This window comes from Amblyomma mixtum, chromosome 1, assembly GCF_055824585.1.
Source record: "Amblyomma mixtum isolate Tamu chromosome 1, ASM5582458v1, whole genome shotgun sequence".
NCBI lineage: Eukaryota > Metazoa > Arthropoda > Arachnida > Ixodida > Ixodidae > Amblyomma > Amblyomma mixtum.
The window spans coordinates 223,290,540-223,434,718 of record NC_143012.1 but is presented as its reverse complement, the minus strand read 5'-3'; the positions used below and the strand labels follow the sequence as shown (position 1 = coordinate 223,434,718).

The following is a 144,179-nucleotide window of genomic DNA, read 5'->3' as shown; positions in this document are numbered from 1 at the left end:
CCCGCCGCCTGGGTGGAGCGTATGGAGCGGCACAGTATGTGCATTAAATTTCACTGGCACCTACCAATTTCTGAGGTCCCTGTTCAGCTACAGCCGCATATCCTTCCGAACCCTACATCTAGGTCATGGCAGGGGAGCCTAGAAAGCCTAGTTAGTTTGGTTCGCTTATAGATAAGCAACAATTACGCTTAGATGCCGCGGCATTCCAGGGCACTCGAGCCGAGTGCTAAACTAGCCCCAGCCTCGGAACAGCTGGACGCGCGTATCAACTCCTAAGCTCAGAGAGTGGCGCACGTTGACAGGGCGATCTAAGTGGTGCGTACTTAAAAGCGCTCCACGCACTGACACGACGCCATTTCAAAAAGATAAGCAAACGCTGATGGTCGACCGCTTGAGTGGCGGAGTGCAGATATAAATTACTATCACCTGCTTGCACAGGCCGGCCGTGGGATATATGCTCGGCCCGTAATTTAGCGTCCAGCCATGTTTATTTTATTCTTTCCTTCAACCCTTTTTATGACGCGATAAGCTTCTCGAACAATGCCGCGACATTCCTTCGTCTTAACGACTTCGTGCTTGCGTAGCACCTGTTAAGCTAGATGCTAGTTCTCTTATTTCCGCCGGTTATACAGCGTACAGCTTGCTTTGCGAGGGCGCGCGGTGTAGTATGCCTCGTTGCGTCAATCGCGGCCGTTAAAAACAGGCCGCTCGGCGAACAATTAAGCACAATGCCTCATTTGCGTAACTTGACGTAGGCTTTATCTTCTCGGCTTTCTGGACCTCCCAGGCAGCTGCGCGCTTCCGTTATAGGTCGCTGTTCGTCCTCTAAAGTTGCTTTTACGTCGTCGCCGTAATCGTTTCATTTTTAGTCACGACTTGCCTTATCGCTTCATCGGCGATAAATTTTTAGAACGTGATAGTGGTGCAAGTTTTGGCATGCAGTCAGTGTGCGGGCGTCCCCGTGAATTCGAGAACTAGCACCGGGCTTGCATTGTCCCGAGTCCTGTATTTTTGCTCCTCTTGTCTTGTTAATTAATGCCCTTGGAGGTGGATATGATACAGATACCGGTTTAAGAAAAGGCAGCGGGACAACATCAACAAAGAAAAAAAAAGTTTGAAGGAGAGCCGAAATCTGCCCTTTCATTGTCCCGTGCTGCCATCTGTCGTGTGGTGCGGTAAATGCACTTGCCGGGATATTTTAACATCTATAAATTTAGCAGCTGCAGCAGTCGACCGAAGATAGGAGAAAAACAGTTTTCCCGCAAACTGAGTCCCGCGATCCCAGAAAACTAACGTCTCTATAGTGCGGAGAGCGGTATTCGGCTTAGTTACACGTATTTTAACTAAACTCTTACTCCAGGTTCCTCTCAGTCTCCTAATCTTTCGCGCCAAATTTTTCTCTAGTCGATTTTAAATATTTCGAGACATGGCTCCAGGCGTGTGCGAACAAGCTGTGTTGCAGAAAAAGTACGGTTACCTCTCGATCTCGTTATATCCCTCTACTATGTGGCATCTTTGATGCAGGCATTGCAACTGAAGGAAATATCACACCTCGCAAGAATTATTGCTCAAATCCAGAAGAGCTCCTTATAGCACAAAACGCCAAACCAGTCAGAAGAGCACACGATAAAGGGAACAGCTACAAAACAACGTAATTGAGAAGGAACCATCTGTACCCAAGAAAGCATCGCTAAGTTCAATTAATGTACGAAGACTTAACAATCTCCAAGCTCGGACTGCTTGAAGAAAAAGAGAACCTAAATGTATCATTATGTGCTACATACTAAATGCTCAAAATGTTATGCTCTCGTGTTTCTAGTCACAGAAACCGACCACACCGATTCTCCCTTTTAAATTTAAGCGCTGTAACCAAAAGAACATAAGCAAACTTCGGACGTGTATACCTCGCGGGAGTACTAACTGCAGAAAGATCAGCCGATTGTAGAAGTTAAGAACGGGTTTATAAATGATTTTTAATTGTTGAAAACGAATATGATAGCCTTATGTTTAGCACCCACTAAATTAGCTATTAGGTGGTTTCTGTGAGGAGATCGGCATTTCATATCGTATCACTTGTGAGACAAAGCATGAATAAGCAAGCAGTTTAGAATCGGGTGAGGTAGATCCGAAGAAGCATCTTAGGCGGTAAATAGTGGCATGTTCATTTGAAGCAATATACGGTACATTCTGTATTCAATTTCTGGTAAGGATAATAATTGTCAGTACTTGCACTTATTAACAATCACTATTGTGAGTTGAATTTTGTATGAGGAAACTCAGTGCTCTTTTTTTTTCTCTGCTACCGTCATAACTGATTTTTTTATATCTAGTGTCATCTGCCATTCGTAGCAGCAGTTTTATATTTCTTCAAGCGCATAATTAAAATTATGTTCATCTTCTTGGCAGTCATTCTATACAAATTAAGCCATGTGCATGCGATTATTTATGATATTTATATAGGCTGCAATATTGGCAGCAAGTCTACAGTAACAGAGGTCATGCTGTAAAGAATATTTCTAGTTAATGCTATGTGTAGTGGACTCCACTACACAAGTGATGCAAAACTTGCAGTGTACGAACATTATACTATCCTCCCATTTTGGCAAAGCTTCCACTCTGGCAAAAAAAAAAATAAATAAAATAAAACTTACAATGTTGGCCGTCTCAATGAAGAACATGTACCGCTGCTAACTACGTCTTGATAAAACTGTATTGAAACAACTGTCGTAAGTAAAAACCATGCCACCATGATTTCAGGCCTCAACGTAGTGCACAATGCTATGTTTAGGCGCCGTACGAAAGACTGACGACTCCGACCAGCACAGCTTAGAGCAAGAAAGAAACTCAGGATTAGTCAACGGGGTCGACGACGAAACACACAAACGACACCACAGGCGTTCTTGCTGTCCTGTTTGTGTTTCTTCATCGTGCTCGCTTTTCACCGCTTCTTCAAATTCGCAGCATAATCAGGGTTCTCACTGGAACTGACTGACGCAAAATGTGAACCACTCTCGAGGGCAACATTTTTCAGCAGCGACCACCTGATGGTACTAGTAGTTATCAAGCAATTAAAAATGACTGTTCCCGCTCACTTCAGTATATGCAATGCTCGCAATCAGTGGTTGCCGGATACGCTCTAAATTCCGGGCGTGTACTGAACTCTCCGGAGAAGTGGGTCTACATCCGCGGCGGGTAGCCACACAGTAAGTAGTAGCTATGGCTTCTGAAAAATTCTCCCTTCAGGGATTTTCAGAATTTACGTCATTCAAAATCGTTGCCTACCTGTTATGCTCCCCCGCCGCGGTGGCTCAGTGGTTACGGCGCTCGGCTGCTGACCCGAAAGACGCGGGTTCGATTCTAGCCGCGGCGTCCGAATTTCGATGAAGGCGAAATTCTAGAGGCCCGTGTGCTGTGCGATGTCAGTGCACGTTAAAGAACCCCAGGTGGTCGAAATTTCCGCAGCCCTTCACTATGGCGTTCCTCATAGCCTGCGTTGCTCCGGGACGCTAAAACCCCAATAAACCTGTTATGCTCCAAAAGAAATCGGTGATGCTGAAATTCTCACTGTAGACCGTCATTGCTACTTTGTATTTTTTCTTCTTGAGCTAGGCTCCGATTAGTTTTTTTTTTTTTTTGCGTTCTGCTGGTCTAGGCAGTCAGATGCAATTGCGTCTGTGTTGAAGTGAGGCTGAAAATGGGGTCAATGGCTTCGAAACTCACTGCGGCATCTTCAAAATGATAGTCCGCGAATATCATGACTCGGATAAGCGTCGAAAATATTCTCGGTATTCGTGTTCGCTCTTCGTGCACATGTAGGACGTTTCCCCGCTGCCATTCTTTCTTAACACTACCAGATCCGCCTTGGTACTTGCCTCACCTGCCGACAGGATGTTATGAATATCAGACCAGCCACACCTGCGGCATTGTTTCTATCCAACACGCGATGCCTACGCACAGAGCGCTGGTACAATGATAGACGATACCGCGATATCTTCGCGCCACAGCACACAAAAGGACTTGCACTGCGATCTTTTTCGCCTAAGGGCCTAAGGCATGCACACTGGCACGAACGTTTTAATGCGGCTACCAGCAGCGCACCGCATGCTTAGCGTACCCACCGGATCATCTTCTGCGAAGCCATATTGGATTACGAGTGGCGCCTCCTATAGGCCGTGAAAATTTCCAATACATGCCGAAACCTGACTTGCTTGGATCTTACTTTATGTCACGGGGCGGAACACATGCGGAGCTCCTGCCGCTACTCGGGAATGAGGATGAGAGCTGTGCTCACTCTCCAGTGTTCTACAGCACTGAAAAGGGAATAGAAGCTTTTTAATGAAATGTCTAGAACTAGTCGTGCGCAAGCTCGTAGCAACATACATACCTGCATGCTGCTGCGTCGCGTGTTCATGTGTCATGTGATCATGCATTCATGTGTTAGCAGCTCGCCCAAATTGGCGCTTTTTACAATGCAGACTACTGACAAAGGTACGTGGACAAACTATAGGCTTTGAGATTCGACGGCACAAACGCTTTTTCCCCCTCATAATTGCGCGACTCCAGAGACTCCATTGGTGTCATGCAGACATACGAGCCTAAGTGATTTTCGGCTTCCCCAAGATTGGTATCTTGACGAAGTGTCGTGAAAAGGTCTATAAGATGCAGAAGGATCGTCATGATAACGTTTTTTACAAAGCATGCAATACTTTGTGGATACATTGCCGCATTTCGCGCATGAAAAGTTGCGAAACCAACAGTGAAAACTTCCAGAAACGCGTTCTCTGTGTCGCTGGAACTGGACTGCAAACACTTCTTGATGACAGAACACAGTCCCTGTATCGGCACGTTTCGCGAAGCCAGCTCTTGAAACTCTCCTGCATCCCGGGAAGGGCTGTGTGACGATAATCACGGTATCCCGTGTCGTAGAAGCACAAAAGGGCCGCGCCCTACGCTCGCTCCGGACAAGGGCCGAATCACTCGATCGGTCTAGTTAAGCTGGCTGATCGCACGGGGCATTTTTCTTGTTTCGCCTGCATACACGTCGCATGAGCCAACGCTCGCAGAGTTCTGCTACCTGCGCGGCCGCTTCAGCTGCTGCTGTTGCTGCTGTTGCATCTATCACCGCTGCGGCCACCACCACCGCCGCTCCGGCATCGAGGAGCCTAGCTCGCAAGTCGGTATACATCTCTGTCAGCGGCGGCCTTTGTCCTGCAAGCAGCCCCGCTTGGCCGCTGTCCATTGTAGCGGCCGGCGCAACCCGCCCCCCTTGGATGCGGAGAGAACCGGAACACTTCCGCCATCAAGAGCTAATGGACGCGTCATAGCCGAGTCCCGTGGGCCGTGCCCGGCCGTAAATTTTGTTGCTGCTGCCTACGGTTTCTGTGGCTCGCTGCAGCTAGTGGACAGAGATCGCAGCTTCCGGTGTGTAACCATTCAGCTGTACGCGCGGTCATGCCGCCATCTGGCCTGTCAGTGCCCGCTGTGTTTTGTGCGCTGCAGATTACGCGGGGTTTTGCGTCTTCATTATGGGCCCGAAGGGGTATTGCCACGGACAAAGGGTTGTATGCTCAAGGAAGGGAGTCTAGGCTTAATGGTAAACATAAATGAACGCAAAGAATGAAAGATGGTGCGAGAAAATAGCACCTGAAAAGGTCAGTAGATCTCCTGTGCACACGGAATGAAAGGCAGCTGTGAGCTTGTAGCGCATTCGTTTTTTTTTTGTTTTTCGAAGTAAAGCCAAAGCGGAATGATGAGCTTCGTAACTTTATTTCCCCTGGGATCTTGGTGAGTGAGTGAGTGAGTGAGTGAGTGAGTGAGTGAGTGAGTGAGTGGGTAAAGGAGGGAGGGAGGGAGGGAGGGAGGGAGGGAGGGAGGGAGGGAGGGAGGGAGGGAGGGAGGGAGGGAGGGAGTGGGTGGGTGGGTGTGCGAGCGGGTAGGTAGGTGAGTGAGTGAGTGAGTGAGTGGGTTTGGTTTGGTTTGGTTTGGTTTATAGGGGTTTAACGTCCCAAAGCGACTGAGGCTATGAGGGACGCCGTAGTGAAGGGCTCCGGAAATTTCGACCACCTGGAGTTCTTTAACGTGCACTGACATCGCACAGCACACGGGCCTCTAGAATTTCGCCTTCATCGAAATTCAGCCGTCGCGGCCGGGATCGAACCCGCGTCTTTCGGGCCAGCAGCCGAGTGCCGTAGCCACTGAGCCACCGCGGCGGGGTGAGTGAGTGAGTGAGTGAGTGAGTGAGTGAGTGAGTGAGTGAGTGAGTGAGTGAGTGAGTGAGTGAGTGAGTGAGTGGTTTGATGAATGAGTGAGTGAGTGAGGGGGTAGATGAGTTAGTGTATGAGTGAGTTCGTGGGTGGATGGGTGAGTGAGTGAGTGAGTGAGTGAGTGAGTGAGTGAGTGAGTGAGTGAGTGAGTGAGTGAGTGAGTGAGTGAGTGAGTGAGTGAGTGAGTGAGTGAGTGAGTGAGTGAGTGAGTGAGTGAGTGAGTGAGTGAGTGAGTGAGTCAGTGAGTCAGTGAGTGAGAGTGCGATGGCAAAATCTAAATGAAACATGCAGTGCTAAAGCCAGCTGCTCTCCAAAAGCACCACCCAGCAGCCACCTCCCCACCCCGCACCCCTAGCTAGGGGGCTGCCCACGGCCGGCCAGATCTTGGAGGCCGTTGCTTATTGAGCCTCGTGTTCTAAATACATGCCGTGGAACGGTTAACCGGGCAAGGTGCGTGACGTCACAGGAGGAGTGCATAGGCCTTCTGTTTCAAGGAAGAAGACACCAGATGAGAGAAGGCGGCGAGACCAGGGCGTTCGCAATCACTTTACCACTAACGGAGATGAAATTAGTCTCCGTTAGTCTGTGCCTCCACCATAGATTTCTAAATATTACCTAGGGGGAAAGCTGGCGCCACCATATATGCGAGTTCCTTCCGCATGCCGTCTTCCGGCATTCCCACTGTTGATGAAGTGCCACTACGGGAATGCCGGTAAGACGGCGGTATCGTACTTGGCTTGGCAGTGTTAGTCCTAAAACAAAACTACGACTGGAAAAAAAAAACAATTTTTCGCGAAGCTTGTATTGGAAGGAAAGCGTTGTTTTACAATCAATATGACCGGTAATAAAAATGCTTGCTATACACTGCAATAAATGAGCAGAAGAGCAGATAGGCGTAAATGAGTACCGAATTTGCCTATAATCAGAAATGACTTTCTCTTCATGCCGCCAAATGAACTAACCATGAAAAATAATTTTTTTACTTTTAACAGACACACTTTTTAGAGCACACATGCTACCAAAAAGCATTTTAAAGCATAAGATAGTACTTTATACAAGCTTCCGATCTCGCATTGTGATAAACAGAGACATTTCATTGGAGTCGTCAGCTACTGCGGGTTCGCGCCCCATATTCGTGCAATGTGAAACTTGCCAGAACCTTTGTTTTTCTGTGAGAAATTCGTGTGCGTGTGCCAAGTGCCGGCTCACACCATGTCCTGGTGCTGCGCTTACAGATTTTGCCAAGAAAAACATGAACTAAGAAGCGGCGACCCGTAAGTGACGGCCGTGTTCATGCTGACAAGTGGAACATGCGGGTATTTGGGTGGATTAATTAATGACGAGGGAGTTATTTCTGCATGCAATGCGCGGCCACCGCCAGTCTTCGAAATGAAGCACATTCCTCAGCGTGTATACGGTTAACATATAAGTTGCTCTTGTCGAAGTGCTTTGCTCTTTTTCAAAGCCCCTAGAACTCCTACGAGAAATGTGCAGAGTGGTGACAGCAGCAGACTGTTATCATTTCAGAATGAACTTTGTTCCCTTCTTTCACCTTTCAATGCATAGGTAGCACAGGTTCGCGCTGAGCAAATCCAACTTGCCGCTTAAATGGCTCCAAGCGATAGGGCAAACGAACTTCAAGACCAGCAGGCACCAGGCACTGCCAGTTTTACCGCGCCGCCGTTGGATTACACTTTCATTACGAAGACGACTCCATTCATCAATAATTACAGGGAAAATGGAAACCTTGAAGCAGTTCTTTCTAGCAGTTGTTGGTGTTACTGTAAGCGAGCGTCGTTGTCGTGTAGCATAGCTATAGTGAAAAAAGTGAGAATGCGCGATGTCAAACTAAACCAGGTGTCCCAGCTAAATGTAACCACCACGGGTTACGCCGGGGTTAGTCTCATATTGCTATATTTGAAAACCGAAAATAAACATGTGGTCTCGATGGCGTTCCAAACATCTTTCTAAGACTATATGCCGAATCAGTTCCAAAGTATTTGCGTGTTGTGTTTCGAGCATTCTTGTGAACTGGGAAACCGCCGGACGACTGCAAGACCACCAGAATTAGGCACGCTTAGGCACGCTGTACATACGAAAGGTGACCGTTTACTTGTAGCTAACTATCACCCAGTCTGCCTAATTTCATCGTGCTGTAAATTAACTTAGCACATTATTGTCAATCGCATAAACGAATTCTTAAATCGGCCCTCCGTTCTATCCCATTTTCAGCATACTTTCATAAAGGACATTCAACGGTAACCCAGTTAATAACAATCATTCTTTATCTTGAATTCACACTAATCAGTAACGGCCAAGCTGATCTAATTACCTTAGATTTAAGACAAAATCCTGATAAATTAATTTTTAACGCTTAAATCAATTGGCCTGCCTGACATAATATTTTTCTTGATTTCAGACTACTAACTGTGAACAGTATTAATATTAAACTGCAGCAGAAAAGAAATGACTGCTGCTGTTTATTATTATGTACCAACTAGCTCAGTAACACCACATTAATGCAAACCGTAAGCTTTAGTTGAAGCATAACCGGATGATCTTGCAGCATCTTCTGGAGTGCTTCAGGGGAGAGTACCGGGACCTTTATTATTTCTGCTGCATATTAATGACATGTTTGACACAGTTGTTCCTGGCGTAGAGACTCGTTTGTTTGCAGACGACTGCTTGCTGTATTGTGATATCGCATTGCATAGAAATGGAACCAGCGAAAATAGACGCAAGACAAGAACAAAGAAGGTACACACCACAACGCTGGACTTACAACTGATTTATTGCGATGAAGAATTGCTCATTTTAAAAGAATTTCCTGCCTGCGCACACACCCTACAGACAATACACTTCGCGCACCACATGGTGACATGGCTACTATAATGATAAAAACTTGCACTCTTTTTCGGTGATAATCACAGACGGCTCACTGACGCATTTCTGCTTATTCTTTCTGATCATGAATGCCTCCAATAGCTCACGCTCACGTTTAGATTTCCCCCGCCCGATAATGCTTAATTTATCTATAATTTATCTATAATTTATTCTATTCTTCAGCAAGCGCGGAAACGGAAAAGCGTCTTTGATTTCATTCAACACCAGATATGAGTGAAAAAAAAACGGACGAGCATTTCTCATCAAACTGCGCACTCTGCTGTTTATCGACTAACTAAGCAATAAGTATGATCGCAAACAACCATGAAGACTGGGACGTTAAACCCGGTAAACCAAACCAAACAACCAACTGACTCTGCCGTGGTCGTTGCGATCTCTACGTTCATGAATTGCTTCTTGTGTGTTGTAAATGGAAACTAATCTGGGAACGTTCTGCCAACGGGCACAATCACAATTGGTCCCACAAGCCAGTCGCTCTCAGGAAGCAAAACAGTGCCCTGCAGGCCTTGAGGTCAGTCGATTGCTGTGGTCACAGTCCCGGAATTTTATCGTCTGTTAAAGGGCGAGGATCGAGGCGGCCCAGGGCACAACGCAGCGTATTTTTTTCGGTCGCCAAAGCAGGACACTCACACAGGAGATGTGCAATTGTCTCTTCGCAGCCACTTCTTTCACAAGCAGGGTTTTCGGCCATCCCTATCCGGAACGAGTATTGCAATAATGTAAGGTACTGTTAGGTAAATATTCAATGTAATATCCATTCTGCCGATGCATAGCAAAATCCTTTTTTAAGCATGAAATGCTTTTAGCTCCCGTTGTCGGCAGTGTGCTGACGTCACGCCGAGACCGAGAGCCAACATCCGGGCACTGAATTCCACTCATCCGGGAACTTAAACGAGAGCATCCGGGCACCGTACGAGATTTAACGAGACTCTCTGAGAGGGCTGCGCTTCCGCGCCGTCCCCAAGGATGGCGCTGCGGTCCCACACTCACGCATGTAAAAGACCGGCCGCTGTGCCTTCAGCTCATGAAGATTCCACCCTTTGGCAGGCAGATGTATACACCCTCGCGGAGTATTCGAACGCGCTGCAGATACATTCTTGTCAGGCCTGCGTCTCGTCGTGTCCGCGTACGCTTCTGCATCGTCCAGCATTTCACTGACGCCACCGTCACAGCTGCTTAAGCCGAGCAATGGAGCCTGATGAAAGGAGAGATAGGAAGCGTCTTGCGGAAAGCGATCGCTTTGCGAGTGATACGCCACAGCAGAAAACTGCTCGCGCCTGCTGACAACGCAATGATTAAACGTTAAAAAAAAAACCAGTCACACAAGACGACGGACAAGAAGAGTGTACACACCACAACGACTGGACTAACACTGAAGTTTATTGGAAAAAACATGGTCCGAGCAAGGCCAGCAGAGCATGCGCAACAGCATCATCACTAATCACTGAGCATAAGAGACAGAGACAAGAAATCTCATCTATCGTCGACGACCTAAAAAAGCAAATTCTTTTTCAAGTAAGCGCACCGAGTTTGTGCTTATACAATCAGAGCCAAACAAACCGATATGATATGCTTCCAAGATTTCCCGCTCCTGTTTTCCCTTGCCTCTACCAAGAATGGTGACATTGCTGAACAAAGGATAACAGCCACATTCATTGCAATGGCGAGGCAAGTTTGCACCGCCATCGGACCCCAGGGAGGAGTGATGCTCACGAAGCCGGTCATTAATACACCGGCTAGTTTGGCCGATGTAAACTCTCTCGCATGTGAGGGGGAACTTGTACACCACCTGTGCGACATATGTCGTGAACCGATTCTCATGCTGCGTTGTGCAAACGTGGTTCCTTTCCCTGCCTCGAGAAATACGCGAACACAGTCCCGACAGCTTGCAAGGAGCAGAGAACACCATACTCACTCCCTGCTTGGCCGCCACTTTTTTCATGTTGTGGCTCACTTTATGCACGTACGGCATGACCTCGAACTTCTTTCGTTCAGTTGACCCAACGTCAGTCCTCTTCGTGCGTCCTTTCTTGAGGTTCTGAAGCAGCGATTCAGCCACTGCCTTCAAAAGGGGTTTAGGGAACCCCGCGGCTTCCAAACCTTTGCACCGATCGTCAAGGCTGGTTTTGATGGCGTGGTGACAGCTTTTTCCCAGTGCATTGCTGAAACAGTTCATCGCAATCCCTCTCTTTACAATCTTAGAGTGCGCAGAACCGAAAGGTTACAAAGCTTTCTTGCTTCTAGGCGAAAACATCCAGCATAAATGGCCATCGTCAAGGAATGTTAGTTGCAGTTCTAGGAACCTGATAGAATGATTGCTAGGGAGTTCATGAGTAAAATTAAGAGTGTGTGAAGAAGCTTTAAAAGCAGTCAAAACACCGTCTACTGCTGCAGGCAGAGTGTCATTAGGTGAAAGCTCTAAAAATACTAAAAAATCGTCCACGTACCTAAAAACTTTGCACACACGCTTGTCATGAAGTAAGTTTTGAAGTGTTCTGACGATGTTTTGACTGCTTTTAAAGCTTCTTCACGCACTCTTAATTTTACTAATGAACTCCCTAGCAATCATTCTATCAGGTTCCTAGAACTGCAACTAACATTCCTTGACGATGGCCATTTATTCTGGATGTTTTCGCCTAGAAGCAAGAAAGCTTTGTTACCTTTCGGTTCTGCGCACTCTAAGATTATAAAGAGAGGGATTGCGATGAACTGTTTCCGCAATGCACTGGGAAAAAGCTGTCACCACGCCATCAAAACCAGCCTTGACGATCGGTGCAAAGGTTTGGAAGCCGCGGGGTTCCCTAAACCCCTTTTGAAGGCAGTGGCTGAATCGCTGCTTCAGAACCTCAAGAAAGGACGCACGAAGAGGACTGACGTTGGGTCAACTGAACGAAAGAAGTTCGAGGTCATGCCGTACGTGCATAAAGTGAGCCACAACATGAAAAAAGTGGCGGCCAAGCAGGGAGTGAGTATGGTGTTCTCTGCTCCTTGCAAGCTGTCGGGACTGTGTTCGCGCATTTCTCGAGGCAGGGAAAGGAACCACGTTTGCACAACGCAGCATGAGAATCGGTTCACGACATATGTCGCACAGGTGGTGTACAAGTTCCCCCTCACATGCGAGAGAGTTTACATCGGCCAAACTGGCCGGTGTATTAATGACCGGCTTCGTGAGCATCACTCCTCCCTGGGGTCCGATGGCGGTGCAAACTTGCCTCGCCATTGCAATGAATATGGCGTTATCCTTTGTTCAGCAATGTCACCATTCTTGGTAGAGGCAAGGGAAAACAGGAACGGGAAATCTTGGAAGCATATCATATCGGTTTGTTTGGCTCTGATTGTATAAGCACAACCTCGGTGCGCTTACTTGAAAAAGAATTTGCTTTTTAGGTCGTCCACGATAGATGAGATTTCTTGTGTTTGTCTCTTATGCTCAGTGATTAGTGATGATGCTGTTGCGCATGCTCTGCTGGCCTTGCTCGGACCATGTTTTTTCCAATAAACTTCAGTTGTTAGTCCAGTCGTTGTGGTGTGTACACTCTTCTTGTCCGTCGTCTTGTGTGACTGGGTTTTTTCCGTTTACAATGTACCAACTGGCCCGCATTTCAACCCTTCTGCAACGCCATGATTATGCGGCCGCTCCCGAAAGCTACAAGACCGCCACGGTTCGCGGCTGCCTACCTAAGCCCGCACTATTTTTTTTTTGTTTTTACATCACTAGAATCGAATTTTTACTGTGGCAAAAACGTTAATAGCAAAATAATGCAAGCCAGTCAAGCGAAAGATCAGTAGATAAATTGAGTGAAATGTTACGATACATGAGAAAATTGCGTTCATAAACTAGTTCCCGGTGAAAAATGCATTTGTCCAGAATTCCTGGGTATCTAGTCATCCGCCGCGTAGCAAGCACACAGTTAGTGCAGTTGAAAGCTTGCGATTCTGAACTTGCGGCCAAACGCAGCCTGAGCGCACGGAATGCGAGGCGTAAGGTTCAACACTCGGGCTTGCGTCTAGCCTTTCTCGGCGTCGTCTGTGCTGTGATGTTTTAAATATGAAGCTCTTCGCACTCTCCATTAAGCTCGCTGCGCTGCTTTGCTTGTATTTCGACGGTAATTGTCCTTTCAAAGCCAAATAGCGTTCATCAAGGCAGCGTATAAATACTTCACCTTCTGCAGCTGTAGGAATGTGAAAGTGGTGAGGTCACGTGTATTTCACTTTTACGCAATTTTCTGGCTTAATGAAGCTTTGTTTTCGCTAAAAATGACATATTTTCTATCCCGTGACGCTAACCTATCCTGTCTTAGTATTCCCCTTTAGTGTCCCTTCAACGCTTCCAGCTTTCTGGCCAGCCTGTCGTACACAAAAAACTTGAAGCCGATGCTGAAATTCAACGACCACGTTTGCGTCTATAGTCTACTTTACGCCTTTTATACGCCGTGCCGGTTTATGCGCACAAGAAATGAGTCCTGAAAGCATCAGTTGAAACAGTCCACGTGTGAAGGTACGCGATATCAAATGCGACCCTAAGGGTATGTTCTAAAGTGACTTTTTATACAAAAAAAAAGAAATAGAGTTTGTGCCCGTGAAACATTTGCAAAAGCAAAACAAAAGATTTCCAGTATGTTGGTCCCAGTCGCTGAGTACGGAAGGGCATATCTATACAGTTGAATCTCGCTATAACGAAATAATGGATGTAACAGAAGAATAGCTATTCCGCTTGGAAGCTGCCACGGAAGAGCATAGATATTCAATATCTCGTTTTTACGAAGTAAAATTTTACTTCGACAGGGTTAGAATGAATCTCAAGTGAATGCCACTGACCATTTCACGCTTAGTATATCGACTTGTGACGGTGTGCAGCAGTTCCGTACCCATTCGATGCGGCAACCACACATAACCAACTGCGTCCAGCACTGCACGAAATATTCCACAAAATGTTCCCACCTCAAACGGCACTGCGTGTAGCCATTCTCCAGACTATTCGTCGGCTTCGGCGCGACGGAATTTTGACACTGGCGTGCCCTTCTTCGCATGGCACACCGCGAACTTACTGAGCTTCTTAGGTGCCGTGTGCAGTTTAGTTTTTTTATGCGTGGCATGGTCGCGTGGTTTGACCTCTCGGGGCAGTGTGCTTGGTGTGCCTGACGTAAGGACACGCTACTGGTTTCGAAAGGTGCAGGCCATTGACAACGGTAGAAAACGAAAGAGCAAGACGATATGTTGGCCGGAACGCTGCCATCAACAAAGCCATTTCATCGGATACGGAGAATTATCAGTTAACGAAGGACTTCGACGTAGCTCCTAGTACACTGTCTGCAATCTTCGGCAAGAAATAAGCAAGAAACAATCACTAAAGCCGCCTGCTGTGTGACAGGAACTAAAAAGTTTATATCACTTGTATTCGGTGCGTTTGACGAGGGCTGTATCAAATTACCAAATTATTTTTCAATAGTCTTTGATCTGCCGTACTCATTCCCTACTAGTTACTGCTGCCATGCGGTGAAGCCAAACTGGGCACTCGCGATGAAATCACTGCCGCGCGCCCGCTTTCAACCTGGCCCGTATCGGCTTCAGCGCCTAGAAAACGAGCATAAATATTCAGGGTAGGCATAACCCTCTGCTCTGCGACATTATTCCTCCGAGGCTTGCTTTCTTGATGTCGCGGGAAAAAATTAAACTTGCGCGCGTTGGTAAGGCTAATATGTCAGTGGTGCTCGTCCATGTGCTGAAGACTACCTCAGCACAGATTGGCAGCACACTATAATACACCAGCGTTGTTATCTTCGGTCTACACGATGGCAGGAGACCCCCTGACATGTGAGGAGTGGGACCAAGGTTACCTACGGCTGTAAAGGACGAACTGCTATTGCGTGAAAATCGCGGGTCGCCTCCTGGACTTCTTTATAACGAAGTTCAACTGTATAAGTGTACATGAGGAGCGCAATTTTCCTTTTATCATATGACCTTACTATGTACCCAGCGGCAGCACGATAGAACAACCATTTTTACGAGCTTGTACCTGGTTTTCACGCAGTAAGAAAGGAAATTTGACGCGTCCACTAGGCGGGTCGTTTTTACCGTAGCGAACGGCACGACGACAAAGAGCGAGAGCAACTAGCAGAAGACGAGACGTCGTCACGCACGGATCGGAATGATAGAACAATAAAAATGCTTTGCTGTGGCGTCACAACGAAGCTCTGGGTACCAGTGGGGTGGAGGAGGAGATTGGCTTTGTCGAAAGAGAGCACAAACAATCTTTGATCTGAAGTTTCACCTCCTATCAGGACGCGCATGGTTCTAATATTTTGCAGTGGCGATCACAACGGCTCGTTCTACGCACTGGGTTTGTTTATTTGAAATGTTCAAGCCTAGTCATGGTCAAATCAAGAGCACTGTCCCCAAATTAACACTGAAAATAAAAAGCAAATTGATTTCACAAAAGAATTACACGCACAAGCGCATAATAGAATCAACAAAAGAGAAAGAGAGAAATAGGAAAATATCACCACGTATACTCCCTTCAGGTGCTGCGCCCACATATGTGGACGCGGCCTGAACACTATCAAAATCCTTGTGTAGGAAGCTCAGTGTGATTTAACAGGTGTGCAATGAAACGTAATGAGACCTGAATAATTATGCGCAGAAACACGTCTTGCCAGAAATGCAATATGAACACAGAAAGTCATTCTTGAAATGGGCACCGTTGAGTTTTATGGTAGCTCTGATATGGCTCCAGTGGGTGTATGTTTACATTTGCTTGTTTTGCAAGCATGAGTGCTTGAAGGGCCTAAAATGTGCCGATTTCCTGACGTAGCCATACTATTACAGGAATTGGACAAAAAAAGTGTTATTTAATCATTTATTTACACGCACTGCCAATCCACTGTGGAATTTAACAGGGAGCGGGCGATTATAACAAAGCATATCAAGGCGAAAAGCACGACAGCGTTCAAAAATTACCGATACAGATAGTGTACCCCAAAAAGAAAGATATATAGGGCGATTATATAGCCACACTTAACTGAGCTTCATTACCCCACTAATATACAGAAGACATCAATAATCTTAAAACACCAGCGCATTCGATAGATCAGTCAAATGCCTAGACTGGCTTCACAAAAACCAAACTAAGTAATTGCAAAACAATAGATCAACAATAAGGAAAATACTAAGACAGGATGACACTTGAAATATGTACACGTCCACCGTTATTGGTTAAAAATTTTGAATATTGGAATATTCTAAGGTACTGTTATAAAAATATTGACGGTAATGGTCCATTCTCCCGATGTGCAGCAAAATCTTTCGTTTATAGTTTTTCCATCGCTCGCATCGAGCAGTTAAGACTGCCGTAGAAAACCAGTGGGGAGCATAAAATTGTAAGCCTGCCGACGGGAGATCTGCGGATATATTGATTGTTGTAGTGAGATCTTACAGCATATGAAATAACTGCATTGAAGCTCTTTCCCGTGTAAAAATGCTTTGCTTGTTATGTATTACCCAGTCAGGTATGAATTGCGAGCGAAGATTGTTTTCTGTAGCTTTGCAAAACTGCCGAGTGATGTGCTGCTGGCGATGGAATGACCAAGATTATTCCGTTCTCTTGCTGTAAGTATAAACGGGGAGAATTTCAAGCAGTCGGTGTGGAATGAGGGCTGTTTTAGTGCTTCTGAATGTTCACGGCGTGTTGCTCTTGTCTCTGAAGCCATTATGTACCTTGTTTTAGCAATGTTAAGGGTCTGCGTAATATTTGAAAAGTAGTTTTAGTCGTTCAAGTTTAGCATCTTTTCAACAGTGATAATGCCAGCATCACTGAGTATTTCGGTGGGTGAGTCAGTAGGTCAGTGCTTGTTTAGCATAAATCTGACTGCCTTTCTTTGGATAGCTTCTAATTTGCCTATGAGGTAATTAGTGTGAAGACCTTACAAAGGCATAGTATTAGTAGCATTAGTCGTGGTTTATTATTAAAAAACACAAAAAGAAAGAAAAATATGCTGCCAGCCGCGGCAATTCCTATATCTAATATCGCAAGCACCAGAGCTCCAGCCGGAGGAAACAAATGGACAGGGAGGGGATATCAAGAAGAGCTACAGAAGACAGCGATAGCGAGAAACGACGGGACGGGTTTATATAAAATTTGCAATATTTACAAAAATATAAAAAAGTGAACTAAAAACATCGGTTGCGAGTAGGGGTGTGCGAATATTCGAAATTTTCGAATATAATTCGAATATTATATTTTTAGTATTCGTATTCGATTCGAAATCCAAGTAATCGTGTTGTCTCGAATATTCGACACGAAGCGAATAATCGTATCTGGCCGAATATTCTATTGCGAGCACCGGCGTTCATTTCGGTCCGCAAGTTCTATCGACAGATACATAACAACATGGGGGCGCCCAGAGCAATGCGTAACGTTGGGCCATGCAGTAGCTGACTGCGCTGGTGAGCTTCTTTGTGGCTATAGCTGCGAAGCTGGTATAGTCAGAGCTGTGCACGAAATACCTCGCAATACGTGCCAGTTCAGTGCCAATTGAGAGGGCATTTTCTGCGGCTGGAGAATTCGTTTCAGCTAGAAGGGAACTACTTCTGCCTGACCATGTGCAGCAGCCGGTTTTCCTTCACGACAACCTTTTATGTTCATCCCAGCAATGCACTTTTGTGCTTATGGCAAACTAGCCTTGATCAATGCTGTGTACTAGCCATCTTCTCTGATAATTCCACTCTTCTAAGAACAATGTTCGAGACTTTGATACTTTTTGTGCAGCCACACACACCTTTTGTGCTCGTTTCATCACTGATAGTCGAAGTGTGATGTTCTTGGGTGCTCAAATAAATGTTTTGTAGTGGTAAAATACGTCAGTCCTTCATTATTCGATATTCGATTCGATATTCGGGATGAAGTATTCGTATTCGATTCGTATTCGAAAAATTTGATATTCGCACACCCCTGGTTGCGAGATGTTTTCGTGTAGGCGGGGATGATCGGAGGTGGCTTCTGAGGAACATCAGTCGTAAGGTCGCTGATGTGACGTTGTTGACATGCGACTCCCTTCTGAGGTCATTTGATATTATTACTCCGAGTTATTTATAAACGTTAACTCGTTTGAGAGGGGTATGAAAAGGGTTCTTATTTATGTTAAGGGCCATTTGCCAATCTGCACACCACCTACAGTCGGGTACAACTGATTGGATACAACAGATACAAGTCGGATTCAATGCCCCTCAAAGGAGGTGCTCCAGCCAATGGTGTATGCTGGTTCTCATGGCATCGTGGTTAATCCCCCCATGCGTGAAATTGCAGGTGAATGGCACGTGCCTATGTGAAATGAAATTAATCGCGACATCATTATCCCCGGCCGTCGCCATCGGGTGGAGGGCGCCCACCTTTAAGGGGCGTTTGTCGCTGCGTTCTTGGGTTCTATCTGACTTTCAATACGGCCTCTGCTTCGTGGTTTAGAGCCATGAGGTCATCTTAATATCAACACTAACATAAGTGGCCAAAGCACTGATGAAAATAAAAATAAAACTGGAGCTAAGACACAGCCCTAAGGTACTCTTGATCTTACAGGCGCGATTGTGGAACGCTGATTGTAAGTCTCAACATACTGGGAGCGATCTGATAAACAGTTCTTAATCTAATTAACAACGGGGTCACTGCCAAATGTACATTCTAATTTTGTAATTAGTTTCCTCTGCGACACGTTGTCGAAAGCCTTTGAGAAATCGAAAAAAAATATATATTTGCTTGTTTCTGATTGTCGATGCTCAAAGATAGATCATGTTTTACGACCAAAAGCTGAGTAACCGTTGACAGCGATGCTGTCAACTGTTACTGTCAAGTTGACAGTTGACTCTAAGAAGCGATGCTAGAGTAGAGATAAGATGCCTTCTCATTGAAGGAATGTAGTAATATGCTTGTCCATGACGTGTTCAAGAAGTTTACGTGCTCTGCAAGTTATGGAGATGGCTCTGAAGTTAGAGGGTTCTTTTTTGCTTCCAGGTTTGTGTACAGGAATCACTTTGGCTACTTTCCATTCTTTCGGTACAGTGCATGTGCATGTGACACTTTGAAAGCATTTTTGAGTCACGGCCTAGATATATTAGGACCCGACATAAACTGGATATAATCATCGGAAAAAGTGGGATTTTTCCGGGAATTCTTGACACGCTTCTTGTAATAATCTGAAATTTTAAACATTTCCCCCCATTAGATAATAATTTGCTCTTGAAACGGATGTTACTCAACCGGATTGCTAGATGCCGCGGCCAGCAAAATAATGGCACTTTGAAATAAACCATTAATAATAATAATAAAAACCCAGCGCACGCTTCCTTCGCGCCGAAGGACGGTCGGTCTGGCGATGGTATGGCGCAACCAAAGCCGCCGAGCCGTTTCCCGGACTTGATCTCACCAGACGCGTGTCAGGCACCTATTTGCGGGCCTTTTGTCACTCCCCAACAACCTGCTGCCTTTACTTTGTAGTGGGGTGTCAAGCCCCAGCTATGAAGGGGAGAGGCTGGAACCACCGTCCTTCAGCCCAGTCATTTTCTAGGTTGTCCTCACAATGCCGTCCACAATGCTTTGGGAGCCTCAACATGGCTGCGAAGAGTTTGTCTTGGCGCTTCGCCGCAGTGGCACGTCCAGAGCGGTGCACTGGACAGTGGAAGTGTCAAACAGACGACACAGGCTTGCAGGGTGACTGTTCTTGCATGTCTGGCACTTTCAGGCAGCCAAACGTGCTTTATTATGCAGCGGTGCAGCGTAAACCGACGAGTGGGGCTAGTTGGCAGTGGGTAGCGCCAACTTTTACTAAACAACTTGGGGCAAGGACAGAGAGACGACGAAAAGAACGAGCGCTAAACTTTCAACTGTTTTATTATTCAGACAGGATAGGCTTTAAAAGCAAGAGAGGGGGGGGGGGGGGGGGGGGGGGGGGGGTGCACACAGTCATGATTGTTTAAATACTAGTTAGCCGTATTTTTTTCTAGTGGGGCTTGACGGACGGGCTGCTCACATATAGTCTTCATGGTGATGAGAATGAAAGAATATGTGAGAAGCCCGTCCGTCAAACCCACCAGAAAAGAATACGCATATCTGGTATCAAAACAACCATGACTGTGTGCGACAACTCCTCCATCTTTCCTTTTAGAGTCTATCCTGTCTGAATAATAAAACAGTTGAAAGTTTAGCGCTGTTCTTTTCGTCGTCTCTCTGTCCCTGTCCCAAGTCGTTCCGTCAAAGTTAACGCTAGCCACTACAAAAACAGACGCAGCGTACACTGGCGTAGGCTGTATGCTGAACTGTCTCTATCCGCGATTTTCGGAGAAGACGTATTTTTCTGTAATTTCTGCTCTCTAATTTCGGTTCTGTTTTTACCTAGAAGCCGAAGCTTGATGGGGCAGTGCAGGCCTTCAGTCTTTACCCGGCGTTTCATGAAAATAGCGGAACCACGTCCCAAAACGTACAACTCCATTAGTTAATCTAACCATTCCTGGCTTCCGCAGTTCGTGCATTCTCTCTTGTGAGCGTTTACAAACCCTACAAAATGGCCAGAAATATATGACTTACTTCTGAAGAATACTGACCTTTTTGCAGCTGGAACCGAATTTCAAAAAATGAATTCGGCGCACTTTCATCTGAACCGAAAACTGCAACCGAGTAATTTCCCTACACACCCACGTTTTTTTCTGATGCCACCCATTTAACTTGAAATATTTTTTTTTTCACTAATGACGGCCAAAAAAATTTACAGCTTCTCCTCTACTGTCAGCACCCCCCCTCCCATCCATTAATTTTTGACCCTCCACCCCCCTAATTCCAATTCCTGGGAAAACCCGAGCTACGACCCCTGTTTATAATCGGTGCAAGCGCCGTTGGTCATCTGCGTGGCAAAGAACACCTTCCTAAATTTAATTTTCAAAACTGTGGTAGCAGTCTTCACCGGGTAAAAAAGGAAGAGATTTGGCTCTTTGTGAACACGTGACCAATCGATGACGTGAGCCCTCTTGAGGACAGAAAGGTCGGGGCAACTGTCTTTGGCACTGGTTTGCCTCCGTGGAGTGTAAAAGTCGGAAAAGCTCTTAATATTAAGTCTTGTTATTAGCTCCACTGTTGTGCACCAGAATGGTGGGAAACGGCAGTGTCCCGATAAGCTGGAGGCGCTCACCGAAAGTTTGGGTGCACTGCAGTCGCGGCGTTCAGAGCCAAGTGTAACAAGTATGGGCATGAAGCTATTAAGTAAAGCTCGTTTCAGTAGGAAATCGCTATTCATCGCAAGTACAAAGTTCTTGCATAGGCATTTCGTAAGACTTGTTAAGGGCCACGTGTACAATGGCGCCGTGCTGCCTCATGATATCATGATGTCTAAATGATGTCCGCCGCCGAGCAATTAACGATCGATTCAATTAGCAGCATCCTGCAAGACGACCGCACGCAGGCGGCAACAGGGACGGCCGATTTCTCTTTCCGGATCGCCCACGGGGTTTGAAGCGGCCAGGCGCGAGCTAAAGAGGTCAACCGCAGCAGCACTGCGCGAGGTCCGCCAGATTCTTCCCCCTTCTCTCTGAGGAACCGGTCTTGGGCTCCCCCGCGCCGCGCCGCGCTGTGCCCCTTGCAGGGCGACGTGGAGGAACGCCTTGGGCCTGGCGGCTGCCATCCGCTGCTTCCGAAGAAAAAATCCCCGCTGCCGCCTTCGTCCGAAGTCGAAGAATCAGCACCGAGACCGCACCGATTATCCAGTGGCATGTGAGGCATCCGGGGGACCGCGGCCACAATGCTGACGTGAGACGGGGAGGAAAGGACCTTCTTCGTTCGCCGCAGGAAAAACTGCAGCTGTGACGAGGTGGTGGTGTCAACGGACTGTTCTGTGTAGCCGCTGTAAGCGGAGGTCGTCAAACACGCCATGTTCTCCGGCGGCTGCTCGACGAAGTGGCTAGGCCTCGCTCCGCTGTCACTGGCGGTGCTGGCCGTGGTCTTGCTTCCGTCGCTGGTGGAAAGTCGTGAGTACACATTACGTTCCCAGTAGATTGCGAGTAGTGTGCAGTGCGCGTAAGCCTTAAGGGCTTCTGGGGTGATGCCTGTCATCCAGCTGTTGGTACAGGGTTTCGCCTTGAGTGTCACTGAATGTAGAGCGTTCGTACTGTTTTGCGACATTCATGGTCAGAGGAGCGGACTTTCAGTACTATCAGCGTAAACTGGAACGCGAACAGGGTAACTGAAACGCGAAATTAAGAACACAAACACATGAACCACTGAAAAAGAAATCACTTCCTTGCATCGGTCCTTGCGCCATGTAAGTGCAATTCAAACGCGCTAGTACTCAATTTATCTTAACTAAAATATTTTCAATTGCTGCTCCCATTCTGTCTTGTTCGCGTCACAGAAGATGCCAAGCGTTCCGAGATATCAAAGCGGTCGTGTTTCGTCCGCACAGACTAACATGCGACATTGCGAGCGCCAAGGTTACAGCATTAACATTATTTACTTAGTTATGCATTATAAAATACATTAATCACGTGCGTAATTATACGTGTATGATATATTCCGCGACAGAAGCATTACGCGAGTTCCTATGCAGGCATGAGCCATTCATTTTTTTCTTCACAAAACCATTTGAACAGCTCATGATGTACTTTCTCTTTGAAGAGGGATCGAAGGTAACAAGCTTTTAAAGAACTCCGGTCAACATAATTATCGCTTCCCTTCGCATTTACCCACAAGCAGTGACAACAGTGTATAATGCCATACAAGGAAATGAATTAAATGAGCGTATAATTCGTCGCTGTGGGTGTCGCGATGCCACGAAAATGTACTTTTAGGTGGAAAGATGACTAACGGTACTGCCAGATCGATATAACTGAGTTTAAACAACAGGAAAAAGCAACACATCACGTGGAAGATAATCCGGCAAAAAAAGGGGTGCATGACGCTGCTTTTCAATGTCTACGAGACCACTGCAGGCACGATTAGCAGCGGTCATTGGTTCATGTTAGTGTTACATTGCAGCTAAACTTGTAGCGGATGCTTGCGTTTAGCAATCTCACGCGAAATTAGTGAGCTCAATATGGTGAGCCCGGTACAAAGCCACACCGATAGGCAATGAGACATGACAAGTGGGAGCACATGAAAGAGCTCCTATTTTTTTACAAGACACTTACATCATGATTTATTTGAATGATCGCCTGCAGGTATAAGCATGGCGTGTGAAGTCTAGTGCGCTGATCTGCAGAGGCGCGAAGTAGCCACCGATGTCTTGTTTGCACTACCTTAGGGTTCGCGCTACTCAGATTCGACTCTACGTAACCTAGATGCCGCGGTGACAGTCTGCGACACTGAGGCAACCAAACTGTACTATTCTTTACTTTGTTCAGTTTTCACAACGTACTTACTTGTGAAAAGGCAGCGAGCAGTGTCTGGTCGCAAGTACGGCAATCCACTATGCTCGGCATCAAGCATAACAGCGAGAGCTACTTCAGGTATAAACTTCGAATCATATACACGTACGTAAGAGGGCAGATGCAAACACATGTTCAAGCAACGTTTAAATGTAAGAGCGAAGAGGATGATTTCGTGGGTCGGCAATGCTGAACTACGGCGTTTACGCTGAGTGTACCGCGTGGCGACTACAGCAGCCTCTCGACGTAATAGCAAAAGTGCTTATGACCAGCAGACATCTACGAAGAAAAGGGGGTGCATCGAAACACATGAAGCAAGCATAAAAAGTTGTGTCGTTTGTACGAGTAATAAAGCTCAGAAAGACAATGCTATGGCACCTCTGCCTTTGCCCGCCCGCCAGCAATGCGGGCCTGAAACGTCTTCATAACGAATCAGAAACTGGTTTCTGTTTTTGGTAGATTGAAAATATTGATTGTAGTGACGTCGTTAAACATGTTTGAAGATAGCTGAGGCCGTCTGGATTGAACGGCGTCATTCATCCGTGGACTTCGTGCAGCACTTTTTTTTTTTTCGATTACATTTATGTGTTGCAAGACCGGCATGACAAAACATAGAGAAAGTTTTGGCTGCTAACCTCACCACGACCAGCAAGAAATTGCCTTCAAGATGGCAGTCTCTTCAATGCAAGTTATTTAGTGAACGATGCGTTCCGTAGTTCGGTCCTCGGGGTGATGTGGTTAGGTCATTGGCGCGACACTCTGCTGAATAGAGGATACGATTTCCTCAACACTATATATATTTTATACACTATACATAGGCTTTTTATACAAAATATTTGCAAACCGGCTGAAGCGGCCGCTACAGCTCGGAAAGATCCGGAACTTCAGACCAGAGCTCGCAGTTGCTAACAATTTATGGTCCGCGGCTCACCGTACCACTCCGCTCTCCAATCACAACATTCAATGAAATCAGCTTTTTAATCTTTTTAAATTTATAAAATAAGTCAGAGGCATCAAAATTTTGAGAGCTTTTTTTTTATTGCGATTACTTCTTTGTTTGAGTACCAAAAAAGGTTCGGCAACAGACTGCTTTCTTGACGTGGAGAAATTCTGTGAGGCGGTGCTGCGCGCGGGCGGGGCTGCAACATATAAGTTGTATCCGACTAGCTATTCTTTAGTTCTTCGGGTCAGGGCCACCGCCATGCCACCGCCATGCAGGACCCCAATTAGCTCCGCCGTCGTACTCCCTTAACCGGCGTCACATGAAATCGCTTCCCGCATGGCGTTGGGTGAGGACACGTATACCAGCGTTCAGGCACAGACCCACTACGCCCTCATTACGGAAAGCGAAGCGCGAGAGTGTACATCGGCGGCTGACTCGGTGATGATTGACACATCAGAAGCTGCCGCGGCAATCCGCCAACAAGTCGGGTCGCCGCAGCGACAAGTCCCTCGACGATTTCTACCCTGTGCAATGCCGCGACTCGCTCTTCCGTGGGCGCACAAACAGTGAGCTTCCTTCGGAATGCGGGGTGGCATTGTCCCCCGTCCCCCCGAGTCACCTGTCGGTGCGTACAAAGACGCGGGCAACAAACCCTGTTTCTCCCCGCTCAAATACAGTGCTACACGTGCTTATTCACTCTGCGCCACTCGCGAGGACGGAGTGGTTGGGCCGCGGTATGATATCCACCAGCGAAAGGAGGCATTCTGAAAAATTAAATGAATTCGCGTACAAATGTTAGCACATTGCGAGTTCTTTTTGTGTGTTGCCTACCTTTCCTTGCGCGTGCGTCAGTGCTTGTGTATTTCTGGCTCCTCCTGCTTTTTGTTTGCTTGTGAAGGGTTTTTGGGTTCAGTGTCCGACTGCCGGACGATGTGTGAATGGGGCGACGTTGTGCGCCTCTGATTACGCACATAAATCGCATTAAAGGGGCCTTTTGTTTTTCTTTCTCACCTTTTATACTAACCGTGCGTGTCAACGTTAGCATCTGAACTGTGTAAGCTCTACGTTTCAACTTGCGGCATTTTTTAACGCTTAGGCGTTTTCGGGAGGCAGGCGATAGTGATTAAATATATTTAAAATGGCTGCCAAATATATTTGTTTTATAAGCGAAGAAAAAGCAGCGTGAAATCCCAAATAAAAAAAAGACCTGTTGGAAAGGGACCAGTTGGAACTAGTCGGGCTTCAATTGTGTTAGGTCAGTTTCAGCTACTTTTTTTCTGACTGGGATGAAATGGAACGTAGCTTGGAAATGCACTCGTGACGTAAACGCCGAGTATGTCGACTCTCGAGAGGACCGAGTCTCCATGTATACACGAGGAAAATAGACGACTTAAGTGCGCACTTCCATTTCCGAAGTAAAATATACCGCAACCGGCCTCTGCTCGCCGCTTCTTCGACCTCTGTATGAGGGCGGTTTACAGTTATCCCTTTCAAGGTCGCTGCAATGGCTGGCGTCGAGCCCAGTTGGGGGAGTTCCGATTTCCTGCCAGATGTCTCGCGGTCTCCCGTGTCTCCAGGCTGCGCTGTCTCCTTGGACATGAGTGACTAACGTTGCAGCTACGGCACAATGAGAGCTGTGACTGTCAAACTGGCAAAACTATTGAACAGTTTGCCTGGTGCTATATAATGTCAGCGACGTTTGTTGGCAGTATGATAGCAGGCGTGCAAAATGAAATGTATTAGTAGTAATAAACCAACGGCACAGTTGAAGCGCGGCACCTTACGGTGTTCAGCCGTACATTCGGCATCTGTTGCATGCAGCTGCGTAATCTCTAATACCTGTATACGAGAGAAGGAGGGAGGAAGACTTCTTAGAGGAAACAGGAGAAATGTAGTTTTTGCTATAGGCTTGAACTGTAGTTCCACTTCTGTAATATAGACGTGCCTTTCCGCGCTCGGTTACAAGGCATTTCTGGTATAAAGAGGGCAATGAGTAAACAGGAAAAAAACATCAAAGTAAAAATAAACTTGAAAATTTTTTCGCAAATATAAGTTTCTTTGGAAGTATTACAGTCGGATACAAATTAACTCTGTAGTGAAGCTCCGCCCATATTCAGGACCGCCGCACAGGATTTTTCCACGACAAAAAAGTAGTCCGTTGTTAAAACTTTTCATGTTACCTAAACAATAAGAAAAAAATTGTAAGCTCTAGAATTTTGATACCTCACTTGATCAATAAAGTAGAACATGAAAGGCTGATTTCGTTTGCAATAGCTATTAGCTAATGAAGTAATACAGGACCCCACTGACCGTGGCCCAGTGTTAATAACTGCTGTTTTCTAAGTTTTATCCTACTATACCCTGCTATATATCTGCCAAGGTGCCTTATTGCAGCATTGATTGTGCTCTTGCTAATATCACTCCTTTTAAAGTATCAACCCACATTAAATGGGAGAGAAAACCGGCCACCTAATTTGCGCATTTTAGCAGCGCAGTCACCAATCTACCGTAGCTCCTTAAAACAATTGTTTTCAGATTGATTTATCTTTGAGTGTCCCTTCAAAAAATAATGTAGTGTAAACGTGAAGAACAAGTTGTGAATGAACACGCGGTATGCGTGATGACGATTCTGCGACATTTAATCTCGTTGCTTGCGCCTTGTAAATTCTCCCTGAATAATAACGAGAACACACAGAATGTTATCGGCGAGACGCTTTGTGCAATGGGACGAGTTTTTATAGCGGCTAAATAATAGAGAACTAAGAGCAAAGGACATTATAGCAAGGAAAACTGGAAAGGAAATAGTGCTGTTGTTAGCGCAGGCTGTCTAGTCATGGTACGCGGTTTCCTGACATCGCACCCACCGTCACGAGTTTGACTTAGCGCGAAATAGGAATAATTTCATTCGATTGCGAGTTTCTTCGTCAATAGAAGAGGTTCCCGCGCCGAACAAATGGAGAAATAATTTCTAAAGCTCCATTATTCAATTGTACTTAACTAAACTATATCTTGCGGAGTTGGATTTGAAGTCCTTTACTTACCGAAGAGGTGAACGGGCTTTTTGGAACAGCCTTGATACTTGAGGTAGTTCTCATATAATGCAAGTTTTACAGTGCCCAATGTGAAAACATAAAAACCAGCAGGATAAACGTGACTCATACCTTTGAGCCACCTACCTTTACTTCCGTTTATTTCATCCTTAAAGACCCAAAGGCATTACAGAGGCGGATGAAGGCAGGGTTAATATAATTCGCTCTAATACGCAAACTGAAAAAAAAATACAAAGTATAAATTGAAATTCAGAAGAGGTCACAATAAGAACGGCACTATCAAAGGGAAAACTGTTCACGAGCGATACTCGTTGCATGCGGAAATTTGGACAAGGCAGCCTTCTCACCGTCGCGTGCTTCCAACAGTCCAGCGCAAAACGTTGTGACCGCATTTGAGCTTTTCTCGGAAGGAGGAGTGAGGAGTCATACATGCACACGAAGTGCATGGGCGTTAAATAAAAATGCAGACGGCTTACTGCGCCGGCGGTTTCTCGCCGTTATTGTGAATGACTGAGAAATGAGCTGTCGGTGACCTGAAGAAGCAGGCGAAACTCTGGCGCCCGCTTCTCGCAGGTCGCACGTCCCACTGCTTCGTGTGCCGGTCGAGGGGCCAGCTGGGAGACTGCCGGGACCCGTTCCCCTACAACGAGACCACAGTGGAAGGCGTGCGCGGGGTCGAGGCCTCGCCGTGCGCGTCCAAGTGGTGCGGCAAACTCGTCGAAGGAAGGGACGATGGTGAGCGGCACTTCTTTTACGACGCGATCTGCATTAATCTTCATCAGCCTAACCTCGTCCACTGCACGACAAAGGTCTCTGTCAGTGCTGTCCAGTTAAGCCTGTCCTATGGCAGCAGCGGCAACTTCACCCCCAAAACATTCCCAATATCTCCCGCCGATTTGTATCTATGCCTTTCAGTGCTAATACTTTTACCTTATCTTGGAATTCACTCTGCTACCATCCGAGACTTATTTCAGATAAAAATTTTGAAACGTATCTTTCGACTGCACCATCACCACAGGCAGCAGCGCTAGGCGGCCTCAGAGCACATGAAGCTTTTTCTGTTCTAAAATTTATCGACGTTTAAGGTTGAGATAAATAATTTAAGCATTAGATATTCCGTGCGATTACTGGCTCTTTATTTTTTTTTTCATTCGATTCACTTAAAATTCACTATTCGGTAATTTTGCACCCCTATTTAATACCCTTCAGATTTCAACTGCTCACGAGAAAGCAATCGCTGCCTAGTTATCTGTAATGCTTTTGTTTCCTGATACAGTTTGTTATCAGGGATGGATATTAAACGCTAATATGGTCCATTCATGCCAGTGAACGTAGTGCCGCGAGGTTTAATGTACCATTAAAAAGATAGTAATGTTGGCGCCTCTGGAATACCAGGCACGAGATGTCACTTTGCGCGCCAATACGATTGCTAAACAAAGAAAAAACAGCGCTGCAAGTTCGACGACCGCAGACAAAGTCTATCCGAAAGAACATCGTTACAGACTGCAGCACTGGTGCTTTTCTTTCTTGTGTGTCCGTGGTAGTCTGTGTAGTACTGCTGTCTGTTTTGCAATAAACATTATAATAATCTCGCTCAGACAGTTTAAGGACCTATAAAATCCCGGTGTTAAAAACTTCAAGAAAGTCTGAGAACAGGAAAAAGAAAATGCAAAGGAAGAACAAAGATTTGGTGCACAACCACTGTCTTTTCTAAGCTTCATCCGTATTCCCTGTCACCCTTGCGCAAAACATGCCGTATGGCTCGACTCCATACAACTGCAGGTTCGATTTATTTCTGTGAAAAAACAGCCGCAACGCTCGCAAACTCAGCTTCCATACCAGTCCATCAGGTGTCATGTGAGCCAGAGCTGCGCCCTATCAGGCAGAAAATACGGCTTCGCCCGCGGCGATAGCGCAAACGTCCAACTTAACCGTTCATTGACCCCTGTGGATTAGGACCGGTCTTTTTGTCACCCACCGCACAGTCAAGCCTAATATCTCACCAAGGCTTTCAGAGGAGTTCTACGCAATCGCTGTCGTATCTGTTGCTTCCCACGACACGCACTTCGGCGCAGGACTCCTGCCGCCATCAACATGGCGGACTGTCTCCAGACACCACCGGCCACACAATCGCTAGTACTATCAATGGAGGAAAGAACAAAATCATGAACCCTTATTAGGAACAATGGAATAACTTGAACACGGCGCTGCGACTTCACATTGTGGTCGCGCAACAAGTGCCGATGAGCATGAATGCATGTCCTGCGGGTGCGAAGCGTGGCAGCAGCGTCAGATATGCAGGGAATTGCGAAATAATAAACTTTCCGCAATTAACGTCATTATCATCAGCCTTACTACGCCCGCTGCGGGGCAAAGGCCTCTCCCATGTCTCTCCAATTAACCCTGTCCTTCGCCAGCAGCAGCCACCGTATCCCCGCAAACTTCTAATCTCATCCGCCCACCTAACTTTCTGGCGCCCCCTTTAAGTTCTAGGAAACGTTTACGTGACTACACAAATTTTTGCAGCACCCCACTGTGGGTGCGTGTGCGCGTGTCTACACTCGCAGATGGTACAGAAAATCCCAGCGATGGCAAGAAATATAATGTGTCGTCATCAAGCGGCCGTATGGCGCACACAGCAAACCGAGTGCCGCCATGTCTAACAGTTTTAGAGATGTCGTTCGTCTATATATAGGGTGTCCCAGCTAACTTGGACCAAGGTTTATAAAAAAAATTAAGCGCTCTTCAGAACTGAAATCGCGTGGATGTTGTTAGGGTTTTAACTAAAGTTACAGTACCATTTTTTTTCGCACCTCTTATTTGAATAATTAGTCGAGATAAATAGATTATTTTTTTAAATATAGCTTGAAACGTTTAGGCGTCAATAGGAAAGTTGTGGAGCTCTACAAATATTGGCCAGCCCAGGTACTTCCAACGAAAAAGACTTAGCGTGGCCGTTTTTATTCGGGAAAAACGAAAGACCGCGGAGTTTAAAAAATACCACGTTACAGCGCGCTCCGTGCGCCCGAATTCGCCGGGATTGCAGCGCTCTCGTCCGTGCTTTGTAAAAAGCATCACTCGCTTCGCGCCTTTTGTGCTGCCCAAGACAGAGCTTCGCGTTGAGCTTGGTTGCAAGATAAGCGCCAGTGGGCACGGGCGGCAGGCGAAAGAAAGCGCGGCTCCCGTTTATGCGGGGAATTGCGATCTCACGTTAGCAGAATGCATGCGGATGAACGATGACAATCTCATGAGTTCGAATTTGGGAGCAAAATCCCGACAAGCAAAGACGCATATAACAAGCTTGATAACGTCGTGTGAATCAGGATGAAAAACGGAAACCGCGCTTTCTTTCAACTGCCGCCCGAACCCACTGGCGCTTATCTTGGAACCAAGCGGAACGGGAAGCCCTGTCTCTGACAGCACGAAAGGCGCGAAGCGAGTGGTGCTTTTTACAAAACACAGATGAGAGCGCTGTAATCGCGGCGCATTCAGGCGCACGGAGCGCACTGTTACGTGGTATTTTTTAAACTCCGCGGTCTTTCGTTTTTCCCGAATAAAAACGGCCACGCTAAGTCGATCTCGTTGGAAGTTCCTGGTTTGAACAATATTTGCGGAGCTCCACAACTTTCCTATTGACACCTGAACGTTTCAAGCTATATTTAAAAAGTTAATTTATTTATCTCGACTAATTATTCAAATAGGAGGAGAGAAAAAAATGGTACTGTAACTTTAGATAAACCCTAACAGCACACGTGCGATTTCAGTTATGAACGCTTGGTTTATTTATATACCTTGTTCCAAGTTAGCTGGGAGACCCTGTATATATGCACCACTGGCCGACCTCTATGTGGCGCCAGTTCTCCCGATATTCGTACCAAAATTATGACGCAACCGTTTGTCGTACAGCGTTCTGGGTCGTGTCATATGGTTTCTCGTTACATATAACTTTCACGTGCTAGTCATGTTAGTGGCTATCTTGGGACGGGGAATCGAACAAACGACGCATGCACCATCAATTGTATACGTTCCCAGACTTTCGTATCAAAACTGGGATGCGACCGTTTGTCGTTCAGCATTCCAGGCGGTGTCAAACGCGCGTCTTTTGTGTTGGTATAGAAATATTCGAAAACAAATTCAGGGGGCAACTAAGACTGCTTATGCGCTGTGAAAGGCAAAGCATGTGCGTGTCATCGTGAACGTTCGACCACGCTGCAGGTTTCGCACTGAGAAATGAAACGGACATGCGCCTCCGAGCGCTGATTCCACAAACGCTGAACCCACAAAGATTTGATTGAAACACTTCGACACTCGGTTCGAATACGTACCTGTCGCAAACTAGCCTACAACCTAAGAGATGTACGCTATGCAACGAGAAATCGCATGACATCACCCGCAGCTGGGATGACAAACGGTTGCGTCACAATTTTGATATTAAAAATTGGTTTCAGAGAAAAGGAATGGCGCAGAACTGCCTCGCATCTCGTTGGACACTTCAACCGTGCCTTAAAGGGGCTCTGAAAGGGGCATTAATAATTAAAGTTTCGGTATGTCTAGAATGTTAAAGGACGCCGCTCCACAATTATTGTCCTGGTAGCGAGAGCTACACTGGCCACAGTCTTCGCGTGCGCCCTCCGTCGACCATACTGCGCATGCGCGAGTGACGTCACTGCGCACAGCTGGCGTGCCCCGCCGCGCGCGCTCGCTGCTGCCGCCGCCGAGCTACGTGACGTCACTGCTCACGCTACGTATATCCTGGCATAGCAGAGCTAAGCCACTGCAAACTTTTTTTTTTAATGTGCTTTGCAGAAGAGTTATCTGTGGTCAAAATTTGAATATGAGCATCTTCGTGCCTCTTCCTCTCCTCTCGTCACTTTTCACAAGCTGGAAGGTCAGCGCTCCTCTGCTGGCCCCATACCCCGGCCGGGGGCGGAGCTTCGTGACCCGCCAGAGCTACGCGATTTAAATTACTGGCCGCGGCCATGGTAGCTGCCTGACGTCTGAAAGATTGTAATCAATAGCCAACCCGGAACAGGTATCCCCAGGTGCTAGCGATGGAGGAGGGCGCGTCCATGAAAAAGTCGCCGGAAAGGGTTCGCCAACTTTCGCGCGTGATTGCGGGTTCTTTGCTGCATGTAGAAGTGTATTATTTGGCTCAGGTGTTCATGACATCACAGTGCAGTGCAAGGGCGTCCGCAGAAATTTTTCCGTGGGGGGGGGGGGGCACCCAATGGGCGGAAGGGGGGGGGGGAGGGGGGGGGGGGAGGCGGTAGGTTAGCACCAAAAAGGAACTATTTGTGGTCTAAACTATGCACAGGAAACAAAAATTAGAAATAGCAAATTAGTGCTAGGCTTGGATAGCATACATTCGAATTTATTCATGAATAAAGACTAGCAAAATCCAGAAAGTTAATATCACCTAAGCGTGCTAATCAAGCTGTGTAGTAGTTTTCTAGTGGTGCACAAAAAATATCCGAAATTCCGGGGGGGGGGGGGGGGGGGGGGGTGCCTCCACCCCCCTTGCCCCCCCTTCCGGACGCCCATGATGCAGTGATTAAGCAAGTTGATACCAGTTGATGCCAGTGATGCCGAGTTGATGTGAGTTGAACAAGCAAGTGTTGCATACGCAACAGTCTCCAGATTCCATAACTTAGTACCATTCAGTTTAAAGAGCACCTCGTAGACTTGTCCACTGTGCACTCGCAAGTAGGGGCTTTCTCAGTTGGCCGCCGTCACAAATGAATCCTTACCTGGAAAATGGCTCTGCAGATACAGAGCCGGCAAGCTTACTGGAAACTTCAGCGAGGTGACAAAGCCTGGGTACTCTCAAACCATAGCGCTCCAAGTTTGAATTCGAAGGCATGCACGTGCAAAGTACTGTTGTGAGCAAAAGTAGGAGACCCCCCTCCCCCTTTGCGTTCCGAACCATGCCGCACTGCATGTGGATGTGGGCATCACCCGACGAAGCGCTCCTGGTGTCGAGACCGACGCAATCTTGACACCGGGAGTGCTTCATGGTTCGGAACGTGGCAAGAGGGAGGTCTCTTATTTTTGTTCATCATGACACTACAAGACTTGCTGATTTGCATCATTTCATAGGTATCAAATAATTGAACAAGGTCTAATTATCTGTGTTTGAATTATTACATCACAACATAAACACAGCATAACCGCCCGCCGACTGACTATAGCATCGTGCTCTCAATCAGCCGCCACTGCATTGGCCCATGTTGTGTCAGAGTGCTACGAATTGTTGTACCCACTAATGATTTCAAGCTGTAAATCACCCAGGGTGGTTTTGCAAAGCCTAACAAAAAAGAAATACATTTCTTTTCCTGATAGACTTCGACCTGGCCACTGAGCGTATGTGCCTGCAGCGTCCACCCGATGACCTGGAAGAGCGCTGTGCAGAGACCCTTTACCAGAACAGACGTGTCTACATGTGCTTCTGCCGGGGAGACGTGTGCAATGGGGCCCACAAGACGACGACCACGGGCTCTGCCGCCATCATGCTCACTCTCGCTGCCACTACAGCTTTCCGCTACATGTGGCAGGTGACTCTATGATGGAAGAGACTGCTAGTATCTCCAAGAGAAGACCGGTGTGGCCTTCACAAAAAGGTCGCACCATTAAGATGGAACTAGCCCTTAAAAATTTGGAAAGTACATCTTCCACAACAGCTGCTCACATATGGACAATATGTGATATGTGTTCAAAAAAGGGTGCAAAAGCATTTAAGTGCAGCGTCAACTGCAATTCTATTCCATTAATTATCAATCCCAGTATTGACAGTTTATCAAACTAGCGCGGGTATGGAACAAGGACATTTAATAAGGAGACAAAATGGCAGCTTCCACAGTTCCTTTTTTTGGAAGCCAGTGGGAGTGAACACAGCGTCATTGTAGGCCATATCAATTTCATAGCACTTAGCCAAAAACGAAAGAGCGACCAACTGCATGCTGTGTCAATTCTCACGTGAAAAACATACTGCAGAACTTTGATGAAAAGTCCTGCGAGACCAATTCCACGCTTAATTTTGAAATCACATTTCCTCTTTCTGTTAGGAACTGACCAAAAAGAAAAAGAGTCTGTATTCGTAAAGGGCCAGAGTGTGAGCACTTCAACTGCCATTTTAGCCCACAGTGCTACCACAGTTCACTAGAACATAGCTCCACCGATCACAACTTACCAGTAGAACTTCTATATAACAAGATACCACTGCCACGAATTTCTCCCGTTTAGATTACATCGTTGGTAATTTACTTGTTTTACATTATTTTCGAGCTTCTATGTTGTGTTCTGTGAAAGAATAAAGATTTGTTTTCCAAAAGTGGTGCATTCATTCCAAGGAAAACAGGTAAAGAACCGCAGAACTGGTTTGGTTTGAACGAGAAAATTTACTGACTACTTATCTCCCAGGTTCCGTTCATAACGCAACTGTCAACAAATTTCCGGTGCACAAATCGGAGGTAACAAATAAGATGTCTACTGTTCAGAGATTCATACGCAAACGTCCAGCAAGATCCATGGAACACCGGGCTATTTCTTGAAGGACAATGTCACTGGGTGTCGCTGCTCAAATTTTCGGTTGAATAAGTTCGTAAAGAGACGTAATGCTAAGCCCTAATACACTGTATTTTATGTGATGTTTTGCACAAAGTTGCACTGAAATAGAAAGTCAAGTTATTGTACACACAGTCATTATATAATAGCTTTGAATTATCAAATAGTCACTGCGCACATTATATGTACAAGGCATGTCGCATGTATAAAAATATGGCGAATGCACTTAACCCAACGATGCACATGAAAGGCTTGTCAAACAATAATATGCTTGTTACTTCGATACATAAATTTTACTTGCAAACAAACCTCAAGATCCACACATCAGCTCAAGTGTGAAAAGTAACAATGACTAATTCAAAGGCACCTACGGAGGACCGTCATGAATGGAGAGGGAAGGTTCTCCACTTACCTAAACAATTATCTACAAATTTCCAGTGGTGAATATATGCATCACATTCCTCTGAGTCACAAGGCAACAAGATGGCACCAGCCCTTAAAGCATCTCTTCTAAATGTCCATCTTTTTGACTGTTTTTGAGTTTGAGTACATATCAACTATCTGCTTTCTGTCTATTTACATTGTTCTCTTTCTGTTCAGAGGTCTTGAGATGTACTTTCACAACCACATGTCATGCCAAGTGAAATATTTCAGAGAAAATGGTGTTCGTCCTTCCCTTGATGTTTTTCATAGCTAAGTGTCAAAACAGTTCATGGTGGACAGGAATGCCTTTCCTCTCTTGCTTGCATGCAATTTCACCTGAAACTCTGGCATCAGTGTTGCTTCACTTAACGGGTTAAAACTCATGGCAAGCAGATGCACAAAAAAAGAAAGCATCATGATTTCCTAACAACTGGTGACCAGCATAATTTATGAACGCTTGCAGCAAGACTGATTTCTGTACTGCTTTCGCCAAATTCTGCAGCCTTCAAATGCCTAAGTACAGGTGCCAACATGGTCAAATGTACTGTGTACAGTGACATCCTATAGTGCTGACCGTCACTGTGTGTTATTGGAAGTATGCATAGCATAGCATAGCAGTTTGATTAGCACAGATCTCTAAAATTCTACTGAATAAAATGCTGTGCTGCCAGATGTCACTTTATTTGACAGTGAAATGTCAGAGCACTTAACCTAACCGTCAGTAAATACTGTATAATCTCGTGTAACAGCCACATTTTTTTTAAATTTGGGAGTAATTTTGTAGGTGTGGCCTATGCACGAATTAAAAAGAAAAAGTATACTAATCAATTTTTTCTCTTTTATATAGTTCAAAACTGGGGGTGCGGCCCATGCACGGGTGGGGCCCACACATGGGTGCGTATCTTACATGGGAGCGACTTTTAAACGAGATTATACGATACACCAGCTACTGGTAAACTGCCCATACTTTAAATTACACGGCTTGCAGGAATACACAAGTTACTTTGGTCCAGTATCATTTGTATGAAGCCAGAAGCTTTATATTTAAGTGCATCTGCTCCTTCGGTGCTCTTTTGCACAGATGGTTCCAGTGTAACAAACTCGGAAATGGCTCACTGAACTGCTACAGCTATATAATGCGCTAGATGACTGGATGGCAAGTTATTTATATGAAAAAGTGCACCCCAAAAAGAGAAAATTTGTAGAGCTAAGCTTACCGGTTTAGCCATTTAGCCCTGCATTTGTGTGTAGAATATAGTCAGCCATAAGAGAGAGCTTAGGTGGGCTCATCCAAATAAGTGAAATCTGACCTGGCCACCCGTCGCCTCCCACTCTTCTTCACTGTCGCGCTTTCCCTAATTGTAGAGAGGGGATGCCACTCTCTTAGTTTTGCTACCTGGTGGCCACTGAATTATTGAATTCAGTTAACTAGTAATAAGAAACTAGTTCACGAAGTAATTAGTCTTACGGTTGATGCTGGAGATTCCATGGTAGAATGCAGGGCTATATGGCTAAACCAAAGCTATAACAGCTTTCCCTGTAAAAAAAATAATTAACTTGTCCAATTAAAAGGCAGATTCTGATCTACATTTGCAAGTCCTGAAGCAAGGGTAAGTTCACTGCCATTGATGCTCCTTGAACCAGTTAGCAAAGACAGAAACCGCCCACGTCACATTACATGAGTCATGGGAAAATGTATTGGTCATGCAACTGGGATTGACAGTGACGTATTACGATTTAAGTATGAGTAGAATGAAGTTACCATCACCAGAATGTTTCCTGCATTGCTGACAGCCAGTCCAGTCTGTGTTAACATGTGTCATGACACAAACTTTGGCCTTGTTCTTTGAGAACAAAACACGTATATTTGTTAGGGTCATCCTCACGGTGTAACGCAGCTCACACCATCTTCTTACTGTACAAGAGGCGGTAAGTGCTCTTCGCGAGCTGCCTTGACCGCAGTCGCTGGTGAGCGTCATGTCTCGTGGGCGCGTAGGTACGTGGTCTCAGACATGTACGGTGACTTGCGGAATATTGGCTCGTCGTCCAGGTGGTCCACCAGAACGTCAGCCTTGATCTCGAGTGTCACCTTGTGGAACTCCCGGACAAAGGTGAAGAAGAATAGAACCAGGCACAGGCCGAGGAGCCACTCGAATGCAGCTGCACTCACGAGTAGTGCGAAACCCTGTGCGAAAACAAACACGCTCAAGACAACTGGATAATTGTAATGTTAACTACCAGGTTGTTACAGGTCACACATTGTTAGGAATTTGAAATAGTATACACATGGGCGTCCGGAGGGGGGGGGCAAGGGGGGGCGGTTGCACCCCCCTGGAAAATCACTCACTCGAACCGTGAGTGATGGCCGCACACCAGGGGCGGTGGTGCGCTCAGTCAAAAGGGTAAAAGCAGCCCCGCATGGTCACATCTGCGAAATGCCGCGTCCGGGCGTGCGTCGTTCCGCCGTTTTCAAACCACGCCATCGTTAGCTCTACTGAAGGGCGACCTGTTCCAGACATACAGCGGCACCGGCGAGCATGTGTTTCGAGCCGCCTTGAGATGGGTGTCTGTTTCTTTGATCTCTAGAGAGATAGCGACACGGAGGCAGACAGTGCACGGGGCATCTTGTTTTCGCCTATGTCGTTACGCCGGTCACCGATGAATTCTTAAGGAGGGAAGGACAAATCAGCCGTGTCCACCCCCGCTTTGTCGGGCTGCTCAGGGGCAAGCGGGCGATGAGTTGGCGCCGCCGCCGCTCGCTGTCTCCTCCGATCCACGTGTAGCGCAGTTCGGTAGAAGCGCCGCTTTCAGAATCTCCGGCAAAGGGGATTAGCTGCTTTTGTTCACGGCGACGCAGTCTCCCGAGGCGCCCCCACACCAGCGTTCTTTGCGTCTTCTGTGAAAACCAGCGCCTTTGGTCAACGCAGCCCGATGGCGCCAGCCTGGCTCGCCTGTCACCTCTGGCTGGGCCTCAAATCACAACAGCGCCCATGTACTGTGCGTGTCAGTGCATGGTAAAGAGACCCAGGTGGTCGACATTACCCGGAACTCTGTACTACTCCATCCCTCATAGCCTGAGTCGTTTTGGGGCTCTGAACCCCATAAAAACACAAAAACAAATTTTCCGACCGGAGTGGCGAGTGTCCCTTCCCCTCGGAAGTTGCGCGGCGTTCCTTTCTCCCCCAAAGTGCGCATTCGGGGATACTGCGGCAAGTAAGCCCTCGCACGTGTGCGCGCCTCTGTGTTTGTGCTTGGGTGTTTTTAGTGGCCGGTTGTCAGCGAAGCTGAGAACAACCAAGACAGCGGACGAGAAAACGACGAGCGGCGAGCAGTGTGTGTGGGGTTGCTCGACTGTGCGGATGCGCAAGCAAGATGGGGCGAGGTGTATGAAGCTGCGAGCGTGCATTTATCTTGTAAATAAGTTTTCGTTGTATATATAGTCATCTTTTGTTTTCAACGTACGCGTTCAACAGTTTTTCCAATCAATGTGTATGATGAGTGTGCACCGAGAGCGTGTAATGAAGCACAGAAGTGAATTTATCACACGTGTAATTACGCAATTCGCCCAGAAAAATCCGAGGCGCCTACAGTTGCTGTTCAAGGAAGACTGACTGAGTGACTGTAGTTGCGTGTTTGCGAACATATTGTGCTGTGTGCTGGTCATCAATCCGGGTGAGTCGAGAACCCGTATGCAGGAAGACTGAGCACTCTTCTCCACGAAGTGATATAGCATCTTTTTGCATTTTTTATTAATTTTAGTTGTTTCTTCGTTGATAAACTCCAATGTACCTCTCCTAGCCGCGCTTTAATTTGCTGTTTGTAATTTTTCTTTCATGTGTGCATTTTGTTTAACTTTTATTTATATATAAATAAATAAATTTACTCCGCAAATAGCGCCTTTTTGCTACGAACATACCCCCCCGGGGCACCAACGGCCCCCCCCCCCTGCAAAAAATTCTGCGGACGCCCTTGAGTATACAGATAATGTTCACACACAGTACAGCGCATATGAAGTCTACAATAACAGGACCATGAGGCGTAATGTCCGCTTGTGCCAGCACAACAGTAGCCAACCAGATAATGTCGGTTAACCATCCCATCTTTCCTTTCACTGTTTTCTAACTCTCTCTACCGTAGATTATACAACAGAAAACTGCACAAACTCTCTGAGCAAAGGTTTCATGACCTTAGTCAATAGGATGAGCTGTTTGTCCGGAAGGTTTTGCTATAAGCGCGATGTGAAGGTTTATTGTGCTCTTCAAGTGGATCGTTAAATCCAGTGACAACTGTATGACTATTTCAGCGCAAGTAAAGATCCATATTCATTAAAATTCTTTTTAAAGTGCAACTCTAGGAGCTTTACAAGGTTAAAAGAATTTTACAAAACTTCTCTGTCCTTTTCCAAAACTTTTCATTTACATCCAATCTGGCAACCATAGGGTGTTTCTTGCTGTGCAAATCAATTTTAAATTTTGCCTTTTTCATGGTGCCAAATTAGGCAATGTTTATTGCTTTGCACATATAATATTCCTTACTGCGTAAATTTTTATTTTCGTCAAAAAGTATGTGAGCTCCACATAGGAAGGAAGGACACAAGCCGACATACTGTGGGGTTGTGATATGTTTACATAATATTGTCCTGTATCATAGATAAAACACCATGCAGTCTGACGTACTCTTTGTGAACATCTAGAACTGCATTTAAATGGCCGTAAATAACAAAATTTACAATTTTAAATGACATAACGGCAATTTCATTAAAAATAATAATTTTTTTAGGGCTCCAGTTATAGCAACTCCTTAAAAGTTAAGATTTTAACACTTGTACCTCTACACCACTGGCATTTGTTGCAATATGGCATCTCAATGCAAAATCTCGATGCAAGTGGGGTTTCCTTAAACTGAGTGCCATTGCTCGGCTAAGCCAAAACGTTAATCCGAGACCAAGAGGGTACAAAAGGGTGGAATTGCTAGAAAAAAAGGTTTGGTTTGGTTTGGTTTGGTTTATGGGGTTTAATGTCCCAAAGCAGCTTAGGCTATGAGAGGCGCCGTAGTGGAGGGCTCCGGAAATTTCGACCACCTGGGGTTCTTTAACGTGCACTGACATTGCACAGTACACGGGCCTCTAGAATTTCTCCTCCAAAGAAATTTAACCGCCGCAGCCGGGATCGAACCCGCGTCTTTCGGGTCAGCAGCCGAGCACCATAACCGCTGAGCCACCGCGGCGGCGCTAGAAAAAAAGGTAAATTGTCTATTTGTCTGAGTGGTAATCATAGCCGACAGTGGCACTAATGGGGCCATACTCCTTGGGTCCTGGTTGAGTGCTTCCATTTAGGGCTCCGTCGTGTAGCTCACATCCTATCATCTGGTACTCTTGTTCAGAATGATCTCGAAATGCGCTGACACAGATAGACTTGATGTCCTGCTGCACCCTGCTTTTTCTGGACAAATTTTCATTGTATTTTTTTTTTGTTCATCCTTGTCATTGCTCTGAAATGGTTATGGATGCTCCGTCATTGCTTTAGATGAATGTAATTTCTCTTGAATTTTGTTGAAGATTTTCTTCTCATTTTACGAGCTGCTTTCTGAACTTTAGCCCGTGCTACTTTAGGAGCAGCCCAATTATAAGCTTTCTGTCGTCCTTTATACATCATTTCTATCTTCATCTTCCTTGCCTTTTTTTGTTCCTCTCACACTCCCAAAAGCATGCACCTCATCACATATAATATGACATGCGGTAATGGGACATACAAGTGTCAGGAAAATGCGATTCTCTTTTTGGTACTGCAATGTCCACGGTAATAATATTTAACTACACCAGTGGCTTACCGCAGCGACCTCATTTGAAATGTGACAATAGATCAAAGCGTTTTCGTGCTGAAAAACTAAAACTTTAAGGCAAGTATGCATACCTCGTCTGAAGGAAGCTTCTTCCTGATCGGGTGATCGTACTCCTTTTCATGCCACATCGACCTCCCAACAGAACCAAGAGCGCCCACTGAAAGTACAACCAAACATTCAGATGTAATTTCCCAGAGAGCACAAGTTTCTGGCCGTATACTGTACATTCCAAAATGTATTACGCACTCAGGACAACGCAAATTCCAGAGCCACATGTGATGAAAGTCCTCACGATGACGATCACTTTCCCGTTGAAGTTTGGGTACATCCAGTACGTGATGACTGTCTGCATTATCTGTAAAATGGAAGCATTTCCATATCGTGTGAAAGGAGATAAAAAGACGAAGTGTGCATTTTAAGAATCCTCGAGCAACAAAAAAAAAAAAACAGCTTTTGGCAAGACTGGCTGAGTTGTAGCGGAATCTCACACACTCTAAACATGAACACACCTATATCGGAGCATAAATGAATTATGCTGTCTTTTAGTGCACTTCCTTTTATAAAAGGGAGTGTGCTAGGGAACAGCTTACCACCTTTTTACTCTTTTCTGTTTAGAGTGCGAGAAAAGAACGAGCAAGACCTGCACGGCTTATCTCGTCACCAAGGGTAGCTGTCTCATGAAATACTTTGCACAATCAGTTAAAAAAAAAAAGCAATACGATTCATCTTCAGCCCATACGATCGCAACTTTTCACCTTCTTCCCAATTGCACAGTTTATCTTTGCAAACATTAAAACATAGGCGCATACGTGAACGCATCATTATGCTGCACCAGATCGTTCACCCGTCATCTGGTATTCAGGCACCTTTCACATTTGTGTCCTCAAGCGCACGTGCAACCCGACGGAACCACCCATTAAACATTGTTCCTTTCAAACCACATATAGATTGCTTTGAATTTTCTTTTTTTTCTCTAACTGTTGAAATTTGGAATCGATTGGACGGCTCACTTCACTTATTGCCAAGTGAAGAGTTCATTGTTCAGTTGCCTGATAATTTGACCTGTTGGTCTGTTTTTAATGCTTCTATGTTATCTATTTCTATGCTACCCACGTTATTTGTTTTTACTAATGTATGTACCCACTCCAGCTATGTCTCTCCTCCGAGACAGCAGTATTTCTAAATTTAAATAAATAAATAAAATAAAGGGCCCGTTTGGCGCAACCACACCTCTGGCGCAACGTAGAATGGATCACGGATGGTGCCAGTCGCATTTCTTCAGTTCTTCTCAGCCAGGTCGTATACCTGGTGCTTCAAAGATGCTGGCCATTAATTTTTAAAAATAGGGTTTCTGAGGCAAAGGGAAGCGTTTTGCAGCATAGTAATAGCAGTGTTGGTGGAGGTCAAAAACTAGGCAAATCATGTCAACTATTAAAGGGTTCAATAGCTAAGTTTTTAACTATTGTTGATAGGCACCTGGCTGCAATTAGAGGTTTGTAGCCAGCCACAGTGGCTGTGGAGAAAGCAAGAGTAGCACGGTGCAGCAGAAAGTTAAGGGGGTGGATGAGATTAAGAATTTTGCGAGGATACGGTAGCCGCAGCTGGCAAAGGACAGGGTTAATTGGAGAGACATGGGAGAGGCTTTTGCACTGCAGTGGGTGTAGTCAGGCTGATTATGATGATGATGGTGGTGCTGTTGCTCGACTAATTTGGGCCATTTCTTGCGCCATTCGAAAACCACTTGATTGCGGGAGGGCGCAAAGCTATGCCAAGCAAATCGCGACACCCCGTGACGCATGTGCATACTGCGTACCGTGTTACCGGTACCGGAGTACCGGGAGCCCGCGCGCAGCCAATGCGCATGCGCGAATCATTCTGACGGCCCCAGATGGCGCCAGGTACCCGGCAGCTGCGCGCGCGCCAGCAGCATCGGGACCAATCAGCGCGCGCTCACCGCCGGTGGGCGGGCTCCCGGTACTTCGGTAACGGTAACGGTAGTACGGCACACGGTATGGTAAAGGTGTCTTGCCGGGTGCCTGGCGCCATCTGGCGCCGTCAGAATGATTCGCGCATGCGCACTGTCTGCGCGCGGGCTCCCGTGTACCGTGTACCGTGTGCCGTGTTACCGCTACCGTTACCGGAGTACCGGGAGCCCGCCCACCGGCGATTAGCACGCGCTGATTTGTTCCGACGCTGCGGGCGCGAGCACAACTGCCGTGTATGTGGCGCCATCCGGCGCCGTCAAGGCGATTTGCGCATGCGCATTGGCTGCGCGAAGATTCCCGGTACTCTGGTACCGATACCGGTAACACGGTTCACGGTATGCTAAAGGTGGCTAATCTCAACCCCGCCCGCGCTGCATCAGCGGACTGGCGAGGAGCGGGGAGCCCTGCAGCCCGGGCGGGGCTATGTCACGGGGTGTCGCGATTTTCCGCCCTCCCGCAAGCGCGCGGTTTTCGAATGGCGCGAGAAATGGCTCAAATTAGTCGGAGTCACAACGGCGAGGGTAATAGCATTTTGAAATTCTAAAAACAGAATGACTATTACTAACACCGGCTACAAATCTCTAATTGCAGCCAAATGCCTATCAGTAATAATTAAAAAGTAATTATTAGAAGTTTGATAGTCACTTTACTCGTTAACATGATTCGCCTGTTTTATAGAACTAACGCAGACTTGATTCCGGGTGTATGGAAGCCTTTTCGTTTGACTCTCGGAACATCGATCGGCTACTGAAGAAGAGAACATTCTTCAAAATGCCGAGCTGGCAACCCACCTTATCTTGTCTTCTTGTTGTAGTTACCAAACCATTTTTTTTTAAGTTATTGTGATATTATGAAGTGTTACTGCGATGTGCCTCACGTCGAGCTTGGCGCGCTCGGGCCTCGGAATTCGGCCCATGCAGTGTTCTCGTAATGTCTTATACATGACTACAAAAGAAAATTTTGCATAATCTACACCACCACAGGATAAACTGTGAGTGCACTCGGATGCTTTAGAAAGCATGTTCATTCCGTCGTGATCGTCACACCGACCTCGTTCAAGAATGAGGAAAAAAAACACATGCCATATTCACAATCCTGATTGTTTGTCGAAACCAATATATTGCAACGTAATTACAAGCTTGAAATTCGAATTCTTTAGGCTTACCCAAAGTGCTCATCATGCCAGGAAAAATGGCAGTAAAAAAAAAATTTGCACTCCGCTTCCAACTTCTTCATTGACAATTGATGATACGATGCAATTTAATTGGCTCTAAACAAAGCAATCTACGCCATTTAATCACACACAAAAGCACGCAATATCAGGTTTACCGAATAAGTTTAGAGTTGTTTTTTTGCCCGTAATAAACAATTTAATTGAAGAGTGCAAAGACTTACCTGGTAGCCAAACAAGCCGAAAAAGAGAACATTCGCCGCCACGGAGTGAACTGTTGGAATGCTTGCCACCTATGGAGAGAGAGAGAGAGAGAGTAATTAAATTAGCTTCTGACAGCATGTATGCCCGGGTGAACAAGCACAATAAAAACTACCGTATTGCTGAGGCCTTCAACAAAAAGTAAAAGCTTAGGCTTTCTGCTGTCCCTTTCCACACGTGAAACAATACATTTTCGAGTTTTCTTAACCAATGTCACTCGACAACACAGTCGTCATAGGATTTCTGCTGGCTGCTATCCACCACGTCTAATACCCGTGCCACACGCTCACAAGAAATGGCAGTAAATGCTTAAGGCCTTAAGTTTGTTAATGCCATTATTTTCGGAGTTGGTGCTACACGTCCACATTTAATGCCATTATCGAAAGTGACGATGACGATAACGCTTGCAAGGTAGTTAAAAGCTTCATCTGAATATAAACATTGCTAATGAGCACAATATATGGGAAATGTTGTTCAAATGTAATATAAAATCGATTTTTCAGAAAATACGGCATTTCCTTCTTTACAAGTAGAAAAAGTAGCCATAGACTCGCATGTCAGCACCCAAGTCGAGAGTACCTGTCAATAAGGCTGATAAAAATGGCGCTCTTCGCATCGAAAATGCAGTATAGTTGCCTCATCTGACTGAAAGTTAAGAATTAACTATTTCCTACTGGTTAGGAAGTTGCTAACAAAGCTGCATGCTTTTCTGCGTGTGGAATGGGAACGAGAGTAGGCATTGCACGGGCGAATGAGTTGTGGCGAACTCAGTAGGTCGCGAATGGCAGTAAGGCTAATGCCATTAAATTTGTGCGTGTGGCACCGCACGAATGCCATTAAAACTTAAGGCAGTAAGCACTTAATGGCAATAAATCTGTCCGTGTGGCACGGGTATAAGATTCCACAAGAACAGCCAAAGCGCTTTTCGTCCGTTTTAATTGAAGTAAAATGTTTTCACACCCTTTCTAGTTAAAAGGACGTCTGCTGGCATTTTCTACGGGCTCTCCGACAATGGAACACATCAACAGGACGAAATATAAAGTCATCAGGGCATGCTTGTAAAGCATTTTTAGTGCGAAAGTACTATTTCACGGGGTCAAGCCCAACCAAGAATCTTGTGGCGCTCCTAATCTTGAGGATGCAGTAATAACAAATATTGCCGCGACTAGGTTTCGGACCCGCGGCGGCGTGAACGGATCAGCTTCGCTGGCCACTGCACGAGAGCCCTATGGGCTATCGCCGCATCCGATCTCGCCTCGCGTTCTTCTTCTTCTTCACCATATGAAAATGGCACATACCCACGCGGGGGGATTGGCCAAGGTACGGTGGTGAATGCCAAGGGAAAAAAAAAGCGGAAAAAAAAGCTAAGTAAAATAGTAGAATGTTTGAAATTAGAAAATATGTATGAATTGTTAAAAATCTTTAATGAATAAACAAATTAGATATTTCAGGGGAAAAAAAAAACAAAATACGCTTTTTGGACATTCGGTGGAATTTTATATGGATTTAACAGGGTAAGCGACCAGTTGCAATGATGTAATCATGAAGGTAGCCGCAATTAGTACTTAACGGGAATCTCGTGGCGCACGCACCAAACGAGAGCAGAACGGGTAGAGTCAAAGGGAGTCCATGCTGTTCTCATCATGGAGGAAAAAAAACTGAGGAGGGAGCGGCCGGCGACAACCTTGAAGCCTAGTCTTAACAAGTAAAGATATAGTAAAAAAAAAAAGAGAGTGTGTCCCCCCCCGTGATCACACCACGTTATAGCGTGCGGTAAAATCTAGCCTTGCTGCGCACGCGCACGCGCAGATTAGCGCGGCAGACTGACTGTAGATCAAGCTCCTTGCTGTAGACGCACGCGCCGCGGGTCGCACATACGCGCGCACTAAAACACACCAGAACCAAAACATAAAGGACAGACTCGGAGAGCGAAAAACTGAGGGAGAAAACGGCTTCGTAAACACTCGGCTTGCGAACGCTGGTCGCGTGACGTCACGCTCCCTCCTCAGTTTTTTATGCGAAGCATACTAGCCGCACAACGGAGCTCTTCCTTGCTGCGCCGCGCGCGGCCGCGTAGCTACCACTTGACCTACATCGGCGCACCACGTGATATGACATCACAACAGCTGTGAAAGCTGGGGCTCAAATCGTGCGCTCGCTTGCGGACGCGCAGCGAGCTCCGCCGGCGGCCTTATGCTTCGCATCCTAGGCTTAACCATAAGCTAAGCCAGGCCATTTTTTTCCTCCATGGTTCTCATGCTGTGCACATCGTCTTCTTCATCAACTGCCATCTGCGGCGCGAAGAGATCAGAGCTCAACCCGAGTTTCATATCTACGCCAGACGTGCCGCTGACCCAGCAAAGCAAAATCATGAGTCAACGAGACTGAACACATGCTTTCGCGCGTCTTCTCGGGTTAACTAGAAGTTAAAACCCTAACACTTTTTCAACTCCGTGTTCCGGAAGGTCTCAAATAAACGTTTCGGTGAACAGAAAAGGATAAATTTTACCGGAAATGACGCCACCGTAGCCATTCCCAGAAAGGAAACGAGGGCGACGATGCTGGCCGCTCCATTCATGGCGTCTATCTTTTTACTGCAGCTCGCATTGAACGAGCGGACCGTCTGGAAGCGCACTAAGACGGTCTTGAGCCCTGGAAGAGAACAAGGAAGCTTGATTTGAAGCTGCGGTCGCTGTTCTTCATTTTTTTATTTGTTCATTTCTTGGTGAAGCACTGCATGTCCACGCAGGAGAGAAAATATAAGTAAATAAAGACAAGTGAACGTGTGTACACAGGGAATAGATAAATCAGTCAGCATATCAGTACGTCACAGATATGGATAGTAAAAAAAGAAACAAATACAATACGACTACAGTAATGGAGATGAAAAAATGATGTTCGTGGCGCACGAAAACTATGAAGAGAATAAACGCTGCGCTGCGGCCATAATGCAAGAGCCACATGCATTTGGCAAACGACAAAGAATCAGAGGGATAAAAAAAAAACTGATGAAAAAAACTTTCATAAAAAAAACTGATAAAAAAAACTGAAGTCGCTCACCAAACGTGGCGGCCACAAAGAGGCAGAGTGAGAAGAAACCGCTCTGCGGTGGGTCGGTGCCAGCTTCGCTGTAACAGAGAGCCGATATATGAGCTTTGATGATGACGATTTTTTTTTTGTCCAGAGAGCGCCATGGCACAAGACGTTAGGGAGTTTTAGAAAAGAGGAACGATATCTATTAGGGGGAAAGGGAAAAAAATGGGGACCCAGCGCGCATGCGCAGGACGATTACTCGAGGGGCGTTTGGCGCATGCGCACCGGGCCCCTATTTTCCCTTTTCCCCTGCTCGATGGGGTTCCCTATTCTAAACTCCCTATATTTGTCTACACAAGGTGGGGTCTAAGGCCCATTTTCCTAGCATGTCACCCCAGATGAGCCGAGCACCAGGTCAGGGTAAACCCTGTACCTGTTGTCACCGGACGGTACCCGGTGGGATTGGGGATCGAAACCCGCACCACACGCATGCACGAAATGAAATGAGCTTTGATTGTCCCGAAAACCGCACGTCTTTAATATGGTGCGCTAAACAGAGGCAAAGGGCACAAAAGAAAATTGGAGGGGGCACTTAAGCCCCGCCTTAAGGGTATAGCGCGATAACAATGAAGCTGAAGTTTATTTCTCGCTCTTAGTGGTACAGGTATCACTGGGAGAGAGACGACGCAGGTAAAAAAAGCTGCTTGAACGTAGCCTGAGAGGCACCCTACGCCCACATTGCCGAGGCAACGTATTGCTTCAGTTGTTCACAAGACAGGGGTTGGTTGGCTGGTTTATGGGGTTTAACGTCCAAAAGCGACTAAGGCTATGAGAGACGCCGTAGTGGAGGGCTCCTCAGCTACAGGTGAGGCAGTCGAAAAAAAATTAAAGTATCAACATGAATGAAATATTTACAGCGGCATTTCAACATTCAGCATCACAATCACAACATAAAGCGGTTTAAATACTCAAAAACATAATCATTACATCATTCAAGTGTACAACATAAGCAGAATAACCCGTGTTATAGTTTTATTCCCAGTTCAGAGCAATAAAAATTGTAATAATGCCCGATTTTTTTGCAGAACAGGAGCCTTAACACTATCTCTTCAGTGACGTGGTCGATAAGAAAGATATTGGAATAGCACAGCATCAGCTCTATTATACCGGCTTATGTTTTTTGCGTCCTTATCGCTAACGCATTAAGAACGCGAACAGCGTGGGCAGTGATAGTAAAGCTGTTGCGGTGCTATTCCATTCTCTTTCTTACCGACCCTCGTCACTGACTCAAGCGCCAAAAACGCTCATTATACTATGCTGCAGGTAAGCATAAAATAATAACGAGTGGTCAAGACAAGCTGCCTGTGACACATCGCCATCCAAACGTGCACTGGTGAACATAAAACTCCCTGCCAGAGCTTAATGACAAAACTTGCATCAGAGGCTGCGGACACAAAAATAATGACTGGGAAAAGACGTATCTGGCGCCCGACAACACTTCAAAAGGCATACTGTCGCGCTCAGTGTGACTTGCAACGCTCAAGTGGTGGCCGCGGCGTCGTGCGAGGCCAACTTGCGCAGGGCGCCAACGTGCGACGCGCCGGCGAACAGAATTAGGGGATCCACCATCCCAAAAATGTCTGTCCCAGAAGCGCGGCACTCTAGCGATTGTGCGGCGTGCTGATGAGAAGGCATGGCGTGGGCAACGCGACCTTATTTCTCCTGGTCGTCTACTACTGCCGTTTCAAACTTTTGTCACTCACTGGGCACGTTTCTTTCGAATGTAAAACAAGCGCGAATAGAAGACTCCGACGCCGTGGTACGTTACCAAAAATTAGGAGTAACCTCCGGAGTAACCTCCGATTTCTCCTGGTCGTCTACTACTGCCGTTTCAAACTTTTGTCACTCACTGGGCACGTTTCTTTCGAATGTAAAACAAGCGCGAATAGAAGACCCTGACGCCGTGGTACGTTACCAAAAATTAGGAGTAACCTCCGTCATAAGAGTAGACGCGATAGCGCCTATCATTGCCAATCCACAATCGCATTACCGATAACTGTAATCGATTACAGGCCCAATTACCGATCACATTAGCGATTGCAAATTACCATCTAAGTTACACTGCACGACATACTGCGCCTCTACAAACCTATACACATATAAACCATTTCTTTCAGTACAACAAAGCACCATAACACCGCCTTTTCATTCCGCGCAATTTATGACGCCTAATTAGAATATTAATATTGCTTTATTTTTTAATTACTTTTAGACGCCTCAAACCCACGTTAATAAGTCATATACACCACAACGCGTTCACTAGGTGCCCCTCCAACACGCATGGACCAACGACGTAAGACAAATAAGATTATGAAAAAAAGAAAAAAAGACCACCGTGGCATACGTGCTGCGTGACCGTCTGGCACACAGAGGCTCTTGGTTCGAACCCCAATTCGAAATATTTTCTTTTTCTATAGGGACCGGGCAGCTGGACGGGTGGCGCCGCCTGCCGGCGCTTCCCTCGTCGCCGGAATGGACCGGCGCCAGACGGCGCAGTGTGTCGTTGGTTTCTGCGGAGTTTGTTTCGGTGCTCTTAATTTAGGTAGTGTTGCGCGTGAATATGTCCTGTAAAACGAAGTCCAAGCAGACGTGTTGTGTTGTTGGCTGCGCTAAAAGCTACGCAAACTCGTCGGACGCTTCTAAGCCGATTCATTTTCTCCCCATTTCGGCACCGCATTTTGCATGCACACTTAAATATAATATATCTCGTTTGCTTGCGAAACGCTGACTGATTAAAATGCAAGCTGCGCTTTCCTATTTGCCTGCAATAAAAAGTTGCAAGTATCAGCACGCTAGGTCCTCAAAAGCTCAGCTCTCGAGGAAGTCATAATATGAGCAGCGAAAATCTCAAAACTTTGCAAACAAAAATCACGATCGCACCATTCGGTTGTGAAACGGAAAACTCCTTTGGAAGCTAGCAACGGATCTCCACGCACTATGAATACGAAAGCATTTTTTGTATCATGAGTGGCGTGTACGGGACCCGTCATCTGAGCGTGTCGGCAGTGTGTGTCATCAGAGTGTGTCCGCACGAACTGCCAATCATCCATTATCGGATCAATTAATAAAATAGTTGGTGAAATGTTTAGGGGAATCCCCCAAAGTGGAGTAGATTTGTATTAAGGGAGTAATTACTCTTTGGCATCCACCCGACCCGAATAATTAGGTCACTGAGATGATTAATTAGAATGGTAAATAATTAGCATGGCGAATTAATTGATTGAATATTTCCGTTACTTAACAAATTAAGCTGTAGTTTAATGGAACATGTGAATTGGTTAATTATATAATTAAATACAAAAATAAGCTGCATTACACTCAGTTATGTCACCAAACAGTTTAATTAACTGGGTAATTAAATTATTGCCTGAATTAATTAGTCCAATTAGTTAATTACTTGTTACATTGATCGGGAATTTATTCGAACTGGTGACTTAATAATGAATTAGTTTATTAATTATAGAAACTACCAATCATTTAGTACTCTGGTGTGCTTACTACTAGACGCTCTAGCTGCAGGACCCACGTATTCGGATGCGATAGAACCGAAGTGAGAGCGAAAACACGACGTAGAAATGGAAAAGGCTTAAAACAACGAACACGCAGCAACGTAATCGGCGGCAGTAAGAGATATGCTTTCGCATTGCTACACCTAAGCAGACTTGAGTGCACCCTTGGAAGTTTTGTTCAAGGAACAGCAAGAGAATTTTGGCACCACGCTTCTCTGATCCAAAGCCATAAAGCATTGCATTTTCGCACGAAACAATCGTTTACTGTCAAGCGGTGTTTATTCTAGAAACGCCTTCCGGTGGCCGTTGTGAACACCCTCGTATTACCGTGAAACTCCCCTCGATTCATGGGCGTCCGGAGGGGGGGGCAAGGGGGGGCGGCTGCACCGCTGCACCCCCCTGGAAAATCACTCACTCTAACCGTGAGTGATGGCCGCACACCAGGGGCGGCGGTGCGCTCAGCAAAAAGAGTAAAAGCGGCCCCGCTTCCAGCTTTGGGTCACATCTGCGAAGTGCCGCGTTCGGGGACGCGTCGTTGCAGACATACAGCGGCACCGGCGAGCATGTGTTTCGAGGCGTCTTGAGATGGGTGCCTGTTTCTTTGATCTCTAGAGAGATAGCCACACGGAGGCAGACAGTGCACAATCCGGCCACCGATGAATTCTTCAGGAGGGAGGGACAAATCAGCCGTGTCCACCCCCGCTTTGTCGGGCTGCTCAAGGGCAAGCAGGCGATGAGTTGGCGCCGCCGCCGCTCGCTGTCTCCTCCGATCCACGGGAGAGCGCAGTTCGGTAGAAGCGCCGCTTTCAGAATCTTCGGCAAAGGGGATTAGCAGTTGCTTTTGTTCACGGCGACGCAGTCTCCAGAGGCGCCCCCACACCAGCGTTCCTTGCATCTTCTCCGGAAGCCAGCGCCTTTGGTCAAGGCAGCCCGATGGCGCCTGCCTGGCTCGCCTGGCTCGCCTGTCACCTCTGGCTGGGCCTCAAATCCCAACAGCGCCCATGTACTGTGCGATGTCAGTGCATGGTAAAGAGACCCAGGTGGTCGACATTATCCGGAACTCTGTACTACTCCGTCCCTCATAGCCTGAGTCGTTTTGGGGCTCTGAACCCCATAAAAACACACAAAACAAATTTTCCGACCGGAGTGGCGAGTGTCCCTTCCCCTCGGAAGTCGCGAGGCGTTCCTTTCACCCCCAAAGTGCTATTAGGAACGACGACAACAAGTCTCGCCGGGTGGCCGCCAGCACGCCTGTTTCTACTGTGTATGGCTGCTAGCGACTTGAGGGTGATTGCTTTCGGGCCTGCCGCCATGGACCACAAGCACCGAGAGGACCCAGGTGCCAGCTGACTTCAATTACGGAGTTTGCCCGGTTGGAGTGCAGGAACAAAACCAGACCCCCTTCATAAAGTGCCTGCACGTGTAGAACGCCGCCGCCGCCTCGGGGAGACGAACGTTATCTTCCCCATTTGCCGTGACCGTGCCAGGGAACAAAGGGCCTCGTCTCCGGTTGCTCTTTGGCGTGCCCAAGCACCGCGACAAGCTGGCGGGCCTCATCTCCGACCCAAGCACGAGGAACCACTTTCGGCGTTTTCGTGACCTCGCGTCTGGCCTCGAGCGGCGGGTGGCATTTGATGATCAACAGATGTCGGTGACCCGCAGAAACCTTCGGCTGGCCGGAGGCCATCACCTACCGCCGTCAACGCTACCTCGACGACAACCTTCTTTCCCTCAGACTCCACATGTGAAGGGGGCGTGACCATGAGTGCAGTGTCGTGTGTGTGCGCACAGGTGAAAGCTCTAGGCCCCTCCCACTCCGGCAAGGGCGTCCTCAACCTAGGGACTTTAGGGAACAAGAAGGATATAAAACTCGACAACGGATGCGGCAGAATCGTCTCACTTCTAACCACCAATGTAAAATGTAAATAAACCTATTCTCCTTTCGCCATCTACCTCTTCGCTCAGCGGCACTCCTGTCCTGAACCCTCAACTCCAACAGTGCGTATTCGGGGATACTGCGGCAAGTAGGCCCTTGCATGTGTGCGCGCCTCTGTGTTTGTGCTTCGGTATTTTTAGTGGCCGGTTGTCAACGAAGCTGAGAACAATCAAGACAGCGGACGAGAAAACGACGAGCGGCGAGTAGTGTGTGTGCAAATACTCGACTGTGCGGTTGCGCGAGCAAGATGGAGCGAGGTGTATGAAGCTGCGAGCGTGCATTTATCTTGTAAATAAGTTTTCGTTTTATATATAGTCATTTTTTGTTTTCAACGTACGCATTCAACCGTTTTTTCAATCAATGTGTATATATTTTTAACACTACCAACCCCGAAGAACTCCATAGCCAGCTTTGTCTCGCGCGGTTCCGAATGATGGACATTCGGCGCTTCTTCAAGCGTCAGCGGTTGTCTGACGAAGCGTTATCCAAATGCGCCCCTGCAGATTCTGGTGTGATATGTGACAACGGTGTAGCATTTGAACAGAGTGATGCAAGCTTTTATCACCGGACAGTAGCTGATGTCGTCGACTCCATGGAAGGGAATCTGTCAACAGTGAGTTCAGGTAATGCAGCAGGCCGAGATGATTCCATTTCTCCTTTCTTGGGATTTAAGTCCGGATTTGACCAGAGCGATGCAACCTTTCATCACCGGACAGTAGCCGACGTCGTCGTCTCCATGGAAGGAACTTCACCAGCGAGCTCCGGTCACGCAGTAAGCCGAGACGATTCCCTTTCTCCTTGCTTGGGATCGAAGTCCGGAGACAACATCAAGAAAACAAATAACTTGCCTCAAGAATATGACTTAGGAGAGTTTCTAGGCAAAGCTAAACTCACTGGCATACCGGACTTTTTGAAGTTACGTCTTCTTACTAAGCCATGGTCACCAAATGTTACATACGATTTTAAGAAGGATGTAACACCTGGAAAGAGGCCTTTTCGACATCAATGGCTGGGAGATTACGCCCCCTGGCTTGCGTACTCAGCGACAGCGAAAGGCGCTATTTGTCGTTTTTGCGTCATTTTTCCTCCACGTGTTCACCGGGGTACTCAAGGAAGTTTTATCGTGCGCGCTTTCAGTAACTACAGAAAAATGCACGAGGCGTGCAGGGATCACATAAAATCCCAATGGCACCAGGAGGCAATGACGGCCTCACAGAACTTTATGGATGTGATGAAAGGCAAGCAGCTACCCGTTGTAGAGCAGCTGAACAGAGCACTCCACGCGCAAGTTGAAAGGAACCGTGAGAAACTATTTCCAATAGTTTCCACCATTGTCTTTTGCGCGACGCATGACTTGCCAATTCGCGGCAAGCAGTCCGATAGTGGAGTCTTCAATGATCTGCTTGACTTTCGTGTAGAAGCTGGAGATACTCTACTTCAGGAGCACTTCGCTTCTTCTGCTGGCAATGCCAAGTACACTTCTGTCCGCGTCCAGAACGAGATCATCACAATCTGTGGCGACATCCTGAAAGAGCAGATAGTTACCGAAGCTAACAAAGCGTTTGCTTTTTCCGTTCTTGCTGACGAAACTGCAGATATTTCAGGAAAAGAGCAGATGTCTATAGGCGTTCGCTTTATTGACAAGGCGGGAGCCGAAGTGTGCGTTCGAGAGCAGTTTTTGGGATTTGTAGAGCTGGAGCAATTAAACTCCGCTTGCATCGCCGCGGCAATCTTGAAGTTTTTGACGAATGTCGGGCTGATTCTTTCGAACCTCGTTGTACAGGGGTACGATGGATGCTCTACAATGGCTGGAAAAGAAGCTGGAGTGAACAAAATTATACAAAACAGTTCCCGAAGGCACTATTTTTCCACTGTGCAAGTCACAAACTAAATCTCGTCATCAACGATCTGAACGACGTCTCTGAAATTCGAAACACAATTGGCATAATCAAACAAACCATAAACTTCTTCCGCGAGAGCGTACTCCGGAGAAAATTGGTGCCGAACATTCCGATGCTGTGTGAGACAAGATGGTCTGCAAAATATAAGTCTATTAGGATCTTCTCTCAGCATTACGTGGCCATAGTCGAAGCACTCGAGGAGCTCGCGTCCACGGAATCATGCTCGAACGCTGCAACTAGACAACGAGCTCACATCCTCTACTGCGCAACAACAAGCTCATCTTTCATCGTCTGCTTGCATATTGTAGCGAAGTACAGCGCTCGGCTCGAACCAGTTACGAACATTCTGCAAGGTGTATCCATGGACTTCCATTCTGTGCATGACCACATCACTGAGCTGCAACGTATTTTTCGCGGCCACCGGACGAACGCTGTAGAGGAGTTCTCTAACATCATGAATGCAGCAAGGGAGGCAGCCAATCACTTAAATGTGGTGATATCTGTGCCAAGACAAGTCTCTCGTCAGGCCCACCGAGACAACTACGGGATTCAGTCGCCGGAGGAATACTACCGTGTGGCAATATATGTGCCGTACTTGGACTCCCTCACTGCTTCTTTAGCTCGGCGCTTTTCTGAAAGCAATGAGAGGAGCTTCAAACTTCTCCAGCTGCATCCATCAAAAATGAAGCACTTGAGCCGTGTTGAGTTCGCTTTTCTCGCCGAAGAACTCCAGTGCTTTTACGGCATCGACAACTTCAAGGAAGAGGCCATCTCTTGGTACGAGATGTGGTGCAACAAAACTGGGGACCCATCAGAAATAACTTACTGCGAGCTTCTACATCAGGCCAAGACATTCTTCCCTGGTGTTGCAAAAGCCATTGAGGTGGCTCTGGCTTTGCCAGTTACTACCTGTACGGTCGAACGCTCCTTCAGTACAATGAGGAGAGTGAAAACGTGGCTACGCTCAACGATGACAAACGACAGACTGGACGGCCTTTGTATGATGAGTGTGCACCGAGAGCGTGTAATGAAGCACAGGAATGAATTTATCACCCGTGTCATCACGCAATTCGCCCAGAAAAATCCGAGGCGTCTACAGTTGCTGTTTACTGACTGACTGTCGTTGCGTGTTTGTGAACATATTGTGCTGTGTGCTGGTCATCAATCCGGGTGTGTCGAGAACCCGTATGCAGCAAGACTGAGCACTCTTCTCCACGAAGTGATAGTATCTTTTTGCATCTTTATTAATTTTAATTGTTTCTTCGTTGATAAACTCCAATGTATCTCTCCTAGCCACGCTTTAATTTGCTGTTTGTAATTTTTCTTTCATGTGTGTATTTTACTTATTTATTTTATTTATTTATAAATAAATAAATTTACTCCGCAAATAGTGCCTTTTTGCTACGAACATAACCCCCCCCTCCGGCGCCAACAGCCAATGGGCCCCCCCCCCCCCCCCCCCCCTGCAAAAAATTCTGCGGACGCCCTTGCCTCGATTCTGCCGTAAGCATAGAGTTTCTTACTATTACCTAGAGGGAAAGCTGGCGGCGCTGCACTTCAGCCACCATGGACGCTCAAAGCATCATGGGGCGGTGAGCTACTTGTTGCGGCACAGTCGTAATTTTTCGGGAATACGGAGTGGTACTACTAAGATGTTTCATTTCGAAAACGCTGTTCGTGTGTGCGCAGACGACTTTCGCGCGAACGCAGTGTGCAAAACTCATAGTAGTGAAAACGCGACGACACACGGCGCAAATGAAAGGTTTTACTTTTTTGAAATGCCATTAAAAACATCTTATAGTGTTTAAACAACAACATTTTTTTTGGAAACATATTTACTTTTAAAAGTGCGCCTGTTAATTACGAAATATTAGTTTTTATGGTGTTCTTTACTTGGCCAATAGGAGAGCGAGTCGTCTCTTATTTTGGGCAAAATTTGCACTTAAATGCTTTTCTGCTTGTTTGTTGCAATCATTAGACCAGATATTGAATGTTAGGACGTTTGTACTTATCAAACAGCTTTATTTTTCTATTATTTTTTGGCCAAAAGTTGCAGTTCCGCAACAAGTAGCTCACCGCCCCATGATGCTTTGAGCGCCCATGGTGGCTGAAGTGGTCTCGAGGGGTCGCCATGCAAACTCCCATAGACGGGCTGCCAGCTTTCCCTCTAGGTAATAGTAATGGCCGTAAGTGATGAGGTTATGCACCATCGTCCCATGAGCACAGCCTTTTTCCTTTCGGGTAAATATCCTTATAAGGCGCCCCCCAACTTCACTAGCGCTCGTGCATGACGCCGTTTCTTTATCAACGGCAAGTGTGAGCGACGCAGCATGCTTGCATAGGCTGTCCCCGCCGTCTTTCCAGGGTCATTTAGTTTGCAGTTCTGTTCCTTGATGCGTCCAACAACATGCAGACAGTAATACGGCATGTAAAATGCGTTTTGTGTATTACAACGGTTACACGAAGGAATGAAGTTGCACTTACTTCGAGGTCCACATCCTAGCTTGGCGCATTCAGTCTCTGGTATGCAATTACCGAATATGTGCGTGACCACACCTTCACACTCGGTCGTACACATGGCTTGCCTCTTCGAGACTGCCTGATCGAAAAAACTTCGCTCCATTATGCTTTAAAAGCCGCACCGCTAAACGACGGGTAGAGCTCGCCGAACACAACCTGCTACGCCGCTCCCTCCTCACTCATCAGACGAGCGTTTTGCCACGGGCGGCGCTGTTCCGCTGAGGCGACGGTGGTGCCATGCAACGGCCGCCCGGTCCCTATATCCTCATTTCAGGAATTCTGGGATTTTTACCGACTGACGCAGGTCGGCGGACGACATGCACCGCCGGGTTTTCAGCAGAACGAACTCCTTACGCCAACGAGTAAAAGTAGACGATCCGCTAACAAGAAGTGAACCAGAGCATCGGCACGCAGTTGGCGGCATTCGCCCCTGCTGTAACTGTAGCGGGCTTCCGAAAAGCAAACGCGAGAGGACGACCGAACAGCAACCAAGTAAGCCGAAACTCTAAACCGCACAAAGCATGAAGGCCGCAGCATCGTGCCGTCCATGGGAAGCAGGAAAAGAGCGAGAAAGCTCAGGGAGTGACGCGCATATGTTTGGAATGGCAGAGCCCTCTCTTTTCTCCCTCAGACGCGTCATATGTCGGCGCCGCGAGCACGTCCTGCATAGTGTCACGACGCGCCACAAGGAAAGAGGTGATGCTTAAAGGGTCCCTGAAAAGGGTGTTGGAGGTTGGCAAATGCTGCCATTATGTAGAGTACATGCCACCGAGCGTCCATGCCGCATGCAAGACCTCAAAAGCGAGCCGATAATTTACAATACAATTTTAAGAACTCCCGCGCCTGACAGCGGACAGCGGCGCCGAGCTTTCGCCCGAACCCGCGTGCATTGCGTCATGTAGCGCTCTATACTTCAGCAGCGGAATGCCATTGTTGGTTCGCCGCGCCAGCACCGTTGCGGCGTTGGCTCCGCCCCCTGGAAAATTCCTACGCGCGTCGGTGGTCGACGGAGGGGCCGAGTGCTGGAGCCGGCGGACCGATATTTCAGCGTACAAAAAGTGACGAGAGAGGAAAAGGCGCGAAGAGGCGGAAATTCAAATTTTGACTACAAATAACTCAGCTTCCGCAAGACGCATCAAAAAAATGTTTGCTGGGGGATAATTGTGACGCTGCGCCATTAGCATCCTAGGCATATCGCACCTTTGTTGAGACCCCCTTTCACAGCCCCTTTAAGAACCCTAGCCTTCAAGGGGGAGAGCGTGAGACCACAGCTCATTTTTCCGGCAAAAACTATATTGTTGGTACACATAAAGAAAATAAAGCTTGTCCCGGCTCGTGTCACTCAATTTAATGGCCTAAGCATTATTCTGACAGACGGATGCCAGATGTCCGCTCCAACGTGCTTTCTATACTATGCAAAGAGCCAAACTCAACAAAACTAAATGGATACTTGTGATAGACAGTAACAAAAATAACTACAGAAGTCACAAAGTTATTAGAGCCTTTTTACGCGGAATACCAATATGTGAGCTAAACGCGAGTCGTATAGTGGAGGACTCCGTGTTGATTTCGACCACCTGGAATTTTCTAAAATGCACTGAAGCCTTTGTACTAGGGCATAATATAGATTTCGGTTGGTTTATGGGGTTTAACGTCCCAAAGCGACTAAGGCTATGAGAGACGCCGTAGTGGAGGGCTCCGGAAATTTCGACCACCTGGGGTTCTTTAACGTGCACTGACATCGCACAGTACACGGGCCTCTAGAATTTCTCCTCCAAAGAAATTCTAGCCGCCGCGGCCGGGATCGAACCCGCGTCTTTCGGGTCAGCAGCCGAGCACCATAACCACTGAGCCACCGCGGCGGCGTAATATAGATTTCAGCACGCCATTACATACAGTGCACTAGTGCAGTAAAGTCCGCGGTCACATCTTCGGTTGAGAAGTATAGGAAAAGATAGTCAACTTCAAATTCTTCACTAAAAAAAAAGCGCCAAACGTTTCAAGCAGGAAAGCCTTCTCTTTGCTTTTGCCGTTCGTATTTAACACGAAGAATTTTGTTCCATGAGAATTTTGTCTTTCAGCGATTTTTCTTTCCATCGCGGTGCCTGCGCGGTGCCTCAGAGGCTTATTAGGCGCTCGGCTGCAGCGTCAATGCGGCCAACTGGGCTCGCGGTATTGAATCGTGGCTGCGGCTGCCCCACTTAAATGGAGACTAAATGCAAAACCACCCGTGGTTGCTGCGATATCACCGGGCGCTAAAGAACCGCAGGCGATCGAAATTAGTCCGGAGTTCTCCCTACGCCGCTCTACATAGGGCGTGTGCGATGTTACGTGTAGAAATATCCTGAGCTTCGAGACAGTGGTTTTCAGATGGACACCCGCTTGTCTGCGAAAATTCCTTCCGGCTGCTCCCACGGGTTCGCGATGCTCTTACATTTCAAATTGCTCTGTGCATCGAAACCGCGGCGTTGAGACCCTGGGAGATCCGCTGCCTGGGAAGGTTCATCACGGCCATACACTTGGGACACACAGCGGCATGGTATCATGTGTCGGCGGCGACGGTGGGCTTCGGTGTTCTTTGTGATCCACCGGCGGATGCGGCAGAGGTTGTTTACAGCGAGCTACGGCGCCTGTACGCTCGCGGTTCTGAGGAGACTTATCGTCTTCCCCTGTGCAAAACCCTATGCGCGAGTGAAGCTTCTGTATTCCGTTCCCACGGAGAGCTGTGCAGTGCAGGTGTCTGGCCTTCTCTACCACTTGGGTATCTTTCCGTACTCGTCATAATTGCTGCAAGAACAACCTGGACCGCATCTTGCCGGAAGTGGCGAGAGTGATTCGGGGACGTCGTGGTGGGCGGTTCCCGAAGACTGGGCACGTGACCCAAACGACAATGATTGGACGCTTTTAATTGAACTAAATTCCCCAACCAGGGACCTAGGGACAGGGGACCCCTTTAGAAATAGCCGCAGTGCTCATTTTTGAGCACCGAAATCTCCTTGATCACCATGTAAATGAATCTCTTAAGTTTCTCTATTCCTCCACCCGTCTCTACATCGGCGTCAACCGCGATGCCCGAGTGTCTGCAGCCAGACTTCTGACTTGGTTCTTCGCTATCCGTTGAATCCGCTATCGGAGCCGACACAACGCAACAGCCGCTTATCGCCTGTGTGGCCACCAAAGTGTTGAGTAGGGTTGGATAAAATGTGGACAGTGAACCAGTCACTTAAGCAAGCAACGGCAACTTCTTATCAAAAACGTGACAAGGAGATAAACGTGAGCCACGCAGTTGCTAGTTAGACCCGAAACAAAGGTTTCGGGGCTGCTGACGACATCGCTAGGGTTCGCTGCTCTGACCTCAGTTGTTATCTGCAACAATAGATCCTTGTACCTTTGGGCGAGCAAACCGTTCCTATCACATGTGACGTTGCAGCTTCGCTTGGAAAATAGGTTGGTCATATCCTTTCCTGCATTTGTCTTTTTTTTTCTGTATTTCAGCAATCATTACGTTAGACACTGCTTTAGCTTCCCTGCAGGATGAAATTTTCGCGTTGAAAATTGTTCCGCGTAGTGCAACACTACCTTTTTCCAACTTACGGCGAAAATGCTAATGAACAGCAAAGCACAATAGTTTCTGTTATTGATTTAAAGATATGAATCTCATACTAAAAAAAAGTGTTCTTAATGTTCTTCGTTCTACTCCTTTCTTTTTTCTTTTTCAATCTTCGCCAATTTCATGAGTAGACGGCATTAGTATGACTGTTTCAGAATGAAAATATCGCAGTACAAATTATTTTTTCAATAAAGTAAGCGGATATAGGGGTCTTCAGAACGAGATTTTTGAGCTCTCTTTCGAAGGACGGCCTCTTGTTGGCACTTCGAAAATAAACGTTCCCTGCGCAAAGAACACCTAAAAAGTATGGTAAGAAATTTGAGCAAGAAGTGCCTTCAAAAGTTAATGCGCAAACGCCAACATAGAACACATCCATCACTATTATGAACGTTAAAAATATATTGAAGTCAACTGCTGGCAAAGGCAAACATCGATAATCAATTAAATGAGTTACGTTAACCGTTCAAAGAGACTGACCACTGACCGAAAGATGTCATTAAATTATGATGAAAATGATGAGATTGTAGATCATATTGCAAGAATTGGGTTGCTGTATCGAAGGAACGAGGATTTACAATTTGATATTGAAAATCGCATTAAGTAAACTGAAGTGTCATCTTGCGGTGAAATCCTGCCGTTAGCACATCTCAGTAAAATATCAGTGATCTGCTTTAAGTGCACAGAGTCTCTTTTTCTTTCAGAAGTGTTCCTCACGTTATATGGTTTACCCTCTCTCCCGTACACCCTTCAATGGAAAGCAACGCTCCCTTCGCATCGCTGACGATGTGCTTTATGCGACTGTCACTAGATGGCGCCACAGCGTTTTGCATTTCTTGTATGGAGCCGCAACCAAAGACCACTAAAACTTTCGTCGACGAGGCGTACATCATTGTGCCGTAGCAGCAGTGGGCGTGGAAACTAAAATGGGCTATACTCTATAAGAAAAAAGCCTAATTGCTGCCTGGTGCTGCGAGACTTAAATAAGTTTTCGGTACGTCACTGCTGCCGACGCGCAATGGCCATCGCGCTCGATGAACATGGTTTCATCAAGATACATAAAAACAGGCGCATACACTGATCTAAAAATTACCTATAAAAATCTTCTACAGTGTTTAACAATACCACTGCAGAATCGACCATCTTAGACAGCAGACTTTCCCTTCAGCCCAAAGGAAATGGGCGCTTGAAATTCAGCGTTCTGTCCCTTTAACGACCAGTGTTCCGAATTCGCGACATACCAATTTGCACTCGTGCACTCATTATTACGTGAATACATGAAGGTTGTTTAAAAATTTATGTCACCCCGGCGCCTTCCGTTAAAATTATTTGCCGTCACTGTGAGGAAGCTCTGTGAAAATAAAAGCTGCTTGAATGTGCAACTTTTACCCAGCCTGTAAAAAATTCTTGTTTTATTTTATAGAAATTTTAGCGAGCAAAATAGGAAGATATTTATTGGATAGAAAAACTGTTTACTGCCTATATGCCTTCAAGATGCTTCGAGGCTTTCGATTCGGTCGTTGGAGGTGTCAGCATTCACATTTCTTACGAGCCACGCGGTCCCAACACGCCAGCACAGGACATTTAACGCTCCCGCTCAGCGACCACGAGGCGCCCCGCATCCTAACTTTCTCCGACGAGCGTCCCCCTTGACAATCCACGATGCTGCGCCTTACGGCAGCGGAGTCCTAAGGAGAAGTATCTTCAACCAACACGCCTGGACTTGTCGCAAGAGGCCAGACAGCGAGGCGCCGTTTCCTCCTCCCCCGGACGCCAGCGCGCGCGGCAAGATTTGAAGCGGTTGGCCGCGCGGTCGCTGGTTGGTCCTTTCGGAGTGCCGCCTTTGGATTGGCCAGTTCGGAGGGGCCACCGTTCCACAGGCTATAAAAGCCCCACCGCTGCAGCATGAGAGAGAGATGACCGAGAGGCGCCGACGACACGAGACGCGTCGGCGAGGCCCTCTCAACTCTGCAGATCCGCCGAACCTCCTACGTTTCAATAATCCAGTTATCTCATTCTTGTATCCTTAAGTCTAAAATTAAACCTGTTTTCTTAATTCGAAAAGAATCCGGCCACTTCTTGCTAACATGGCGCAGTCGACAGGATCTGCAGAGGCGTCACCCCTGAACGAAGACCGAGCCGACAACGTGGAGCCCAGCAGAACGCCGACGGTGAGCTTGGAGTCCCCGCTCATTCCGTCCCTTCTGGCATCGGCAGCACGCAACGCACTGACCACCTTGAAGAAACGGCAACTGGTGGAAGAGCTCCGATGCCGAGGACTTTCGTGCAGCGGCCGCAAGGACGACATCGTGACGCGGATCATGGACGACAACGCCCGCCGCCAAGCCGAGAGGGCGGAATTCGAAAGACTGCTGGCCGAGAGAGACCATCTGCGGAGGCTTCTTGCTCAACGACAAGTGTCACACGATACGAGTGACAGCACGGACCAGCAGCCACTGTCGACACAGGTCAGCAACGAAACGGGCTCCCTACGACACGACGGACCCCGCGCCCCTGCCACGGACACTACGGTGCAGCACACGGTGTCGCCGCAAGCGGGACACGAAAAGGGCTCCCAACGACACGACGGACCCCGCGCCCCTGCCACGGACACTACGGTGCAGCACGCGGTGTCGCCGCAAGCGGGCCACGAAAAGGGCTCCCAACGACACGACGGACCCCGCGCCCCTGCCACGGACACTCCGGTGCAGCACACGGTGTCGCCGCAAGCGGGCCACGAAAAGGGCTCCGAACGACACGACGGACCCCGCGCCCCTGCCACGGACACTACGGTGCAACACACGGTGTCGCCGCAAGCGGGCCACGAAAAGGTCTCCCAACGACACGACGGACCCCGCGCCCCTGCCACGGACACTACGGTGCAGCACACGGTGTCGCCGCAAGCGGGCCACGAAAAGGGCTCCCAACGACACGACGGACCCCGCGCCCCTGCCACGGACACTACGGTGCAGCACGCGGTGTCGCCGCAAGCGGGCCACGAAAAGGGCTCCCAACGACACGACGGACCCCGCGCCCCTGCCACGGACACTCCGGTGCAGCACACGGTGTCGCTGCAAGCGGGCCACGAAAAGGGCTCCGAACGACACGACGGACCCCGCGCCCCTGCCACGGACACTACGGTGCAACACACGGTGTCGCCGCAAGCGGGCCACGAAAAGGTCTCCCAACGACACGACGGACCCCGCGCCCCTGCCACGGACACTACGGTGCAGCACACGGTGTCGCCGCAAGCGGGCCACGAAAAGGGCTCCCAACGACACGACGGACCCCGCGCCCCTGCCACGGACACTACGGTGCAGCAGCCGGTGTCACCGAGATCGAGCCAAGGAACGGGCTCCCTACGACACGACGGACCCCGCGCCCCAGCCACGGATATTACGGTGCAGCAGCCACTACCGACACGAGTTGGCCACGAGACGTACCTCCAACGACACGCCGCACCTTTCGCATCTGCTACAGTTACTACTACAATGCAGAAGCCATTGCCAAGACGAGCTGGCTCATCCATAAAGCCAGCACCTCGACGAAAGCGCGGCAGGATGCGGAACGATCCAACAAGCCCGACTCCCTGGACCAAGAAACGTTACGAACGAGACAAACACGGCAGTCCGCATAAGTCGTATCACGTCCCCAGGTGGAAACGACGACGCAGTGGTATCGGTGAGCATCACGGTACAAGCCCGACTCCCTGGACCAAGAAACGAAACGAACGAGACAAACACGGCAGTCCGCATAAGTCGTATCACGTCCCCAGGTGGAAACGACGACGCAGTGGTATCGGTGAGCATCACGGTACAAGCCCGACTCCCTGGACCAAGAAACGAAACGAACGAGACAAACACGGCACTTCGCACAAGTCGCATCGTCTCCCCAGATGGAAGCGAAGGCGTATTCGAACGAGCTGGACGCAAGCCACAAGATACGCGGGGAAGAACGCCCAGCACGCCAAAGAATTGCTGTCGACAACGTGCGCCTGAGGACAGGCGCAAATTTTGGAAAGGCCGTGTCAGCATTCACATTTCTTACGAGCCACGCGGTCCCAACACGCCAGCACAGGACATTTAACGCTCCCGCTCAGCGACCACGAGGCGCCCCGCATCCTAACTTTCTCCGACGAGCGTCCCCCTTGACAATCCACGATGCTGCGCCTTACGGCAGCGGAGTCCTAAGGAGAAGTATCTTCAACCAACACGCCTGGACTTGTCGCAAGAGGCCAGACAGCGAGGCGCCGTTTCCTCCTCCCCCGGACGCCAGCGCGCGCGGCAAGATTTGAAGCGGTTGGCCGCGCGGTCGCTGGTTGGTCCTTTCGGAGTGCCGCCTTTGGATTGGCCAGTTCGGAGGGGCCACCGTTCCACAGGCTATAAAAGCCCCACCGCTGCAGCATGAGAGAGAGATGACCGAGAGGCGCCGACGACACGAGACGCGTCGGCGAGGCCCTCTCAACTCTGCAGATCCGCCGAACCTCCTACGTTTCAATAATCCAGTTATCTCATTCTTGTATCCTTAAGTTTTAAATTAAACCTGTTTTCTTAATTCGAAAAGAATCCGGCCACTTCTTGCTAACAGAGGCACAACTCTGACTACCTACGGGAAATGAGCTCAATGCTAATTTATGCTAATAGGCGACATACCGATTTCAGTATATTTTAGCGGCACTCACAAAATTTTTACAGTGGGTTTTAGATGTGGGAGCATTCCCAATTTAAAAACAACAGATTTTCTGTAATGTTATTGACCAAAAACTTGCAGTAACAGGAATTTTTGTGGTAACAACAGAAGTTTGTGTAGTAACTACAGAAAAGTACTACAGAACTAAAGGTTATAGAAAATTACTGCAGAAAAACTACAGTCCTTAAGCAAAACGCTACATAACCGAAACATCTGTCGTTACGTCAAAACTACAAAATATTGTGTATTTTTGACACCGTTCTGTCGTTTTTTTTTTTCGACTGGGTTGGCTAACGCCATGTGGAGGTAATCGTTTCTCATTTGCTTACTTCATAATTCTGGCATTAAGCGTAAAGGCGCAGCATTGCTTCGAGGGCCAGCAGGAATGTTAAAATATTTTGTGTGGCCTGAAGTAGAATAGCTAACTCGGAAAGTAAGCAATGTGTTTTGCATAGCTAAACCGTAATACCAGAAAACTAAAATTTGGTCAGCAATAAATTCAGTTCAGTTGGTTTCGGTAAGTGCTACGCGGTTGAGTTTTTTTGCGAGATCAGATGCTCTGCTTTCCTGTAATCGAGACTGTATAATGAAATAAAGCTTATAATTACCAGTAAGTTTGTGTGCTGACAGAACAGAATTCTTTCGAAATTCTTCATTGGTTTCATCTTTACTTGACATATTATCTATGGGTCTCCGCATAACAACGTTTCGGTCTCGGTGTCGAAGGTTGTTAGGTTATTAAAGTAAATTAAAGATTTCTTACCAACTTCCTCTTCTTCACTATGCGAAAATTGAGAAGACAAAGCGGCAGCCTTAATTCTTCGATTACCTGTCAATTAATGTATTAAATTCTCTCTCTCCTCTCTCTCTCTAAAAAGACACTGCGGACAACTCCATACAATAATAGTTCTCACTAAAAATTGATTATATGGCTTTTTCTGGGTGTGCTGTGTATTGACGGATTTATGGCTAAACAACTGAATCTCAATATTCTCCCGGGAATCGATACAAACTCGGGACGTCTAAAACCGAAAGGACTCAGTGATGGGTATTTAAATGAGTGCAGGTGTAGCCTTACCTCTTGCATCCATTGCGAAAAAAATGTACCGAGGTAAGAAGTTTACTCTCGAAATCGGCCGGTGATGGCGACGAATGTATTTTTTTATGTGTGCGTGTCTTTTCTACCTTATAAAAACCTCCGTTTTCGGTGAGTGGCCTCTTTTTTATTAGAACGCCGTACCCTATCCATAAAGGCAAACCTCAATTTGCCCTCATTGTTCCTTTAAGATCGCAGCCGAAGTCTCGAAAGCTTTTGAAACAGTGGCAGCCTTTGCTGTCTGATTAGCTGAGCGGTCATTCACAGCGGACACTGAAACGTCATACGACAGTCCCGTAAGCAGTGCTATCACACTGTAAAATAGAACTAAACTGTTAATACAGCTCAAAGGCTCAAGTTAATCACAGTCCGCTTATTTCAAATAGATCACGCAAGTTCAACAACGACCTCTCCTTTATTAAAAACTAAAGCTTCCCAAAAAATGCCCGGAGAAGCGACTTCATAGGTTAGCATGCCACAATTGAATGAACCAAAGGCCTTCGTCACTAATGGCACTTAAGAAAAAGAAATGACGTTTCAGAAGAGCACAGCCAGGCGGGGATTTTACATGCGTGCAGGATATGAAAGCAATTTTCAGATAAAGACTAGCTGTAGGACGTCTGCTCTGCGTGGGAATATGTGTGAGGCTCGGGTGTACAGCAGAGTGTGATTTCGCAGTTGGCCAGGATAGCTGACCACGTTCAAGAATTGCCTAACTTCACGGTGTACTGTGTTAAAAGCTTTCGGGCTAAAGAATAGGTTGGTAGACTTTTCTTGCGTAATCAAAAATAAAATGCGACCTTCGATCAGTGTCTCTGTGAGAGGAAACAGAAGAGGGGGTTAATGAGCGTGCCATGGAAAAGTACTAAGAAAGGTCAGCACGTCAAGTTACGATTGACTGAACATCAGGAACACTGCAAGTACTGGGACTGTATAACCTGGCGCATTGTCGGTATAGAAAATGCCGAAAGGGGGGGAGGGGGGGCACAAACTAAAAAATTAAAGCTTTAATGAGAGGAACGATTACTTAAGAGACGAAAAGAATTGAAAGCAAAATGTCCCAGCCCGTGGTGCCACAAGGTATAACAGAAAATATATAACAGAAAACATACGAACAAAGGAAGAGATCCTCCGGAAATTATGCGCTCCGACTAAGCAATTCAGGTTAGCTCAAAACAGCACTAGTCAAATGCGCGCATTTATAAAACTAACGCTTGGTACTCAAATTCGGAAGACCGATGTCTTACACAACAACTTCAAAGTTCGCTTACAGGAGCGCAAAAGATATGCCATAGTCACCTACCGCCTGGTCTCCAGCTTGCTTCTTGCCTACCTTCGCATTAAAGTCGCCCATGCGCCAAGACGACTACGGAAATCCACCCTCTTCCCCAACTTCGCGGTTCTTCTGAAGCAAGAAAACGACCGAAACGCATGCGTAGAATGTTGTACCCCCGAGCCTTATCGTCTTCAAGGTACGAATCAACCAACAAATTACTTGCAGATGCCTTCTGCACTGCAGTATTTTGTCATTAGCTGCTACTGCCAGACAAAAAAAAATGTCGAAGTATCTCTTGAGACAGTTTTTTTTTTAATTTACAAGCCAGTTTTCCACCGTATATAAGTCACTGAAAAAAAAAACACGAATGTCCTTTTAAATAACCTTAGGAACACCAAATAACAAAAAGGAACTTGAATCATATATTCCTTGTCATCTCTTTCCATTGGATATCATCGTATTAAAGGTTTTAAATCCCTTTCATTCCGAAAGGTTTCACATCGATTCTTTTTTTTTTTTATGAATGCCGATATAGCTTGGTATCTTTAGTTTCATTATTTTACTTGCGGTCGTTTCTAATCCATGCCGATAAAACTATAAACATGTCTTTCGCGGCAGCTTGAAAAATGATGAGGTTCCACACTGTTCAACTTCTTGTATGCTCTAGGGACACCGCATTCTTGACAGACTGTCTCGGCCAGCAGCTCTGTTACACCGACGAGAAGCTCGTCTGTCTGTGCGCATTATGCGCTCCGTTGTCGCCTCCTTCGAGCTGCTCGCTACCAGCATCAACTGTGAACTTTGATGAGGCGCCACCAGTTCACCTGAGTCTTGATTCGATGAAGAAACAGCAGTCTAAACAATACAGCTGTGATGCCTCTTTCTGGGTTTGTCGTCTTTAACGCTGTTACAGTATGGCAAATTAAAACCAACTCGCCCAGCTTTTCGTCTTACAGATGTTTGAACACACCTTACTTGGGACTATGGTAGCACCTGCCCGAACGGTGCGAGAGGTGTTAAGACCTTAACCTTGACAGGCTTCGCCGTGACATCTTGCCGCCGCATTGCCATATATAACTATTACCACTAGTTAAGCTATTTCCCAGTACTTGCGCTAAATCGGGGCGTAAACTTTGCGGTGTTCTCTGAAGCAAGAAAAGGGAAGAGGATGCATGTGTAGAGTTTTCTGCAGCCAAAGCTTATTTTGTATTTTCAAGGTTCGCAACCAACAAATTACTGGTAAATTCGTGGTGTCCTCCAGTACTGTGTCACATGTAGTTACGAAGTATCGCTTTAGAGTGCTTAAAAATTGCAAGCAAATTTTTTACTGAACATGAGCCGTCGAAATTTTTCGTTTATAAATGTGCCACACACCTCTTCGAAGCCGATTAGATTAATCCCATACAAATACATGACATGCTTCAAGTCGATCAAAACACTCGCTTATTTGCATTTTCAAGGTGCGCAACCAACAAATTACTCGTAGATGCCTGATGCACTGCAGTACTGTCTCACGTGCAGTTACTGCCACACAGACACACACACACAAAATCGAAGTATCACTTTAGAGTGCTTAAAAATTACAAGCAAGTTTTTCACATAACATGAGTCGCCGAAATTTTTCGTTTATAAATGCGCTACACAGCTCTTCGAAGCCGATTAGATTAATCCCATACAAACGCGTGACATGCTTCAAGTCGATCAAAACACTCGACCACTGATAGAGCGATACCCTAATCGCACCACATCCCTTCCTCCCACCCCGCACCTTCGCACGTGTTTTCGCTTTGCCATCTGGCCACCCACCTGACGAACGGCAGGTACGGCGTGACATCACCGCGAGCGATGGCCCACACGAAGGTCAACAAGGCTCCAACGGCGAGGACCACGCCGAACACGAGAGGTATCCAGCCGACTCCGACGTGCCTCATGGTCGTCCGTGCTCTCCCGGACCCACCCAGACGAGTTCGTGACAACGTCAACCACTACACGCCGTAGTGTGAAAGCCCGCAGAGTTGTAGCAACAACACACGTATCCAACGCGCTATCCGCTGTCAGCGACCACCAGCGCCGCCGCCGCCCCCATCTGCTCTGTGCCAACAGAATGCAATGCGATCCTCCGGGAACAGCAGCGCCAGCAACAGCGGCAGTAGCAGTTTCGAGCGCCGATTCAACGCCGTCCGCCTGTATAAACAACGAATGCGAAGCTGCACGTCCGAAACACGACACCTGTCGGTGCAGTCTTCCCGTAGTAGGTAGGGTACGGGGGTTTCAGAAGATCGTCGAAGCGCGAGCGAAATCGAAGCGCGAGCGAAATCGCGGTGGCGTTGTCGCATGCGGAACGGTCTCGAATCTGATGCTCTCCCCAGCCGGTGAATAGCCGGCTTTGGACGGCGATAAGAGCAGATAAGGCGACTGCATCGCTTTTTGCGACGAACTGCGAAGCCCGAGGTCGGAGTAGCTGATAACGATTCTTAACAGCCGAGCAAGTGGAGCTTCGCTTTGAGAGAGCCGGGCTAATCGCAGGTCGGGGATGGCGCCGCAGTAACGGGACCATACATAAGTGGTGTTCCCTTCTCCGAAAGTAAGCCCTCGGTATTAGCAGGAAATTACTGCCATCAATGTAAGCGCACTCGTTTCCTCGCGGAATGTTTATATGAGCCTTCTCAGGGTCATGGCAGCGGCTATATACGTCGATAGTCATTTGGTACACCCAATAATGGAATACGCGTGCGAAGTGCGGAATCTAGTCGTCGAACACTTGTAAAAAACTGGAATGGGTGCAGCGACGAGCAATGCGCTTTATCTCTTATCGCTATCGAAGACAAGTGTCAGTAACGCCATTTTACATCTCAGCGAACTTGCTCCCTGTTCAGTGCAGAAGAAAACGGAAACGACTGATTCTTTTTTGAAAGATCATGTCCAGCCTAGTCCATGTCAAAATATTGAAATATTTAAACGGAAGCGCATCTCTTATCACTCGGGGTAAACATCGCAGGTATTGGAAAAGCGCAAAAGTTTTCTGAAGATTTCTATAAATGTTCTTTTCTGTTCTCAGCAAAAGACTGAAACAAACTTCCAGAACGTGTAGTCCTTACCACAAGTCTAGAAGTGTTCTCCGTGGTGTTTTATGGCATATTCGGCTGGCGCATTTACGCTGTGACCCAAAGCGTGCAGACCGGGGCGAGCTCGCAATCCAAGTCGGGGGATGTGTCGTCACGCCGAATATGCAAGATGCTCCGTGATCGATAACGTGACGCAAACAAAACTCGAAAACATTTCAAGCTTGGCATATTTATTTATTTATTTATTTATTCAATAAACCCCTAAAAACCCTCAATCGAGGGTATTACATAGGGGGGAGCAATGACACACAACGCAAAATAAGAATGAGCAAGCACCGATGTGCAATACATAAATACAAAAAGCACATGTAGAAAACAAAACAAGAAAGAAACAAAAACCTGTAGTATACATTGTAATTTACACGAAAAAAAACAGATAACGTTTCAGAGGCAATAACAATCGCAGGAACAATACAAAATAATAAAACAGCTCAATGCAGCAAGTGGTACAATCAATTAGTAAAGCTAAACAGACATTTGGGTTAGAAGGTTCGAAACTTGTTAAGATCTCTTTCAGAAGCGATGAGTGATGGTAGATTATTCCAGTCGACTATAGTACGTGGTACGAAAGAGTTAGCAAAAGAAGAAGTGTGGCATGATATGCGTTTAACTTTCAGCGGGTGGTCGCGACGTGGAAAAAAAGATCCAGGAGATTGAAAAAAAATCGTTATGGAGCAGAACATGATGGTAAAGTTTATGGAAAAGGGTCAAGCGTGATAGTTTGCGGCGATGTGATAACGTATCAAGTTCGGCGCGAGCCTTTAGTGCGGTGACGCTATCAGAAAAAATTAATCTAACGGCACGGTTTTGCAAAGATTCCAAGTCATCTATAAGGTATGCTTGATCCGGGTCCCCGATGGCCGACGCATATTCGATTTTAGGTCGTATTAAGGTAACGTATGCTAGTTTTTTTAGGTGAAAAGGCGCTTGTTTAAGGTTACGTTTTAGAAGACCCAGAGAGCGGTTAGCAGCTGCAAGAATATGGCTAATATGGTAATTCTATGTTAAATTGGACTGAAGGTGTAGTCCCAAATACTTGTAGGAAGTAGAAAGTTCAACCGGGTTATTAAGTAGAGTGTAAGATGTCGGGATGCGGCAAGACTTGCGAGTGAAAGAGACAAGTTTAGTTTTAGAGGAATTAAGGGTCATTAACCAAGAAGAACACCAGTTACTAATGGAATCTAAATCAGTTTGCAAAGATTGGCGGTCAGAGTCGTTAGAAAGGCTACGGTATATAACACAGTCATCAGCGAATAATCTGATATTCTACCAATACTCAGCGCATTTTGTTTATTTCCCATCGTACCTTTCGGTCAAAGCACATCCATATTCTTTTCTCAGAGCACTCAATGATAAATCAAATCAATTTGTTTTCCACTCTCACAAACAGATGGGAGAGAGGGGAGGGGTTGTAGAAAAAAGCTGCCCATGGACATCTTGACGAGTCTGCAGATCTAATGTTCAACAGGGAGGCAGTACTGAAGGTTACAAGAATTTAAAACAAAAACAAATACATCAGGAAATCAGCAATATGTACACAAAAGTAAACTTAAGCCATGTTATTTAAAAACAGAGTGTTGAACTGTTGACTGGCACTGCACCACGATTTCCGAGTTTGGTCAGCGACATCACCTGATCAGTTTGTCAGCTGAAACAGCCGTTATAAGCCACAAAAAATTACACTTCCGCTGTGCACATGCATATTGTTTGCACTATGTGCACTAATGAGCACCTCCACTGCATTTGCGCACTCACAGTGAAGAAGTCGCAAACAGTATGTATCGTCAAAAACGCAGCCGCAAGGACACCGCAGAAGGTCCCTCTTACTAAATCGGTTTATAATCGCAAACGTCGCTGGTGCAGTCACCGACCTTAACGCGATGACTGATTCAGCCAATGAAGTTCATCAGTACAGCACATACGGATGAACTTCGTTTGCTTGAAGCTTGTGCAGAACTCGAGTGCGAGAACGTCAAAACGTTATAACAGAGCCACTACGCCGATAGCCGCCGTGCCGACGCGCGCTGTGATTGGTGGTAAGTACCCACGTTATCCAACAACGCCCGAACCGCTGTGAGAAAAAAGTCGGAGCGCCTCAATGCGCTCAGTGAGAGGCAAGCGCTCGGAAAGAGCCAGCCGAATTTAATCAGATAGAGCGCCCGATTTCGACCAGCCGATTGTGCGGTCGCCTCTCGGAGCGCTTCAGAGCGCTTTGAAACGGCCAGGCGAAGACACCAAAATGTTGAAGTCTAGCCTGATGCACCAGTGTCTTTTGTCATTTACGTAGATGAGCATGCAGTGCTCACATATTGTTGTGGGCTTCACTGTGCCGCGATTTTCGAATAGTTTTGTGTTGTAAACACATCTATTCAGTTTCCGAAGTTTAAGTACAGTAGCTTGTTTCGGTTGTCTGACGCTGGGTTTAGCCCGTTCGCGTTTTTGCTGTATTTGAATTTCACTGGTCACACGACCTCAGTAGACCAATATGCTGAGTAATAAATAAATAAATAAATAAATAAAAATGCAGTCAGTAAATAAAAGGCATTGAATGAGAATTGATTAGATGCTCGATTAATCGTTTCGATGCTCGACTAATGATTCGCCAATAACTGTTTGATAGCTTCACTTAGACGCCCGTACAAGTTTCAAAATTCAGTGTGTGTTGTTAGCAGAAGTAATACACTTTTATGTTTATTCACCGCAATGTCTCTGCTGTCATGGCGTCCTGCGCTATCAAGCACAGATACCGCAAGTTACGTCCCGGAACTCCGTTTTGCAGAATGTGTTTCACAAAACGCAAACATGCTAAAATACGACTGAATGGCGCTGGTTCAGTTATAAATAGTTATATATTGTAACCGTACGATATTTGCCGCTCAAAAAAATTTTTTGCTTCCCCAAGTTTTTACTAATTATGGAAAACGTCATTCTCATTTTGCATGCATTTCCCTGTGGAATAATTTACCCCTGAGTTTAAAATCGCCTATGTCTTTGTCTATGTTTAAATCGAATTTAAAAAGTTTGCTTTTGCAGCAAAATGTGGAGTGAACTGCTTCTATTCCCTTTAGAAAATTCTTGTCCTTAATTATTTGCTAGAAATTTCTACTTTGTTTTTTGTTTCTTGACAACTGTAACCTTGTATTCTCAATTGTTACTTTGTCTTTTCACAACGCTGTATTTTGTACAATATTATTTATAGTGGGTTGTTATTCTTGTTTTGCTTGTCTGTTTGTTTTTGCCCTGCTAATCTATTTCATTCTCATTATATAAATGTTACTTATTTAAAATATCATTGTTATTACTGCTAATTGTACCTGCCTGTGATGCTGCTTGCTTTTTAATCGAGTTAGTATTAATCTAGCGGGGGTCCCGTGACAGTCGCTTGACTTTGGGACCCTCGCCTGTATACTGAATTTATGTAACCGATTTGTACACAATAAATTCTTATCTTATCTTAAATAACTTATATTCATGGAGCTGAGATTATTGCACAAACCAGCGAAATATAAAACACCCATGTACGGATATTGGATGTTATAGGCGGGTATGTCGGATATAGGCAGTACCTCTACTTGCCTGCAGGGCGGGTAGAGGTACCGCCTGTATGATAGTACGAAAGCCCGTCAATTCCTTATAAGATTCTGAAAGCGTGTCTGGAATAAGGAACAGAAGTTTTCGTTGTGCGTCCAAGTTCTCTGTTTCTTGTTTTGTTGTGTCCCTAAAATTTCGCTTCTTCCAGAACTCTAGCAAAATGGCTGAATTGGGTGTTGTTAAGCACTTGCAACGCACGAAGCTTACTTGAACGACGGCACATGCACTCGACCTGTATTTTCCCGCTGTCCAAGACTGTTTCGCGTTAGTTGTAAAACGTACACGCTGAGACAACGGGCTCAATGCGTGAAAGACCTAAAAATCCTCGGAGCTTAAAAATAATACGACGAAAAATGAACGGCACCGAACAAAAAAGAAAGATGGAATGACGTTTCGGCTCTCACACGGGAGCCTTGTTCACAAAGAGGCGAAACGGGGAACCGTTGCCTTATATACGGCGTATCACAGAACCCAGACATCTTGCGTATACAGGGGGCAGATTACCATGATTACGGTTCAGCGTATTTGCTGTCGTCTGAATAATCAGTGACTCAAGATAGAGCCGTGATGCTCTGTTCCTCTCTTTTGATACCACACGTGCCTGTGTCCAGTCAATGTTGTGTTCGGCAGATACCGAATGTTCGGCCAGCGCGTTCGAAGCCACCCGCCGGTTCCGCACGTCATTCTGGTGCTCGCGCAATCTTCTTTCAAAATCCTCTGACTCGCCAATGTACACGGCTGCGCAGTCGGCACATGGGATTGCGTATGCGACGCCCGGGAATTTTTCCTTTCTGAGTGGGTCCTTCTTTTTTCGTCATTGGGTCATTCTTTTTTCGTCATGTCCCATCCCGACCAGACGGGCTTTCGTCAAACTCTTGACTTTATAAATAATACTTTCGGGAACTATCTCTTGCTCACGACGCCAAATGAAAAATCATCCATTCATTTTTCCATCCAGGATGGCCTGCCAACAGTTGAATTTTTGCACATTTTCCTTTCTCACTTCAGTAATAACAAAAATTTCGATGGTTGTCTTCCTATTTTAGTTAGGCTAAAAGAGTTACAGCAAGTGGCACGGGCGGTGGTCTGCTTGTTTTCTCTTTTTCAAACACGCATCTCCCTATAATTCGAATCAGTTTGATTCGAACTTCCGATTCGTTCGCACCGACGTATTGGCCCTCATAGTCTGAGTCGCTTTGGGACGTTAAACCCCTGTAAACCATAAACGTAGCGGCGTTTTGCTCCAGCCAACATTAAGTGTTTTAACGGGGAGCCAGCTTCCCTTAATTAATACGTGTACTCCGCTTAATTCGATGAAATGTTTGGTCCCGCTTTCATTTCGAATTATCGAGGCTCGATATAGGCATTACCGCGACTGCACTTTTAAATGCGTAAACATCTAAGTGGTGCCGTGAAAAATTTAAAAAAAGAAAAAAAGATCCGTGGAATCTTCACTTCTTGAGCAAAGCACAAAGCAAACATTTAAGCAACGCCGTTAGCAGCACAATCCACTGTTCACGGAACGTCCTTCGTGAAGACTGCTGTTTACAATTGTAAACGACTGGCTGGGAATAGTTTTTGTCCAGCGGGACGTAAGACTTCTGAGTGTAAAAGCAACAAGACCACTAATGTAATAATGAATAAATGAATGAGTTTATTTGAATGTTGTCGAAGTATCCCTTATCATAGTAAGAACATCAACATTCTAGGGAATCAAGGGGAAGATAGCGGATAAAAAAAAAAGCGCCAGATAGACGAGAAGCTTAGACACGCGTAGTTTAGATAATAGAGGTAACCTAACCGTTCCATGTGACTGTACTATCCCCGACCTTCGCCCCTACCGACCACAGCAAACTAAAGGCAAAGCGTCAAGTGTAACACACCATTATTGCGGGCTTCTTATCTCGATGACATCATTCCAGTCGTCGCGCGATGTGTTCCCCAGCGCAACGACCATCGCGTGATGAGACAAAACTGTGCGCGCATGAATGATAACCCTTGTTGAAAACACTGTCAAGAGCAGTGCTTATTTAGGAAAGAAAAGGTTGCGTTTAGCTAAGGTAATGTTTGCGGTAGGGCTTGCCTACGACCTGGCGAAAGAGAAGTATAGCGTAAACGAGGAAGATGAGGATAGACACACAACACATTATGTACTCATGTTACACTGCCATTACCTCTCCCTCCCTATCCTTCCTGCTGCGCTTAGATTCACTCGGGCAATGCAAATGATCAGCGGGCCTTAGTGGAGCAAGCTCTCTTTTTCAAGCTGGACTTGAATAAAGTTTGCCGCCTCCTTCGCTCGTAATCATGTGACTAGTCGACGCATCTGGTTGGTTCAACTATGTACGCCCAAGATAGTACCATAGATGAAATAACACAGGCATAATATATGAAAAGAGGTTTTTGGGTTGCAACGGATGCCAGGATAACGCAACATATCCAAATGCTGCTCTAGTCACACGAATTAATGAGAAAGCATAATTATAGAGAATTTTTTCCCCGTAAGTTTCGAGGCCACGCCACCTTGTTCGCGGAATCCGTAAGCCATGGTTTCGCTCGACAAGTGACACAAACACGATCAGTAAAAAAACACTGGTTTATTCCCGGCAAAAATTCCTTGTTGGGCGGGCAATTACATCTTAGCAACAGCGTTTTTCATGAAGAAAAAAACAAACAAGGAGACACTTCGCATCATTCTGAGACGAAACAGCATCGATATCTGCATCCCCTTCGGTCACGCAGACCACCACGTAATGCACCTAATGAACACAAGCACTCATATGCACCATTTGAACTATTGTGTTTCTCCGCCAATCACTGCGCGCGTGCTGATTGGCTCAGTAGAGCACATATGTGCAGTTGACCCGCGATCCTCAGTTGATCGCGTCAAGCTGTGACGCCACCGCGAGCTCCTGCTTCTACGTGACCATTTTCCTTCTGACTGGCGGTTACGTGACTGAATGACGTCGTCAATTTTTCCGTTACTGACACCGAAACAGAAGACGCCATCCTTGGCAAGCCTCCCTCATGAGGCAATCGCTGCAAAAAGAGAGAAGTGCGAATGAGCTCCTGAAGGGCGACGGCATATGAACAATAACAATCTGCTTCGTAAAATACGGGCAGTTTTAACCTACCCTCTACCGGTCCCGAGCCTAGATAATCCACCTAACTTTGCAATGTCTACTTTATCTCTATCTCTCAGGTGAGCACAACAAACTTGGTCGCGTAAGGGCGTGGAAGACAACAGTTTCCTTTGCTTGCTCCCTCGCTGTCCTCGACGGCAAAAGAAATCAATTCACGCACGAAAAATATTAGGCATGCTTGCCCTGACATCCTGGTCAACCTGCAAGTGATGTTCATCTTCCGAACACATGCGTCAGCGCGAAGCTTGTTTGCGTGTGCCTAAGGTCGCAACAAAATGTTTGATGACATTTTGGTGGAACAGGGAACAGACTTGGTCCACTGCTGTGGGCTCGCGTTAGAAATGAGAGGCCCGAAGAGTAGGCTCACTTCAGCCTGTAATTACTTTACAGTGATTTCAGCATGTAATAGAGCGAGCGCTCATGGAGGCCAAAGCATTGACGCAGAATAAATGTCTCTGAATAACGCATGCTTCATCATCACAAACAAATGGAAAACTAGGGACTAATGCGTAGATGCAGCATTTATTGCCCACCGGTGATACAATGGATACAAGCTTCCCCTTGCCTGGTGCTCAGCTTAATCATGGTGAAATGATTGGGAAATGGGTCTTTGACCCGACCTTGAGTGGAAGAAAAACCTTGTGCTATGGCGCTCTATGGCCGCAGATGCCTTTGCGCCATAAAAATTCAGTATCATGATCATGTAGCATTTATTGTTGATAATTAATAACACTATAAACAAGGGTTTCATAAGAAGTCGTGATGGTTAATAGCCTCAGACGTCTCTGCGTTGTCATTTAAATTAAGATAACTTTGAGAGCTATCACAGGACCACAGTTTGGCTCCCTTGCTGAGCAACAGACATACATTCTGAGTTCAGCGTGCTGTGGATCGCAAGCTTAGCACAAAGCCGTAGATCCACACGACATTCACGCTCGACAAAAGATGATGTAATGGGCGCGAGGCTGCTTCCAAGTACCAGCTGCGTTCCGCTATCACCAGTACAGATACTCTGCAGCGGCGACTAATCAAGGCTTTACGCTTCAAAAGTTATTGGTTGGTGACATTGCCCCTGTCGGAAAAGAAAAGCACGAAGCAAAATCCTTAACTACAGCAGGACAGCTTCTCTACACCTTGGTGTTTGAGCAGTGCCCTTAGACTCATCTCCAGAGGTCAAACGGCAATGAGGAGATGCTTTTGCTTAACAGCTAACGTACAAAAATTATAGCCGCTTACCCCGGTGTACGAGGAGACGTTAGAACTAGCCGATTCGCGAAATGTCCCACGATCACGCTTGTGTTATGGAAGGGCTACAGTGAATGCCACAGAACTCCAACCACATGAATCCGAACAGTTGAAGAAGTCTGTGCAGTCTGAGATCCGAAATGTCTGTGCATCACTGTCCGGGTTAAGGCCTCCGGTTTTGAATTCGGTTGGTCAAGTTGGTCGCCGCTGGAGGGCGCAGACTAGGATGCAATAACTTTTTCTGTTATGTTATATAATTGCTACGCTGGTGCATTCTTAATCTGCGAAGCATGCGGATGGCACGACGACAGCGACGACGACGCGAAACCGAGGGAACTAGGATCATACAGCTACCACTGAAAACAAAAAAGCTGACGGCTGTACCTCATGACCAGCTGCGAGTATTCCCCTTTTTGCTTAGTGGAGAATGGACCGTGTGCGTCACGGAAAGTAAGTAAAACAAAACGCCACGGTGGACAGAAAACCGAACAGAAATCCAGTCCTTTCCCGTAAGCGAAGCAGACGGTTATATAGATGAGACATGCAGGACCGGGAGAAAGATCAAGGACAATGGCGTATGAAGCAAAACGTGTCGTGCAGTAACGGTGCGCGACATCACCTTTGCATTTGAAGCAACAAGAAGGAACTACCCTTGTTTTACGAATCGCAGGTGCTCGACTTCAGTGTCTTTGGACATTGCTTGTATTCACGCCCAAGCAGCATTCCAGGGTTTTCAATGATGCGCAGAAAGAAATGAACCGGAAAATTCGTTAATGGTAGTGTGTCATTCACCCGCGTACATCGTCACCATCTTTGTAGGCCATCACGGAAAATAATAAATACATATTTTTAAGGCCACCCTACGCCGTTGGCGACATATGACACTTGCTCGGACACCACGCTGCACTTCTGAGCATACGTCGACGCAGCGCATACCGTGGGCAACAAGAGGCAGAGAGACGCAGCTATATTGAAGGGCCGTGGCTAGAATGAAGACTCGCGAGTTCTTTAGCTAGGTCAACGGACACACACATAAAAAAGAGCTGCGCCACAATGCTTGTCTAGTCAGTCTCAAAAGCAGGGCATAGCATCAGAGTAAAAAAGTTCGAATGTAAAAGCAGAGGACGTTCACAAGGTTGACTAGTCCTTGACCGACGTGGTGAATCAGAGGGAGGACGAGATGAGGAGCGAGGCGGAATCGTGCGAACGAAGCCGGGTCACCTCGATGCAGTCGTCCATGTGGCGCACCAGGGGAAACACGTCCACAGTGACCATGACGCGCCGGAACTCGTAGGCGAACGTTAAGAAGAAGGCGAGGAACACGGTCACCAGAAACCACTCGCCCAGGGAACTGATGAGAAGCTCGCGGAATCCCTGGTCAGAAACACAAAAGACCAACTGTGAATTAACAGCGGTGTGGTTTGTGGTTTATGGGGTTTAACGTCCCAAAGAATTTAAACGTAGTGTTTAAATGTTTAAACTTCCCAAAGAGACACCTGGAGGGCTCCGCATAATTTTGACCACCAGGGGTTCTTTAACGTGCACTGACGCCGCACATTACACTCGCGTCTAGCATTTCGCCTCCATCGAAATACGACAGCCGCAGACTCGATCGAACCCGCGTTTGTCTGGTCAGCAGCCCGACCATCGTAACCATTGAGCCATCGCGGCGGCCACAGTGGTGTATACAATGACCACTCAGCAGCAGTGAACACAGTGAATGTAGAGGCAGTTATGTCTATGGCTGCCTTCTCCCTATTGAGACACGACAATGGATAATTTGTCCAATATATCAAACAACGGAATCGCAAGTATGGCAGCCATGTAAGGAGGTTTAGTGGCGCAAACAGCTCTTTCGCGGGTTCTCTTAGGACCAGTGCTCCTACCTAGCAAGTATGACCAAATTCGTGTCGCCCCCCCCCCCCCCCCCCCCTTCAGGTGCTCTCGGGAAGATGGAAGTCAGTGCGAGCACGTTTCTCGGTGTCAGTCAAAGAGAGTCCCCTCTTGTGGGACTACCCAGGCCTGGAGGTCCTGGCAAAGGCCTGACGTGCATCGGCAAAGGCCTGACATGCATTACGACAGACGGTGGAGCAGTTTGAAGCCCTTTGCAGCGCTCGTAACAATGTACCCAACACACATAAGCACATATTTGAGAAATGCATGCTGCAATTTTGCTCCGTGCTTCAGAAATTTCATAGTTTTATCTATATTGAACGTTTCCCGAAATACACACAAAAGTTATAAACACAGCAAAATATATTTCAGTCATGTTTGGAGGCCCAAATCATCATATCCTGAACGTATGAAAAGAATGCGGTGCTAATTTACACGCGCCTCAGGAAGATAATGTGTGTAAGGTGCAAAAATAAGAGCCAAAGAAGAAATCAAAATTACGCAAACATATGAACAAAAAAAGCACGCTCAATATTCCAAAAATAAGGCTGAAGGCGCCGCGCAGTGATTGTAACCAATGACATTCAAGCAATACCTTTTGCAAATGAATTGTATTTGAATCGTTAAGGAGCAGATTCACTAAGAAAAGAAAATAAAGAAAGTAAAGAAAATAAGATCCACACATACCGGGTCTCCTGGCTCACGAAAGTGTTTCGGCTTATCGGTGTCTCCCTCGACCCAGTTACGTTCTCCAACAAACTGGTAGCACGCAGCTGGAACATAAATCCTGTAAAGGATTTCTAACCGCTCACGGAGTGATCGCAGTTTTTTACATCATGTATATAGCCCTTAAAAAATGTTTTTTTTTTTACACAGATCAGCAGGAAAGGGCAATCTTGGGCTAAATTTTGAAATGCCATGAAAGGATACTGAACACAACGGCGACGACTGATGCAACGGTGAGGCCGAATCTCACCCACACCATCGTCTTGGCGTAGTGCTCTGGGCAGAGGCAGCAAGTGAGGCCCGTTTCTAGCATCATGTAGAGAACAGCGGCCAGAAACATGGTGTAAGCACCAGCATTGTGGATTGCCCGGCTAGTCAACACCTGCGCAGTAGCGAAAGCAACACAGTTACGACCGTTCCCAGTAAGGAAAGCATCAAGAGATGGCTAAAATGCATTGCCTCCGCATGAAGAGTATGTCTATCACATGCTATTAACAAGCATTTTGAGGACCCCACCGGAACAACTCCCCGAAAGCACTTCATCACTTAACCACACTCCAAACTGGTACGCCTGCTGCACTCTTAAGTAGATTTCATAAATTTCCCAAGCATCATGAGTGGTTCAAAAATGGACGAACATTTCGAGGTTGTATAGAAGCTTTCGTTAACGACAATGTTAACTTTACCAACGTCTTTTGTCACTAAAAAGTAAAGAAAGAGAGAAGGAAACAAATAGAAAGAAAGAAAGAAGGAAGGAAAGAAAGCAAGAAAGAAGGAAAGAAAGCAAGAAAGAAGGAAAGAAAGCAAGAAAGAAAGAAAGAAAGAAAGAAAGAAAGAAAGAAAGAAAGAAAGAAAGAAAGAAAGAAAGAAAGAAAGAAAGAAAGAAAGAAAATAGGAAGGAAATAGAGAGGAAGAAAGGAGAAAGAGAGAAACTATATACACCCTCTCTTTCCCTTTATGTTGTAACGCTTTTGGAACCCTAAACGAGAGAAACTATACTGGAGTTTTGCCCGTCTGTGACAATAATCTAAACTTAGTCATCATCATCAGCAGCAGCAGCAGCAGTCTGGCTGCGTCCATTTCAGGGCCTTCCCGTGTCTTTCCAATTAATCCCGTCTTAAACCTTAGTATACAAGCCTAAATATCAAAATGCATGCGACCGATATTTGGTCTGGCTGAAAAATGGGCACAGTTCGCTACATTTACTGTCATAATGTCCTTGTAGATTCAGAGCAAAACTGTTGTGAAGACGAGCTTTCTGCACCTCCTCGTCCGACTGGTACGTAAGGTGTTACTTAAAGTATTTTTTGATTGGCTCGTATAGACCACCTTCAAACACAGTGCAAACTGCTGTCAGAGCAAGGCCTGTCCAGTTCGCGCTATATAACAAGTGCATGCTCACGGGATAGGCGGACACGATGAGATTTCCACAGACGGCGACCAAACCCGCCATCAGAGAGGCCACGTTCAGAGCGTCGACGATCCTCCGGCCGCAGCGGTTCAGGTTGCGAATGACGACGTACCGAACCAGCATCGTAGTGCAAGCTGCATGTTGGGTCAGTTGAACAGCGATTAACACTGGGAACAAGCTTGAAACATGACATAGGCTTGCAGAAGCATGTTGCCTAAAGTTAGCACCGTCTGTGCGGAGCACAAAGCAGCATGCGCGTGGGCGATTGTAAGGATCGAGCATTTGAAAACAGTTGTTTTACCTACGCAACTCTTTTTTTTTCTGCGACTCTTTCATTTTAATTTAGGTCTCGCAAATACTCGCAAATAGTCGCTCTCGCAGATCTACTATCTGCTTTTTGTATGCTGATTTTTTTTAGTTTCGAAGTTGCGATCAATTCTGCGCTATACTTAGATAGTAGTAGTAGTACGAGTACTTTATTCGACCATAATTTACAGGCCGAGCATGTCGACCGCCTGGGCGACCGGAAGTCGCTGTTCTTCCTCCCCTTCAGCGCCAAGCCAGTCGAGCCAGGTGGTGATGGATAAAGAAGGTGGGGGGGTAGGAACCCGACCGCTGAGCAGTCGGGCAGTAGAAGAGGCAATGGGCCAGGTCCGCATAGATACAGGGGCAGTTGGGACAGGAACAGTATTACACTTTTACCAAGTTTGTAAAGCGCGGTACTGACATAAAGCCGCTGAAGTCTCCGTTCCCGGACATACAACAGCAGTCAGTGATCCTTGTGCCTGCTTCTCGAAGCCGTATCTCAGGCAAACAATTGCGCTCGACAAAAACAGCTGAACATGCCAACAGCTAGCGAAGAAGGACGAACCCTCGATAAGTTCGCTACATCCGCCTGCTGCGCAGTAATTGTCATTCACGGTTATCCGTTAACTATCACATCATCAATTTCCTGCATTCAACTGGCCTCCAGTGATTTGGTGAAGCCTTGCAACAAACATGCACTAAGCCATGCCTATCCTCGGGCTGTTGCCACCAACGTTTTACGAATGACCGATATGCGCAGCATTTCCACTTTGCAAATGGAGAATTCCAGTCGCAAATGCCAGGCGCTCCAGCCGCTAAAGGGCAGAAAAAAAAGTTGAGAAAAAGGTCAGAAAAAGTTGACCCGGAAGTGCTCCGAACCGACGACTGGAATTCACCATAAATTCATGAGAGAGCATGAGAACCTTGTTAGTCGGTACTTTTCATTCACAAAAGGTAGTATTCGGTGCAAAATACTAACAGAATCGTTCCTCATCCTTATATTGCATTCCTTCGTGTACTAAGGCTTTCCAACGCTACCACTAAAAAGCGCTTTCTGGAATTGGGAGTATGTTACGATGCTTGCAGTCTAACCTAAACATGGCTGGCAGCGAGAGGTCACCTCAGATTGTTTTTTTTTTCTTCACAGAACTTGCTGTACTGAATTACAGTAACAAACTGCTGAGAGAATGGCACCGCTGAGCAACATATTAGAAACAGCTATAGTAGGATACAAGCTAAAAAAACAGCAGTTGCTAACACTGTGCCGCGATCTGCGGCGTCTTGTATTACTCCGCTGGGCAATCGCAACAGTAAACGAAATCAGCTTTTTAATGTTCGACTACATCAAACAATCCACGTATCAAAATTCTAGAGCTTAAAATTTTTTTCTTGTGACAAGCTTCTTGTTTGGGTAACAAGAGGCGTTTAAGCAGCGGACTACTTTTTTGTCGTGGAGGAATTCTGCGCGCGGAGGCTGAATGTGGGCGGAGCATCACTGCAGACAAGTTTTATCCGACTACAATCGCTAAGGGATGGAGCGGAACTTTCGACACAGTCCGCTGTTAACAGTAATAAAATATAAGAAGTGTAAACTTACTACCAAGCTTAATAGGCAAGCAAGGCGAGGAAGTGTACGAATGACAGGTCTACTTTAGGAGGTTTATCAACACGCAGTTACGCACCCAACACGGATCCGAAGTAGAGCAGCAAGCTGAACACTCCGCTTTGTGGCGGGGAGGCACCGGCTTCGCTGAAACAAATCGGCACTGATCTCACATGCTGCGCAAATTTTGTGAATGCAACTTTATAACAAAACTAAAAAACTATTTGCTTGCACCAATCATAAACTGTTTTTTTTAAGCCCTGCTATAGTGACAACTTTGCGCGATTATGCAGAATTCTGAACGCAATGAACTACTTTTTCTCGCCTATAAGGACTAAATCTACTTGCAATAGGATTACTGTAACCTCCAATGGAGCAAAACGAAAAGCGGCTAAACGTGAGTGAGTGGTTCGTGCTAGTTCAACCTAATTATAGAATAAAAACGCAAAACAGACACACTGAAGGGGCTGTCGGTTGTGAACAAATCTTGCCCCCAGTGCATATCTTTTCTTTACAAGCCATGCAAATGCTAAATGAAGGACAACTATAATATTGCTGTATATTGACACGTGTTCCGTGTCCAGTTTCTTTCTTGGTAGTTTCTTTGACGCAAGAAAAATAAAGAATAGGTGTTAAAGAATAGATCAACAAGAAATGAAGTTGAGGTCATGACGTCTTGCAAACTTCTTAATGTCTTGGTTAAACAGTTTTCTCGCAATAATATTTAACATTAGAATGCAATGACGGCTTATTCGATTAGTCCGCTGAGTACGGTAGCTGGCGTAAGGATACTAACTTAGCGAGTCTTCAAGCAATAGGAAGTTAATATTAGCACAGGAATTTCTCTTTCTGTAAAAATGGCTCGGTTGCCGAACTTTGCTGCCATACGGTTTGAAACGCCGGAAATTACTCACAGAAAAGATTCGCTTGCCAAAAACATTTCGCTCAGCGACAACGCAGCAATCAGAAGGAAAATAGATTACTTGAAAACAAAGGGTACGTATGAAAGGAAGTCAGCATTCATCTGAGTATCATTGTTGCTAGTTAACTGTCTCTGAAGACTGTACTGATAGGAAACCGCACGTGAACACCATTCATCTTTTAATCCGCAGCGAATTTTAATGTACACTCGAAAGAGCAAATTTCGGTTGACTTGCAGTTCTAGTGACTTACTGTACCTTACCAGCCAGCCAGAAAATTCTTTGATGGAGTGACAGGTTAATGATAAACACAAACTTGCAAGAAGAACTTAGCAAGTTTGAAGCAAAGATATGAATGGCAAACAAAATGCATGGTACATGGACCGCTAACAAATCACGTTGTTACGCAATTTCAAACAAAAATGGCAAAATACAACAAAAAACAAAGAGGAACACATGAAAAATGCCCACGATTATTCAGTGGCATTTAAAAATGTCACCAGCCTCCAGTGGAAAGATCAGTGGCTGGATATGAAAGTGATTTGGTCAGGGAGATCAATTTTGCCGGCACAAGTTAAAGCAGGCGAGGTGAAGTCTCGCTTTGCCACAAATGAGCTTATGCTAGAATTATTTAGAATTCTTCCTGTTGAATAGTTAAAGCAGTATACCATGTAGCCATACTCTGAATGGCTTGTAACACCCAGGTTCGATCATTTGGATATGGTAACTATGTAGAAGAACTTCTTGCTGGGCGAGTTGGTGCATAGCTTTCTTGGGATGGTAATGCAATCCCAAGAACGTATGGCAACTATGTCTGGCGACGATATTAGTTAGTAGAAGTATAAGTTGGCGAAGACGACAATGTGCAATGCAAAGCTCGCGAGAATGTACATATTAGTTCGATAGCAGCAAAAGACAACGATGTGCAATACACTGCAGCGCGAGTGTGTGTTGCAGTTTAACACGAGGCGTGATCGGCTGCTGCGACAGCCTAGTGCTCTCGGGCAGAGGCCTGCGAAGCAGATCTCTTCGCGCCGCTGCGGGTCCGAATCCCAGTCGCTGTAATGTTTTTGCTTATTTATTTATTTATGGTTTGGCTCGGTTGCAACGCCCGTGGCGACGCGGCTCAACCTACGAACGGGCGCTGAAGAGCAGCGCTCTACAAAATAACAAAGGCGACAACGCTCATTTTGTTCTCTGAGAAGCTCTCAGAACGAGTGGAAGCTTTCTCTTTACGAAGCCGTTTGCTAAAACCAGGTTTGCGCAAAAGTTTAAATTTCAACCGAGGTTCACCCAGCGGCACTGCACGACCGATTCCTGGCGCCCTCGCGAGGCAGAAACCCGAACGATGTCACTCTCAGTCGAACACGAGCAGTTGCCGGAAGTACCTCACCTGGTCTCACCTGACGCAGTGATCTCACCTGATGTACGGTGCATACACGGTCACGGCTCCGGTGAGCGCAGCCCAGGTGTAGGCGATCAGTGCAGCACCGATCAGGCTAACCGCCACCATGGACGGCACCCAGCCCACGCCCGCGCACATCAACGTCACGTCCATCCTCGACGCCGGCCCGGGCCCGAATGGTTAGGCCTAATGGTTGAAAGACCCGATCACTTTCGCTTAGCTAGCGACTCGGTAGTTTCGACGGCACTGGCGACCGACGCCGGTTCTCTAAAGAGCGGAAAAGGTGAATCTTTGCAGTCCAGCTAAACAGGTGAACCGCTATCGCCGCGCCGAACGCCCGGGAGAGATCGCACACAATCGAAAGCGAGATAGCGCGCAGACCGACTCACCTTTGCCCGTATCTATGCGCGAAGATTAGACACAACTCTTCGCTTTCCCTCCACCGCGGACTTATCAGCAAGACAGTACGTTTTTCGTTCGGTCGGATTAGATATGTGAACAGAAACTGACGGTGTCAGTAGCGTTAGGTGGATTCTAGCTCATCCAGTTTGCAATTACATTTCAATAGCGACGGAAAGAAGCACCCAGCACCAAACGCCACCTTTTGCAATGTTGGGGTTACCGTTGTGCATTTGTTACCGAAATACAAAGAACAGTTACTAAGAACCACTACAATCTTACAGGAATCTTTCAAGGGACTCAGCAGAATTTCCATGTCGCCTTGCTGACTTCTCACACTTTATAAAGTGTGCGTGTGACTGTTGCAGTGACGCTTAACGCACTTAGTGAAGAACTGAAAGATCCAGCAGACGATATGTGAAATGCGCAGCACCATCCCTTAGCGGTCCGAAAACCAAGACCTACTGAACTACAGACCTGCACATATGGCGGGGTCCTATGGAGCAGCGTGCGCCAACTTTCGTTAGCTTATTGGCCGTTGAGGGCGCTCGGTTGACCTGTTCGTCTGCTGTCATCATCATCATCGTTTGCCAATTTGAGCAAGATATTTAATACATTTGTTTCGTCTTCTTCTGCTATCTTAACATCAACGATAAAAATATCCACAATAACGACTTTTTTCGCTCTGGATGAGTATAAAAAACGTCTTTCTTTTTATCCGCTTTGTTTTCGTCAGCACCACCGTGCCTAGCATAGATACATGGATGTTAATGATTACGTGGACAAACGACGAAACTGCCTTGTTTGAAATAAAATGATGGAGGAGGCCATCTTGTTCAACAGGTATAATGTAGCGCCACGCTTCCCGTAGGTGCCTTTTCCTAGCGGCAAAAGGCATGAACTAGAACATGCGCGCTGGAGCAGTGCCAAATGTGCAGGTCTGTAGTTCAGTAGGTCTTGCCGAAAACTAGGCCCGCCATGATGGTTCGGTCGAGAAAACGAAACCACTGCCTGGCGTTGGATAAAAACGGCTGCATTTCGAGCGAAATGTGAAATTCCGCTGCACTGTTACGCTACGCCATGCACTCTGCCAGGATACTACGATGCGTTCGGGAACCACGTAGACGTTTCATCTTCTCATTTACCGTTTTTATTACTGTGCGCGAAAGTTTTATAACAGCATGTGTAAGCGGGCCGACCCATTTACAGCTTTCGCTCGCTGCGCTGATCATTTACAGAAGTTTATAGGCGATTTTTTTTTTCAAATTATGATACGAATCAGACTATTTGTTGTCTGTGATCATAAGAGGAGCCAATTTCGTGCATTTAATAACTCTCCGGTAGCGCATGTGATCGATCGGACGTAAACATATCGACACGCACTTGAACCACGAGTTAGACGGGAGAAATTCTTTACAGCCGGTGTATGCCGATGTGGGTCAAGCATGTAGTCCGGGCGCATTGAAAAGATTTCATTAATTTACCGGCAACTCACGGCCATGCGCATTCAGTGCGCTTCAGCTTCAAAACTCGATCGGTCGGACCATGACGTAAACTAAAGTGCATGCACTAAGAGCCATGCGCCGATTACAGCTTAGTTCTCTACCATGTTCAGTTATTTTCATAAGTGCTAGCAAAACTTTCTTGGCCTTGCGGGCACTGAAGTCCGCTGTGTCGTGCGGTCACCCGCGTATGTTATGGGCATACTTAACCTTGGGATATGTAATATACGCTATATATAAAAACTTATGTGCGAATGTTTTACTTCTTCGGGCTGCCTGTAATCGATATCCACACGATGCAAGCTCAAAAAAAGGACGCTGTGTCTTTAGCCAAGCGCGCTTTTCATGGCATAGGGAATGTCCCTACAACATCGCGTACAGGAAATAAAAAACAGAACTGTGTCTTCGCTCGTGATATTGCGAACAATGCATGCGTTTGCTTTTATCTTTTTAGTGCCGACTGTTAACGGCCCAATACCTGAAACACACGTTTTCCGCCTCGTTTAAAATGCGGCGCTAGACACCATGACAGGGAAAATCAACATTGGCAACTGCGCCGGGCTCTGAAACAGTGATGTTGAAAAGCGCGGATGCGCATTGCGCATTATAGTTTTAAAGTGATGACATTGCGCAGCTGGCCATGTGTCGTGTGTGATTACACTTACTGTATGCAGCTGCTAACGCCGGAGCGCACGAAAATTAGCAGTGCCACAGAAGTTGCTTCAGGCCAACGTATGCGTACATACCAAAAAAAAGGAAAAAAATCGCTCACTTGGAAATTAAACAGCGGTGATAGTGCGCGACGCTTGTACCGATGCCTAAATGCGTGAATTAAAACCGCAAGGCACAGAGTGACTTTTCTACGCACTTCCCGGTGCCTATTCTTGCCATCTTCTGCGTCAAACTTCAAGCAAAGTAGAAAGAGGACGTGGTAGAAGCATGCTGGCGCTGAGTAAACAACAAGAAAACTTGGATTTTGAAATTCTGCTCGTGAGACTCATGACAGCTTCACCGATATCAAGAAAGCACTTCAGCAAACGACGCACCTGCTGACCGAACCAAGATGGCAGCCAGAACGGGCGCGGTGTTGCTGCAGGCCTCCAAGCAGTTTCATTTATCCTCTACTGCAGTGCATACTTCTCTCGGCGCGAAAAACAAAGCCAACAGGCGCTACAGTACCCGCTTTGTGTAGTTGTCAGGATTCTTGCCATTAACTTTGATTACCGAAATCTTCGGCATAAAGGCCGCGGTCCGCGCATGCTTGAATTTCAGTGATTTGCTGACTACCTATAGGTGTGTTCTACAAAGTTTTCTTTTCAATATCGGTCCGTATGCTATGAAATTCCCAACGCTTATTCTGTTACCAGGTTTTGTGATACTTGCGCATTCACGCTCATTGTTATACGCTGAACGCCACCTGGCTCCTGTGAACGATGTACTGGGCGCGGATAATCTAGTAAAAAAATTCATCAAAAATTGAGCCCTGCTAACTATTACACCGGGTGTGAACTTTACAACGCAACTACGGGAATAAAAAACGGCTGACATTTTATTTTTATCGCGAACTACGCGTTACGCAGCTGGCTAAGGTTGTCGTACCGGTTAAAATCGACATAAACTTGATGTCATTACTAGGCGCTAAACGATGTGCTGCCGCGATAATGTGAGAAAGGGAGGACTACAGGGCAGCTTGCTGCCGCAAGTTTATTGGCCCCAGTGACACGACCCGCTTAACAAATGCACGAATGACGTCACATACGGCCCTTAATTGCTGCTGGGAATCGACGCAGCCGCGAAAACAATGCATCGCCTGGCACAGAATAGGAACAATTGGAGGTCGCTGGACGATGTCTTTGCGGTGTAATAGACTCAGCTCAGCCGATGATAATGACTACACACGGTTATGGTGCATGCAGCATATGAGGTCCGTTACTGCGCGGCTGCTCGAAATGGTTTCTGCATGACGTAAATTCATATTACGAACAAGGATTAGGAATAATGAAGAGGAAAGTGCATGGGTCCGTCGACTCGCTTCAACTGGGCCTTTAACACTGCCGCGTGGAGATAGAAGAGTAGGAGTAGAAAGAAGTGAAATTAAAAAGGTTTGAGGGGACACTTAAGCTCCGCCTTAAGGGTATGACGTGATAGCGTTAATGAATTAATGCCCCATTAGCCCATTGGCCATCTTCTGCTTTACATTCATAGGTCGGTGGGAATCCTTACACCACTCCTGGCGGAGTGATGCAGCGGTTAAGCGATGCACCAATCATTAACTGCCACCTGCCACTGGGTTCAATTTACTCGCAATCCGATGAGCAAGTTGTGATGACGCCACAAGGTCACGTGACCGAGCAGATTTTCTTCATAACGGGAGCCTTAACGCGTTAAAAGTTTTGGGGCACCGTCGCTGCCACAGCGCGCCTCTTCCGAGGGTGCCGCAGGCGATTCGGAACTTTCGCAGTGGTCTTATTTCAATGCAGACGAAGTACAAAAACGCCCTTGTGTTGTGCGGCCTAGGTAGTCCAAATTAATCTGAATCCTGTTATGGCGTCGCTCTTTGCCCACGTTCACTTGACGTCACGAGCCTCGGGCGTGCGTCCGTGCGTGCGCGCGAAGGGTGCACCTAACAGCGGCACACGGCGTAAGGACTCCAAGGCTGTGGAAGTAGTGGGAAAATGTATGTTTGGAGTCGTCTCCACGCGACTGCCTGCTTATTATTTAACGACGGGTCTGGTGCCTGCACCAGCCTGCTTTCCAATCTGTAATGTTGAGTAATTTCACCATATTTTGTGATAAAATACTCGTCAGTATAGTTTGCAGTTAGTCGAGAGCAAGCGCGGCGAAGATGTCGGGTTCAGAGTACGCTACCACATCTACATAGACTGCTTCGTGGTCAGTGTACTGTGCGCCGTCGTAGATGAGCAACCCTAGCCGCGCGTCTGCCTTTGTGGATTTTTGAATGCATATGATTGGGGAACGGGTCACCGTGACCTGTCCTCTTAGGTTTGCATGGAGGTGTTTCATCGGAGCTCTCGTAAATCTCTTGGTGCGAACGAGAACATCTTCGATGAAATTCGTCACGTGATTCGCACTTTTCAGCTACGGTGGCGCCCCCACGCGGTTCTTTTCCGAAACGGTCTGCCGGTGATCGGCGTTCGCAGTGCAAGCAGCTACGCTTCGCGCAGTGGATATGCCGACGCGAAAAGTGTGAAGCAATCATTTGTGTAGTGTCCCCCAGTGCAGAAATCGTGCCGTCTGAGATGAACTGAGCCTGCACAGTTCCTCTAGGTACAAAAAATTGAAAGGACTTTGAAGCTTGGAGCTGTCGATCAGGAATGAAGTATAAGTGATTCAAATTCAATGGTCGTGTACCGTGAGAAATCTAGAAAGATTTCTTGTGGCGTTATCTCGGTGAGTTAGCCGCCACAGTGTGACTGGTTACGGCGCTCCTCAGTCCGGAGTTTCATGACTTCAATCAAGGATCTTAGCCCTCTGCGGCCACGGCTGACAGCCGGTACCGTGTCGTCGCTACAGATTACCGAGTACTCCGACATGACGCCAAGAATTAAAAAAAAAAAACATAAGCCGGCTAGAGAGTTTGCATATATGTGTTTTAAAGGTGTGGTTTGAATGTGAACAGTTGATATTTTGACCGTGGTGGTTATGAAACATTTAAACGTAGCGGACCCCTGTGCACAGTAATGTTTTGCGACACGTTCTGTATTTTTCGCTCGTTATCGTGTTCACGTGTTCTGTAGATAGGGCGAGGTTAAAGCATTAGATTAGTGCCGGACGTGGCTGATTACTGTAATTTACGATATGCACTCTACACGTGTCAGCAGGGCTCAATTTCTTCTGAAAAACGTTTTGTTCACTAGACTGTCCGCGTCCGATACATAGCCCAGAGGAGCAACGTGTGCGACCGGCGCATAAAATTTATCTGCACACACCTCAGAGCGATAACATTCTAATAGAATAAGCGTACGGAATTTCATTGCAAATTCGGCGATATTGAAAGATACTGTAGTGTCCGCGCCTATAGTTAGTGCGCAAAGCGCAAAATTTAAGCTTTTTTACATTACAGCCCGCGGACTGTATACCCGAAATTACGGTACATTGAAGTCAATTACTTAGCCATTCATGTTAAAAAGTTTCAGTGCAAATTAATGCAACAGAGGATCGAAAAGAGGCGCATGGAAGTGTTTATTTAGTCCCCTGCCTTCCTATGTGTTGTATGGTTTCAAGCGCTTAACGGATCATATGGCTGACATTGAAAAGTGCCTCATTCTCTACGACGCACTTCTGCATTTGTTCAGCGAGCGGCAGAATCGCTTCGACATTCACAACAGGGCTGGGAGCTGCACGCTCCTGCATACGCGCGCGCTTCCGTGGCACCTCCATCACCGTTCCGTTCTCCATGACGACTAGGGTGCCTCGATGTCAGCGCTGGCATCGAGGCACCCTAATGACGACGATGTCGCCGCGCCACCTATAGGCGCTGAAAAGTGCGAATAGCAAAGGGAAAGCGAAGGCCGCTTCCTGCGGCTGCTGCTTGCTCGCCTCTAAGTCACCCCGTAGAGGGGACCGAGTTGGTCTCGAAACTAGGCTGAAAATAACTTACTGGTTGGTGTCAGTATTTCTCAACTTTTAATCTCTTGGTGTACCGCTACGTTGAAGAGTGGTTCTTCCGGCGGTAGTATGGTCCGGCCATCTGAAATGCTAAGACCGCGTCTCCGATTTCCTCGAAAGTGTTACCCAGGTAGCACGCAAGGTCTTCAAAACGTTTATTTCAGAGAAAAGCGGATAAAAGGACTTTTGACCGAAATAAACGCTTTCAAGAGGTCTTTAAAGCCAGGATTCGATCTGTCCAAGCAATATGCTTAAAAGAAGTCTTTAACCCTTTCGGCCCTGGTGTCCTATAAAAAGGACACTAAGCAAAACGGCTATGTCATGATTAAAATGCCCAATAATCTGAGACAAGAACTGAGCCGACTCCCAAGACATCCCAAAAGCACAGGCATCACTTTCTACTTAGTCTTCTTCATCGTAGCGCCGAGAGTAAACGAACAAAATGGCGGAAGATGGGAATGGCGGCTACAGTGGTAAGTGATAATTTTGCCATTTTTTTACTCCATATCTAAGAGAGTGTTCGTGATTTCAATTTTGAGGTTGTTTCAAAGACACTCAAATATTCAACAGTTGCAGAACGTTTTCTGTGTGGTTAGTATATTTGTCGCAGCACGCCGCAATGTGTGTGTCCTATATATAGGACTTATTTGAAAGGGTGTGCGCTAAAAAGACGTACACAGGAAAAAGATAGAGACGACAGGAAAGAAGCGCATCGTCTCTATCTTTTTCCTGTGTGCGTCTTTTTAGCGCACACTCTTTCAAATATGAATATGTACCAACTAGCCCGTCAAAAAGCTTTACTAATATATAGGACACCAGGCTTCAGTGGTTATAAACCACCGGCGCGTGTTGCATGCAAGCTCAGAACATTTTTTTGGTAATGCCTAATTTTTTTTCTTTCTTAGTGCAGAGTTGACAAGACAGACTTTCTTAACCGAACGTTCATTCGCAGCCGAGAGTGGACACTGCAAGTTATCACACATTTTATCAACCTCTCCGTGACTAACTCATGGCTCGAGTACAGGCGTGACGCTGAAATTCAAGGACTAAGAAAAGAGTAGATAGATTTGCTCGAATTTACTCTAAGTGTCGTGGAAAGTCTAGCAAAAGCTCATTCTGCTGATCTGCCACGGAAACTTGGAAGACCATCCTCTTTCTCCCCTTCAGCCACTCAAAAGGCAAAATTGCACAGCCCAGCGACCAGTGCACGGCGCAAGATACGATCAAGTTGGGCACTGGCCGCTCACGACCGACGACTAACAGTGATGAAATTTGCAAGGATGCAAAGGAAAGCCAAAAACCAAGTGTGAAAAGGGCAACGTCCACCTGTGCATATCAACCACAAAGAACTGTTTCAAAACTTTTCACACGCATTAAAGGGGTGGAGACACCAAATTTTGAAACTATAAAAAGCCTCCTATGGGATTCCTATGTATGCAAGGACACACACAGCCAGGTGTTGGACACAACAAACGCTTAAAAAATATTTTAATTCGGTTCCAAAGATTACCTAAATGCTCACTCTCACGATCTAGACCCATCGCTAGCGCCATCAACGCTGACGTCACAAGGTGGGAAGAGAAATTAAAGTTTTAGTGACGTCATACCAAAATACAGTGACGTACGATGAGCGGGGCACAGCCGCGTGAGCGCAGTCGACGCATCAGCGAGCCGCATTTGCTGCTAACCGCCCCTCGCTCGGTTTTCGGCGCGCCGTTGCGAGCAGCGTCGCACCGTCCGATTGCAGCTCGCCGCCTGCGTCCGGCCTGCTAGATGTCAACGGCGGGCCGCTCGCGGCAAACGCAACGACGGGAAGCTGCAGCCAATGCGAGCGCGGAGAGCGGCAGCGTCATGATGACATAGGGCGCACTCCTTGGAGCCGGGCGGCCTGCGCCAGTCTTCGTGCCGACCGTCGTCATCTGAAGAACGCGATAGTATTGTTTGTTCACGTTCATAGCAAACCCTGGGATATATGAATATCAAAAATGCATCGTTTCTGACGATCGTTGGCAAATACCGAGTTCCTGGTAGAAGTGATGACTGCGATGCAAGCAAATTTCATCCCATAGCCGGTTTTGTGCTGCTGCTACCTGGTGCGGTTCGCCTGCCGTCTGCTAGTTCCGTTACTCAAGACGTCGTGGAAAGCGAACATATCTTTTATTATGGGACGAGTTCAGAGTAAAGGGGTGCCGAGCGGAGCACGTTTCTGAGCGCTGGCCAGTCCCGAAGCGCCCTCAGCTGCGAAGTCAATGTTAAACCAGCTAGGCCTAGCGACGACTAGGGCAGTCTGGGACCAGCGCGCAAGTCGTCGCCCGGCGTTGCCGCAGGCAGTGTCGTTGCCGAAAGATCCACTTTTAGCACAGTCATGCTGTCGTATCTCGAATCTAGGAAGCATATCCTTTCTGGTAGCATGGCTGTTTTGTATTTTCTTGTGCGGACGTGAAGTACGCCGAGCCTGCCGGCCGGTCGGCCAGCCTGGATACCGTCTGCCGACGTCATAAAAGCGAGCTGAAGAGTGTTCTTGACGTAAATAATAAACCATGGGACAAGAAATGTGAAAAAATTGTCATTTTTGAGGATCGCTGACTAATACTGAGCTGCTGGTAGAGGTAACAACTGTGATATGAGCAAATGTCTCGCCACAACCGCCTCGCAGCTGCCGCTGGCCCGACGTTCGGGTCCGGCTCGCCTGGTGCCCGCTAGCTCCGCTGCCGAAGGCGTCGAGGAGATTGACCATACTATTATTTTATTGTGAGATGATGCTGTTGACACTAAAGCTATTTGTGAAAAGTATGCCTTTTATTATAGCGCAGGCGACTTCCGAAGCGCCGGCCGCTTGCGAAACAGGCTATAGGCCTAGCGACGACCACGGCAGCCAGGCAGCAGCAGAGCTCGTCGCCCTGAGCGCCCGCGAGCGATGCCGTTGCCGAAAGCTCCCAACATAAGCAGGCATACTTTGTCGCTGCTCGAGTATAGTTGGCAGTTCTAATAACAAGGCGATCTTGTCTTTTCTTGTGATATTTGTACACCATCCGAAGCAGCGCTCAGGTACTGCTGCACGGCGGCGAAGTGACGTGACACCGGTTGTGGGCGCAGCTTGGGTAGAGCGGCGCAGCGATGCTTACTGGCATTTTGCAAAGTGTTTCGCATCCTCACGCGAACCCGCGAAGGCGATATTAGCGTGTGATAAAAAAAAAGTCGATGTCCTCACTAATTGGAATCAGATCCCTCAGAATCTGAGCTGCTAGTCATGCCGGTGTTTTTTTCATTCGCTGGTCAGCCCGTGTGTGAGAAAGCAGACGATGCAGCAGTAGGTGCGTCACAACTTTTGTGCGCCCACGTGACCAGGCGAAGTAGTTGCAGTTTTTTTACCTCCATGAGTAGTTGACCTTCCCCCTCTGTGACGTCACTGTACGACTCGGCGTTCCGAAACCGAAACCGAAAATCGTTCACCTAAAATTGCGATAATACATTATTCACTGTGAATATATGAATATTTGAGTGTGTATCATGCTTCCTGGAGCCATAGGAAGCGTTTGAGACTAAGAACGCGCGAACGACAAATTTGGTGTCTCCACCCCTTTAATCAATGTCCAGCATTAATTACACCTCAAGGCAAGCAGCATGTTTGTTTTCAATATTTCAATTTTTGTGAAAACTTGAAAATAAATAGTAACGCCAAACTTTGCTTTTTTTTGTTTTCGCAACCACTAAGCCCTGGTGTCCTATATATAGTGTAGTGTTTGTAATCGGCATCTAGCCGAATGTTACTACTCTGTTGGCCACTATGAAAGAATAAAACATGGCGGCTTAAGTAGAGTGTAACAGGCTCGCTTTATCAGTCCCTCGCCCAATCTCATCAATCGGACCCCATCACAGTCTCCGGGAACACTAAGTATAGGACACGGCGCCATCTTTAAAACCAAGGGAGTCCTAGAGAAATTTTTTGCCTTAGTGTGTTCCCTAGGTGGCATTGAAGCAAAATGACACTTTAGAAAAATTCCCGATGTGGTAAAAAAAAATTCAGGGCTGAAAGGGTTAAAAGACGGGTCCTATCTCTGCCCTCTCAGCTGATTGAAGTTTTGGCGGGATTTTTGGCCTCAGTAAAACACGGGGCAGAAGGCTGTTCCTATGCTTTAATGTAACTTTTAGTGTAGTTATTATAATTAAAGCTAGTTGAAGATCTTCTGTCCACATCCCAGGATCTTCAATTCGCGGAGGATATATCTTCGCGTGAGACATTTTCAAAATCTCCTTTAATGTCGAGCACCTAAAATATGTTTGCTGCCTCTCAGCATGTCTGTGGAAACTTATGCCGCCCAGCATTCATACCGCGCACAAGACCTCAAAAGCGAGCCGATAATTTACAATACATTTTTAAAAATTCGCACTTCTACGCCTCGGAGCGAGCAGCAGTGCCGGGCTTTCGCCCAAATTCGCGCGCAAAGCGTCATGCAGCGCTCGTTACGTCAGCAGCGGAGGGCTATCATTGGTTCAATGTGCAAACTCTTTCTGACGTCACGCAGCTACAATGGAGGCGGCCGGAAGCTCCACCCCCCTAGAGAACTGCGCGCTTCGGCAGCCGGCGGAAGGACCAAGTGGGTGGGCCGGCGTAGGAGCGCCAACATTTCAGTTTGCAAAAGTGACGAGAGAGAGAAAGGCACGAAAACTCGGAAATTGGTTGGTTTGGTTTATGGGGTTTAACGTCCCAAAGCGACTGAGGCTATGAGAGACGCCGTAGTGGAGGGCTCCGGAAATTTCGACCACCTGGGGTTCTTTAACGTGCACGGACATCGCACAGTACACGGGCCTCGAATTTCTCCTCCAAAGAAATTCAACCGTCGCGGCCGGGATCGAACCCGCGTCTTTCGGGACAGCAGCCGAGCACCATAGCCACTGAGCCACCGCGGCGGCAACTCGGAAATTCAGATTTTAACTACAGATAACTCAGCTTCCACAAAACACATTAAAAACATTCTTGTTGGAATTTGTTTGTGAAACGGCATCCTCTAATATTCTAGGCATACCGTAACATTATATACCTATAGCCCCTTAAACTGTTGGGCTCTCCTAGATTGTACAGTGTCAGAGGCAAGGTCGAGTAGCAAAGAACATGTACATGTCATCAGTGTCTGCTTCGGAAAGCATAGTGTCTTAAGGAGTCACTAACATAAAGCGTTCCATGTGTACAGTATCAAAACTATACTGTATGAGTGCACCAGCCATGCACGAGTGCCACGAGCAGATGAATCGCCTGATTAGCCAGAGCAAGCCAAACCAGTGACAATGTTGTCCTCGCATACAGGGTTGGGCAGAGATCTTGATAGGAAGGTTCATTGCGTGACAAGTGCTATTGTCACCTGTTCTTGGCATCTTGAAAGTTTGCGTCACCTTTAAACTAAGCGCGACCCGGCCGTGGTTGACAGAGGCAGAAGTGATCGTCGACGACCGTAATTGATTATCGCCGCCGCAAAGTTTAGTTCATTTGCGTGATCAAGTGTGTCCATAAACGTGGCATATGAGATGTAGTGTTTAACGCATGTTCTTTAGTTTGCTTTACCATTGCAGCATTCGGACATTTTTTTAATTTCGCCTGCAGTGAAATGCAGCCGCCACGGCCAGGATTACATCCCGCTACTTTGGAAATAGCAGCCAAACGCTAAAGCCACAGAGCCACTGTTTCCTTCCTATTTATTTTTTATTGCGTTAGTAATACTACTGCAGGTTTCGCCTCGTCGCGTAGCCCCGGTCGGTAGGGACGGATGACCTTGAACAGCCTCTGCACCGAGCAGGTGGCGCGCCGCGCGGCAGCGGCGCCGCTACCGCGCCACGCCGCGCATATAAATGCGCGCTTGCCTTGGCGTGAATGCTTTGCTATGCAGTCCTCTAAGGAGAAGTGGCAGCGACAGGAAGAAGAGAGGAAGCGACAACGTGCACAAGAGACGCCAGAACAGCGTGAAGAACGTCTTGCAAAGCGTCGTGCTAAGGATGCAGCTCGGCGACAACGTTCTACTTCGCAGAGTGGTTCCACGTCATCAGTCACCGATGAATCTCAACACCTGACTGCTCAGGAACGTCGCAGTGCTACCAGGCGATGGCAACGCGCCGAAGAATCGCCAGAAGAACTATCTAGCTATGCCACCTATACTCCACAAGCGAACACACAAGCGTAGTCATGCAGCCATTGCTAATGCAATTTACCCGGTTTAACCAGAGCTAAACCACTGCCAATTTTTTTATTTATACAATACTGCTAGCCGCAAGGTGAGGATGTAAGCAGGAGTGGGAGGTATGAAGTACAGACACAAGTAATACATGCGAAAAACGAACCAAGACACTACAAGACTACCTCTACAAATCATCAGAAACAAATGCGAAAATGCACGCACAGATTGACAAAATAGTATAATAAAATAGTGTAGTTTGGCGTGGCTGAGTTCAGAGTGTGTAAATATACAACTGAAGGTTTTCAACGAATGTTCCACAGCACTGGCTGGCAGCTGATTCTACTCCCGTATCATCTTCAGAAAGAATGTATTTGCGAATGTCTTTGTGTGACAGGAATAATCTTTTAATTTTTTTTTTATTGTGGTGTGATTGGGTGGTTCGCCTGCGCACTGGCTCGATGTACTCGAGTTTGCTCATACCGAGTTTATCGTGGTATACAGCAAGTACATGTATTTTAATCAATCACGTTGGGGCCACTTCTCTAAACACTCTAATCCTGCCTTCCACAAGAATGGTATATAAATCTTGCCACTTTCTTTTGGATGGACTTTAGCTCATTTATGTTGCCTTTTGTGGACGGGTCCCAGACAACTGATCCATATACTTTATGACAGGATGAACTAAAGTTTTATATGCCACTAATTTCGTTGTCAGTGACATGTTGCATATGCCACGCCTTTCGCTGTCTTCCTGCCTGTCGGAGAGTCGCCACGCGACATATCGGCTGCTCATCCCATGCACACTTCCAAAGACGACGGGTTGGCCTTTTCGGTTTGATCCGCAAGAAAAAACAATAGAAGCAGGCAAAGTCAATTTTTGAAACTTGGTTTTATTCGAAAACTTGGTTTTGTTTGACATGCCCAGCACAGAGAGCTGGCTCATCTACCTTCCACTGCTTTTTTAATGGCGACATCTCTTTCTAGGAACTAGCACAGATGTATGTATAGTCACGGACAAAAGTTTAAGAGCCGCGGCCGGGTTCAAGAAACAAAAAACTGCCTGAGTGGGCTGCCAAACGAGGTCAATACAAAGCATCGAAATATGAGGGGACATGCGTGTACTTGAAGGAATGTCAGCTGACTGGTTAGTGAGGCAATGCAGAAATAATTTATTTTCTGCAAATCTTCATCCCGTAAGTTTTTATCTATAACTGTATGACCATTTAAGCAAACAAGGGAAGGGGAATGAGGGGCTCGTTATAAATATGACAGAAGCCAACAGCCACAGAAACCAAGGGGCACAGGGGATTTTTAATTAATTTATTTATTTTGTGGTGTTCATCAATTTAGAATATTACTGAATATGTAATCGCTTAAAGCTAATTGGTTAGAAAAGCAGAAGAAAAAACAACCACATGCCGGCGGTGGGATACGAACCCATGACCTCCGAATTACGCGTCCGGTGCTCTACCTCTGAGCTACGGCGACGGCTGTCAAATCATCTGCTTTCGGGGGTATTTATGTTTTCAAATAACCTAACCTTGAGAGTGTTCATCAGCGCCACCCACGTTCATAAGCGGCGAACGTAGAACGTCCTGAGTTACCGCAGATGTGACGTAGAACGTCATCGAATGGAGAGGGTGGAAGCTGCGTGAGAACCCTCTTATGCTTCCTATGGCATCAAGGCTGCCAGAACCGAGGCCCTCGCTAAGCAATTAAGCAAACAAGGGAAGGGGATGAGGGGCTCGTTATAGATATGACAAACGCCAACAGCCAAAGAAACCAAGGGGCACAGGGGATTTTTAATTTATTTATTTATTTTGTGGTGCTGATCAATATAGAATATTACTGAATATGTAATCGCTTAAAGCTAATTGATTAGAAAAGCAGAAAAAACAACGACATGCCGCCGGTGGTATACGAACCCACGACCTCCGAATTACGCGTCCGGTGCTCTCCCTCTGAGCTACGGCCACAAAATAAATAAATAAACACCACAAAATAAATAAATTAATTAAAAATCCCCTGTGCCCCTTGGTTTCTGTGGCTGTTGGCTTCTGTCATATTTATAACGAGCCCCTCATTCCCCTTCCCTTGTTTGCTTAATTGCTTAGCGAGGGCCTCGGTTCTGGAAGCCTTGATGCCATAGGAAGCATAAGAGGTTTCTCACGCAGCTTCCACCCTCTCCGTTCGATGACGTTCCACGTCACACCTGCGGTAACTCAGGACGTCTACGTTCGCCGCTTATGAACGTGGGTGGCGCTGATGAACACTCTCAAGGTTAGGTTATTTGTAAACATAAATACCCCCGAAAGAAGATGATTTGACAGCCGTGTTTTAGAACTTTGTGATAGCGAATCCCTGCAGGTAGCCATGCTGTAGATCGATCTCGCTAAGGCATTTGACAGGGTGCCACATGACATCCTGTTTGATTTGTTGGACTATGTTGGTGTTGGTAAAGTTATACGCTATGGTGTAAAAATGGCGTACAGAAACTGCACTACCATGGAGGAAGGAAAGAAAGAGGAGAGGCCCTTTCCACACAGCAATCACGTGGTTTTTTCTATGGTGGCTAGAAGGGCCATAGTTTTTTACTCCGGCAGCGTAGCAACGGCGTCGTAGTTGCTGTTTACAAACAGGGCGATAGCAGACGGCCGCGGCGTAGCATTTGCGGTGCGGCGTAGGCGTGCTTTCCTCAACTGCTCGAGTTTGTTTTTGATCGTGCTCATAGGCTGACGTTGGCGCCGTTCACTCATATCTCAGGTGAAATTCGCTGCCAAACTCTCGATGTTGCGTGCATTCAACGTGCTCGGCGACCACGATCGCACGGGCATTTCGTCTACTGCGTCACTGCTCGGAGCCGTCGGGAGACCGCCGCTGCATTCGCGCCGTTCGTTCACCAGTGATTCAATACGGCGTGTGCTAGAGCGGTCGTCGGCGTATTGTGCGGACATTTCGCGTCCTGTACGTGCAGTGTGTGTGTGCCATCCGCGCTCCCGTTTACATCGGCAGTGATACCTCGTTGCTACCTATGCGATTCTTGCAACGCTCCAGCGATTGTCACTGACGTCGGTATAACTGTCATTTTCGTTTTTCGACGATTGCGCTTGTTTGAGCGGCGGAGGCCATGACATGGGCGGAGAGCGATATTGTAAAGGAAGCAGCTGCGCTCGCTTTGCTCTTAGTGTGCAGAAACTTTGTTACATGCTCGTTTGAAGCGTGTAACGTTTGAAGCGACTAGCTAGCTATTTGACTCTGGGACGTGCCGGGCTCAAGTGTATTCGTTCATATTGCAGCGTGCAACGCGAAATCGAACACCGGAGCAGAGACGAAAAATGGCTGAGGCTTAGCTTAGGTTAAGCCTAGTCAGATGCGAAGCATATTGTCGCCGAGATGCATATCGAGCACGCCGCTTGGCTAGACGTTCTTCACGCTCTTCATCAGTCTCTGTAGCACGCCGCAACTTTTGCTTCTCATTCCAACGAGCAGCCCTGTCTCCAGGAGGCATCTCTATCCCGTGTACGCCTAGCAGAGGCAGGCGCACCCCCTTGTATACCGCCGCTCCAGCATCACGTGTTCACTACAGCGCACCTAGCGGCAGAAGCAGGAAACACATTGGTCGCGACGCCTCGCGCGACGGCGCGAGCTGGGGCCCCGTTCCTGCTATGTCGTTACGTCACGCATCACGTGGTCCTCCTTGGTCGCGACTCCTCGCGCGACGGCGCGAGCTGGGCCCCCGTTGCTCATCTGCTGTGACGTCACGCACCACGTGGTCATCCTTGGTCACGACGCCTCGAGTTGGGCCCCCGTTTTTCATCTGTTGTGACGTCACGCATAACGTGGTATGACATGGAGGTCACGAAAGGTCAATGGTAACGACACCGCCGCGCTCGAGGAGCTGGGTTGGGCTATTTTAGTATGCTTCGCATAAAAAACTGCGGCGGTCCCTCAGTGGTCGAGCGCGCGAGCGAGAGCCTCACTTTGCCGTCTACTATATGCACTTTGGCCCTCTCCGTTTCTGTGGCCTCTATGAATGGCTTTTGGAGTTGTGAATCAAAAGTCATTGTTGGCACGGCCACCATTACAACACGTTATGATACTACATTTTGTGTTCAGGGTCAAGAACTCAAACTTATTAGTATATTTGCCCTTCCTCACTGCTGTATGAGAAAGCATTCCTTGCATGGCCAGCCGCTCGAAAACATGCAATGAAGATAAGTATGGTATTCAACACCAACAAAAAAATACTGCAGAATTTTTCTAATCCTCACTGCTGCAACAGAAGGCACTGTTGACACTGCCAGCTTCCAAAACATACACAATGGAGGCAGATTCAGGGACAAGAGCTGCAATAAAAGGCAGGTTTAACTCTAAGGTGGGGTGTGGTCATGCATGGCAGCATTGTTCACTGCTGAATCAAAAGCAGACAAGTGCACACTCATTCAGCATAAAACTGAGAGGTTTGGGCTATCCACCAGAGAGCGCGACTAAGGTGTGGCCAGTAAGTGGGACACTTTTATGCGAGCATAGCATGCAGACAACCCCACATCAATAGCCTTGCTCAGTGATCTCATGCATGAACCTCTAAACTCGTTCTAGGATTTTTTTTTTACAACCTCATGAGCACATTTGACAGCTGCCCACTAAAAAACCATTATACTCTCAAATAGAAAGTGTTGCAGAGTACCATTCAAATATAAGCCTCGTGCCAGCAAGCTGGACATGTAAGGCTTCCAGGGTAGCCATATACTGAAACATTTCAGGAAGCTTAAATTTAAAGGCAGTACTTTATACTGCATTATAGTGGGATAGTTTGTTTGGAAGCTTCATGGAATACACTGTGAGATCCAAGACACACATCATTAAAAAAAAAGGAAATTTAAGTGCTTTCAGGCGATCGGTATGTGAAATCTTAATTTTAGAACGTCCCCAAAGCTCTTATAAAATTTGATAAAATATTTATACTGAAATGACTCAAAAACCTGAGCTAGCGGTGACTATTGCATGCAATACTGAGTAAAGAATGCAGGGGCTCATTCGGTCGAATGTAAAATTTACCGTCAATTTTGTATGCGATTATTGGTGCGTACGTTTATGCACTCACTGTAGTTTCTACCGGCGTCTTGGTTATACCTGTGATTAATTCGATCCCGACTTAACGTATTCTAACGTTATTCTAAACTCAAGGTAGACAGGTGCGCCGAAGCAGATGAGTAAATTTTTATTCTTTTCACAATACAGCCACTACCAGTGGCGTAGGCAGAAATATATTTAGGGGAGATTTATACGCCGCCGGTAAAAAGAGACCCTGCACTTAAACAATACCTTGGATATTTTTCTCCTTTATTAAAAGCGAAGGGTTAGTTTGTTCACTGTAATATCTATATAAAGATACGAATGCACACAGGATCCCGAGAACTTCATTCGTAAAAAACATTTATTTTCTCACAAAAAATCGTACAAAGAACGCGGCTATTTACAATATTTTCACATCATATACAACAACACAAAAGCTTCTGCTGCGAACAAATGGCATTTGTGAAAACTTCTACCCCGTGCATGCAAACCTGTGCCCTGTTGCAGAGGCCCTTAAAAAAAAAAAGCGCCTTTTATTTTCGTGATATTTTAGGATCATTTGAGCACAATGCAAAGGATGAAAAAGTAGGTCAACGTGAAAAGGTCTGTTTAATGGAGTGAACTGTGCCTAGAATTAAAAGGAGTGCCATACGCCATGCGATGGTGAAGAAGAGTGACTGGGGGGGGGGGGGGGGGGGGGGGGGATGTAGACCTCACAAAATTTTGGGGGTTGTTCTAACACCGAAACACCCCCCTGGCTACGCCCCTGGCCACTACAACTGGGGCTTGCCGATGATGCCGATGTACAACTGTAGCTGGGGCAGATTAATCAGAAAAAAAAATTCATATACGCACGCACGTGCACATGTGAAAATGTCACCTGTTAGAGTATTCTAACTCAAGAAAAATACCGCACATATATCGTGAGCACGAAGAATGAAATGCCAAAAATGAGCAACACTGTAGCTATACAAGACAGATATACACAAAACTTCACTGATAAAATAAAATCAGAATCAGATACTTAAACCACACATAAAAATGTGTTGTTTAAGTATCTGATTCTGATACTTAAAACACACATGGTTTGGATTGTTTGTTTTTGCACTCCCTCGTCATTTTTCTTCATATGTTTGCTGATACTGCTTGAATGGTGCTGTTTACATGTGTGTCTCAAGTTTGAGTTAATATGTCTGACATTCTTGTTGATATGCTTTTTCAGGAAGTTGGGAATATAAATGTGATAGAGGCCCGTTTGCTGAAATAAATGTTTAATTGAACACTAGCCGAGCAAGTAGGAATTCATAATTGTCCCTTAAACTGCGTGAGCTTCTTAAACATCTGCCGCACTTGGCTGCCTTGGAAAGTTTGTGTAACTTGCTTGCCAACATGAAAAAGGCGTATATTAATCTACTACACTTCTGATCAAATGAATGTAGTGGTTCTCCAGAGGATCATTTTCAAACATATGTGCCTGCAGTACTTTGAAAACTTCTGTCGTTTGCAAAGATTCCAGTAACTGATGTAGCAGGTCGTGTAAAAGAGTTTTTGAAGCCATTTTTTTCATATGCACTGCCCGTCGAACAAGGAATTCAGATTGCTGGCAGATTTTTACCACACTGTCTGATGGGTAGCAGAGCCCTCCTTTACTTTTCCTGCGTATGAACGATGCAGCTGGATCTGTGTGAGGAGCAAACAGAGCTGCAGTGCACTGCTCACACATCAGCTCTAAGCTTAGCTTGCGTGCGACACAGCCAGCAATATATGCTACTACTCGACTCCCAAAATCGCTGATGTTTTCTGCGGATGCTATATAATCATGCTCAGCAGCTATGCGGTGCTGTTCACTTTTGTCACTCTCTGTAAGCCGGCTCCTTGCTGTGGAGGAATTCAATACCTCGGCTGACGAATGTCTGGCAGTGGCACTGCACAATAAGATAGTAATATTATCTAAAACTTGACAAATCCCAGAGGCAACATCTCAAAGTTCATTTTGCACTAGTATTCTTTTAAATGCTGCTTGAAATTGCTGTGCTGTGGGGTTATCATTATGGCCACCATGTGCTCTGATAAGGCCAAAAAAAAGTTCAAGATGGTCCTGGCAGATCTTATATGCTGGAATGTACTTCAGTATTTTTTTTTGCAAAACTAGCAAGTTATACAGGGCAACCAGACTTTTCATACATATGATAAAGCCCAGAAAACCTGTCTTACGGCTAGTTTCAATAATTTTACGCCTGTTTACAGGCTCTCTCAAAGAAGAGAGGTACCGAGTCGCAACTTCAAACATGTTTTCTATTTCTGTTGCATTTTTTTCATTGATTGGTTTTTTCCAATCCTTCTGGTACATGCTTCGGGAATTTAGGGCATCAAATATATCGTTGACAAGAGTTAGAAACTCTTCTGTTTGCTCGCAGTTTGTAAATCCCTGTAAATGCAATGCTCTGCACTCGGCAAGTGCTGTCGCTACTGACTGGCTCATCACTTGTGCTGCCGGACGAACCTTCATTGGTTGCCTACGCCACTCAATGTGCGCCTTTCTTAGTTTGTTTGCCAGGTGTACGCCTTCGTTTTCTTGCAATGTGTGCAGCTTTTCAATATAGTCCCATGCTACAACTTTATTGTTGTGATCAATAAAGTATTTCATGTGTGCAAAAGCATTCCTTACCAGCTTGAGCATGTGACACGGATCTAGGAAAGCTGCCACTGGTTCTCGGTTGGCAGGATGTGGGAATGTTGTTCTCAGGCAAGTGATGTCTGTAAAATCACAGCCTAGCTCTTGAAGCATAGCTATGTTTGCAGGTGCACCGTCACAAGTTAGAGAGACAATCAAAGCCCCAGTATCGTGTGCACAGAGCAAGCCTTGTGTAACTAAATTTGCCCGTTGTTCACCTACTAGCCCATCAACAAGAAAGTACCCGAGTGGTATCTTCCAGTGACCATTGATGCAGACTGCCATTATTACAAAGGCAGCCTTTGCTTGTGGTAAACAATCACCATCAGCCCCTGCACCGATATCATCAAAGCCTTCAAAATGGCCCCTGCTCCACTGCACTTGTTGTCGTATTGACATTTCATCGACAACAAGGCTACATACAGTTTGGTGGCCCCGGTTGCTAGCTTCCAAGCACTTCATTCTCAGTGCATTGAGCGCCTCTTTTGAAAAGCCTGCCCGTCCGTCTATGCTTTCAAACCACTTCCTTAATGTTCTTGGATGCGGTAAGCATGTATCGAACACTTTTCTTACATAAGCATAAGCTTGAGGGGAATAAAAATGAAGAGTGAGAGCAAAAGCTCTCAGCTCAGGTGGGTAATTTTTGGGGCACGCTGTCCTGTGTGCTTGGCAAGCTGTCGCTGAAGGAGCTGTTGGTTTGCTGCGCCAAGGCTATCTAACACCGCTGCCTGCTCTTTTAGCAAAATATTTTGTGTTGTTAACGCTTTCAGGACGCCTTTCAATTCTGCATTCTGTTTTTTAAGGCGCCTCCTTGACTGCTGAAGCCTTTTTATCTCCCTTCTTGACTTCTGTTGCTGAGCAGCAAGTCTTGCTGCACGAGCTCGCAAGAATGCCTTCTCTGGGGTGTCAACCTATAATGTAGAACCAAAAACAATTATTGGATTCTTATTGACAGTCCGTAGATATCATTTTGACCTTGCCAACATCTTTATGGGGCTATGTGAATACACAAATTCTATGAAAACTATTTTATCTTAGGGTGCCAGATCCTGTCTTGAGTAAATTATGACTAGCTGGTCAGCTTGAAATATAAATTAATGCATTGCATAATGCATGGATATTAATATATACTGTTAAACAATTATTTCTGCCAGAATCAAATTTCCTATAATTATGCGCTTTATAAGGTGCTATATTGCCTAGTGTTGTTTAATGACAGCATTTCCAACAATCACTAACACCGACATGGGAACTTGCATACGTAGTGCATTTGTAGCATTTGCTTACCGTAGCTTGCTTGCTTCGTTTTGGTGTTGCCACCGAAGCTGGCACGGACGACGTAGGCGGCTGTTCCTGTGCATACAGTTGCTCACAGTTCTCAGGGGCTAAGCGCTATGCAAATAATCTTGGTCATCATGGAATTTGTATGCAGTTTTAGCATTATATCACCTCATTTAGTATATATTAATATCTGATTCATGCCATTTGGTGAGCGGTTGTCCAAGGTCCAAAGCTGCAAAGACCCTGGCAGTATTTAAACAAATGAAATTTCTGACTGCATGAACAGTCTGGTAATAAAAGGCTGGTGAAAGCTATATTCAGAGATTGATATCTCTATGCCAACAAGAAAACACCTACAAAACTTGAGCAGAATGTTGTGGTAAATCGAATATACTTCACTGTACATGTAGGCTCGCCTAAGGCTCAGGAGAGGAACAGCTAAGAAATACATGTTAACAGTGCCTCTCATTCAAGCGTGTTTCACTCACAACTTCAGTGGGGATTCACTGTGGTTCAGTTAAAAATAATTTCTTTAAAATTCAAATCACAAAATTAAAAAAAAAATGAAGTCAACCTAGCCCACACAAAATGGACAACTGTTTGATTCCATAGCATTAGTGACTGAACTAATGTTGGGCTAGGTGCTAAATCATTTAAAACCATTGCACCTTTTTTCTTTGCGTGTATAAGCTTAGACGATCCAAAAGAACGAGCTGTGTGTGGCTTAATAGACTAAGTTTATTCAAGCTAAAGAAACTTTCACGGTGAACTCTCCTGTTGCATCAGGATAGCAACTTAGCTGTATCCAATTTAAATACAGAAGAAAAGTGATAGAAAACAGAGACAAAAATCATCTGCTTACCTGTGCAAGGAAGGATTCACCCTGAAAAGTGCCAACTAGGCCTGAGGGGCCAGGGACAGACAAGATGAGCTGGGCTGAGCTGTGCAGAGTGATGTCCATAGGGGCCTGGTGTTGTGAACACATATATGTTTGAATCTGCTTCCACATCTAGGCCATGTCAGTAGTCAGTGAAAGGAACAGAAAAGTGACTTCTTACCTAGCTCTGATATGGTTCTGAATATTCAAGAGCATGGCCAAGATCAGTGGGGTCAGGGACAGACAGGACAGCTTGGACTGAGCTCCGATCAGAATGGAAGTCCATAGGGGCCTGATAGCACAAACACATCTAGCTGTGAACACACTGCTTTTACATACAGGCTACATAAAACAAAAGGTGAAATGCGCGCATGCCTGGCAAACAGAATCTTACCTCTGCCAGCGCTAAATCTCCATGAACACTGGCAAGATCAGGGGAGCCAGGGACAGACAGGGTTTCCGAGGTATCAACATCTAGGTCCATGGCAGCCTGATGGGAAAAGTACATTTAGTAGTGAACTCTGCTTCCTGATAAGGGTTGCATCAAATAGTAAAAGTATGGTATGGTATGGACTGAGGGCTCCGGATGAATTTTTCTTCCACCGAAATGCGTCCAAACAGTAAAAGGACAGTAAGAGGATTCGCATTTTTCCCGACTGCAACTAATTGTGACCAGGGCCGAGCAGTTGGAGACAGCACGAATACGACGCAGTACGAAGCAGTAACTGGAAGTAGCCACCTGTCTGACACGGGTATTTCCGCTTTATTAACTTTTCCGCTGACGAACACCAGCATAGGGCACCCTAAACCGGCAAGCGCCACTCGCGCGGGGGCCTGCGCCCATGCGGTAGCACGCTCCTTCGTTGGCTTTGAAACGCGCGCGCAATCGGCGCGGCGGCGAAATGTAAACAGAAGCCTGCCGGAGTAAGATGGCGCCGAGCTTGCTTCCGGCTTCACAAAATGTCACGTGGCGGCCTCTTCTCTTTTTTTTCCTTCCTCCATGTGCACTACAAATCTTGTCATAAATGGTGAACTGTCGCGCCTTATCATGGAGGAAAAAAAACTAAGGAGGGAGCATGACGTCACGCGGCCAGCGTTCGCAAGCCGAGTGTTTTGAAGTCGTTTTCTCCGTCCTTTATGTTTTGATTCCGGTATGTTTTAGTGCGTGCGATCACGGGGGGCATAGAGTTAATAGCATCTTCGATAAACTCGCACCAGAATTGCCCCAAAACCACTGCGGTGCTCAAGGACCCGCGGCAGTGGAGCTCCAAGCCGGGGCAACATCGAATACGAACTGCATCGCGCCAGTGCCCGCTCCGAGTGCCGCCTTGCGTGCGTAGGTGGCGTTGGCCCGGAATCGCGAATACCGTCGTCTGCTTTCTTGGCGCTTTTGCATGCAGCGACAGCCCGAGGCAACATTTTCTTCTGAAATGTCAGCGGTAACCGTTGATATCGCTATGGACGGCAAGGCGCGCCGTCTTACCATGTCAAATGAGCTTTTAAAAGAGCTGATGGCTAGTGGGTCGCTTTTGGTCCAAGAAAATCGCAGTATACGCCCTAGGTCGGCACGCTCGTATTGCGGTTCGAGCTACGCAATATGTGGTCGCAAGACAACTGAAATCTACTATCCAGCATATGAATTCAAGTGTACCCAGATTTCATGATGTTAGGGAAATTATATAGATTGCACACGGCAACACCATATAATGCTTTAACGCGCTTTAACTGCCTAGACGTACAAGTTTGAAATGAGGTTTTGCACCATAATTTTATTTGTCCATAAAGTTCACAAAGTTCGGCCGTTCATTGCCTTCATTTTCTTTTATCAATGCCAGTATTTCTTCATCTTCGCTGTCAGAAGTGCTTGAAAGGAAATCATAAATGATCGCGGCAAGCAGATCGGGCCTTTCCCGTGCGGACGCCATTTGTCGTCTGCTTGTCTGCTGCAACGCCTGCTGGGATTGCTCCCTTGCGCACCGCCGATTTTGTCGGTGCGCCTTGGGGCAACAAAAAGTGCCCCAGACGGTGCGCCCATTTATCGAAGATGTCCGGTGCGCACCGGTGCAATTTATCGAACACAATACTTCGCACCGGTGCGCACCGGTGCGCACCAGTGCTCTTTATAGAATATGCTATAAGAAACTCTATGACGGGGCAACGTTTCTAGATAAAGACAGTTGGAAAACTTGCTCCGGGTATGCGGCCCCTTTGTGTCGCCGATTTCATCTCAAAGAGTAGCCAGCGCCGTCTCTCGGGTGGTGGGAGTACCGCGTTTGTTTTCCCATGGCCTCCGTGACCAGCTCGAGCATCATCGCGCTTGATCTCAGAGGCCACGATTTCTCTTCACCGCCGCGGCGCCCATTGGCTGCGCTTGGTCACAGTTTGCTGCGCGAATGATTAACGTTAGGGGTACGTGAGGGCAGGATGCTCGAGGTTGAGCTTCTGGCTGTAAATATCGGAAAAAACTGGAAGCCCTTCTTTCCGCGGTTTAGAGAAACATGATGTGCCGCTTGCCTCCTCGTAGTTTATGCTGATAATATTATCTAAAAACGTTGAGCTGGGAGTAGCAGACGACGCGCTCATCCTAAAGCGACCGCAGCGCCACCGCCTAGACGGCGATCGCGTGGGGCCGCTCTGCTCTCTGGCTCGCCGGCGCAGTTTCCCAACTGTCTTTATCTAGAAACGTTGTGACGGGGGGGACACACACTTTCTTTTTTTTGTTATATCTTTACATGTTAAGACTAGGCTTCAAGGTTGTCGCCGGACGCTCCCTCCTCAGTTTTTTTTTCCTCCATGTACTACAGAGGCCTCTGTAGATCAAGTTCAGTAGGTCTTGCTGTAGATGTACGCTAATCTGTACGCCAAGGTTCAAGGTTGTCCATTGTCGCCGCTGTTGTTCTCACTGTTCCTCGAACCACTCTGCCAGAAAATTTTGCAGAATGAAGAAATACGCGGTTTTTGGCTTCCACACGTGTGAAGTTCGAGTACGTGCTTGCTTACGCGGATGACGTTGCCTTTTTTGCATCGGACAGAGAAAGCATTAGTGCTGTACTGAAAACAACACAGGATTTTTGTGCCCAGAGTGGGAGCATGTTAAACACAGATAAGCGCATTGGTTTGTGGCATGGCGCATATGGGACATGACGCCAGATGTATTTGAAAATGTTCACTGGTCCACTACACCAAGCACATATCTTGGCGTGCCTCTTGATTGCTATCGTGAAAGCGATTCGGTCTGGAGCAAGAAGGCCGATGAAATGAGAGAGACATCTAAATGGCGTGGGCGCGGCCTTTCAGTGTTCGCGCGTGCCACGGTATGCAATGTTTTTCTGGCAGCAAAGATAATGTATATCTTGCAGGCTTTGTACTGTACACGAGTGAATATACAGAAGTTCCATCGCATCTTTGCGACATTTATATGGCAGTCCAGTTGGGAGAGAACCTCCCGAACGAATCTTTTTCGGCGAGTCACCGCGAGGGGGGTCTGTCCCTCTCTCACTGTTTTTAAGCCAAGTGGTCCTGCGCTTCATGTTTCTCCGTGAAAGAAGAAACCCTTTCCTCCAGTGTTTTGTTCAGTTTATGTTGCCAAATGCACTCCCAGACTTTGTAATCTCCTCTGCCGGAGGTGGTCGCTACAGCGTGTCCCGTTACCTCCGTGAGGTTGTCGCATCTTATGGATTCCTTGTCACCCGTTTTTCCAGAGAATATTTGGCAACTGTGAAGAAAAGGCAACTTAAGAAAGATTTATTACACATTCTTTTTCCTGCCCCCTTGTATCGGTCGGCCTTTGGGGCCTCACCGGGGCAAAATGTGTTAAAGAGGGTAAGAAGAATGTAACGCCTGTGGCGAAAACTTTCTTCTTTCAGCTGCACACAGGTACCTTACCTGTTAAAAGCTGGTTACATGAAAGGGACATATACGTCCCGTGGGGCACCCATTGCCTTCTGTGTAGGAAGGAGGAAAAATTGACCATGTTTTTGTCGACTGTAATAATGCAATCTTCTTTTGGGACGTGTTGCAGCGAACCATAAAGAAAGATTTGCCGCTCACTCCGCACGGCATTAGGTTTCTGCCTGTCGAAGACGGTGCCGCTCCATATGACACCATTTTTCTGCTTGGCTTGCATGCAGTGTGGCGTAGTGCCATGGCATATCGCCATTGCGATCCTGGAGCTAGATCTGTGTATCAATATTTTGTTGAGAGTGTCCTGAAAATTTACGATGTGTTAAAAGACCGAGGTTTTGACAAAGAAATTTTATCCCTTTTCCAGAATCTATCCCAACTGAAGAAGTTGGAATGGTCGCTGGAAGCGAGGAGTGCTGTAGCCATGTAAATAGTCACATATGTTGTAATGCACTGTATTCCAACGCCTTTGAAGGCAATAAAGAAAAAAAAAAGTCGCCGTAGCTCAGAGGTAGAGCACCGGACGCGTAATTCGGAGGTCATGGGTTCGTATCCCACCGCCGGCATGTGGTTGTTTTTTCTTCTGCTTTTCTATATTAGCTTTAAGCGATTACATATTCAGTAATATTCTAAATTGATCAACACCACAAAAGAAATAAATAAATTAAAAATCCCCTGTGCCCCTTGGTTTCTGTGGCTGTTGGCTTCTGCCATATGTATGACCATTTGTGTGTTATCACTGGCGAGCTTCATCTGCTGAAGAAAGAGCCAAGATGCACTCATAGTGACTTCTGGCCAGTCAGGAGTACTGCAGTACATCACAGAAGATAAAAGCAGTTATAAATGTGTAGAAAATAATATCCTCCAAAAAGGCACCGAAAACTGTGTTCTGAAATAAACATGGGAAAATATCCGCTCCATTTTCAAAACCAGAAACCGAAAGGCCCAGCCTATACTTATATGCTCTCATAATATCGTCATGCTGATGGACCGCCACGCACTTCCTGACCTGGCGGCAGGAAATAATATATTCAGAGTGGAAACATGCACAGCAAGATTTAATTGCCATTTCAAGGTTACTTTCCGAATCTTTCATAGCAGCAAATGATTAAAAAAAACATCACGAAAAAAGCTGACATAAAATGGAAGCTAACTACACATCGCTGAAATTCTCACTGCATTGAAGTAAAAAGGTTGCACAAGCCCATGAGCAAGTTTTTAACAACTGTCACTAAACAAGTGACGAAAAATTACAATATTTATCTCGGTGGCCACCAGACAGTCCAGGCCATCAGGGCGAGTTCTATGATAAACACGTGATGTAAATGTATGAAGCCGTGTAGCAGTTTGAAATGTACTGAAAACTGCCATAAAGTGTGATGCCATTGCCATTATGCCATTATGTGACAGTAATGTGAAGCTGTGTGAGATGACTACAAAAAAGTTTAAGCTCCTGTGGAGTGCCTTAAAAAACAAATACGATGAGCGACATGCAACAGAGAGACAGCTTTTTGACAAATGGTAACACAGAAGTAAGTTTTTTATTTCTCTAAGCCAAGAGATGACACTAAAGGGACATTGAAGACGATTCCATATCTAACTTTTGTTCTCAGAAAAATCATTTCCATGCCTCATTTCAGGTATGCTGATGTTTGTCATGCAACAAAAGACATTAATTCTTAACAAAATAGCACTTCAAAACTTTCCTGGCCCCTCCCGAAAAAAAGCTTCGTAATCACAGCTTTGCAGTGAATGGCGATGCAGCGTAACCTCCGCGATCTGCAACCAAGAAACTGAGTCCATTCATATAGTTTCCTTTTGAAACTGGTCGATGAAGGCAACGCCTGTAAGTCTTTTTTTTTTCCTTTTCTAGTTAATAAAACCCCATTTTCAGTAAAAGTAGATATCTTTGTTAAAATGCAGTAGTCTCTCAATACAGACAGACTTTGATATGTCCTCAATGTTTCTTTAAAACTTCTAAAGTTGTCACCTTAAGGCTCGACTATCCTTAGTGAAGATATCACGCTAACTGATACAGAAAACGCATACACAGAACGAGAACAGAAACGCACTTCGTCTGTTCCCATTCTGTGTACGTATTTTCTGTATCAGCGTGATACCTCCATTATGAAGAACCAATTAGCTCCCACTCTTGCCTTGTTAGACTATCGCTTTCTCGTACATCCCACTTAACTGCTAGGACACCAACATGGAAAGAATGTTGCAGAAAAGGCTTTTATTGCCATGTATGCGAAAATACAGAATGCACTTTATCAACGCTAATACATGTATTCATCAGCAAGAATAAAAAACATGTACCCAGAATGCACCCATCTAAAGCACTGTTAGCCCCCTTCCCCTTATGTTTTTGTCCTATATTCTTGTTGGCAGAAGGCCCTGAACTTTTTTACCAGTGCGTACTGAATATGAAAATTCACTTTTCACTGAAAGCCTAAAGAGAGTGTGTGTGCTACTGCATTTTCAGCAAAAATAAACATCGTGCATCACGTACAAAGGCATGCGGACAAAGACATAGAAAGACGCAGCCAACACAAGCACTCTTTGTTTGTGTGCACTCATACATAGTCTTCACTGCAACACCAACTCGCTCATCAGTCTGTGCTTTCAAGTAAACATGCTTTGCAGACAAAAAGCTTATCATTATGGCGGCAGCCCAACAAAGGTAACTGCTGAAACAGCTAACAGTGTTTGTAGTCACTAACAGAGGTAAAAGAAACCAGAACTTCATGCGACTGCTCCTAGTGAGTCTTCCTTTCATGCTTATTTAAGCGGTACTTTTCTCTGAACGCCATTGGGCAAAAGCGACACTGGAATGGTTTTACACCCTGGTGGGTTAGCGTATGTCTCACAAGGTGTGCATTTTGTGTGAAAGTCATCGGGCACAACTGGCACCGGAACGGCTTCTCGCCTGTGTGGATGCGGATGTGGTCCACCATTCGCTGCTTTCGGGCAAAGATTCTGCCGCAGAAGTTGCAACGGAAGGTACGGCTGTTTCTGTGCAAAGGAAGGTGCTTCATCAGATCACTTCTGTTTGTGAAGCTCTTGCTGCAGCAGCTGCACTGGTGCGGTAGCTTGACTGTCTGTTTATCCTGGTGGTTTCTAACAACCGAACCTGCATCGAGAACGCAAAAGTGTTTTCAAAGAACTGCAGTGCCGCACGTGTCACAGATGACTTGATACTACAGGAAGAAGCTAAGAATGTAAGGCAATCTAACACACTAAATATGCCAGCCCTATCAGATGTAGCAGACCGGCTTTAAAAAAAAACACATTTGAAACCAAACTTTCTCATGACTCACGACAGAACATTGCCATTACCCACTCCTTCTGCGTACCGGAGCTCCCAAGCTCATTATCCTGCACAAAGGAAGAAAGCCTTCAAAGAATTGTTGCTACGGAAAAAACTGCTCGTCAACAAATTTCCTCACAAGCCAAATAAAGCTCTTTACAAATGAAGTTCATGTGATCAATCCTGAGTTTGCATTGTTCTGTCTCTAAGACTGAGATCAAAAAAGTCGCTTGCACAGCAACTGCTCCTGTGCATTCATTGTTGGTTTAGGTTGGTTTATGGGGTTTAACGTCCCAAAGCGACTAAGGCTACGAGAGATGCCGTAGTGGAGGGCTCCGTAAGTTTCGACCACCTGGGGTTCTTTAACGTGCACTGACATCGCACAGTACACGGGCCTCTAGAATTTCTCCTCCAAAGAAATTCCAGCCGCCGCGGCCGGGATCGAACCCGCGTCTTTTGGGCCAGCAGCCGAGCACCATAACCACTGAGCCACCGCGGCGGCTGTGCATTCATTGTCTCAAGCAAAATCTGTTAAGGGGCTGTCTAGCAGCAGTTGATTATATCAACCAAACAAGCAGCTCTGCAGTTGGTTCACAAAAACGTTGTGGAAGATATTTTCTTCAGATTCAAAATAAAATACAACAGTTCCCAACTCAAAATTATCACACAGCTGATATACTTCCATCTTTGATTGGAAAGAACACAGTGTACAAAAGATATTTGAATGTTTCGACAAAAAAAAAGAAAATAAAAACTAAATGTAGTTCTATACTTAATACAGAAGAATGTGGCCAGTAGCTATAAGAAACCTAGAAGTAGAACAGAAGTTGCAAGGTTGCAAATACATGCACTTAGCAACAGATGCTAATTTGCTTTGGCAGTACGAGTAATGTCATGCAGACAACATAACATCTGTCGTTTTTACAAGAGCACAACAAGCCAGTTTTCAAAGTTATTTTAAATCAGAAATATTCAATAAATGCAGCCAACAGCAGTTCAAATACCAGCTAAAATTCATCACTGAATATCCTTTTGCATTGCAAGAAAAGCTGTGGCCACTGCCAACCAAAGCAGGTTTTAACAAAAATTGCAAATAAAACAACAACACAAACTAAAAGCAAGTAAGAGAAAAAGTTAAGCCAGAAAAGTTCAACTAAGGGCATGTAGAGCCACCATGAACCAAAAAAGGCAGCATGCAAAAATTGGGGACACTACACCACAAGCAAAATGAAATATAATACACAAAGGCACACGCAGACAGTGACTTATAATTCCACTGCATTTTCACTAGCGGCATCAGATATTTGTGAAAAACTCGGACCAATATGAAGAAAAAGAAACACAAGTTGCCTTGTACTCTTCTAAACAACTGTTGAGTTGTCCTTGTACAGACAGGTTATTCTGTGCACTGAGATACAATGTCACCTACATACTCTTTACACTGCTCATCATTCATATTTAAGCGATCTAAAAGGAGCTCTTGCTGAAGCAAGAGGGGATGCGATGTTCCCAACTTTGTGTGCATACGTCAGACATCAAGATCACTGAATAAGCTACTTCAGAGGCTATCAATATCAAGCTATTGGGTTTGTGTAAGTTTGAAAGAGTTGCCCTGAAAGATTCTTCCCCTGGAATCTTGTACTCTTTAGTGTGCCAGTATTGATCTTGACACCTGAAAAATAGTTAGTTAGTTATATTGATTTTTATGGCGCAAAAGCAACTGAGGCTATGCTGCGCCAAACACAAGGTTAGAGTTTTTGTTAATGGTGAAGCTTTCTAAAAATACTTAGAGTTTGTTTAAAACGTTGGCTTCCTTGAGAAACCTAAAGATACATGAAATATCAACCAGTGCTGGATCACCTAAGAGTAGCATGGGGTGTAATGGGATGCTTTCCCTGTAAAATGTTGTGAAATATTTCTTTCTTAGTTCTTCTAGTTTTATGCATGAAATTAAAATGTGGTTCACTGTGAGTTCAGCACCACACATTTCACAGAGAGGTTTGTTTTGTTTGGCTAGCAGAAAGTTGTGCGTGAGGTGGGTGTGTCCAATGCGGAGCCGACATAAAATAACTTCGGTAAAACGTTCTTGATGCCTACATGATTGCCATTCCCCTAAAATTGGTTTCACAGAATTTAATTTGTTGTTTACGTGATCTTGCCATGCGGCCTGCCACTTATTTCTGAGTTTACTGTTGATAAACTTTAAGCAATCCCTGTGCGGTATGCTCACTTGTTTTATTTGGCCATTCCGGGCTTGTGCAGCGCATACATCTGCTTTTTCATTACCTACGATTCCAACATGGCTAGGAACCCAGCAGAATTTAATGTTATGTTTTTGTTTTGTAATTTTAACAATGCTATGTATGATGTTACCTATTATGGGTTCAGCAGCATTTCTGGAGTGCAGTGCTTTGAGCATACTCAGGGAATCGGTGTAAATGATGCTATTTTTGATATTCTCTCTTACTATTTTTTCCACAGCTACAAAGATGGCATAACACTCAGCAGTAAAAACCGATGCGAATTCTGGTAGTCGCATTATCTGTTTGTTTTTTCCTTGGATTACTGCACTTCCAACGTGACTTTCTGTTTTTGAGCCATCGGTATAAAATTCAATGTAAGTGTCATACTTTTCTTGTAGTGCAAAGAATTCCTGTAATATGTACTCATTTGGCGTTTGCTTTTTATCTAAATGTGTCATTGTGAGGTCACATACTGAAGGCAGGCTGTACCATGGTGGTAAATATTCATTCCTTTGTGCAATATTCGGTAGGGCATCTAGTACTGTTAGCTCTTCACATTTATCTTCAAAGCGCAGCAGTAATGGTCTGATAGAATGTGGTTTGTTAATGAATAATCTTTTAGATGGGCACTTGGTTACAACTGGATGGCAGAGATGTTTCGGAAGAGAACGGATTTTTAAGACATATGAGCATGTAAGGGCGATTCTTCGATCCTCAAGAGCGGCTTCATTAGTTTCAACGTAAAGGCTAACTACTGGTGATGTTCTGTATGCTCCAGATGATAGGCGCAGACCAAGATTATGAATGGGGTCTAATCTTTTTAAGTAGGATGCTCTTGCCGAACCATATACTATGCACCCGTAGTCCAGCTTGGAGCGCACCAGAGAGCGATATATTTGTAAAAGGCTTGCTCTATCGGACCCCCACCGCTTCCGTGAGAGAACTTTTAATATATTGAGGGCTTGAGAAGCTTTCTTTTTAAGGTTGTTAATATGTGGTAGAAATGTGAGTTTCTTGTCGAAAGTTACGCCTAAAAATTTGTGTTCTAGTTTAATTGGTAGCGCAGTGTGATTCAAGTATAGATTGGGATCGACCTGTAGGCCTCGTCGCAATGAAAAAAGAACAGCTACTGTTTTTTGAGGAGAAAATTTAAACCCATTTATGTCTGCCCAAGCACCTAGTTTATTTAGTGTGATTTGTATTTGTCTCTCACAGGTTGATATGCTGGAGGACGTGCATGCTATTTGTAGGTCATCTACATAGACTGAATACATTATAGACTTGGGTATTACTTTAGCTAAGGAATTCATTTTTACTATGAAGAGTGTCGTGCTTAGAATGCACCCCTGGGGTACGCCGTTCTCTTGGGTGAAAGTCATGGAGAGAGTTGCTCCTAGGCGGACTCGGAATGTGCGGTTAGCCAGGAAGTCGTTCAAGCAGTTCAACATCCTGCCGCGGATACCTAGCTCTGCTAGGTCACGGAGGATGCCGAACTTCCACGTAGTATCGTAGGCCTTCTCCAAGTCGAAGAAGACCCCAATACAGTGCTGCTTGTGGATGAACGCCTCCCGGATGGTGTTTTCTAGACGGACAAGGTGATCTGTGGTTGAGCATGCTTTCTTAAACCCACATTGGTGTGTATCTAATAGTTGCCGAGATTCAAGTATGAAGGTCAATCTAATGTTTATTACACTTTCGAAAGATTTAGCAATGCAGCTGGTGAGGGCTATTGGTCTGTAACTTCCGGGTTTGAGAAAAGGTATTATGACTGCTTTTTTCCACTCGTCAGGTATATTGCCAGTTATCCAGATTTTATTAAAGAATTTTAACAGTGCCTCTACAGCAGCCTCGGAGAGATGTGCAAGCATAGCGTAATGCACGTTGTCTGGTCCCGGTGCTGTCTTTTTGCCAGAAGATAGTACCTTATTTAATTCTTCTAGTGTGAGAGGCTGGTTATAATCCTCATGAACACCTGCTCCAGATGGGAATCTTTGTTTCTCAGCTATTGCTTTGTGTTTTTGAAATGTGTTTGTGTAGTTGGATGAGCTTGAGATCTCAGCAAAATGCTCGCCCAGTATGTTGGCCTGTTCTTCTAAAGATGTTTGTGTCCCGGGTGCTGTCAAGAGAGGAAGTGTGAAAGAGGTATGGTCACCAGTAAATTTACGCACTTTTTCCCACATTTTCTTTGATGTTATTGAACTATTTATAGAGGAGACATATTTCTGCCAAGAGGTTTTCTCTGCATTTCTTCGCACATACCGCGCTCGGGCTTTTGCCTTCTTAAAGGTGAGTAGGTTCTCTGCAGTGGGATATCGACGCAGAGCGCTCCAGGCTTTCTTTTGTTGTTTTTTTGCTAATGTGCATTCTTTTGTCCACCACACTTTGTGTTTCTTTTGTGCAAGTCCTGTTGTTTGTGGTATAGCGAGTGTTGCGGCCGATATTATGCATTCAGTAAACTTCTCATTAATTTCATCTGTGCTAAGGTCGTCACAAAATTCCTTTTCCAGAGTGGCACTTTTTGTAAAAAGTGACCAGTCGGCGAGCTGAATTTTCCAGTGCCGTGGCCTTGTGGGGATGATTGGAGTGGACGATGAGAGCCTGATGATGGTAGGTAAGTGATCACTGCCCATGGGGTCATTTAAAACGTCCCATTTAAAATCGTTAAAAAGTAATGGTGATGCGAAAGCTAAATCGAGAGAGCTCATTTTTGCTGAGCTTGGACAGCAATATGTGGCTTTTCCCGTATTTAAAAGACAGACATTATTAGAAAGTATAAAATCTTCGATTATTTGTCCTCTAGAGTCACAGCGTTCGCTCCCCCAAAACGGAGAGTGAGCGTTAAAATTGCCAACTACCAGAAATGGCTCCGGCAGTTCATCGATCAGGCCTTCTAGATCTTGGCATGTTAATGTGATGTGTGGGGGAAGATATACGGAACATATTGTTATGGTTTTGTAGCTGATGACGCTAACCGCAACCGCCTCAAGTTTCGTTTTCAGTTTGATTTCTTGAGCCGGGACGCCGCTTTGGGTGATGATTGCGACGCCTCCCGACAGTCTATTTGCATGTTCGCGATCACGTCTAAAAGTTTTATAATGTTTTAAGATATTTGAATGTTGTGGACCAAGATTGGTCTCCTGGAGACATAGAGCTAGAGGCATCACTGACCCTAGAATATGTGTTATATCACTGTAGTTCCTCAACATTCCTCTACAGTTCCATTGTATTATGAAAGCCATCTTAGTTTTGTGTTTGTACTGATTGAAAAAACTAGATCAAGTTGTTTATGGCCCCGTGACTCGGGGCCTGTCTCTTTTTGACCGATCCAGGGAGCTCCGCCGACCATCCGACGTGGACGGCGAGGGGCTGCCCGGGGTCGTGTCCATCGCCTCTGCGGAGGCACTGGACGACCGTGCAGGGGGCACATTGATTTTCGAATTTGACCTCGACCTGTGGGAAGAGGTCTTTGGGCCCGCCGACCCGGGGGTCTGCGTCCCCTCCTTTGGGGTAGGCGGAGTAGCGTGAGCTACTCCACCAGACGGCGCGGATGGCCCCACCACAGGCTCACTACGTGTGGCCTGGACAGGTGCCGAAGCCTGGTGTGGTGCGCCGCGCCCACGCACCACATCGGCGAAGTTTGTTTTTGCAGTGAAGGTGAATTTGTTTGTTTGAGAGTATTGCCTTCTTGCTTCTTTGAAAGAAATGTTTTGCGTAGTCTTGAGAGTAATGATTTAAATTCTTTCTCTTTTTTCCAGGACGGACAAGCCCTGGAGTAGGCAGCATGGTCGCCATCACAGTTTGCACACCGTAGGTTAGCAACACATTCTTCGGATTGGTGGTCCTTCGAAGAGCATTTTGCGCAAGTTTTGCGGCCGCGACAACTCTGGGAGCCGTGGCCAAATCTCTGGCAGTTGAAACATCTGCGTGGGTTGGGAATACGGTCTTACATTTATCTTCAGGTAGCCTACTTCAATGGATTCGGGTAATGTGCTCATGTTGAATGTCAAGATCAGGTGTTTGGTGTCCACTTCTTTGCCATCCTTCCGGATCTTGATCCGGTGGACATCTATAACTTCTTGGTCAGTAAGTCCTTCGAGCATTTCCTTTTCAGAAAGGTGGACAAAATCTATTTCAGAGATGACGCCTCGTACAGTATTCAGAGACCGATGTGGGGTCACAGAGACAGGGATGTCCCCAATGGATACAATTGTTGCAACTTTTGAGTGTTGTATGCTGTCGCGCAGTTCAAGAAGTAAGTCGCCACTGGCCATTTTTGACACCTTGTAGCCAAGGCCTAAGGCATCCGTCAAGCGTTTTGAGACTTGGAATGGGGATATTATCCTTGCTTGTGTTTCTTCTGCTTTACTGTGAATGACATGAAATTTTGGAAAGGATACTTTTCTTTTCTGGAAAAAGTCATCTGCTTCGGTCCGCCCTCTCTTGAGAGAGCGATCAAGTTTTGAAAGGGGGGGAGCCATAAAAAAATGTAGTTTTTCGGTCATGGTGCCAGCCACCCACCATGGAGTCCAACAAGGGGACGCGACAGGTACTTGAAAGAAAGTCCTGCCCACGCCAGCTGTACACCTTAACTATAACCTAATATGACTCAACTCAGGGTAGTTGGTCACACACGGTTAACCCTCGCCGCCAGGAAAAAGAAAAAAACAAAGAAGAGAGGAGGATACAGGAAAGTTGTAAGAAAGGAAATAGGAAAGTGAAAGGTAGAGGGGAGGACAGGAAAAGGCGACTGCCGATTTCCCCCGGTCGGGTCAGGCCGGAGGTGCCGTCTACAGGAAGCTGGGGCCAAAGTGGTGTGTTGCCTCCGCCGAGGGGCCTTAAGGGTCCAAACGCTCGGCATCGGCTCAACCACCAGGATCCCCTTTTCCCCGGACACGGCGATGCCACGCACGGCTAAGCGCGGATGCTCGGGTCCGTGGTGACGCATTGTTCACCATCATCCCCCTGAGGGGATGTCCCTGCGGATGCTCGGGTTAACCCCGTGGTGTCGCCACTCACCAACGTCTGCATGCTGCAGACGCCTCCCTGCGGGGAACCTGAAAAATGAAACGCAGCAGCAGCGTAAGTACAAGAGAGGTCCCAACATCACAAGCAGCAGAGCTTATCCACCTCATGAGTTTCGTCTATTCAATGACCATCTGGCAGCATCATGCAAGTTTGGTTGGCTGACTGGTGGACTGATTGGATTAGTTAAGTGCACTGAGAGGAGGAACTGGGGCTTTTTTCAGCACAGTTGTGGGTACCAAAATAAATAAAGTGTATTCAATAGCACAGGGGAACGGTTCATTTACAGATTACATCAGTCTCGCTAAAACTCATGCCTGTTATTCCAACTCAACATATACAATTGGTTCTCACAGCATGATTCCAAGAGGAGGCTACTGACCATAAAACTGTATTTGAAACAGAAGCACATGGCCCTACTAGCTTTTTCGGCCGGTGCCGGAAAACGGACCTCTCAGTCTAATGCTGCCTTACAATAGCTTTCGTCTGAATAAAGCAACAGCATATGCAGAGTAGCTACGCTCATGCGAGTATAAACAGTGAACAGAAGGCAAGGACTGGACAAGTTTGAAGCTGCGCTTGGAGCAGAGAATAAGTGTGAGAGCTTCGGTGTCGTCAGTGCGAAGCTTTATGTGAGCGGGGGATAAATCCTACGTTTAAGCCACTGAATATCAAGGCGTTAGCCGTAATTGTATGGCACTCTGGAACAGCTATGGAGCTAAATTATAATCATTCCACAGCAGTAATATCGGTATTTAAGAGAAACTCAAGAGCACGGACACAATAAATCTACGGTAAAACAAAGTCATGTCACTAAATACTAGTGTGGTTGAAAGTTTGGTATATAATAAACTAACAAGTGCCTTGTGTATAAAAGCTTAATCTGAAAAGTTTTTGTGACAAGATACAGATATACGGAAATGTGGCATTTGAAAATGAATGCCGTCAGCCATTTGAAAATGAATGCCGTTGGCGCAGTCCATAGGTCATGCCGAGCACAGCATGCACTACAAACCAAGCCTCTTGCCGTCACTTTGTGCCACTCAGTACTTCACATGGTTCTGGCTGAAACGCACCACATGCATTCACAGTTGTGAAGTTAGGCGAGGACAGAGTGTGCTTTGAAGAAAACTGACGCCTAAGACAGAAGGTATGCAGAAAAGATGTGAGGGCCTGCAACCCGCTACTCAGGTTTGTCCTTTTAAAGCATGAAGAATCTTTGGATGTGTGGTTTGGTTTGGTTTATTGGGGTTTAACGTCCCAAAGCGACTCAGGCTATGAGGGACGCCGTAGTGAAGGGCTCCGGAAATTTCGACCACCTGGGGTTCTTTTACGTGCGCCGACATCGCACAGTACACAGGCCTCTAGAATTTCACCTCCATCGAAATTTGGCCGCCGCGGCTGGGATCGAACCCGCGTCTTTCGGGTCAGCAGCCGAGCGCCGTAACCACTGAGCCACCACGGCGGGTTGAGGTACCAAATTTTTGGTTGCAGTCTGAATACTTTTGGATATATGTAACAGAAACAATAACAGCAGCTTAAGCATGAAGATAAACATTTTTGCAAAGCAGAGCCATGAAAAGAGACAGATGGATTTCACAATAAATTTATTTCACTCATTTATTTCATATACCTCAGGGCCACAAGCATTATAGAGGGGAGTGGTAACAAAAAGAATTATAGAAATGAATAGTGCAACAAAAGAAATTGGTATAGTACAGAAATAGATGGCTCCTAGTTACACAATATTATCAATACAGTCTTGAAGCACTGGTTATCAACAACAGTAGCAGTTAATGTGGAAAGATGATTCTATTGTTGTTATATTGTCCGCGAACAACCTACCAGGTACTAAAGGAGAAACAAATATTGGGGGTTTGGAACAGCGATAACAATAAACTTTAGTTTGCAGGGTAACAATCTGAAAACAATTCGTAGAATAACAGCACTGTGCTCACTGAAAAAGTTGAAGCGACAATAAGAACAAACTGCAGTTGGCCTGTATAGACAGACTACGGTGTACTGATGACAAAGAAACCAAAACAAAAGCTTTTATAAACTAGAAAGGCAAAAAAAATAAAGCACAGGTGTCGCCATCAGTGGTAAATTTCACAAGTAAAACGCATGCATCGACACCAATTTAGGCGGCAACTTGTACTTTTCGGTAAGGGTATCACGAGCTTGATTTGACTGTAAAAAAACTTTTAAACTCAAATTCCTCAGCAATAAATGCACTGTTTGCTGCCGCACAAACGCCAACATAGCCAAGAGGAACCGAAGAATCAATATTTACTAAGAACAGTAATTGTATGGACTTGCCCTCTGTGTCCTTTTAACACAATACTTTCAGTTATTGCTTAGGTGAAGAAGCTCACGGTATGCTGAGCTTCGAATCGTAAAGCATTGAGGTCCCAAAATATTTCTTCCCTGGTAGAGAGATGTCAAAGAGTGCCATTGGAGAGGCACAAAAAACCTAAAAAGACGCATCAGAAAACAAAGAGCGGCACTTGGGATACAACGCCTGCAGGATCATTGCTTCCTTGCGAGGCCTGAAGGCATAGCGCTTGCTGCCTTAGCCTTTCGGCCCAGCTTGGTGCAATTCTGGCCAATCCAAGTTAACATTCTAGAAGCAGCATAGCGCGGAAAATTGCATTCATATCAAATGGCACTAATGGCAGACATAAAATGGAAACTCGCAGTACATCACTGAAATTATCTCTGCATTGAAAACAAACAAAAAAAAAGATTCTCCACACACAAGTAAGTTTTTTGATAATTACAACTGCACAAACAGTGATAAACTGCACTGCCTATCTTATAGTAGCTCCCCAACAGTCCTGGTCGCAGGCAAGTTCTTTGACACACTGTGTAAATGCCATAATAAAAATTCCATTCCTACATGTATAGGAGCTCAAAAGTGCTTCTTGTGGAGGGAAAGCACCTAAAGAGTGGGTCTGCGCAACTCTACATTGTAGACATGGAAGTGTTGTCTCCAGACAAGGAGATCGTCAATATGGGGAGAACCTGCAGAATGTAACCACTAAAACGTCTAGCAGAGTTTGTCATCGTTAATGTTTGAAAAAGGAACTAAGACTTCGTGGGACTGTGATTTTCCTAATGCGTCTTTTTGTGCAAGTCTAAAAGGCGCTTCGCCCTGAACACTTTTGGGCAAAAGCAGCACTGGAATGGTTTTCCACCCTTGTGAACTTGGTGCATATGTCTCTCAAGGTTCCCTTTTCGTGCGTAACTCATGCTGCATAGCTGGCACTTGAATATCCAAGGATCACCATCGTGGTATAAGAGGTGCATCAGCAGGTCAGTTTCCTTCTTGTATACCTCGCCACAGCGGTCGCACTGGTGCAGTTGGCTGCCTGTTCGTTTATTCCGGTTTCCGGTAGCCGGTCCTGCAGCACGAAAGACAGACTACGTTCAATAAAACAAAGGGCCCTCATAACAGCTCACCTGACACTAGTGACAAGCTAGAGAAAAAGGAAGGCAGTTTTATACAAAGAGCCATGCCTGCACATGTGATGTCAGATGCAACAGACAGACTTCGAAACAAACTCAGTTTTGAAACAAAACTTTCCCATGATATGTGACACAGCACACTGTGACTAACCCAATGAACACAACGCAACACAACACAAGGAACATGGGAGCCAAATCTCCCACGTTCATTATCCTGCACATCGGAAGAAAGTTTGCAAGGCATTGCTGCTGAAAAAAAAAAAAAAAATTCTTCACAAGCCAAACCACAGCTGTTTAGAAATGATGCCCATATGCTCAATCTTGAGGTCCCCCTATTCTGTCTCACAGATGGGCTCAACAAAGTCACTTTTTTTGGGTTTTTTCGCATACTTGCCATAAAGGCATAATTTCAGCTCGCTGTATATCAAAGAAAATCTCGTAAGGTGTTTTCATGCAGGAACCGGAGAAGGCTCCTGCTCTTATTGTTGTCGCTTAGCCACTTGGAAAAATCCTCCTCCCTGGTTGCTGTTATAATCCCGATTCCTGTAAAATTCGTGTCAGTGAAGCCCTTGTCCCTGCACAAGCGCACAGAAGGTGACGAACATCCACGTCTGCAGCTGGTGTGGAACACAGCAAGAGATGCTAAACTATTTCGGCAGCATCAGTAATGTCAGACAGATCAAAAAACACAAATATTTGTCATTTTATACAAGACCATGATAAGCCAGTTTCAAGAGTATACTTTGTCAACAAAGCAATAAATGCAGGGTTCAGCTGACAGCAGTTAAAATGGTACTGGTTAAGACACATCTTTTTTAATGTGACTTAGCTGCAAGAAAAGCTGTTGGCACTGCTCATCCAGGGTAGGTTTTACCAAAAATTACAAGCAAAGCAACTAAAAAACTAAAAGCAAGAAAGTAGACGAAAACACCGAATCAGAAAAGTTCAACTACATGCACGTAAGCACAATGAGCCAATAGGACAAGAGAAAAAAATTGTCAACACTACAGCACAAGCAAGACCAAATACAGAAAAAACATTAAGCATGCATTGTACTGCACGTTGTTCATAATGGAGGCATCAGAGTTCAGTGGATACCTCAAAGCAACATGGATGCAAGGTGCCTTGTATTCTACAAAGTAACCATATCTTTCTTCACACCATCGTGCTGTTTTCTGCATGCAGACACGATGTTACTAACACATTTTTTACACTGCCCATCATTCATGTTTCAGAGGCCTGGCTGGAGGTCATGGTTCAGCGAGACGGGGTACAATATTCCTGACTTTGTGTGCATACACCAGATACGGAGATCAATGAATAAGCTATTTCACAGGCTATGAACATAAAGCTCCTGGGTCTGCGTCAAGTTGGAAACAGCAGCTCTGAAATATTCTTCCTCTGGCATCTTGTATTCTTTAGTGTGCGACTGCTCATTCTGACACCTGTAAAACGAAACACAGCAGCAGAGTAAGTACAAGAAAAACTTCCAATACCGTAAGCATCACAGCTTATCCGTTCATGTGCTTTGTGTATTAAATGACCATCTGGCGGCCTCATGTAGGTTAGGTTTGGTGAGCTGATTAATGAAATGCACTGGGGGAGGACCCAAGGTTCTTTACAGCATAGTTATGGGTAACAAAGCACCGCAAATGCGTTACCTAGCACAGATTAACGTTTTATTTGCAAATTATGTCAGTTTTTCTACAGTGCCTGTTCCTGAGACTCTGAATATACAACACACTCGCACTGCACGTTTCCAAAAAATGGAGACTAATGACCAATCAAAATTGATTTGCAAGAGGCTAATTTTTATCAGGCTACTTTTTTAGCCAGTGCTGGAAAACAGACCACTTAGCCGAAGGCTGCCCTGCAGTGGCTTTCATCTCTATAAAGCATCAGCCCATGCTGAGTAGCTCAACTCATTTGAGTATGAACAGTGAACAGAAGATTAGGCCTACATGCCAGAACTCAAACACTACGTGTGCATGTGCACACAATTTAACCTGGTTAAACTGCATCTGTCACAAAGATTCTGACACAGAAACTAATTATATTAAGGCTTGTCTTAGCAACTTTATACGTCTAGAAAATATAGCATAAAGTGGAATGCAAAAATAACTAGTAATTTTTTCTGACAGGAATGTGAAGCTGTGCGAGTTAGCTACAGATAGAGATCGTACATGCTAAGGTTGAACTTCCAAAAAATACGCCATTCACATAAAACAAAGCGAAAAGGATTTGACAAATGCTAACACACAGAAGTAACTTCCCACTTTTTTTTTTTGCATAAGCCACAAGACAAGTTTTTCCCTTTTCATACCTCTTCCTAGACAGATAAATTTAACGAAACGAAGACAAAGAGGGTAGCCAGAAAGATGAACATCTGGCCTGCTACTCTGCACTGGGGAAGAGGAGGAGGAGAAGAAAGAGGGTCACGATGGGGGACGATGTGGTGAGGAGAGAGATGGGTGTATGTGCATGCACATTTGATGGCATCACAACCGCAAGTAGAGGTCCATGTCACTCAAGAAACGGGAAAAGGCTCGCATTGCCTAGGCTGCTTACCAACTCTGCGGCCAAACGCCTAGCAGTAAGTCCTCAGAGAGTGGCCTGCTGTCCAAACACTTCAAGGAAGCAGCCAACGTTAGTCTTTTGAGCGCATATACTCAACAAAACGCTAGTACATGCTCCACAGTATCGGTTATGCCACAAGTGGAACCCTCCCGGGTATACGCACGTCCAATTAAATATAAGTACTTTCGTGTGAGAGCGACATCTAAACCAAATCTATGCATCAAGCATTCATGAGGACGTGGAATTCCATGCGGTACCCAAAATTTCATACCCGGATCCAGCCTTTTCAGGCGGATGTGCCGAGTGTCTGGATGGGCTCAGTATCTTGCCGTCGCACTCTTCATAAAATCCGAGCGAAGGCAAGTGGTATCCAGTCTTGAGAAACGCAAGACTGTATGGAGGCCATTGAAAAGAGCGCCCTTTGCCTCAGCATCGGCTCTGCCATTTCTATCGAGCCCGCAGTGTCCAGGAGTCCATTGAAATACTATTCAGTGACCTTTTTCTTGAGCAGATGAAAGGAGCTCAGTGATCTCTATTGCCAGAGACTGGTAGGCAGTGTAGCATAGAACATTACAAGAAAAGGGTTTTCTTGCAGCATTTTGTGAACATACTTAAAGAGCTTTATTGACCTTAATACAAAAGTTCATCAGCCAGCGAGAAACTTTCCAAAATGTACCAGTCTCGAGAACGGTTAGCCTGACTCAGTTCGCTTTTGCGCCTTTAATGTTCTTGTTGGCAGAAGCCCAACAAGTTTTACCAGCAACATGTACCGAATATGCCAGTTGCTGTCTTTTGCTGAAAGCTTTGTTCCGATGGGAAGTAACGTTTTTCACAATGCCACGATAACAATTCCATTTCTGCATGTATAGGAGCTCAAAAGTGCTTCTTGTGGAGGGAAAGCACCCGAAGAGTGGGTCTGTGCCACTCTACATTGAAGACGTGAAAATGTTATCTCCAGACAAGGAGCTCGTCAATGTGGGGACAACCTGTAAAACGTAACCACTTGGGTGGCTAGCACAGTTTGTCATTGTTAATGCTGGAAAAAGGAACCAGGATTTCGTGGGATTGTGGTTCTCCTAATGTGGCATTTTGTGCAAGTCTAAAAGGTGCTTCTCCTTGAACACCTTTGGGCAAAAGCAACACTAGAATGGTTTTTCGCTCTTGTGAGCTCGCAGCATATGTCTCTCAAGGTAGCCCTTTCGTGCATAACTCATGAAACACAGCTGGCACTCGAATGGCCTAGGATCACGATCATGGAAGATGAGGTGCATCGTGAGGTCAGTTTCCTTCTTGTATACCTTGCCACAGCGGTTGCACTGGTGCTGTTGGTTGCCCGCTTTTTTATTCTGGTTTCCGATGACTGGTCCTGCAGCGTGAAAGACAGAGTATGTTCAATAAAACGAAGGGCCCCGATAACAGCTCACTTGACACTAGTGACAAGCTAGAGACAAACAGACTTTGAAACAAACTCAGTTTTGAAACAAAACTTTCCCATGATTTGTCACACAGCACACTGTGACTAACCCAATGAACACAACGCAACACAACACAATGATCATGGGAGCCAAATCTCCCATGTTCATTATCCTGCACTCCGGAAGAATGTTTGAAAAGCATTGCAGCTGAAAAAAAAAAAAAAAAATTCTTCACAAGCCAAACCAAAGCTGTTTACAAATGAAGCCCATACACTCAATCTTGGGGTCTGCCCCATTCCGCCTCTCAAATGGGCTCACTTTTTTTTTCCGCATACTTGACATAACGGCATCATTTGGGTTGCTGTATATTAAAGGAAATCTCGTAAGGTGCTTTCATGCAGGAACCGGAGAATTCTCCTGTTCTTATTGTTGTTGGTTAGCCACTTGGAGAAATCCTCTTCCCTTGTCGCCGTTATTCCCACTTCCTGTAAAACTCGTGTCACTAAAGCACATGCCTGCACAAGTCCACAGAAGGTGGCGAACATCCACCTCTGCAGAAGGGCCACCCCAGCCGTGATTGTTCTAAGGGGTATCTCCCTCCTATAATCTCGTTAGATAATCAGGGAGGAGGAAATTTCTGTGGGGGAATTAGGGTACACGCACTCTTCCTTAAGGATGATGCTAAGATGGGTAGAGCAGGCATTTCAAAAGGAAGCCTGGTGCAGATGCATTAGTGTTTGCAGCTTGGTGTGTAAGACTGTCTACTTTTCTATGCTCAGCCTTCTCAGCATCGTCTAGCGCCCAGTGTATCCGGATGCGTACCCTTGTTCTCTTGTTGAGTGCATGACCTCCAGAAGTATACATAGTATCTTTTTCACTCTTTTCCATTGTTTTATGGCGACTAAAAGTCTATATAGATATGGGCTTCTCTTATATAGACTCTGCCACTCGCTCATATGCACTGCATTAGTTAGAAGGGCACTGAGGACGATTTGAAGTCAGCGTGTATCAAAAGATTGCTGCATTCGAAAGACAAAGGCGCTCCTTCCATTGAAAATGAAGATTAGAAAAAGGCCAAAAATGAAATGTAGGTGCCACCACCACTGGTCGATTACAAAAGTAAACTACATGTGCTGACACAGTTTTTTGGACGCAGATCTCAGAGGCCAGGCTACACTGGCATTCACTTCCAAATAGTGACCACGGCGACCTTTCCTGGGTTGACATCCAGGATTTTGAACCCAGCAGCCATAAAGTCTTCACAATAAAACACAGCAGTGCCCGACTCAAATTGGCGCACCACTGATACTTCAATCTTGGATTGGAAAGAATACATAACACATAATGCAAATAAGATATTTGAAGGTTTTGACAGAAAAAAACTAAAAACTAAAAGTAATATAATTAATACAGCAGAATGTGTCCTGCTACTGTAAGAAAGCAAGTAAGAGCAGAAAATCCCAGCTTGCAACTAAATGCACAGAGGAAGAGATGCTAAACTGTTTCGGCAGTATCAGTAACTCAGGCAGATCAATAAACATGAACATTTGTCATTTATACAAGACCATGATAAGCCAGATTCCAGAGTACACTTTGTCAACAAAGCAATAAATGCAGGCTCCAGCTGACAGCAGTTAAAATGTTGCTGGTTAAGAGCCATCTTTGAATATCTGACTTAATCGCAAGAAAAAGCTGTTGGCACTGCTCATCCATGGTAGGTTTTACCAAAAGTTCCAAGCAAAGCAACTAAAAAACTAAAAGCAAGAAAGGAGAAGAAAACACCGAATCAGAAAAGTTCAACTACACGCAGGTACCCACCGTGAGCCAATAGGACAAGACATACACTGTGGACACTATAGCACAAGCAAGAACAAATACAGAAAAAACATTAGGCACGCATTGTACTGAATGTGGTTCATACCAGAGGCATCAGCTATTAGCGGAAACCTCAAAGCAACATGGATGCAAGGTGCCTTGCACTCTACAAAATAACCATATTTTTCTTGCACAGCCGTGCTATTTTCTGCATGCAGACAAGATGTTACTAACACACTTTTTTACACTGCCCACCATTCATGTTTCAGAGGCATGGCTGGAGGTCATATTTCAGCAAGATGGGGTACAATATTCCTGACTTTGTGTGCATACACCGGATTCGAAGATCAATGATTAAGCTATTTCACAGGCTAAGAACATAAAGCTCCTGGGTCTGCATCAAGTTGGAAACAGCAGCTCTGAAAGATTCTTCCTCTGGCACCTTGTATTCTTTAGTGTGCGACTGCTCATTCTGACACCTGCAAAACGAAACACAGCAGCAGAGTAAGTACAAGAAAAACTCGCAATACCATCAACATCAGAGCTTATCCATCTCATGTGCTTTGTGTATTAAATGACCATCTGGCGGCCTCATGTAGGTTAGGTTTGGTGAGCTGATTAATCAAGTGCACTGGGGGAGGAACCGAGGTTCTTTACAGCATAGTTATAGATGTCAAAGTGCAGCAAATGCGTTACGTAGCATAGAGGAACGTTTTGCTAGGAAATTATGTCAGTTTTTCTAGAGTGCCCTGTTCCTGCAACTCAGAATATACAACACGCTCGCACTGCGTATTTCCAAGAATTGGAAACTTATAATCATTAAAACTGATTTGCAAGAGCACGTATCGCGCTAATTTTTTAGCCTGTGCTGGAAAACAGACCACTTAGTCTAAGGCTGCTGTGCAGTCACTTTCATCTCTATAAAGCATGAGCCCATGCTGAGTAGCTCAACTCATTTGGGTATGAACAGTAAACAGAAAATTAAGCCTACGCGCCAGAACTCAAACACTACGTGTGCATGTGCACACAATTTAACCTGGTTAAGCTGCATCTGTCGCAAAGATTCTGACACAGACTAAATATATTAAGGCTTGTCATAGCAACTTTACACGTCCAGAAAACCTAGCATAAAGTGGAATGCAAAAATAACTATTAATTTTTTCTGATACGAATGTGAAGCTGTGCGAGTTAGCTGCAGATAGAGATCGTACATGCTACGGTCGAACTTTTAAAATATACGCCATTTACATAAAACAAAGCGAAAGTGATTTGACAAATGCTAACACACAGAAATAACTTCCCACTCTTTTTTTTGCATAAACCACAAGACAAGTTTTTCCCTTTTCGTACCTCTGCCAAGACAGATAAATTTAATGCAAGGAAGACGAAGAGGGTAGCCAGAAAGATGAACATCTGGCCTGCTACTCTGCACTGGGGAAGAGGAGAAGGAGAAGAAAAAAAGGTCACAATGGGGGATGATGTAGAGAGAAGAGAGATGAGAGTACGTGCATGCACATTTGATGGCATCACAACCACGATTCAAAGCCTATGTCACTCAAACGCGAAAAGGCTCGCACTGCCTAGGCTGCTTAACAACTCTGCAGCCAAGCGCCTAGCAGTAAGTCCTCAGAGGGTGGCCTGCTGTCCAAACACTTCAAGCAAGCAACCAATGTTAGTCTTTTGTGCGCATATACTGAACAAAATGCTAGCACATGCTCCACAATCTCGGTTATGCCACAAGTGGAACACTCCGGGGTGTACGCACGTCCAATTAAATATAAGTACTTTCGTGTGAAAGCGACATATAAACGAAGTCTATGCATCAACCATTCATAAGGACGTGGAATTCCACGCGGTACCCAAAATTTCATATCCGGATCTAGCCTTTCCAGGCGGATGAGTCTAGTGTCTGGATGGGCTCAGTATCTTGCTGTCGCACTCTTCATAAAGTCCGAGAGAAGGCAAGTGGTATCCAGTCTTGAGAAACGCAAGACTGTATGGAGGCCATTGCTGAGAGCGCTCTTTGCCTCAGCATCGGCTCTGCCATTTCTATCGAGCCCGCAGTGCCCAGGGGTCCATTAAATACTATTCAGTGAACTTTTTCTTGAGCAGATGGAAGGAGCTCAGTGATCTGTATTGCCAGAGACTGGTACGCAGTGTAGCATAGAATATTACAAGAAAAGGGTTTTCTTGCAGCATTTTGTGAACATGCCTAAAGAGCTTTATTGACCTTCATACAAAAGTTCATCAGCCAGCGAGAAGCAACTTTTCAAAATGCACCAGTCTAAAGAATGGTTAGCTTGACCCTCTTCGCTTTTGCGCCTTTAATACTCTTATTGGCCGAAGCCCGAGAACTTTGACCAGCAACATGTATTGATTATGTCAGTTGCTGCCTTTTGCTGAGAGCTTTGTTCCGATGGAAAGTAATGCTGTTCAGAATGCGACGATAACAATTCCATTCCTGAACGCATAGGAGCTCAAAAGTGCTTCTTTTGGAGGGAAAGCACCTGAAGAGTGGGTCCGTGCCACTCTAGATTGAAGACATGGAAATGTTGTCTGCCGACAAGGAGCTTGTCAATATGAGGAAAACCAGTAAAATGTAACCACTTAGACTGCTACCAGCGTTTGTCATCGTTAACCTTGGAAAAAGGAGCCAAGTCTTCGTGGGATTGTGAGTTTCCTAATGCGTCTTCCTGTGCAAGTCTAAAAGGTGCTTCTCCTTGAACAACCTTTAGGCAAAAGCAACACTAGAATGGTTTTCCACCCTTGTGAACTCGCCGCATATGTCTCTCAAGGTTGCCTTTTCGTTCGTAACACATGAAACACAGGTGGCACTGGAACACCCAAGGATCACCATGGTGGTAGAAGAGGTGCGTCAGCAGGTCAATTTTCTTCTTGTATACGTTGCCACAGCGGCGGCACTGGTGCTGTTCGTTGTCCGCTTTTTTATTCTGGTTTCCGATGGCCGGTCCTGCAGCGTGAAAGACAGAGTATGTTCACTAAAACGAAGGGCCCCCATAACAGCTCACTTGACACTAGTGACAGGCTAGAGGATAAGGAAGGCAATTTTATACAACAGCCATGCCTGCACATGTGACGTCAGATGCAACAGACAAACTTCGAAACAAACTCAGTTTTGAAACAAAACCTTCCCATGATTTGTGACACAGCACACTGCGACTAACCCAATGAACACAACGCAACACAACACACGGAACATGGGAGCCAAATCTCCCAAGTCCATTATCCTGCACATCGGAAGGAAGTTTGCAAAGCATTGCTGCTGAAAAAAAATAAAAATTTCTTCACAAGCCAAATCAGAGCTGTTTAGAAATGATGCCCATATGCTCAATCTTGAGTTTGCCCTCTTTCAGTCTCAAAAATGGGCTCCCTTTTTTTGTTCACATACTTGACATATTGGAATAATTTGGGTTGCTGTATATTAAAGGTAATCTCGTAAGGTGTTTTCATGCAGGAACCGGAGAAGGCTCCTGTTCTTATTGTTGTCGGTTAGCCACTTGGAGAAATCCTCCTCCCTTGTCGTCGCTAGTCCCAATTCCTGTAAAATTCCTGTCACTGAAGCCCCTGTGCCTGCAAAAGTCCACAGAAGGTGGCGAACATCCACCTCAGCAGAAGAGCCGCCCCAGCCCTGATCGTTCTAAGAGCTACCTCCTCCAATCTCGTTAGATAATCAGGGAGGAGGAAATTTCTGTGGGGGAATTAGGGCACACGCACTTTTCCTTAAGGATGATGCTAAGATGGGTAGAGCAGGCAACAAAAGGAAGCCTGGTGCGGATGCATTAGTGTTTGGAATTTGGTGTGTAAGACTGTCTACTTTTCTATGCTCAGCATTCTCAGCATCGTCTAGTGCCCAGTGTATCGGGATGCATATCCTTGTTTTCTTGTTGAGTGCATGACCTCCAGAGGTATACATAGTATCTTTTTCACTCTTTTCCATTGTTTTCTGGCGGCTAAAAGTCTATATAGATATGGGCTTCTGTTATATAGACTATGCCACTCGGTCATATGCAGTGCATTAGTTAGAAGGGCACTGAGGACGAACTGAAATCTGCGTGGATCAACAGATAACCGCATTCGAAAGACAAAGGCGCTCCTTCCACTGAAAATGAAGCTTAGAAAAAGGCCAGAAATGAAATGTAGTTGCCACCACCACTGGTCGATTACACAAGTAAACTACAAGTGCTGACGCAGTTTTTTGGGTGCAGATCTCGGAGGCCAGGCTACACTGCCATTCACTTCTAAATAGTGACCACGGCGACCTTTCCTGGGTAGACATCCAGGATTTCGAACCCAGCAGCAATAAAGTTTTCACAATAAAACACAACAGTGCCCAACTCAAATTGGCGCACCACTGATACTTCAATCTCGGATTGGAAAGAATACATAACACATAATGCAAATAAGATATTTGAACGTTTTGACAAAAACAAAATAAAAACTATAAGTAATATAATTAATACAGCAGAATGTGTCCTGCAACTGTGAGAAAGCTTGAAGTAGAGCCCAGCATCCCAGCTTGCAACTAAATAAACAGAGCAAGAGATGCTGAACTGCTTGGGTGGTATCAGTAATTTCAGGCAGATCAATAAACACGAACATTTGTCATTTATACAGGACCATGATAAGCCAGTTTCCAGAGTACACTTTGTCAACAAAGCAATAAATGCAGGCTTCAGCTGACAGCTCTTAAAATGGTACTGGTTAAGACTCATCTTTGAATATGTGACTTAATTGCAAGAAAAAGCTGTTGGCACTGCTCGTCCAGTGTAGGTTTTACCAAAAATTACAAGCAAAGCAACTAAAAAACTAAAAGCAAGATAGAAGAAAACACCGAATCAGAAAAGTTCAACTACACGCAGGTACCCACAATGAGCCAATAGGACAAGAGACAAAAACTGTCGACACTATAGCACAAGCAAGACCAAATACAGAAAAAAACATTAAGCAAGCATTGCACTCCATGTTGGTCATAATAGAGGCATCAGCTTTCAGTGGATACCTCAAAGCAACATGGATGCAAGGTGCCTTGTATTCTACAAAATAACCACATCTTTCTAGAACCGTCGAGCTGTTTTCTGCATGTAGACACGATGTTACTAACACACTTTTTTACACTGCCCATCATTCATGTTTCAGAGGCCTGGCTGGAGGTCATGCTTCAGCAAGACGGGGTACACTATTCCTGACTGTGTGCATACACCAGATTCGGAGATCAATGAATAAGCTTTTTCACAGGCTAAGAGCATAAAGCTCCTGGGGCTGCATCAAGTTGGAAACAGCAGCTCTGAAAGATTCTTCCGCTGGCATCTTGTATTCTTTAATGTGTGACTGCCGACTTTGACACCTGCAAAACAAAACAAACCAGCAGAGTGAGTACAAGGAAAACTCCCAATACCATCAGCATCAGAGCATACCCATCTACAGTGCTTTGTGTATTAAATGGTCATCTGGCGGTCTCATGTAGGTTAGGTTTGGTGAGCTGATTAATCAAGCGCACTGGGGGAGGAACCAATGTTCTTTACAGCATAGTTAGGGGTATCAAAGTGCAGCAAATGCGTTACGTAGCATAGAGGAACGTTTTTCTAGGAAATTATGTCAGTTTTTCTAGAGTGCCTGTTCCTGCAGTTCAGTATATACAACACACTCGCACTGCACATTTCCAAGAAATGGAGACTAATGACCAATCAAAATTGATTTGGTTTGGTTTGGTTTATAGGGTTTAACGTCCCAAAGCGACTAAGGCTATGAGAGACGCCGTAGTGGAGGGCTCCGGAAATTTCGACCACCTGGGGTTCTTTAACGTGCACTGACATCGCACAGTACACGGGCCTCTAGAATTTCTCCTCCAAAGAAATTCCAGCCGCCGCGGCCGGGATCGAACCCGCGTCTTTCGGGTCAGCAGCCGAGCACCATAACCGCTGAGCCACCGCGGCGGCCCAAAAATTGATTTGGAAGAGGCTAATTTTTATCAGGCTACTTTTTTAGCCAGTGCTGGAAAACAGACCACTTAGTCCAAGGCTGCCCTGCAGTGGCTTTCATCTCTATAAAGCATCAGCCCATGCTGAGCAGCTCAACTCATTTGGGTATGAACAGTGAACAGAAGATTAAGCCTAGACGCCAGAACTCAAACACTACGTGTGCATGTGCACATAATTCAACCTGGTTAAGCTGCATCTGTCACAAAGATTATGACACACAGTCTAAATATATTAAGGCTTGTCTTAGCAACTTTATACGTCCAGAAAACCTAGCATAAAGTGGAATGCAAAAATAACTATTAATTTTTTCTAACACGAATGTGAAGCTGTGCGAGTTAAGCTACAGATAGACATCGTACATGCTAGGGTTGCACTTTTAAAAAGATATGCCATTTACATAAAACGAAGCGAAAGTGATTTGACAAATGCTAACACACAGAAATAACTTCCCACTTTTTTTCTGCATAAGCTACAAGACAAGTTTTTCCCTCTTCGTACCTCTTCCTAGACAGATAAATTTAATGCAACGACGACAAAGAGGGTAGCCAGAAAGATGAACATCTGGCCTGCTACTCTGCGCTAAATAAGAGGAGGAGGAGAAGAAAGAGGGTCACGATGGGGGACAATGTGGTGAGAAGAGAGATGGGTGTATGTGCATGCACATTTGATTTCATCACAACCGTGAGTCGAGGCCCAAGTCACTCAAGTAACGAAAAAAAGGCCCACACTGCTTAGGCTGCTTACCAACTCTGCGGCCAAGCGCCTAGCAGTAAGTCCTCAGAGAGTGGCCTGCTGTCCAAACACTTCAAGGAAGCAGCCAACGTTAGTCTTTTGAGCGCATATACTGAACAAAGCCCTAGTACATGCTCCACAGTCTCGGTTGTGCCACAAGTGGAGCACTCCAGGGCATACGCACGTCCAATTAAGTACAAGTACTTTCGTGTGAAAGCGACATCTAAACGAAGTCTATGCACCAATCATGCATGAGGACATGGAATTCCACGCGGTACCCAAAATTTCATACCCGGATCTAGCCTTTTCAGGTGGATGTACCGAGTATCTGGATGGGCTCAGTATCTTGCCGTCGCACTCCTCATAAAGTCCGAGAGAAGGCAAGTGGTATCCGGTCTTGAGAAAGGTGAAACCGTATCGAGGCCATTTCTATCGAGCCCGCAGTGTCCAGGGGTCCACTGAAATACTATTCAGTGAACTTTTTCTTGAGGAGATGAAAGGAGCTCAGCGATCACTACTGTCAGAGACTGGTAGGCAGTGTAGCATAGAATACTAGAAGAAAAGGGTTTTCTTGCAGCATTTTGTGAACATACCTAAAGAAGTTTATTGACCTCAATAAAAAAGTTCATCAGCCAGAGAGAAACAACTTTCAAAAATGCACCAGTCTAAAGAATGGTTAGCCTGACCCTCTTTGTTTTTCCTGCTTTAATACTCTTATTGGCTGAAGCCCGAGAACTTTTACCAGTAACATGTATTGATTATGTCAGTTGCTGCCTTTTGCTGAGAGCTTTGTTCCGATGGGAAGTAATGCCATTCACAATGCAACGATTACAATTCCGTTCCTAAAAGTGCTTCTTGTGGAGGGAAAGCACCTGAAGAGTGAGTCCGTGCCACTCTACATTGAAAACATGGAAATGTTGTCTGCCGACAAAGAGCTTGTCAATATGAGGAAAACCTGTAAAATGTAACCACTTAGACTGCTACAAGCGTTTGTCATCGTTAACATTGGAAAAAGGAGCCAAGTCTTCGTGGGATTGTGATTTTTCTAATGCGTCTTTCTGTGCAAGTCTAAAAGGTGCTTCTCCTTGAACAACCTTTAGGCAAAAGCAACACTAGAATGGTTTTTCACCCTTGGGTGAACTCGCCGCATATGTCTCTCAAGGTTGCCTTTTCGTTCGTAACTCATGAAACACAGATGGCACTGGAACACCCAAGGATCACCATGGTGGTAGAAGAGGTGCTGCAGCAGGTCATATTTCTTCTTGTATACGTTGTCACAGCGGCGGCACTGGTGCTGTTCGTTGCCCGTTTTTTTATTCTGGTTTCCTATGGCCGGTCCTGCAGCATGAAAGACAGAGTTCGTTCACTAAAACGAAGGGCCCCCATAACAGCTCACCTGACACTAGTGACAAGCTAGAGAATAAGGAAGGCTATTTTATACAACAGCCATGCTTGTACATGTGATGTCAGATGCAACAGACAAGCTTCGAAACAAACTCAGTTTTGAAACAAAACCTTCCCATGATGTGTGACACAGCACACTGTGACTAACCCAATGAACACAACGCAACACAACACAAGGAACATGGGAGCCAAATCTCCCATGTCCATTATCCTGCACATCGGAAGAAAGTTTGCAAGGCATTGCTGCTGAAAAAAAAAGAAAAAAATTCTTCACAAGCCAAACCACAGCTGTTTAGAAATGATGCCCATATGCTCAATCTTGAGTTTGCCCCATTCAGTCTCAAAAATGGGCTCCCTTTTTTTTTTCACATACTTGACATAACGGCGTAATTTGGGTTGCTGTATATTAAAGGTAATCCCGTAAGGTGTATTCATGCAGGAACCGGAGAAGGCTCCTGTTCTTATTGTTGTCGGTTAGCCACTTTGAGAAATAATCCTCCCTTGTCGCGGCTAGTCCCACTTCCTGTAAAATTCCTGTCACTGAAGCCCCTGTGCCTGCAAAAGTCCACAGAAGGTGGCGAACATCCACCTCGGCAGAAGGGCCGCCCCAGCCCTGATCGTTCTAAGAGCTATGTCCCTCCTCCAATCTCGTTAGATAATCAGGGAGGAGGAAATTTCTGTGGGTGAATTAGGGCACACGCACTTTTCCTTAAGGATGATGCTAAGATGGGTAGAACAGGCAACAAAAGGAAACCTGGTGCGGATGCATTAGTGTTTGGAGTTTGGTGTGTAAGACTGTCTACTTTTCTATGCTCAGCATTCTCAGCATCGTCTAGTGCCCAGTGTATCGGGATGCATATCCTTGTTTTCTTGTTGAGTGCATGACCTCCAGAGGTATACATAGTATCTTTTTCACTCTTTTCCATTGTTTTCTGGCGGCTAAAAGTCTATATAGATATGGGCTTCTGTTATATAGACTATGCCACTCGGTCATATGCAGTGCATTAGTTAGAAGGGCACTGAGGACGAACTGAAATCTGCGTGGATCAACAGATAACCGCATTCGAAAGACAAAGGCGCTCCTTCCACTGAAAATGAAGCTTAGAAAAAGGCCAGAGATGAAATGTAGGTGCCACCACCACTGGTCGATTAGACAAGTAAACTACAAGTGCTGACACAGTTTTTTGGGCGCAGATCCCAGAGGTCAGGCTACACTGGCATTCACTTCCAAAAAGTGACCACGGCGACCTTTCCTGGGTAGACATCCAGGATTTTGAACCCAGCAGCCATAAAGTTTACACAATAAAACACAGCAGTGCCCGGCACAAATTGGCGCACCACTGATACTTCAATCTTGGATTGGAAAGAATACATAACACATAATGCAAAATAAGATATTTGAACGTTTTGACAAAAACAAAATAAAAACTATAAGTAATATAATTAATACAGCAGAATGTGTCCTGCTACTGTGAGAAAGCAAGTAGAGCAGAACATCCCAGCTTGCAACTAAATGCACAGAGCAAGAGATGCTAAACTGCTTGGGTGGTATCAGTAATTTCAGGCAGATCAATAAACATGAACATTTGTCATTTATACAATACTATGATAAGCCATTTTCCTGAGTACACTTTGTCAACAAAGCAATAAATGCAGGCTTCAGCTGACAGCACTTAAAATGGTACTGGTTAAGACTCAACTTTCAATATCTGACTTAATTGCAAAAAAAGCTGTTGGCACTGCTCATCCAGGGTAGGTTTTACCAAAGGTTCCAAGCAAACCAACTCAAAAACTAAAAGCAAGATAGGAGAAGAAAGCACCGAATCAGAAAAGTTCAACTACACGCAGGTACCCAGAATGAGCCAACAGGACAAGGGACAAGAGACAAAAACTGTC

The 144,179-nt window shown here is 46.0% G+C and overlaps 3 protein-coding genes, 1 long non-coding RNA gene and 1 pseudogene across 6 annotated transcripts; 1 reads left to right on the top strand and 4 right to left on the bottom strand.

Moving 5' to 3' along the window:
* Nucleotides 1-21,758: 21,758 nt before the first annotated feature.
* On the top strand, nucleotides 21,759-34,843 carry rtv (QVR superfamily protein rtv). Its single transcript, XM_089564362.1, has 3 exons — nucleotides 21,759-22,166; nucleotides 28,128-28,289; nucleotides 33,894-34,843. The coding sequence occupies exons 1-3, from the start codon at nucleotides 22,070-22,072 to the stop codon at nucleotides 34,115-34,117; spliced, it is 483 nt and encodes a 160-aa protein (XP_089420488.1). The 5' UTR covers nucleotides 21,759-22,069; the 3' UTR covers nucleotides 34,118-34,843.
* Nucleotides 34,844-34,928: 85 nt separating this feature from the next.
* LOC149371037 (DNA damage-regulated autophagy modulator protein 1-like) lies at nucleotides 34,929-70,781 on the bottom strand. Its single transcript, XM_089564353.1, has 7 exons — nucleotides 70,229-70,781; nucleotides 47,856-47,923; nucleotides 47,305-47,447; nucleotides 44,759-44,827; nucleotides 41,625-41,733; nucleotides 41,450-41,535; nucleotides 34,929-37,722 (listed from the first exon to the last, which is right to left on the bottom strand). The coding sequence occupies exons 1-7, from the start codon at nucleotides 70,351-70,353 to the stop codon at nucleotides 37,513-37,515; spliced, it is 810 nt and encodes a 269-aa protein (XP_089420479.1). The 5' UTR covers nucleotides 70,354-70,781; the 3' UTR covers nucleotides 34,929-37,512.
* Nucleotides 70,782-77,605: 6,824 nt separating this feature from the next.
* Nucleotides 77,606-88,148, bottom strand: LOC149371036 (DNA damage-regulated autophagy modulator protein 1-like). 3 transcript variants are annotated; one of them, XM_089564344.1, is made up of 7 exons: nucleotides 87,807-88,148; nucleotides 85,545-85,607; nucleotides 83,548-83,690; nucleotides 82,350-82,527; nucleotides 82,107-82,192; nucleotides 80,748-80,900; nucleotides 77,606-78,177 (listed from the first exon to the last, which is right to left on the bottom strand). In XM_089564344.1, exons 1-7 carry the CDS (start codon nucleotides 87,820-87,822, stop codon nucleotides 78,025-78,027), a joined length of 792 nt encoding a protein of 263 aa, XP_089420470.1. In that variant the 5' UTR covers nucleotides 87,823-88,148; the 3' UTR covers nucleotides 77,606-78,024. The 3 variants fall into 3 exon arrangements, with proteins under 3 accessions (XP_089420470.1, XP_089420473.1, XP_089420462.1); XM_089564336.1 differs by having other exon boundaries at nucleotides 77,611-78,177; nucleotides 85,545-85,612; XM_089564347.1 differs by lacking the exon at nucleotides 80,748-80,900 and having other exon boundaries at nucleotides 77,607-78,177; nucleotides 85,545-85,612.
* A 20,918-nt stretch (nucleotides 88,149-109,066) lies between these two features.
* Nucleotides 109,067-110,903, bottom strand: LOC149371035 (uncharacterized; annotated as a pseudogene).
* Nucleotides 110,904-126,463: 15,560 nt separating this feature from the next.
* Nucleotides 126,464-139,825, bottom strand: LOC149371034 (uncharacterized). Its single transcript, XR_016286524.1, has 2 exons — nucleotides 132,217-139,825; nucleotides 126,464-128,277 (listed from the first exon to the last, which is right to left on the bottom strand). It is a non-coding gene; the product is annotated as an uncharacterized LOC149371034 (long non-coding RNA).
* Between the last annotated feature and the right edge of the window lie 4,354 nt (nucleotides 139,826-144,179).

What these genes read in the sequence shown, in the direction of transcription:
- rtv (XM_089564362.1), top strand. Translation starts at nt 22,070, where the DNA reads ATGTTCTCCGGCGGCTGCTCGACGAAGTGGCTAGGCCTCGCTCCGCTG. An exon ending in TCCGTCGCTGGTGGAAAGTC is followed by an intron (nt 22,167 to 28,127) that starts GTGAGTACACAT and finishes CGCTTCTCGCAG; the next exon opens with GTCGCACGTCCCACTGCTTC. An exon ending in CGTCGAAGGAAGGGACGATG is followed by an intron (nt 28,290 to 33,893) that starts GTGAGCGGCACT and finishes TTTTCCTGATAG; the next exon opens with ACTTCGACCTGGCCACTGAG.
- LOC149371037 (XM_089564353.1), bottom strand. Translation starts at nt 70,353, where the DNA reads ATGAGGCACGTCGGAGTCGGCTGGATACCTCTCGTGTTCGGCGTGGTC. An exon ending in TCGGCTTGTTTGGCTACCAG is followed by an intron (nt 41,734 to 44,758) that starts GTAAGTCTTTGC and finishes TCCATTTTACAG; the next exon opens with ATAATGCAGACAGTCATCAC. An exon ending in TGGAATTTGCGTTGTCCTGA is followed by an intron (nt 41,536 to 41,624) that starts GTGCGTAATACA and finishes TTGTACTTTCAG; the next exon opens with TGGGCGCTCTTGGTTCTGTT.
- LOC149371036 (XM_089564336.1), bottom strand. Translation starts at nt 87,943, where the DNA reads ATGGACGTGACGTTGATGTGCGCGGGCGTGGGCTGGGTGCCGTCCATG. An exon ending in GTGTATGCACCGTACATCAG is followed by an intron (nt 85,613 to 87,806) that starts GTGAGATCACTG and finishes GATTTGTTTCAG; the next exon opens with CGAAGCCGGTGCCTCCCCGC. An exon ending in ACATGGACGACTGCATCGAG is followed by an intron (nt 78,178 to 80,747) that starts GTGACCCGGCTT and finishes CTCTTTTTGCAG; the next exon opens with CGATTGCCTCATGAGGGAGG.